The sequence below is a fragment of the Anoplopoma fimbria genome, chromosome 17 (genome assembly GCF_027596085.1).
Source record: "Anoplopoma fimbria isolate UVic2021 breed Golden Eagle Sablefish chromosome 17, Afim_UVic_2022, whole genome shotgun sequence".
In the NCBI taxonomy this organism is placed as follows: Eukaryota; Metazoa; Chordata; class Actinopteri; order Perciformes; family Anoplopomatidae; genus Anoplopoma; species Anoplopoma fimbria.
The window spans coordinates 21433492-21577670 of record NC_072465.1 but is presented as its reverse complement, the minus strand read 5'-3'; the positions used below and the strand labels follow the sequence as shown (position 1 = coordinate 21577670).

The 144179-nt window shown below is 39.3% G+C and overlaps 10 protein-coding genes across 11 annotated transcripts in view; 5 read left to right on the top strand and 5 right to left on the bottom strand.

The window, feature by feature from the left end:
• Nucleotides 1-23777, bottom strand: part of asic1b (acid-sensing (proton-gated) ion channel 1b) — a 151834-nt gene extending 128057 nt beyond the window's left edge. Inside the window, exons 1-2 of the mRNA XM_054616569.1 lie at nucleotides 23416-23777; nucleotides 15001-15196 (exon numbers count right to left, since the gene is read on the bottom strand). Of these exons, the coding sequence (XP_054472544.1) occupies nucleotides 15001-15196; nucleotides 23416-23777 (558 nt within the window). The remainder of the gene's footprint in view (nucleotides 1-15000; nucleotides 15197-23415) is intronic.
• Nucleotides 23778-36488: 12711 nt separating this feature from the next.
• Nucleotides 36489-39038, top strand: LOC129106217 (elastase-1-like). Its single transcript, XM_054617574.1, has 8 exons — nucleotides 36489-36596; nucleotides 36904-37001; nucleotides 37171-37271; nucleotides 37736-37861; nucleotides 38060-38196; nucleotides 38282-38424; nucleotides 38618-38767; nucleotides 38905-39038. The coding sequence occupies exons 1-8, from the start codon at nucleotides 36557-36559 to the stop codon at nucleotides 38914-38916; spliced, it is 807 nt and encodes a 268-aa protein (XP_054473549.1). The 5' UTR covers nucleotides 36489-36556; the 3' UTR covers nucleotides 38917-39038.
• A 5366-nt stretch (nucleotides 39039-44404) lies between these two features.
• Nucleotides 44405-48793, top strand: LOC129106215 (elastase-1-like). Of its 2 annotated transcripts, XM_054617572.1 has the most exons (8): nucleotides 44405-44499; nucleotides 44592-44695; nucleotides 45491-45591; nucleotides 45764-45889; nucleotides 47033-47169; nucleotides 47313-47455; nucleotides 48275-48424; nucleotides 48685-48793. In XM_054617572.1, exons 1-8 carry the CDS (start codon nucleotides 44460-44462, stop codon nucleotides 48694-48696), a joined length of 813 nt encoding a protein of 270 aa, XP_054473547.1. In that variant the 5' UTR covers nucleotides 44405-44459; the 3' UTR covers nucleotides 48697-48793. The 2 variants fall into 2 exon arrangements, with proteins under 2 accessions (XP_054473547.1, XP_054473546.1); XM_054617571.1 differs by lacking the exon at nucleotides 48685-48793 and having other exon boundaries at nucleotides 48275-48442.
• Nucleotides 48794-53323: 4530 nt separating this feature from the next.
• On the bottom strand, nucleotides 53324-66375 carry gls2b (glutaminase 2b (liver, mitochondrial)). Its single transcript, XM_054616279.1, has 18 exons — nucleotides 66067-66375; nucleotides 65078-65177; nucleotides 64871-64992; nucleotides 62965-63094; nucleotides 62608-62687; nucleotides 61613-61776; nucleotides 60841-60899; nucleotides 59917-59949; nucleotides 59754-59812; nucleotides 59528-59594; nucleotides 58673-58723; nucleotides 58356-58532; nucleotides 58088-58219; nucleotides 57445-57537; nucleotides 57296-57357; nucleotides 56801-56877; nucleotides 55167-55230; nucleotides 53324-54083 (listed from the first exon to the last, which is right to left on the bottom strand). The coding sequence occupies exons 1-18, from the start codon at nucleotides 66237-66239 to the stop codon at nucleotides 53927-53929; spliced, it is 1800 nt and encodes a 599-aa protein (XP_054472254.1). The 5' UTR covers nucleotides 66240-66375; the 3' UTR covers nucleotides 53324-53926.
• A 2329-nt stretch (nucleotides 66376-68704) lies between these two features.
• On the bottom strand, nucleotides 68705-70974 carry rdh5 (retinol dehydrogenase 5 (11-cis/9-cis)). The gene is made up of 5 exons (XM_054617508.1): nucleotides 70943-70974; nucleotides 70477-70799; nucleotides 70104-70362; nucleotides 69301-69464; nucleotides 68705-68925 (listed from the first exon to the last, which is right to left on the bottom strand). The coding sequence occupies exons 1-5, from the start codon at nucleotides 70972-70974 to the stop codon at nucleotides 68705-68707; spliced, it is 999 nt and encodes a 332-aa protein (XP_054473483.1).
• A 2260-nt stretch (nucleotides 70975-73234) lies between these two features.
• On the bottom strand, nucleotides 73235-76982 carry bloc1s1 (biogenesis of lysosomal organelles complex-1, subunit 1). Its single transcript, XM_054617332.1, has 4 exons — nucleotides 76820-76982; nucleotides 76638-76710; nucleotides 74727-74859; nucleotides 73235-74040 (listed from the first exon to the last, which is right to left on the bottom strand). The coding sequence occupies exons 1-4, from the start codon at nucleotides 76878-76880 to the stop codon at nucleotides 73933-73935; spliced, it is 375 nt and encodes a 124-aa protein (XP_054473307.1). The 5' UTR covers nucleotides 76881-76982; the 3' UTR covers nucleotides 73235-73932.
• Nucleotides 76983-78532: 1550 nt separating this feature from the next.
• Nucleotides 78533-93559, top strand: itcha (itchy E3 ubiquitin protein ligase a). The gene is made up of 24 exons (XM_054616891.1): nucleotides 78533-78651; nucleotides 80166-80236; nucleotides 80589-80730; nucleotides 80870-80994; nucleotides 81910-82041; nucleotides 82389-82437; nucleotides 82610-82788; nucleotides 82969-83269; nucleotides 83453-83548; nucleotides 83870-84044; nucleotides 84902-84971; nucleotides 85116-85200; nucleotides 86333-86461; nucleotides 86915-86987; nucleotides 87178-87249; nucleotides 87359-87447; nucleotides 87670-87829; nucleotides 88143-88276; nucleotides 88864-89004; nucleotides 89457-89577; nucleotides 89722-89826; nucleotides 90170-90266; nucleotides 90366-90438; nucleotides 90877-93559. The coding sequence occupies exons 2-24, from the start codon at nucleotides 80212-80214 to the stop codon at nucleotides 90974-90976; spliced, it is 2673 nt and encodes an 890-aa protein (XP_054472866.1). The 5' UTR covers nucleotides 78533-78651; nucleotides 80166-80211; the 3' UTR covers nucleotides 90977-93559.
• A 973-nt stretch (nucleotides 93560-94532) lies between these two features.
• pxmp4 (peroxisomal membrane protein 4) lies at nucleotides 94533-96808 on the top strand. Its single transcript, XM_054617431.1, has 4 exons — nucleotides 94533-94678; nucleotides 94985-95047; nucleotides 95150-95348; nucleotides 95488-96808. Exons 1-4 carry the CDS (start codon nucleotides 94566-94568, stop codon nucleotides 95749-95751), a joined length of 639 nt encoding a protein of 212 aa, XP_054473406.1. The 5' UTR covers nucleotides 94533-94565; the 3' UTR covers nucleotides 95752-96808.
• Nucleotides 96809-98232: 1424 nt separating this feature from the next.
• Nucleotides 98233-104754, top strand: tgm5l (transglutaminase 5, like). The gene is made up of 14 exons (XM_054617747.1): nucleotides 98233-98239; nucleotides 98423-98605; nucleotides 98711-98944; nucleotides 99270-99388; nucleotides 100873-101001; nucleotides 101367-101544; nucleotides 101765-101900; nucleotides 102078-102181; nucleotides 102281-102520; nucleotides 102616-102768; nucleotides 102861-103070; nucleotides 103165-103322; nucleotides 103879-104015; nucleotides 104452-104754. Exons 1-14 carry the CDS (start codon nucleotides 98233-98235, stop codon nucleotides 104603-104605), a joined length of 2142 nt encoding a protein of 713 aa, XP_054473722.1. The 3' UTR covers nucleotides 104606-104754.
• Nucleotides 104755-105154: 400 nt separating this feature from the next.
• eya2 (EYA transcriptional coactivator and phosphatase 2) lies at nucleotides 105155-120049 on the bottom strand. Its single transcript, XM_054616723.1, has 13 exons — nucleotides 119947-120049; nucleotides 119296-119412; nucleotides 115893-115969; nucleotides 115462-115645; nucleotides 114855-114988; nucleotides 114643-114726; nucleotides 111103-111192; nucleotides 108978-109036; nucleotides 108069-108229; nucleotides 107181-107295; nucleotides 106884-107005; nucleotides 106667-106767; nucleotides 105155-106291 (listed from the first exon to the last, which is right to left on the bottom strand). The coding sequence occupies exons 1-13, from the start codon at nucleotides 120047-120049 to the stop codon at nucleotides 106211-106213; spliced, it is 1428 nt and encodes a 475-aa protein (XP_054472698.1). The 3' UTR covers nucleotides 105155-106210.
• Nucleotides 120050-144179: the final 24130 nt, after the last annotated feature.

Genomic DNA, 144179 nt, shown 5'->3' with positions numbered 1-144179 from the left:
TGCATCTCTTCTATTGTTTAGCTTTTTTTCATTATACTCTCTCTTCAAAGATGACCTGAAGTACACAGATGTTATTTATCAAATAAAGTGGGAATGCCTGTATTGTTTTAATGGGTTTACGACAGCGGATGCTCTAGCAGTAGCCAACTTGTAAAAATCATCCATCACACAGTATATGTGACCACAGGGCAGGATAACTCTACCGTGTTGCCTTGTGCTTTTTGTTATATATTTTCCAAATGGCTTTCTGTTTTATGTATCGCTCTTTGAATTGCTTTGTTGTTTAAAGGTGCTCTAGACGTAAACTTGCAAATCCGTGTTTAAAGACTTTATAAAGACTTTTTGGTAGATGTAAAGTCAATGGAATTAATTTTTGAGGCCAATCTTTCATGCAAACAGAAGCTCAAGTGAGGCAAATTAAGATTTGACTCCCGCGCATGTCTTATGCCTAACTAATCCACAAAGGACTGCGTGTGAATTGCTCTCTCATTGTTAAAACTCGTCAGGTATCTCACATTCATAATTAAGATTTGATTGCTAATAATGTGCAGGATAATAGCTAGATTAAGTCTGGAGTTGTCTAGTATACTAAATAGTGAATAAGGTGCTCGGAGCTTCTGGAAATACTGAACACCGAGGAGAAGACATTGATTTAGGTAACACTTGAATTTTCTTTACTACATTGCTCAGAGGCACAGAGGTGATTATATACTGACAGAACCCTCCCTATGTGAAGTTCCACAAGTGTATTTATTTTACAAATGCATTACCACAAGCCTCTAACCAAATGTTGATAATAATTTTGTTTCCGTCTATTCCTACAATACTACATTTGTCAAGCCTGATCGTACGCTGGAAGCGTTGTTAAATGGGCTTGATCATTCTCAGCGTCTCAGTCATCGTGAACCAGAAAACAATCCTGCACTGAACAAAACAGTTTCCTGTGAGCAGGTCATGTAAATCTCCTTTACAACAAATTATTCCTGCAGTGAGAAAAAATTACATTTCCATTTGAACTCTTCCTTGAGGCAAATATAAGCGCTATTAAATGGTCCGAGGGTGATGACATCCTGTCATCACTGATGATAAAACCCTTTCATCATCTTCTATCCATCAACTTTTCTCTTCCTCTCATTTACCATCTTAGTATTTTACTGCTAGCCACTGAGCACGTTTTGGATTCACTCTCTTGCTCAAGGGCACTTTGGTGATAGATATGAAGGCAGCAGTGCTTGTTTAATTTTTTTTCTTCTCTCTCTCTCTCTCTCTCTCTCTTCCTTCTCTAACCTTCAATCCACCGCCTCCCTTTATTAACGCCTTGCAAAGACAGAACAAGTGTGACCTTTTGTAGGTTTGTGCAGTAATGGATTTGAACACCCAGATGTACGAAGAGAATAGTGAGTAATGTACCGGGAGCTCCTTAACACTGGATTATGTCGTTGTTTACTTTTAGCAAGAGAAACATAATATGCACATATCATGTTTCGTGGTCACCCTATGCAATATTGATGTGAGTTAACAGCGGGAGGGAATGATATCAGGGATAATACCGAGAAATGGAGTCTATTCCTAGTGACAGGCAAGGGCAGGTTGATGACGAAGTGGACTCACCGGGCGCTGCCAGTGGCCATTGGTCCTCACTGACTCATGGCCGGCCGCCTCACTACCCAAACGGTTAATTAAGACATGTTTAACTGCAAATAAATGATGCCTTTTTGGTGTCGCACATTTTAAAGATATGACACTAATGGGCAAGTAGATCCACTCGGACCAAATAGACATGCAGTAATTGTAATGCGGGTCCGGACTGTGAGGGTGCATAGTAATAGCTGTTTACTGCTACTCTCTTCGCTCCTGCTGAACGAGTGAGGTCTCGTCTCTTCAAGGAAATCTGAGGCGTACTTCAGGTTAGAGTGCACTGACCTGTAGCGCTTCTTCTGAAAGCTTTTGGGATATGCATACATGTAATTATGCATATGAAGGCACACATATTGCTCTTCCACACTCTCACACTAAGATCAAGCATGCACACTGGGGCGATACGGCATGAATCCATGTCATAAATCCATGTCCTCCATGCAGAAGGACAACTCTTGACATGGGCCACGACTAGAATGCTTTTCATTTGGTGTTTGTAAGATGTATTTGCATGTCATTAAACAGAACAAATAAAGTTTGGACTCAAGCAAGCTCTACAGGTCAAAATGAAAAAGCATAATACGAGTAAAAAAAAAAGAACAGAGACCAAAAAGGCCAAACTACTTTATAAAACAGAATTTCATATCAGAAGCAGTGGATTTATATGGTTACGACCTCATCTCAACTTTTCAACACAGCCTTCAATCTATTCAGTAAAAATAGGGCTGAATTATGTTTGAATAGTTGTTGATGCCAGTGTCATTTTGATAACAGAGTTTCAGTACAGCTATACATTTGTTGATACATTAATTAGCTAAATAAACACATTTCTGTGAGAACACCATCCCTCTTTCTCTCGTATGCAAATGGTTTTTTTCTTCATTTCAGAAGCTTTTTGAATCAAAGTAAATTGTTGCATGCCTTTGTATACCCTGTCAGACTCATTATGACTTAAAGTCTATACATAAAATTTGAAAAAACATCCACTGAGGTTGTATCCATCATGAGGGATCTACTTGCTGTGTCCGACACAGAAAATCCATATCGCCTCCACACTGTATTACTTGAGTTTAATACGTTATAGGGACCAACGCGTGACCACCCTGCTAATGTTGTCTATTAACAGGGGTTAGGAAAAGAACACCAAAGACATCTGTGTGCTTCAACCAAACTGCTTGTAGAACCGTGTCTGATCATTTATTTAACTTTCCTTAATTGACAATCTGACCTTCCTGCCCACTTTAAGCAGTGATTGGCCAAGCTTGTTGAGGTCAGCAACAGGATTTTAACTTTTCTCTTAAGTATCTCATTCTTTACTCCGCTATTTCACACATCTTACAATAAGAAAACAACTGGGAGCATGGTTTGCATTTCCAGGGTGATTGTACAGAATGTGCAAAAGAAGAATGGTACTCCCTAACAGTCTATAAAAGAAGATCAATTAAATTGTCCTTGATTTAAAACCATCCCGTCACACACCTCTGATGTTCACACAGAGAAGAAAAGACACTCACACACTAAGAGAAGGGTGACCACACACACACACAGACGCAGACACACACTCCCACGCAGGTGGGAAGACCAGCACCCGCTCTTCTCTTCGACACACCAACCCTCACAGTCGGTTGAGCATAATCTGCAGGATGAAGTCATGCACAACAGTGTTAAGTGGAAGCTTTTTATTTCTTTGACACATGAAGTGAAGCTCTGCTTCCTGACTAAACTAGGCTTTGAACCAGAAAACTAAGGGCCAACTGCATTTTTTGTCTCAAGGAAAAGACACTGCGACACCCAGACATGACATCAACAGGAATGTCAAAACATGAATAAAAAGTGGGTCCTCGCAATATCAGCACCAGCCATCGTCTTCTTATAGCCTGCTGGACAAATCTGATTATTATAGTTCTGACTCGCAGTGCCTTGAAGTAGAAAATGGAGGCATTTGTGTCAGTGTAGTAAAGGCTAAGTGTTGAGACTAATGGCAATAGACAGGCTGGATCTGAGAACCTCAGGCTGACAACTATCTAGGAAATGTTGCATAAACAAAATGACCAGTAAATTTAAATGGCTTTACACCACTTACACTGATCTGGTAGAAATGTAACGCCTATAAGGTGATTAACCTCTTAGTAAACCCAAAAAGCTTGTTTCCTTAAAACAATCATTTAACTAAAAGGAGTTCTACTCTATTTTCTAACTGACACACGCGGTTTGAATCTACTCCATTCTACTACTATTAAAAGCAAAGGAATTTTACATTTAAATAACTGCGCTGTGAAACTTAAAAGTGGATTAATGGAGCCAATATCTCATGTTTGCAGTGATGCTGAAATCAAACTGAGCTCAGGCTGTATCAGGGAATCACGTAAATTTGAAAAGATATTTGTGTTATCCAAGCAGCACTCCATTTCTAAATGTTGATTTTTAAATGTTTTTAAATGTCAACACAACATTTATATGTTGAATTATTATGACTATCAATATTATGGTTTTTATGAGAGCTGCTTTGGCGCTCAGCAGTAAGCTGTCTAACAGACCAGTCTTCTCTTTGGGGGATGCATATGTTCTAAAAATCAGGCTGTCATGAGTTCAGTTCTTGATGTCACTATTCTGAGAGATGCTGGAAACCTCCACACGCCACTGGATGCATCTGTAACAACATGCATCATTTGTTTTCTACCTTGATCAACATCACATGGCAGAGAAGCAATGTGGCCTTTCCCAGTTCAGAGGTTTTGACTTTTCATTATGGTGGCTATATCTGGCCATCCTGTAAACTACTTTAAATCTAATTACCAAGTACTTTTACAGTGTGTGTGTGTGTGTGTGTGTGTGTGTGTGTGTGTGTGTGTGTGTGCGTGCATTGTTGGACTTTTTTTTGTCAATGCAACATATTAGTCTCTTCCTGCTCTTTCAACCAATCACCAGGTGAAATGAAATGATCCTGGGAAAATGCTGTAAATGCTAAAAAGTCAGAGAATGTCTAGTTGATGTGTTCCAGGCGTTTTAAATGAAGTACATTGGCATCAAACAAATATCTATGAATTTAAGTTGACAAAAAGAAGGGCACTAGTAAAGGAGGCCTCTTGGTTACCGTTGGTTACTGTTGGTTATTTGGCTTTGTATGTTTACTAAGGGGCTGCACGGTGGTGTAGTGGTTAGCACTGTCGCCTCACAGCAAGAGGGGCCCGGGTTCAATTCCCGGGCCAGACAACCTTCTGTGTGGAGTTTGCATGTTCTCCCCGTGTCAGCGTGGGTTCTCTCCGGGTTCTCCGGCTTCCTCCCACAGTCCAAAGACATGCAGCTTAGGTTCATTGAAGACTCTGAAATTGCCCGTAGGTGTGAATGTGAGCGTGAGTGGTTGTCTGTCTCTATATGTCAGCCCTGTGATAGGCTGGCGACCTGTCCAGGGTGAACCCTGCCTTCGCCCATTGACAGCTGGGATCGGCTCCAGCACCCCCGCGACCCTTAACTGGATAAGCGGTTACGGAAGATGGATGGATGGATGGATGTTTACTAAGACACAGAGTCTGATAAACTGACAAAAGACTATCTGACTGATCTAACAGAAACAGACTCCCAGGTTGCATGAGTGGATTGAGATACTTCACATCTCGTCTCTGCTGTTTAGGTAATGTCTCAGGCGACTATAACGCCTCCCTCCTCCTTTCATAAACAATAATCTCGGTACTTATCAGCCCAGCTGTTGGCTCCTCTGGTAAACAGGGACATAAACTCAGTGACAGAATAAGGGTGCTGAGGCTGTATTTTCTGCTGGGTCCGCTCTGCTGCCACCTCCCATCTACTGATTTGTAACCACGGCCTGGCACATCCATTGTAACTGTCAGTCTGGCATTAGGACAAAATTACTTTCCCATATTAAAAGAGAAATGCTGCAGTGGCCAAAGTTGCAGCGTTACATAAACGATTTCCTTTGCCTGTTTGACAAATACAACCTTATCAGAGTATTAGTGTATAAGGACATGATGTGTGTACAAATATATGTTGGATACCAAACAGAAATTCAGAAACACAGATGCATGTACTACATACACAAACACCATCACTAGGGAAACAGCAGGAGTTTTTAGTTGACCATATTACAAGCTAAGAAACTGGAAACTTTTTCCATAACTGCAGGCTAAAGAGATAAAAAGACCATGAACTTTGCTTTTGGGAGGTTTAACCAACAGAGTTGCAGGTCAGCATGTTACTGAAAAGCAGAAGCTCTTGAATCTGGATATTTAAGCTTTTACTGAGTGTGACATGTTCGCACACACACACACACACACACAAACACCCTAACACACCCACGTAACCACATATTTGATACTGAATAGAGCCATAAATTAGATCGACTGCATGAATTTGCTGCCCGCACCGTTCTGAGGTCTGCGTACAGTGAACTGGGCTGGTGTGAACTGTACACTCAGCAATCTGTAAATTATTTCTCATGCTTTTAAAATACCTCACCAAACCCCGCTGATGGCGTAAAAAATAAAAGTTGAGGAGGGTTAGGAAAGAAAAATGTACGATGCAACACCAGTGGTGTATCCAAATTTCACCAATTACACTGTATGGTTAATCAAATATTAAAAAGTCAGTGAGACTCGGATGGGGATGAGGAAAAGAGCACCTTTTGAGATCCTGCAGGCAGAGGCTGAATATTGAAACACCGCTGGAAGGCATGTAGGTTTATAACTGGCTGATCTCTGATCTGTCAGCTGCACACCACTACTGCTACCGCTCACTGAAGCACTGAGCCAGTCTCTTTATCCAGGACACTCTGGACTTGAGAAACTGTTCCAATTATGGAAGTCTTCTTTCTATTTGAACACTGGGCCCTGCAGCCACTTTCTGGTCCTAAACACACTCCAAGTCTGTGTCCAAGGCCAACACACAAAAAAGTATTTTTAGACAAGCCTATTTTTTTAATCAATAACATTCAAGATCATTTAGATTTTAATTATTCAAATGTCCCTGTGTGGGAGAAGATACATCACATTAATACACTCTCTAGTACAAAAGAAAAGTATTCACAAAAATAGCCAACAATGAAGATTTTGTAGATATGCTGCTCAGAATTTTTTTTATCTACAAACAAAAATGTTAATGTTGTTAAAACGGGTTGCTTTGTAAATTTCATCCACTTTTGTCTATTTCTAGAGAATTTCTGAATATTTTCTTGATGCCTGTCTTTGCCTCTAGGCAGAGGCAGATGAATGCAATGCTGATATTTTCAATGCTCCATTTTCACAAGGTTGCAACTCTTAAAGCTTGAAACTTTATATTCAAATGCCGAAAACAAGCGCAATAAACAATGGATAAGCTGTTGCCTTCAGGCCATGGTGGGTGAACAGATGATAACAAGGACACACAGAGGTTGTTTGAGCCTTTGACAAGTCTCTGCAGTATTTTCATCTGGAAGGAATCCAAAGCATTATAAATTTAAAATTTCTGACTGGCTAACATGTGAGTGCAGGTGCTGCAAACACATGAAAACAAGATCATCATATCACATCGGAGTGAGGAAATCACAGATGTATTCCACATAAAGTGTAAAACCAACGCAAGATATGGACTCAGTATGTGGAGTACTTGTTCCCAGCCTGATGAAAGGCTGCTCCATCGTCTTCGCTCTTACTTCTTCAGTGTCAGTTTCTTGTACAGACATTCTATGCTTTACTCTGAAATATGAACTTAAGATATTTTGACCCAAGACACTTCCACATTTCATGAGTTAAAGAGACAATCAATAGATAAGCCTATCTCCTGTTAATTGCCTATAAGAGTCAAGAGGCTGAACAAACATATTTCAGTTGTCCTAAATCATATAAGAGAGAGAGAGAGAGAGAGAGAGAGAGAGAGAGAGAGAGAGAGAGAGTGAAATTCAGAATTAAAATCAGATTAAAAAAATGAAATAAATGATTTGTTTTTCTAATCTGTTACAAGAAAACAACCACCTATTCATTTATTACTTTGAAGCCCTGTTGGATAAAAAAAAAACAAAAAAAACAACAAAGTCAAAAGGAAGTTGCCAGGGTACCATTAAGGTAGAGGATCTACCCAAGAGACCAAAAAAAACAAACAATCAACACCATGGCTGGCGAGAAGAAAACCCACCATCCCTTAGGGGCCTAGTGGTGTTCCAACTGCTTTCTTAGCTCGATCTGTAATCAGAAGCTGGAGCACAAGATGACAGCATGTACCCCGTCCACTTACCTTCCCATGTATCGTGTTTAATAATACAGTTAAGGCAAAAAGCGACATCATGCAATGTCTGGAAACAACCCTGAACTCTTACTCGCAGTCATCAGTCAGCTGCTGTAATTATCAGAATCAACTTTAAATGCTAAACCCATTCATCACGTTTCCCTGGTGATTTATATTTTAATGAATACAAAGGTGTTAATGAACTAAAGGGAAGAATACAATTCACTAAATGTAATGCACCAAGGCAAATGTACCAGGTGTGCTCCATAAATGACTATATTACAAAAATGATAGAAAGGGGAAGGAAGAGGGAAAAAAAGAAAATCAGCTCTGCTAATGTGACTCTGGACGGTAATTAGCGGACTAATGCGGCAGTGTGCCTCCTGCTAGTGCCATGTGAATAATCACAAAGACCCTCTGCAGAATCTGAACCATACATCCGTTGTCTGTGCGGTGGAGTGAAGCGAGCTGAGAGCTTTACACACTATGTGCATGCAGGGAGGACTGTCGCACGGGGAGCTCATAGCCTGCTTCTCATTCAGATGCAGTGCGCCGCTGGTCTCCCTCGGTGTCTATCAATCCCCACCTCTTTGCTCCTTCCTCCTGTTCCCACTGGCTGCCTGGCACCACCAACCCAGAGCCAAACAGAGACTCCCCTGCTGGCACACACACACCGCCATTCTTATTCCAGACTGCCCCCTCCACTTTCTCCTCCTCTCTCTCTCACTCCAAAGCCCCACACAGCCATCCGTTGCCTCTGATCTGTTTGAGTGTTTATAATTGATTATTTAAGGGATAAGTTCCCCCCCCCCACCCGATTCATTGCTAAAAATCATTTTTGTAACGGTATAGGAGCAGTGACAGTCTCCCATGGAAGAATCTGATCTAAATGTGCCTTCATCTCTTTCCTTCACCTCACTTCCACCATGTTCATCACACATCAGGAAACTATCTCTGTCAAATCATTCTGCAATTAAAAATTCAACTAAGAGGTCAGGTAAAAGGTGCCCTTTAGTGTATGTGTGCAGGGGGGAAGAGGACATGCATAATATCATTCCCCCCTTTCCTGTTAAAAAATTCAAGAGAAACAACGCAATGAGGGGCAGACTGCTGTCAAACCGCCCAGGGTGGGTAATAATTACTGACTTCATAGTTCCCACACATCATCACAATATCCAACTCAAAAAATATTCAATACTATAAGAAAATCAATGCGTGTCACAGACATCTTTCCACTTCATTAAACCATATGCTGTTTATGCGTGTTTTGTATGTTTGTATCATTAAATAACGAATTCAAGGAAAGAAAATTTCTATAAAATTTGGCCAATTTAATAAATATACAAAAACACACACACATATACACTCACATGCATATGTGTCAAACAGAAGAACAAATTGGTGTGAGGCTGATCTTGAGTGTGCCTTTCACAATAACCAATAAACTACCAGTAACAATTGGCTGATGTCACCAACCTGAGTCATGTGTTGGGATTAAGAGTGTGTGAAAACTACTTAGCAAAAAGAAAAAGAAGTTCAAGCTTAAAGTACAGAATGATTAGTTGAAACATCCGAGTTCTAGTAGCATGAATGAAAGCTAAATTAAACCTACTGGAAAAGAAAAAGCATTAAGTGCTCTGCTGACACTCTGCCTTGGCAGAAAAAAATATACTTTAACAATATCTACTTTTAGATATGTAATAGAATTCTAGTTCAACATTCAAAACAAGACATGAAGAACGTGGTGGCGATAACAAGGTTCTTGAGGTCACCTGATACGGCTGTGGAGGTACATCAGAGGACAGAGTATTACACAGTATATGTGTGTTCAGTGTCCGATGTTTGATTCAGCAACTGGGTTGGTTGAAAATACATTTAGGATGCATTAAAACACTGTATTACCCTTACAATTGAATTTATATTTTGACAGAAGAGAATAAAAGATAGGACCGTGTCAGGGTGAGCCACTGGCCTCGTTACACTCAAAGGGAAGGTGTTTTTTTCATTAAAGATGCATCCATTACTCAGCAACAACCTAATTGATCCATGTCTTTTGGGTTCTACAGTAATAGCAAATTGATTGATTTATCCTCCAGAGGGAGAGTAGTGGGAATTGTTCAGCCAAAAAGAACGGCAGAATCATTGGCTTTGAGCTGACGACTGTCGGGAAATAGCAATGAATAATAAAGGGTGGAAATAAGGTGAGCTGCGTCAAAAACAGCTGATGAGGAAACCGAGATTAAAGAGCTTTTGAATGTCTGATATTTCACGTCGGGTACCTCAAAAGACTCTCGGTCTCTACAGTCATCACATTTATCATCTTATATAATTAAATTACATTACATCAGGAATTAAGATGAGGAATCGCATGCCTCGAGCTGGCCCCAGAGCGAAGCCTACACAAGACTATACCAGTATCCTTCCACCATGGTTCAGCAGTGAAACACAGTCCCTGTAAACATGAAGGGGACAATGTCAGACTAGAAAAGAAAGAAATCATCCTCCAAACATGTGTACGGGCTATATTAATATTAACTTAGAGACCTACTTAGTCATTTTTTACTTACAAAGATAGAATTATATTTTAGAAAGGCTCCATAAATCCAAACCTTTCCTTTGGATTGATCCAAAAGTTGTTTGTGAAATGTGATGCATGGGCAGGTGTCTCAGAAAGGATTTCTTTATTGATCACATCTCATTAGCGACACTCCTCTGTAGAACGAAGGGTTTACTCTAAGGGTCAATGCACCGCTGAAATGGAGCCAATAGCTCTATTCAATGATCATGGTAATTATGTAAGAGTCTAGGTTACACAAAGGTGCGGGTTGGAGGGGGGGCTTGTTGTCACAGACTTGACAGGGAGACTAAATGGGCTAATTGGGATCTATGAAATTAATATATATATTCATATATATGACAATTTTTTTAATCAAGCTATTTGCTATACTTCATTGAAGCTAACGTCGACACTATTCAGGCTTTGCAATCATTTTATTATGTATTCAAAGTCAGTTACGGTTTCTGAATTTAATGAAGTTTAAAGATATTAAAATGTCAACTTAAATCAAATTTCTGAAATGGCGCTTTGACACTCAGAACATTTATCACAAGAGGACGTCCGCTAATCTCCCAAGGTTGCTACTTTACTTAAAAGGGCTGGCAACTCATCATCCTTGTGAATACAATAGGACAAATCGTTAAAATGTTAAAAAAAAGAAATATCGTAGTAACTATTGGAGCAGGGTTGGAGTGCTCGGCCTTTACAGAACGACAGACAACATGTGAACTCACCATTGGCAGGGACATGAAGAAAACTAAACTGCAGTTGTGATAATCCAGGCTGAGATTTTGTCTAAATACCACTATGACTTATAATATTCTTATTTCCTTCTAAGCATTTGGATAGAAGCTGACATTTTGTTTTCAACTAAAAAAATACAAGATCGGAAGGAGAGACCTGTTGAGCTGCCATTCTTCATTGTGTTAGGGCAAACAATTGGGCAGCTGGAGAAGGGAGATACAGTGGCGCTCTGCATTCTCTGAGAGGTTAAATGAGAACAAACATGTGTGTCCACTGATAGTAGCGCTCCCACTGCTGCTGCTACGACAGCTGCTGTTATGTGTCTTTGTGCCTCTCTGCTGCACTTGACCATTATGTTCAGTTTCTTTGCAAAGACTTTGATGTTACCTGGTCCTCTTTCTGTCTTTCTTGTTCTTATTTCCTCCTGCGTGTGCCGTCTCTCTCTCTCTCAGCCAACCCCCTTAGCTTCAGTTTTGCGAAGCTATAAGTCTATCAGTGGTTTCCCTGGCGACTGAAGTCAGATGTCGGTGTCTTGAAGTGTATGAAATGAAAAACCTCATCGACCTATTGTCTATGTTTTAATCATAAACTGATTCTGTACAGTTGTGATTTCTCCATGTGTCGACGTATGTGTTGCTTTAATTAAATTCAAAAAATGAAATCATGGCCCTCGTATTTCACTCCCTTTTTAGTGTTTTCTTATTATCTCCTCGAGCTATAGTTTAGAAGCTGTAGGTCGCCTATTAATGTTAATTGAGGGTCATTTTTCTTTCCCGCTGTTCTTTAGTATCAGCTGAAGGAAAGTCAAACCTTCTGCATTCTTAATTTGCAAAAGCCCTTTCCAAGAAGAACGAGGAGACGGGGGTCACAATGAGTGGAATAAAGGGGGGTCAGAGATAGACGAGTTACTAATCTGTTACACTTCCAGCAGTAATGACTGAAAATTGCTTATATGGCAGCGCGTCCCACTGGGTATGAGGGCAGTGACCATTAATTGATAATAACACTGGCCTCTGACAGGGACTGTGCCTCTGATTGAATAATGGTGGACTCAACGACTGAACGTGAACCTGAAAACAATGTGAAATCGATTCCATCCAACCAACGCCATTCATCCATCAGAACAGTGGACAGTATTACATTGGGGAATCTCACCATCCCATCTGAGACCATGTGCATTAGGTGTTACCATCGCTGCGGTCTGACTGTTTTATTTTCCATCTTTATCAGAACACTGATAAAACGATGCAATGCAACTGGACTCCATGATGCTATATACAGCGGAGACATTTGTTTCTGGCTATCTTCCACAGTCAGGGAGCAGCGAGCGAGGTGCGCTGCCGATGCTGGACAACAAACAAGCAGAAGCTGTCGACAGTGTTAATCGCAGTTTTACTGTTTCCGTGCTCTGGGGTTGAGACTGGTGGGAGCATTTATCGTATTCTTTTTTTTTTTCCTATCGCACTGAGGATTCTTTCCACACCATTAGTGTGTGCTGAGCTGTTCAATCCAGGTCCACTACTGTACTAATACAGTAAACCCTTTCCAAGCACCATCTGCCATAAGTACAACTAACTACAGAAAATGTTGCCACATCAGCACATTAGAGGAGCCACAGCATGTGGGGCTGGGTTGCAGACCGCTGCTGTACGACATGGTTTTCACGAGCGATCGCTCAGAGCACGAGATATTCTACCTCAAAGGACCACTGAAGGACACAGCGTGTAAGAGTGGGACAGAAACATTTAATAATCCTGTTTTCTTGCCTTCTTTCAGACCCACTCTGTCTACATGCATGTTGTTCATCAAACTGGTGCACTTGTCAAAAAGAGTAGCTCCTTTAGGAAGGGCACATGTAATGTAACTCTCTTTCTTTAAGCATATGCATTTACTATTATAAATATCTATTTGTTATATTTGTGTGTAAATGTCTCAGCCTCTAAAGACCCGTTCCAGTTAATGTTATGGAAGGCTGTGGTAGACAGGGCTGGGGGGTAATATAATATGATAATTTAAACCATATCAGCATATATCAAGATATCGTGATCGTGTTCAGACAAGGGTATACAAACCATGTGGTTATTTCATAAAGACGTTGCTATAACGTTGCATATACCGTTATCAAGATCAAAATTGACCTGGACCTGGGATTTTGGACGTATTGCCCAGCCATAGTGGTAGGCATAACCTTTTTTATAGGGAATAAAAGGGAATACAGGGAGAGCACATCACTAAATGGTGTGAATAAGAGCAGCATGAAGTTAGTACAAAACCAAAAAAGTAGCATTTTCTCAGAAACAAGCGTGATGTAACTACTAAAAAAAATTCAAAGAGAAGCTATCAGTGATCTATGGTGCCTGGACTTTTTATGAGACATTCATAAATGTGTATGAGGCTGCAATTACCACATGATTCTCAGGAGACATCAACCTTATCGATACATCATCACTCGCAACCTGTTCTGGCATGAGCATCTGCTGGATAGTGGCTCTGTCTGGATTAGCTTCCTCTCCCACAGCAGGCTCCCACTTGTTGCAATGTGTGACATTGTATTGTGAGTCCCGTTTTTCTTTTGAACCTTGTTATGTAGAAAAGTAAAAAAGGGGCTCACTCTTTTTTTTTTGTTTGTTAAGTAATTAATTTTTTGACCCCTAATCAAAAAGTCACCTCTAACCATTTTTATTTGTATGTATTTTTTTTCAGCACTGATGAATTTAGCCTTTTAATACTTAAACTGATTAAGGGCTTTACATTGAGGGAATTTCACTGCCACAACAAGGTGTCCCCTCTCGATAATGTCCTTTTTACAGTAATTCCTTCCTTACGTTTATCAGACAATAAAATAGCATGAACCATTAGGGAAATGGAAAATTATGAACTAAAAGCATGAGTCACTAAAGAAATATCCGCCAACCCTGCAGCTTTCATCATATTGTATTACGGCCCAAACATTTACTGTGTGGTTGACAGTCACCACACTTATCAACCCTATTTCCAGCAGCAGTGAGCAGCCATTCTCAGCAAACAAGCTCTGATAAACACACTGCATGCTATGCCCAGCACCAAGCCGCAGACAAACAAATTTAGATGGTGAAGAAAGCCAAAGATCCAGCAAACTAACAAGAAAGAATTGCTAATTTTCTCTTTTAGTCTGCAACAAGTCAATGTTTGTTAATTTTCTGCTGTCAGAAAAATACACATTAAATCGCCAACCAAATGTGTTACCTACAAAACAAGTCAATAATGCAGTCAGTGTCTGTATAAATATAAACAGGTGCTGTGGCTTCAGACAGCAAAGTGTTGTTGTTTTTTTACTGCTGTGTCTGATGAATCCATACAGGTCTCACGGGTTCCAGGTAATAACTGGATGTCGGTACAATCTGATAAATGAGAAAAACAAACACTCCCAGAAAGTCTCCCAAAAGGATAGATTTTTTAACTTCTTACTTATGAAACAAGTGTTGTGGCACTGACCCAGGGTTCAGCAAAAGACCAAGGTTCAAACTTTTATGAGAGCATTGTTCAACCTTTCAGAGACTGTAGAATAGAAAAATCAGACCAGCCTGCAGGTCTTGCAGCCTTGCAGTGTACATGCTGTGTATCAAAGATGTACATCCAGTGGCCCCTGGCCAGTGTACCCAATGGTCCCTCAGTTCATTCCTGAGGGCGTACAAAATAAAGTCTGTCTGTGCAGTTCACTGCCTTGTATATCAGCCACCATTGCTCAATTGAGATCATAGTATATTAATGTTATAATAAACTTAATCAGTGCTGACCTTGTATCACCAACATGGTAGGCCTCTGCTGGCCCTACAGAGGACATTTAACCTTTGACACGCCTGACTTACCACTTTGAAGTCTTCGGCGCTGCACTCCATGCCGCGGTAGAAGCAGGAGAGCAGCATGTCCTTGATGTCGTGGCCCGTTCGGTCGTAGAATTCGCGCATGTTGAAGGGACGAGGCTTATAGCTGACAAAGTCGGCCCTCTCCTTCAGGATCTCCATGACATTTTCCTCCACCATGTGCGGGTCCCGGATCTCGTACCTGGACAAGAAGGTTCTGGACTTACTTCATGTGGACATGAGGCAGCACATTCATGAATACACATAGATGCACCAATAAACTACCATTGTCTAATTTCTTCATTTTGGAATGAAACTAACATTACATCACTATAATTTAATGATCACGCGACAGTGTTTCGCTTTGTACTACTGTTTTCTCAAAGAAGGAAATTTAACCTCAAAATCACAAGAAAAAGTTATTTTTTATACTTTATAACTTTCTGTATGAATCATAAGTAAAGGTATAATTAATTGGCTTTGTTCAAATTAATTAAAACTCAGATATAATCAGCAAACAACTGAGTCAAACAACCACTGATATCAAAAAGGTTAAACAAAATATATGTATGTATGTATGTACTGTATTATTTATTTTCTTTTAACACAAACCTTTAACATACTCATGAAAGTAAAAAAAAAAGTCTAATATTGGACTTGAAGGAATTCCCATAAATTGTAGAGCAATACACAACATTAGCTGTACCTCAAATCCACTTTTTAAAAGTTCAGTTTGGCGGGCAGACCAGCATTTATGTAAGGACAATTGGGTTTAACATGTAAAAAAATCAATAGATAGGCAGCAAAGGAGAGCATATTTACCCTCTAACTGAACAAAAGGTATGTTGGCATGCCAGTTTTCACAATATTATACCCACATTGTTTGAAACTGTCATCCTAGCTGTGGCTTGAGTGGGGGGGAAATAGCTCATTATATAAAAGATGGGAATATTTCCTTTAACACAATAATGTTAATTATTCTGCCAAATAATTACGATTAACTGTGGTAGCAAAGTCTTTTCACATAGTTAGCATAACAGTGTTCACAGTGCTGTGATTCAGATCCTGCGCACTCTGGAAGAGAGTTCAGAGACTATTTAGCAAAACACTTCACATGGCATCTGCTACAAACAACACATAATCAGGTGCATCATGTAGGGAGGAAGACACAATGACTCTTGTGCCATCTCTCTTTCCTTTACACCGACACACGTAAAACACATGACAAAGAATGATTAATTTGCGTTCATTAACACACATCAAACTGAATCTCAGGACACAATAGGGATTGGCCCACTCCGAGAAAGGAAAAACACTAGGAGACTAATTTATGACATGCCTCAGCTTGACAACCGCCATCAACCTCTAGCACCTGCTCACAGTCATTCAGAGATATAAATTAACCTCAATTAACTGGTGTGGCCCTGCTTGGAGAAAGACGACCCGTTGATGACCCCTGCTGAGCAAAGGGCCAGTAGTGGTACAAGCCTTCCAAATTATGAAATGTCAAGATTAAGCGCTACTGACAGACACTTATGAGAATAATTAGATACAAACCACAGTCTATCAGAGCGAATGGCGATGTAAAAGGCCGCATGGTTGGTTTTTCTCCTCTTAAATGAGCAACAAGAGAGTAATTCCTTCCATTTCCTCCAAACTAGAGTACTGCAAAGTAGTAAGGTAAGGGGTTTTGATATAAACTCCTGCATGTGTGTGTAATGTCAGAGCAGCAGTCAGCTTAATAACAGGGTTCATATTGTGTTATTCTAAAAAAAATGTTGGATAACTCGATTAACATTTGCAAACATGAATGAGCCAAAGCTAGAGAAAGCAGAGCTAGAGTTGGAAAACCCTGAGAGACAGAGAGAGAAAAAGGCAAACCCTTTTCTCATGGCAATAAAGCTGTGAATGACTTTGTGGACGCTGACAGCGGAGTTATTTCTCATGGATATGGGCACTATTTCTAACTTTAATTGGTGGTAAATCTTAATGGATTTTTTTTTAATTCCACAAGGTCAAGCTTTGTCAGTGCTAATGAACATGATTGTGTCCCTTGATGACGGGAATAGTTTAAGTTGAACCATGAATAAAAAATGAAATATAACATTCCTTCTTTAGTGGGCACTGCCTTAGTATTCAACTGGCCGTATATATTTTTAAACTCATGTCCCAACCAAATCACTAGAAATGTGATCTGTTCCACTGCAGCTACAGGGTTGTTTATCTGCTACAAACAGAATTAGAGAGAGTATTCACCATTTGAGACAGTATGTGCTGTAATATGATGGAGGTATGTTTCTCTCTATTGCATCCATAACACTGAAGAGAGAAGGGGGTCAGTCATGCTTCATGATGAATGTTAACAGTTTCATGATGGAGAAGATTGGGACTATTGTTCTGACCAAGAGTTGAATTAAATGCCACACAATATTGTTGTCAAATTCACCACAGCAACGTCAAAGATCCGGTGTAACATGGGACCTAAGACTAATCAAGTGCTTGTAGAAAATGAGAGATGTCTCACCAATTAATTACTATGATAATTAATCTTATAATTCATCCAATAAAAATATTCAACAGTAACTTTCACACCTGGTAAACAGTTACATCAGTGAGTAAAATTGCCATGCAGTGTTTAACATGTCTGCATCTAAATTTTCAATCTAGCAAACGCCCTCAATTCCACTCTGGCTGATTGGGATGTTTTTCAGAGTGGTTTATTTTACACTTCAATTAGAAAGTGAACAGACGTCTTCTTTGTATTTCTTCTTTTAATAAAAAACATTATCAGAAGATTATTTAAAGAGAAGGACGCTTTGCTCAAAGGTTAAATAGATGATAATCCCAAGGAAGGTTATTCTTTAGTCGCTGTCCTTAATACATCAATGTAGCTGTAAATGTGTAATCTTGATTGCTTTGGTCTTTTAATTAAATGTTTTTTAAAGAACTTCATTACCAAGAGAGATGCATAGGTTACGGTGGAGTGAAAACAGCTCTGAATAGAGCTCAACATGATCTTACATTAACACATGGAAACAGAATCAACTTCGTCACAAATTCTATATTCTCTATATTTCAATTAAGGGAAAATTATTTCATGGATTACAATTTCAACGACTGAACTTGTTTTTTAGCTCACATGATTGCTCCAGTGGACTGAAAGTAGAAACTAGTCACAAAATGCTTTAAAATGATAAACATATAACCTGTTAGATAGAAACATGTTCATGTTGTTTAACCTTGTTATAATTTAAGATTAAAGTAACTTTACAGATTGTGATGTATTCTGTTTCCAGTTTCCACAATTTTATATTTTTTAGTTAATGTCATATTCAATGCAATTAATTTTGACCAACTTTTATTTGAATCAGCTAGATACATCAAAAGATGCAACGGTAATTGCAGTGTGTTAAGCCCAATTGACCTTTCGCTAAGCCCCGCCCCCCTCTGCTACTTCAGCAAGCTGTAAGAGTTACCATGGAGACTACACCGTCACAAACTGTACTACCTGCATTAATTATCTAATTTCTGACAAAAATGACGATGCTATTTCAGAGAGAAGCCGGCTGGAGGAACTACAATATGTGTTTGAATGATTTTTCCAGTATGTCAATCTGATTCAGCAGCGAAAAACAGGTTAAAAGATAAAAAATGAAGCTTAAGCTTACAGATTAAAGTGTAAAAGTAAACCACCACATCACCTGGCGAGCAAAAACAGCATTTGTATACATTCAGTATACCTTCAGTAGCTAGCGTAGCAAAGGAGGGCTAACACTAGTAAATTATGTGCTACAGTACTCTGCTAAAGTTAGCTCTACAGGTTTTTTACGTTGAAACTTAATGTTTTAGGAATATATATCTCCTTTTAACTTCCAAGGCTAACAAGTGTAACTATGACATGTGACCCAATAATACTGTTTAAGCATGACTAGCCTGGAAATCCCCAAAAACAGCCTGAAAATATGGAAAATCTGAAACGATTGCATGAGAGTCTTTGTTCAGAGCGGTCCGATGCTACGCTATGATGTCCAGTTTGCGTTCGAGGGGCAGTACTTAACAAAAGGGTCGATTGATTTACTAGATCATACCAGTGACAGGAATGTTAATAAAATGGCACTGGAAAATGGAAGGTCAAATCACACAGGCCACACAAGTTGATGAATGAAATCGTTGTCTCTTTGATAAAAAAGCACATCGTAGAACGAGTTCAGCGCTCAGTCCCACACTTTGACTGAATCACTACATTGTCGTGCTTTGTTCTAATAAGAAGATACAGCCTGTTGTGGTGTATTCTGAACTTAATTGAATTGTATAGTGAGCCTCTGTCTTATAAGCAACACAAAGCTGCCAGGAGAGCACTTAAGACGTTGTGCTCAGATTCCCGAGTCAGGAGGCTTTACTTGAAGTGCGTACAATCACAATAATATGGGTAGATTTTTTAATATTGCCCTGCCACTGCTCCCTAAAGCAATCACAGCAAACTCACTGCGTAAGGGTGGGGGATGACTCAATTGGATTATGGGCCACAAGCACTTTAATTTTCTTGCGGGAAGTAAAACGAATGAAAGAGCATCTGCATCAATTTGCAGCCTCACTCAGAGGAGTGAGTAAATACTGGCAACCACTGACTTTCAGAGGGAACTTGTGGTCACAAAAGTACTTAAAACCCTCAGATGGAAAAGAAAAAGAAAATCTTTTCAACCATCGCAATTCAGTCTACCATGGTATTACGTTGGTGTTGATACCACAGAATGCGTAACACAACAATGAACACTTCTTGATATAATCTCAGGTAATTATCCAATTGGTGCTAATTGAACTCATACACTACAGAGGATCTGATTGTTTGTACAGTGTCCTTGAAAATGAATAACTACCATGAAACCAGGTAGCAGAGTTTTGATAATCACATCTTAATGACGGTGCAGCTGTGACCGAGCTGTTATGCCACTTTAGACGAGATCATGAAAATGCAAACTAGGGGGCACGGAGAGGTGAAGGGAACCCAAACAAATCTCTGCTTTATTGATAAGCTAAGTACAGCACATGCAATTTGCAATGATGGATCAAATTATCTTTTTTAAAAACCTTGAACCAACACTAAATCGCCTACTTATGTCTCCCCAAAGATAATCTTCTCTCTGATAAACAATCACAATATAAATGCAAATGAACCAACATTTGAATAATCAGCTTTAGAAGAAACTCTTAGTATTTTCAGTATGGTGGTCCGGCCTTCCACTGTCCTCTCCCAAGCAATTTTTACACCAGTAACATCCTGATTAAGCCAAGTGATCTTGCTGAGACAGAAAACCCAGCCAAAGTTATAGAATGTCACATTTTGTGGCACTTTTCACACCACTTATGTGAATTTAGAGCATGTTTGCAAGCTCAGTAAACATGTTAAAGCTTTCGAACTGTGTAAGCAAAAGACTCGCTTCTCTGACTTTCATTAGCTGATCCAACACTTTTATTCAGCATACACCACATAACCAGCACCTTTTCTAAAATGCCCTTTATTTTGTTAATTATCATATAATTGCCCTTGCAATGTAATAAAACAAAATATTGAGCAATTTACTCGTAATGTTCTGCACCGCCGAGTGTGACTTCAACCTGCAAGAACACATTGAGAAAGCGATTTTATTTTTTTTCTTGCTGTACTGAACCTGCTGGAGTGGAGTAAGTTAAGGTACTTAATAGTAGCTCAAATAAACTTCAGCATGTAAGACAGTCTGGCAACACAGCAAGGGGGCCTATTGCCTGCTGCTTCCTCCAGAGACAGAGATGGACACAGATTCACAGCCGAATGACACTTTCTTTTTTTCCTGCCATTTTAAAAAAAAACACAGCTTGTCGCCTAATATCAAGAAGCTTACCACTGACATGTTTTCCAGCCAATCAATGTTTAATTTAAAAGCAGTGTCTACAGGATACCCTAAGAACTTTTTGTCAATAAAAAGTTCTTAGTTAGATTCAAGTTGTTACCAATTCCTTTGTATGTTTTCTTCAAAAGCCTTTATGCACTACCTCTGTGAGACCATCACAGTCAGAATAGCTAACAAAGCTTGCATTATCCTAATTTAAGAAAACATCACATAAAGAACCAATCCTGAGTGGACTACAATTAAGGAGATGTCTGCCCCGAGGCCGAATGGAACAGTCCGGGCAAGAAACAGTGAGAGATGTGAGGGTGTTAATCAGCGGGACAACTCTGTAGCTTAACAAACAGCACTAATTACACAAGGATAAAAACTTGTTCATCACATAGCTTACCAGACACAAGTTAATTGCCTCTGCCGGCCCTTCCCCCCTCTCCATCTAAAGTCATCTCGTTCCAAAGTCATTTGGAGCAAGTGCCACTGCTTTAATTTGTCTTGTTTCCTCTTTCTTGTTCATTCTGGGGTTTTTGCCCTTTATTTCTTCAAATGCATCTCACCTCTGACAGGAAACCTGCACTGATTAATAAAAGAGGTGTAAGCTTATGTTGATATTTCAATGGTTTGCCATTACAGCTGACAGCACAAACACGGAGAAACAAATCCATGTAAGATGTAGGCATACTGGTTGAAATCTATACCCTACAAAGCACTAGACCCGCAGCCCCGAGCAATGGAATCTATTGCTTCTACCCTGTGGTATGGTTGCATATATAGAGGTCACAGAGAAGCATATTAGGTATGAAAACAGGGAATAGGATTTATGTCATTCTAGCATGTACCACTGAGGTACTCTACAACTGTGCCTTTGGCTGCAGAGCTGTGTGGATCGATATGCTAAAAATACACTGACTAATGTGTTGAAGATGGTATTTAGACATGCTTGTATGTAGTAGATCTATCATTTTTTTTTGCAGTAACCCGTATCTATGCTTGTGTGAATTGAACTGCTACAGCTGTGAATGCAGAGTCAAGGACGGTTATCTGTATGGTACTGGTAGACGTGAGCAGAATAAGCTGGGTGGCCCAGAAAAGAAAAAGTGAAGAACTTTTAAGTCAAAAGTTTCAACTGTCAACGGTGAGCTTGTCATGGCTGCCGAAAAAGACTAAATGATCAAAGCAGAGCAGAAAGCAACAAGTGTAAAGAGAAGGGGAGGCAGTTGTGAATCACACACACACGTCTCTCCACACTTTGTCAGAGAGGGATTTAGAAATCTACTTGTCTAGTTATCCAATATTGAGATATTCGTATAACATGAGCTGCAAGATGATAAGGCAACGAATTGTACCAGCGGCAATTTCTCATTCATCATTTTATATTAACCACTTAGAATTAGAAACAGCTCATCCAATTTCTGTTACCTGGGGGATTCACATGATGTGATAAAAATGTGCTCCTTCTTTTATCTTTTTTTATCAAACACTGTTTCAACTTATCTCAACAGATTGATGTTAGGGGTGAGTTTCATGTTGTCGAATACAGAATCAAACACAACAGCCTATGTGGGGTGTGGATGTCAGCTGACATGATCTATAAAGGTCACTAAATTATTAAATAATCAATTCTAATGCTGAGCCTTTCCCCTGCTTTTTAGAAAACACCCCTCAGCCGCACCCTTTCTTTTCCCGATTTCCTCAGGCTGAGGCCAGTCCAAGTTCAAATTCACTGAGAGCCTTAAAAGGTTTTTGCATGCTTTGTCAATGTTGTTTGTACATCTCCTGGTGGCCTTACAGCGACAACCAGGGAGGCAGCCAGGTGTTAAGACACTGCTTTGCACTTCCATTTGACATGTAAGATTTCACCTGAGACAATTCAGACATCAAAGTAAAACTAAGGTTACATTCCTACGAGGCTCCTGAAAACCAAGATGAGAAGAAGTCCAATTTTCCCTAGTAGATGAAACTGCTGGGCAAAACAAGTAAAGCATCAGCTTTGCACTACAGTACTACTAAAGAGGGAGTTATGCGATATTCAGGGATTTAGTGGTTCTCATTTCATTTTATTAGAATAAAGAATAGTTCAGTTTCATGATAACTGCAGTAGAGCGTATACAATTTAAAAATCTACTGTTTCAACCAAAATATTTCAATCTTTTGACTGTGGTCTCGTGTTGTGCTGCTGACACAATCAAATCCTGAATCGAGAACTACTAAATCCTCACAGGTTTGCCTGGAGGTAAAAAAAAAAAAAAAATCATCCAAGCAGCCTGTCTGTTTTTGATTAGTATTAGTATGTGTGCTGAATACTGGTTAGATTTCAAGTTGTAGAGAAAACTAACTACTACAGGCGAGGTGGGTCACAGAATGGCAGGAAAAATAAACATCAGTAAACATCTGCTGGCCTCAAGCTTGTCTTTGACATCATGTATGCAAACAGGTACAGGCAGATCTTAATTAACACACAGGTAAAAAAGTACACATGGGAACCACACACACACACACACACACACACACACACACACACACACACACACGCACGCACCTGCTGTTGAGCAAGGCAAGGAGCTCCCCTGCGTGGTACAGGTCGTTGCGCGTCACCCGGCTGAAGCGGAAGGAGTTGAGGTTGCAGAAGGTGACGGAGGGGAACACCATCATCGGAGCCGCCACCTCGTCCAGCTTGGTGACATGGGGGTACTGGAAGTAGAACTGCACCCGGTCCACGCACACCAGCACCAGCACAGCCATGGAGCTCATGAAGAACAAAATCCACAGGCTGCGCTTGATACACATCCGCTCATAGGTGAACATGTGCGAGATGCCGTGCAGCGTGGACCTGCTGGCGAAAACTTCGATGGGAGCCGGCTGCTTGTAGTCCATGTCCTCGGTGTCCGCTTTGAGATCCATCCTGTGTGCGTGTGTGTGTGTGTGTGTGTGTGTGTGTGTGTGTGTGTGTGTGTGTCCCCCACACCCCACTCCACTCCTGGATGAGTTCAAACGAACCAAAGGGTGTGGGATTGCAAAAAAATCTGGGGGAAAGTGGCTCTAATAGAAAAGCAGATGCTCTATAAATGGGGAAGGGAGGTTAGTGTCTGCAAGTTCACGCCCTTCTACGCATGTGTTTCTCATGCAGTGCGTGTGTGTGTGTGTGTGTGTGTGTGTGTGAGATGTCGCGTCACTGACAGCCGTGCAAAAACACCCCGATCCTCAATCTTTTTTTTTTTTTTTTTTTTTTTTGCACCCCCACCCTCCCCCCCCACCCCCCCACCCCCACCCACTCACAAATATATCCTTTAAAAAAAAAAAAAACCCACTCCGTCCTTACATTGAAAACACTTGGGAGAAAGTACAGATGTTGGAGGGGGGGGGAGCAGGTGTAGTACCTCGGTTGGTTGGTTGGTTGTGGGTGGGGGGGTGGTGGTGGTGGTGGTGGTGGTCACAGTACCATAAGAAAATAAAAGATGCCCAAAAAAACGCCGTCCTCCTCTCCTCGCGCACACACTTCTGCAAGATCACCGAGTTGATGTTTGGCTTCCACGCGACAGGAAAAATAAAAAGCAACAAAAAAAAAACAACAAAAAAGCAATGGACAGGTTTGAGGGGGAAAATGACAAATCAGATCACGGTGCTGGAGGAGGAGGAGGAGGAAGAGGAAGAGGAAGAGGAAGAAAAACAAAACAGGCAAATCACCTCTGCGTTGCAAATCTGAGAAAAATCAAAGCGGCAGTAACGTTATATCCTCTCTCTCTCTCTCTCTCTCTCTCTCTCTCTGTGTGTGTGTGTGTGTGTGTTGTTGCAGAGTACACACGCTACATCTTCATATGCAATCCCAGTACGCTACAGAATAACAAACAACCTGTGATTTGTCTCCGGTTAGCGTGTTAAAAGCGGTCCTCGGTGTCTCCTGGGTGTGTTTAGTGTGTTTTCCCTTCCTTTCCCAGCCGGGATAAACAGCTGCATCACGGGGGAGCTGGCTCCGTGTCGGTGCGCCTCTCATCCATTGCCTCCTCCACAACAATGCAGGGAGAATTATCCTTGAATACGATACAAAAAAAGAAAGAATAATAATAATAATAATATGTGCACCAGTGCCAAAAGTAGACAACCCCCCGTCAAAAAAAAAAAAGCCCAGCGTTATGAATTCAGGTGGATACCAACCTCAGAGGTGGTCGAGGATTGCCGGGATCAATTAAATTTGACCCAAACAGGAGAGAGCGAGGATAGGACGACACCGGGTGACGGAAGTCCAACGTCGGTGTCACAACGTCTCATCCAAACGCGAGGTCATGCTCCTGTTGTGAGCCGACGACGATGCAGCATGATGAGTGCCATCACCGATACCTTCACTGCCCTGGTTCCCTCTCAGACAGCTATCATGACTACAAAACTAGCCAGCATCAAGTTTGACTTTTTATAGAAAACAGTACAACATTTCATCAGACAATTGAACAGAGAAAACATTACATTACATTACATTACAGTCATTTAGCAGACGCTTTTATCCAAAGAGACTTGACAATAAGTGTATTCAACATAGGTAGAACTACTAGAGGTAGAGCGCTTGTCCCGTAAACCACAAGGTTGGTGGTTCAAACCCCACATGCCGAGGTGTCCTTGAGCAAGACACCTAACCCCAAGTTGCTCCCCGGGCGACGATGCAGCATGATGAGTGCCATTACCGATACCTTCACTGCCCTGGTTCCCTCTCAGACAGCTATCATGACTACAAAACTAGCCAGCATCAAGTTTGACTTTTTATAGAAAACAGTACAACATTTCATCAGACAATTGAACAGAGAAAACATTACATTACATTACATTACAGTCATTGAGCAGACGCTTTTATCCAAAGAGACTTGACAATAAGTGTATTCAACATAGGTAGTCAAGAGAACTACTAGAGGTAGAGCGCTTGTCCCGTAAACCACAAGGTTGGTGGTTCAAACCCCTCTACCGGCAACATGCCGAGGTGTCCTTGAGCAAGACACCTAACCCCAAGTTGCTCCCCGGGCGCTTCATTGCAGCCCACTGCTCCTCCGGGATGGGTTAAATGCAGAGAAATAATTTCCCCATTGTGGGACTAATAAAGGCTTAATTATACTAGTCACCAGAAGTCATAAGTGCATCTCCTTTCTTAAACAAGCATCTAAGAGCATAAACCAGAGCAAAAGCATAAAAACACAACAGCTTTGCTCAAATATAGACTTTAGTTGAACATATGGAGTAGGTTTTGTGTTTTAAAGCTTAACCCCGGAAGCAAGGTATTGAATTTACCCTGCAGTTATTGACTTTATTGACTCTAGAAATGATTTGCTTATCCTTTTTAGTCGTCACCTCTTGTGGTTTTTGTATATTAATTGTATGTATGAATATGAACGGTGACAAGAGTTTACCTTAATATTTACAGGAGTGAGTGAGTCAGTTTATCGGATTTCTAAGGGTAAGTCAGCTTAGCTAGAAAAGAACCGAAGAATGTCACGATGGAAACATAACCTTACAAGGGTAAATAGCTAATGTGTATTGGCTCCTTATGTTGCAAAACATAACATTTAAGGAAATTATTTACAAAACAGAAAACACAACATTTCGCAAAAACGTAAAAAAAAAAAGTAAGCTAAAATAGGATTCACGAAAATGTTTAACAAATTACTAAACATTGTAATAGGATGTCTCTGTATTTACACATGATATCAAAAGACCACAATTTAGCATGCTGCAATGTAATTTCAGTTTTAAGTAGAAGAAACATCCTTCAGTTCAAAGTGAACACAATGTTCAAGGCTAAAAAGTCATTTTAACCCTGGTTAGAACCAGGGTTAAAATGACTTTTTTTGGATGAAGAGGTCTGAAACATGACTTGAGAGCGTGTTCATGTCTCTTGGGGTAAATTCAAAACAGTAAACATTGAGTCACGATTCTTAATGGGCTGGAATGAAATTGAAAACGTTACAGCACACTGATGCAGTACTCGAGCAGACACACAGATAGGAGCACTTGGCCAGCTTGAAGTGGAAGCCTCCCATTAGGCCACAAACATATTCTTACTTAATAAAGGTTTACAAAAAATGGCTTCATTAGCACTTAGAGACCCGCTCCCTGGAAGAACTTACTGCTCACAGGAAGTGTAACTAAAAGAAAAAAAACACATGGAAAAGACGATGTTACATGTTACGTTTGCGTTACTATTTGTATACGATTGCACATACAGTACTGTACACAGGAACTCTGTGTACACCATTATACATTTCCTACAAGTACTCAAACACGCATGTAACTTAGTGTATACACACACATTTGCACATATATACCATAGTGCCCGCATATATTTGTTGTTGCATACACACATGCACTTACCACACATACACAATTAGGCATGCTTGTACATGAGTGCACACATAGACACAGATGTACACAGGCTCACACAGATCTCTGAACAAATCTATTTTCTCTCCAGACCAGTTCTCTGTAGTTGACTGAATGGAACATCCAAATATGTCAGAGTGAGTGAGCGAGCCAAACACAGGCAATAAGGCAGATGTGTCGCAAGACTGCCATTGCCAAATCTGTCATAGAAACCGTAATGCCAAGAGGCGACGGGTGCTCACCCATGAAATTGTTCATAATGCGTCCATAATTGCCATTTGCCATAGTATTGACTGTGACAATGTGGCAGTCATCTTTATAGCCGGCATCTTATATTGATCAAGCAGTGCTGGGAAGATGAGCCATGCTCTGTTCCAGTGAGGTGAGGGGAATTCTGGGTAGCCATCGTGCGGCACACATGGGTCTGAAATTACAGTAGGTATTACGTTACTGATGTACATTTTGATATTTGGTGTCGGGATGTATGCTTACCCAGATTTAGCTTTAATCATGTTGTCCGTTAGTGCTGCAATGATGCTGGCGTAGCTGGCTGAGAGGATACCTCTATCCATTTACATCATTCTTAAGAATAAGAGAATGTAATGCTCCTCAGATGTACCTGGATGAACAGGCTACTCTGTCAAAGTCCTTGTTCAGTGCAGCTTTCTTTGCAGGCGGCTCTTTGGTTCAGCTTTGCCTAGACTTTCCTGCTGTTCAGGCCTCCAAATGAATATATTTCCTCCCATTCGCACCGTGAACGTGATAGTTACCTTTACAAAAGACATTTAAGAGATCTCAAAAGTTGACAAGAAAAAACTAATTCATTGGCTGCTTGTATTCTGTTCCCTGAATTAAGTTTTACTCAATTATACGAAGAGATTCTCAAATATAAGGAAGTGTAAAAAATAAAACGCTGTATAGCAGTTATCTTGGTGCTTCAGTAAGTGCATCTTTGCAGTGTATATTTAATCAGTGATCAGGTATTTTATTGCAAAGGTGTATTCTTTTCTTGTTGAAAGGTGCAATGCATGATTGAAATGTTTAGAGAAAAAGATATTTCAAATGCAGAATGGAACATGCCACTACCAAAATGATAACATGGCCTTTTAGTACAATTATATAGACTTATAGATGGACTAAATCTGAGTTATTAGTGTTGCAATTACGCTACAGTATAAGGAGTGCTTTAAATCAGTAGGTATTGGAAAAGAAGGGGTAATGCAGGCCTGTTCTACAATTATTGTGACAACAAAGTCTTCACTTCACCCAAAAAATTGAGTTTTCTTGCTGAAAACCTTTTTAAATTGACTACAAGTATAGAGTTGTAAATGTGTCAACGGGCAGTGCTAACAATGATGACAATACATTTTAAATAATTTATTTCTTACAAGTAAATATTATCTAAATGTTAAATAATGCAAACTGTGTCAACACAGATTTGTTTATTTATTATTTATTATGGTTATAGTGTATACAGGAGAATAACAAAGCACTCGTATGGAAAAATTGGTCCATGTTAGGGCAACAAGAGGTTCGTTTCCATAACACTTTGTGAGGTCGAGTCTCCTTTAATATTTCATTTGTATTTCTCTAGTGGTGAGAGTAAGTTTACACACATGGGAAGATTATACAATCTATCCTCTCCTCTCTCTTGTGTCCTCCTTTCCTCTCAGCTCACTCCATGCAGATTGGCTTTTTCTTTGGCCAAGGCTACGTAGTGTGCCAACCAACTCAGTGGGAGCTGGCAGGGAATATGAATACACTCATGGGTCCCATTGACAAGTCTCTTTAGCTCTCATTGGGCAAGCAGGACACAGAGGGAGCAAGAGGCTCTTGACCCTGATGATTTGGGTACCCGTCTTCAGCCCACACGGCCTAGAACCAGCTTCCATGCAACTGTTGTTTTGGCGCTGCTCCAGGGGATGACATCATCGGAAGGTGACAGACAAGGTCTTCATGGACAGATGGTCATTAGCTCTAGTAATCACTATCTGCAGTTTCCAGCCCAGACAAATGCACACTACCCTAGTGGGCAATAATCATTATCAGTCAAGGCCGCCTTTATCGACGTCAGGGGAATCCATCAGCAGAACACATTAATAAACCCACAATTGCATCAATTGGGACGCATCTCACCAGGCTGCCGTGATGTTGTTCTTGCATGTGCAACTGTGGAAGGGCAATCTTTCTCATCTTCCCTGGCTCGTTAAACTGTTATTATGCTGCTGAGCAGATCCAAGAGCAAACAATGCCAGGTTAATGCTCAGCAGGAAGTTCACAATCCTTTAATCTATGTTTCATCTCAGCAATTGCCAAGTCAGGCTCCTGAAGGAACTGCCAGCAGAGAAATGTAGAGCAATAGTTACTCTGATAAAAAAAAAAAAGAACACCATTCTTACTTTGATTCTCAAGAAAAGGGGCGGTTCGTTGACTAAATGTAAAGGGGGTATTTGGAGCTGTTGCTAAAAGGTCAGGCCGTTATATCTCAAGCCACTTTGATATCAGCGTCTAGTTGGCACCGATGAAGGACGTGGTGGAATGCAATCTAAGGGTGAGCAGGTAGTGTCATGTCACCCCGGCTATTTGTATTCCCTCTAAGAGTGGTTGATTGTGTCTGAACGTGGGTTATTCATCTGTGTCTCCAATTCGATACAGCATCAGGTCTCTGCGCCGGGAGATTGATTCCCTGCTGCTGGAAGAAAAGTTAAAGAATCATCATCCAAAAACTTTGTGAACTAACAGCCTCGGGCTCGACCCATGATGAGTGCCATGAGATATTTGGAGAGCTGGTAATACAAAACTTTTACACTTATTTTTACACTTACTGTGTTGACATCTTAGCAAATCGGGGCGCCAGGAAAAAACTGTGAAATGTTTCAGTTAATACGTAGTTTTTGGGCTCTCAGGCAGATCCTCTTTCACCACTGATGTCTAGAACAACACACCTACGTTTACGAGATTGATTTTAGAAGGTAAGTCAATGATGGCACAACTTCTTTTGATTTTTTTTAATGAGCAAAACATGCTACTCAGAATCACTAATTGCTTTATTTGGCGATGACATGTGGCGATGACACATTAGCTATTGTCCACAGCTGAAACCCCCTTTTTGGGGGACAGCATGGAAACTCCACCTCAGTCTCCTGCACACAGACTCGGACTCTCATGAGGAGTGCAAAAGAACATTTAAATTAGCCTGAAATAAGGAATTAATCCTAATGACTTCTTTTCATTAACAACTAATTAAATATTCCCCCCCCTTCTTTGTCTCCGTCTCTTATTTCATTGGCGGTCTGGTGCCCAGTATTCTGCTGTACATGAGAGGAAGGCGAAAGTAAATTGTATTGTGCCACTGCATGTATGAGATATGAGCTTAGCAAAATGGGCACCTAGTCCATACTGTGACATGGAAGAAATTAGTTTTCATTGAAGAGATAATTGAAAATTAAATCACCAGCAATTACATTTCATAGCTGACCACCAGGAGAGCTTATAGGGATACTTACTGTGAATGAGTATTTAAATCGCACATGTGAAATGCCAAGGAACTTTTTCAATAAAATGAATAAGGTAGCCAAAGGTACAATTCTTGATAAAGACATTTTGAGATTCCTTTTTTTGGGATTTACAGAGCAGCTGGCTGGCCACATGGGGCCCAATCAATAGCTTTAACTCATATCGTTAGCTTTGTAGGACAGAATGAAATACAGAGGCAAGAGCTGAGTAAAGCCCTCCACTGCTCTTAAGAATGGAAGACGGGAAACATGTGAGTGTGAGTGTGCCAGTTCAGGAGAGCAGAAGAAGAAAAACCTTTTGCATCCTGCAACAAGGTTATGCACAGTTCATTTGCAGCATTGACTTACTTGCAATAAGTTTAACAGCAGCTAGTTTTATATCATAATATAAATCCAAGTCTTTTAAATGCAAAAGGTCTTAAAATGAAACACTATTTTTAATCATGAAGGGGGTGATCATGTCTTTTGAGTTTGTACTTGGCCATCCGTACACACACCATTGTAACTTCCTTTCCTTTCACTATTCAAAGTGATTAGAGGTCCAAGTTAATTGTCTCCTTTCTAACTTCTGCCCGATGTGTAGACAGCCATGCATGACAGTAATATTGCACAGACCAGTGAAGCTCTGAGACTGCACTTTCTGTCTCTCTGTGCTTCAAATTGTTTAGTGGTAAAAAGTGACTAACAGAATACACAATAGATTAATATATCAGAGGTTTGTTTAATGTTAGAAATGTTGTTACACTTCAGACATCAAACAGCCCAATTTCACCCCATTAATCCCTCACTGTAACATATCTGACTCACATGTTGCCTCATTATGTTCTGAAGAAAAGCTCCTTAATGTTAGCAAAGAATTTCACAGTTTGTTCAGAGACACATTACATTACATCACAGTCATTTAGCAGATGCCATATCATTCACCCATTCACACACTGATGACAGGACTACCATGCAAGGTGCCACCATCAGACTCTAACTAACATTCATGCAACATCCAGTCCACACCGATGGCAAGCCTTCGGGAGCAACTTATAATAATAATAATAATTGGGTTAAGTGTCTTGCCCAAGGACACAATCAATCACCCATTCACACCCATTCATACACTGATGCCACCTGCACATCAGAACCCTAACTAACATTCATACACATACATACACATACATACACCACAGGAACAGCCTGGGGAGCAATTTGGGGTTATGTCGAACCACCGACCCTCTGATTGGAGAACTACCTTGCTCTCCACTACGCCACAGCCGCACATTAGGCTTCATATTAAGGAGTAACTGTTATCACAGCACACTTATTCAAACTGACTGACGCTCTCTCAGTTAAATTGTGCTAATTGACATATATTCAATGTGCTGTGCAATAAAAACATACTTTACAAAACAGCTGCACATCACTGCTGTACCGTATGTGGTTGTTTTAATTAGTTTAACACTCATATCACCATACATGCTGCTTTTTATCACACACAGTTCATACTTAAGCTTATTTCATCTGCTTTGTTTCCAGTTAGATGGAGTAATTTATTCCTGTTCTTTTAATGGGGAATATTGAATGATTTTCCATTTGAAGTCTTATCTGATCCTGCAGGCCCTCTAAGGGCCCCACTAACACAGTGAGGCAAGGATGGAGCAACATGGTGTGTCAGTTTTTAATCACCTTCCTCTTCCCTCTATCAGTCAGTGAGGGAAGCTTGGAGCAGCAGCCTCCTTTTCCACTCCAGTAGACCCTATCACGGCTGCAACCGAGGGCCAGGACCCAGCAGCACGGCGGCAGCTGAGACCGAGCGAGGGCAGAGAGGGAACGGGCAAGCGGCTAGAGGTGAAAGAAGCAGCAGCCGCAAGAGGAAGGAGATAGATGAACAGTACTCCACTGGATCAATCAGGCTCTCTTGGCCACAGCAGATCACCCCCCCCCATGAACCACAACAACCCACAGCCTAAATGGCACCTTTTTTTTGCCAGATATATAGAGAAAGAGGCAGACCGGAGAAAGAAAAAGCAGCGAGGAAGGAAACATGAGAGGGAAGCTGAGCTGGTGAGGAAACAATTTAGAGAGAGTAGCATTGGGGGGGTTTGGTAGGAAGATTTATTGATTGTTTTCACTGGGGTATAATTGCAATTAAAGGTTGCAAACAGCCCAGTGGATCAGTTTCACTGCTATCACCCAGCAGGACACATGGCAACATTGATGCATCCTCACACATTTCCTCGGCCAGCAGGGAAAAGTGCTAATGCACTGTCTGTCCCTGTGGACTGAGTGTATATTAGTGCCCTGGTGGACAGTCATTTAGCTATAAAACATCTCACACACTGCATATACACAAAATATTTTACTGACAAAATAAAACCAAAGAGGGAGACTTCTTTGGGGATTTGAGATGAGATGCAGATTAAGAAAAGTGCTTTTCATAAGATTCTTGTCCTCATGTTAACCTCAAAATGTTCTGAATACCCTTTTGTTCTTGTCATCTTTCTCTAATGTTGAAATTGTTGAAGGCTGCATTGCACAACTTCCCCTCATATTTATTCTCAGCAGACATTCTGTCTCTGTGGGTTCATTTGGCGAACAGTACAAATGTTCATCAAGGGCAAGAGAGGGTGGATGACAAAATGCTTTATATTTCAGAATTTGGGTTGTTTTCTTAGAAAACTTAGGACTCTTTGAAAGTGACCTATATAACTATGTAGAGCTCTTATGAGGAACTGCTGGCCTCATGGAAGTCCACTTTGTTGAACTAAGGCCACTGTTTTAAAGCATTTAAAATAATCATTCCACAAATGAAAAACCTGTGTAGCTTAAAGATATCTAATAAGCATCTGGGCAGATGTGTTTACAGCTTGTTCTGCTGTCCCCAAATGGGCAAAAAAATCAATGAATACTGCTTCTTAGGCGCACGCACTTGCCTCACAGCATCACTTATAACAGAAAATGCTGGAATAAGTGACTAAACTAACAGCATTGGTAGTTTCCAACCTAATGGGGTTTAAATCTTTCAGCTTCACTATGGTGACAGTTGGAGCTTTTTCAAATAGCGTCACATTGGCATAATCAAAAGTTACTCTCTGATAACCCTGCCTGACTCTCTATCACAGAACCAATCAGTGCATCCCATTAATTTTTTTTTTGGAACCTCAATTTCCTGCCTGTGTGTATGAGACATCTTTATGGGAACCAAATCGACTATTCATTAACGAGGGGAAGCTGTATCAAGAGCAAACATCTTTAATTAACACATCCCCAGCACTTCCTGTCTTTGATCTCCCTCCTATTTGATTTATGCCTCTGCAGGAGAAGGTTGGGGTGGTGGAGGGGTGCTCGAGGAGTTCGGAGGGGACCGAGACGATCTATGAGAAAATAGCTAAAAATGTGCGGAGCCCCTGTTGATCAGGAAGTGGTGCTGCATTTGGAGCTTTTCCCTGTGTGTCATGGGGCCAGCTCAATTACCAGTCAGCGTGGCTATCTCTTTAATAGCCTGATAAGGCAATAATCCAAAACCCATACAGTTTTAATGACTTTCTGTCACATTAAGGACTGTTTTATAAAAGAGGGACTTATCGGAGGCCTTCTCATTGTCCGGAAACCTATTGTTGGAAACACCAGCATGACTAGTAAATGAGTTTAAAAAAGTATTAGTATTTATATTTTACCTCGAGACTTACTGTGCATTAATCACAAAGTAATCCATCTACGATATAATGTTCAATGTCAAAAAAGGTCAGAGCAAAGAAGAGGAGAGAAATCTTCTTTAACTCAGTTCTCACACTGGATTCACATGTTTCCAGTTGGGAATGTAGATTTTGACTTTGTGTTCAAATGGATTTTTATCCCAGTATAGTATTACACCAAAATCTGTATTCACAATAGACTATGAAGATTTGGATGATGAATCCCAGGACTACGTTTCATCTGTCTGTCTCCAGTGAAATAGAGGAGACAGACAGATGACCCTATATGAATAAATAGAGATTATGTGTGTTTTTTAGTCTTTAGCCCCATCTAGTGTCGGGCTGTGACACTGTCCTATTTGTCAGAGTCTGTTTGTACATTCAAAATTATCCAAGTGTTACGTCTGTAATCAGACACTGCTCTACATTTTATAAATAATTGAAAAATGACTGAAATCATCAAAAAATGTTAGCAGTTCTTGCCAACTGATTTTGTGTCTTTTATATTTTTACATTTATTAGTAGGAAATCAGTGGCAGTTTTATGAGAAATATTTTATCATCTAAAATCCCATATGTCCCGTAATGTTAATTAAATGGTTTGCATTCAGACATTGTACATTCAACACCTAAAACAAACTTTTTTTTATAAGGAGTTAATAAATACCAGATGGCAAACAACCCCAGCCCCTCTTAAAATACGACACGTTTAGCTACATAATAATATTCTGACTATACGATTATTGATCAGGAACTTTCTTGGTTTATTTATATTTGCATTTATTCTTGTTCAATCTTTTAACTTGTCATTTGTTATTTTTGTCATTAGTAATATTATTGTTGAAGTTTTGTTCTTTTGGTGTTTTGGTTGTACTTTGGTTGTTTTTCTTCCCAATTTGGCTTTGGATTTTTATTACATATTTGTTTTTTCATATTGTGATGCAGTGTTTTTGTACAGAGTCAAGGAAAAGAGTAGTCCTTACTTTGATAGTAATAATGGATACATAAATAAATAAATAAATAAAGTAATCAGTAACTAACTAAAGCAAATTTCTTAGACTGAAACTGAATCCCACCACTCCCTCTTTTATATACACAATACTTTAGTATGAATAACCTGAGTAAGAACTTTCTTAACATTTAAAAAAACAAACATTTATAATAGTCAGTTTTCGAAATATTGTAGGATAAATTCATATTGTTGTTTCCATGATGTGGTCAGTCATCAATGTCAGATTTAGATCTTGTATTATTATTATTATTATTAGGACAAACTAGAGTAACAGACCAAAACATCTACCAGGTGAAGTCACTGAATGACGCAAGAGAAATGTGTAATCTATCAACATTTCTTTCCCATTTTACTTTTGTTGTATCCGTATTACAAAATGCTTGTAATGTAACTTGAAATGTACTGTTGTTTTATTTGTCTTCTTTCTTAAACAGCTGCTTTGGACAGAAAGAGAAAGCACAGAAACATATTTCCTCATGCTTGCTTCATAATTCATGCTGGTTCAAATAGGGTGTGTGTGTGATGTAAATAGTCTCAAGAACTTGCCCTACATTACATCAGACAATTCATTTTAACGTTTCATATTGGAGATGAAAAACTAAAATTGACTTTTTGTATTTTGTGTATTGCATTAGAGATACATTGAAAGTCTCCTTTTGTAACGGAGTGGGAATAAAAAGGTAACAGTTGTGATGTTTGTCTTGAAATATCAGATGGTTAATGCAACCAGAATGTCAGCCAGTCATCACCACATGTCTGACAAAAAATATGTTTTCTTTTCCCATAAAAAGTGTCCAAAAATAGATGTGGTGGACTTTATCATACATGATAAATAGGCTACATAAATACCCTTAGGTCTTTGAATCCCTCTGACTCATGTCCTTCAGTGATATACATCAGCCTATGTGTCATTCTTTTCTACTGGTCAAAGCAGGAGGTGTGTGGTTACAGACTTTGATAACAAGTGAAACTGATCACAGCTGCATACCTGTTTTTTGTCACAGGGGGAAAGAACAGCAACACTTTTCCAGACCAACTGAAGGTCGAGCCGGGGTATAAAAGACAGAAGAGGAGCGTTTGGTCCTTGCGTAAAACTTTCTGACGCACTGCAGACATGCTTAGACTTCTGGTGTTGACAACTCTCGCAGCCCTGGGTAAGAACATGACAGCACACACTGACTGCGCTGTACAGAGATACATTAATAATGAATGCTTTTTCATTATTGATCTCTTTCTGTCTCATTCACTCTCTTAATCTATCAGTCAGTCACTCTCTCTCTCTGTCACCCAGTCATTCACTCATTTTAAGTTTAGCACCACCTGGACTTGTACTATTTTCTGCCCTCATTTCTCTTATCCTCTCTCTGTTGGTGGAAAAGAAACTGTATAATGAGGCTTCAAGGAGACCATAAATATTGCACCCGTAAAAATTGTGCCCTCTGTTTTTATGTTTTTAACCAGTGCTGGCTGAACTGGAGCCCCAGCCCAGGTATCTGGAGGAGAGCTTTGAAAGAGTCGTGGGAGGTGAGGTGGCCAGTGCCAACTCCTGGCCCTGGCAGGTAATCTACTCCAACACAAAATCAAAAACTAAATGCACAGTAACATGATCTGGTAAATTAAATGATGTTTTGGGGACTTATCATTACAGAGCCAACATACCAGATTCATAAATTACACGTATTGATGATTTCAAACGTACATAACACTGGTCTGTTTTCTCCCCTTTAGATCTCTCTTCAGTACAAATCTGGAAGCAGCTACTACCACACATGCGGAGGAACCCTGATCAGGAGAGGCTGGGTTATGACCGCTGCTCACTGTGTGGACAGGTAACATAATGATTAACTCGTGCATACACTTTGTATTCTTTGGCTGCGTGAGTTTTAGTTGCATTTGTGCACATTTTGTGATTACTTTGATTACTTGAACATCCATAGCCCTACTCTTATCACAGTGCCGACGGTTGATTTATTTTGGTGTTTCTAAATGTCACCAGCATGAGGAAATTTCTTACAGCCTCATTTATAACTGTCACACACCAACGGGATTCATTTATTTTATTAGAAAGAAAATTCTCCCAAGGAATAAAAATAATAAAAAATAAAACAAATTAAAAAAGGAGTGATTAAATGGTATGTTGTGACCTTTACTTTTTACATCAGTTTACGGTAATATGAACTCATTATGAATGCTGATTCACAATTAGTCATTTGAGTTACAACTTTATCTAATAATTGATTGTTAACGATATTGTGTTTCTCTTTGCTTCTATTCTTTTTGTTAAATATTGCAGCGCTAGGACGTGGCGTGTCATTCTCGGTGAACATGACCTCTACAGCAACAACGGCAGAGAGCAGGTCATGACTGTCAGCCAAGTTTACATCCACCCCGGATGGAACTCCGGCAGAGTTTCTGCTGGGTGAGGATTTTATTCTTTGTTACATTCATACATTTTCAAGGCACTAAAAACTGAAGCCATTTGTGCAACCGAGGAATTATGCTTTGCAAAAATAAAAACCTCCAGCAAAAGTAAGCAGGAAGTTTGCCTGAGATGATGTAGTGTCTCCACACAAGTGTTTTTGGTTCCTCCCGTCTGATTCATGGTTCTCCACCTCAGGTTCGACATCGCCCTGCTGCGTTTGACTTCTGAGGCCACCCTGAACTCCTACGTCCAGCTGGGCTCTCTGCCTCCCAACGGCCAGATTCTGCCCAACAACAACCTCTGCTACGTCACCGGATGGGGTCGCACTTCCAGTGAGTTGATTGCATTATTCCGTCAGTGTCAATTATTTTCTATAAAGCTTCGTGTATCTTACCTTTCCAATTTGACCTTGTGCAGCCGGCGGCAGCCTGTCCGCTCAGCTGAAGCAGGCCTACCTTCCTCTGGTCGACTACAAGACCTGCACCAGCGCTGACTGGTGGGGCAGCACCGTCAAGCCCACCATGGTGTGTGGTGGTGGTGGTGCCGAGGCCGGATGCAATGTAAGTCTCCTCCTGAGTGAACAAGAAAGTGATTAAGTTGGTGGGGAAAAAATTACAAAAGAAAGAAGAAAGAAATCCTGCACAATTTAAACCTCCAATGAAATCACTCTCATATATGATCTATATTTTATATCAACCACTGAATCCTTATGCCCACAGATTAAGATGCTCTATTTATTCTCCTTCCTATCAGGGTGACTCTGGTGGCCCTCTGAACTGCCTTGTTAATGGAAAATACTCCGTCACTGGTATTGCCAGCTTTGTGTCTGGTTATGGATGCAACACGCCCAAGAAGCCCACCGTCTTCACCCGTGTCTCCGCCTACATCGACTGGATGGACTCTGTCAGTATTAGGGATATGTATATCCATCATATCTTATAGAATAAGCTATGGAAATAACACAGAAATGCTTCAATGGGTTTTATGGAATTTAAGCTGCATATGATGTGTAATAATTATTCGCTTCTTCTCTTTTCCAGATCATGAAGTAAACAGACGAGTTGCCCCATGTTGCAGCACACAAAGACAGAGCATGCATCCGAGCCTGTGTTCATCTACTGTGCTTCATTTGTCTGCTCTTGTTCCACAAAAAATAAAGTTAATTAAGCTTTGAGTGATGACTCATTTCTCATCAGACAGATAATGATTTATGCAACCACAGTTATGTGTGCATGAACACTATAATCCAACCCTGAAACAAAACAAGTATAAAAGGAACATCTAATTATACAAATTCGTGAATTCACTTTATGTAGCATACAAATTCTCAATTTAAGTGTTGCCACAGACTGAAAATAAATGTTCAGCACAGGAGGTCCTTGGAAACACCTTTCTTTGTTTCAGTAAATCATGTGTAAAGTTGCAACACGCCGTCACACACTATCACTGACTGTGATAAAGTCTGAGACGGACCACAGGTGTTTCTGACCACTGCCAGGCACAGCAGAGGGTGCACATCAACTGAAGGTCGGCTCAGGGTTTAAAAGAAAGAGAAGTGGATTTATAAATGTGGAGATGCTGAAGACATGCTCACGTTTCTGTTGTTCACAGTTCTCACAGCCACAGGTATGGGATATCAAGGCTGTCCTGTAAATAATCTACTGTTGAAAAACTGAAGTGGTTCTCTCTTAGAAAACAGATAAAATTAATACAAAGGCAAACCAAACCAGGTTTTAATGGTGTTTTGATAAGTTTCCTCTGTGCCTCAGTGGTGGCTGAGTTGGAGCTTCAGTCCAGCTACAAGGAGACCAGCACCGCAGGAAGAGTTGTGGGAGGTTAAGAGGTGGCTTCTCACACCTCATGGCCTTGGCAGGTAGAGTATCACATTCCCTGACAGGGGATGTAAAAAAACAAAAAACAATCAACAGAACAATTTCAATTTTTAAGGTTAGAAGAAGTAACATTATGTGCGTCCTGCTCCAGGTTTCTCTCCAGTAATATTCTGATGGTTCCTATCATCATTCCTGTGGGGGAACACTGATCAGGAGAGGATGTGTACAGATAAACCTTCTATTATTCTTATCTTATATAAGTATTATAGGCCTACACATCTATCATTTTTTTGAGATTCTGGTGTTGCCTCGATGCACACCACCTGCAAAAATATGTATTTTTTGTTTCCTTTAATGTCTGTTTCTCACCTCTGTTATATTGTTTTTACTGTGGAAACAAATAATCTTACTCAAGCTAAAAACAGTTCCAGCTCTATCCGTGTGGTCCTCGTGATCTCGTTCTGCACAGCAACCATTACGCGGAGCAATACAGGAATGTCATCGATGTTTATGTTCATCCTGAATGGAACATTGAAAGCATCTCCTCTGTGTGAGTCCTCCTGTAATTGCACTCTAGTATCTGTCAAAAGCTAACAGGCGACTTCCAGTACACATTTTGGGTAAACATCTTAGTTCCTCACAAGTTTAGCCTTGCAGTGTTTTACTTTAGAGTTAATGGCAGATTTTGATAGTTTCCTTTGAATTACATGACTGTATGAGACTTCGGTTTGCACCACTATTTAAAATACTATTTAAAATATATTTCTGGTGATGCTCATTCCCAACAGTCCCATTGTTTGACCTTTAGTAATGACATCGCCCTGTTGCGGCTGTCGTCTGAGGCCACAGTGACTTCCACCTTTTGGCGAGATCACATAACCACCATCACATAACCACCCCTGCTATATCACTGGATATGGACGCACCTCCAGTGAGTCAGATGCAACTCCTCACACTGATAATTCTGACTTTTAAATATGCTGTCATCAATGTGACAGCATACTCTCTCGACTTACAATCAGTAGTATATTACATATCATTCACCCATTCACACACTGATGACAGGCTACCATGCAAGGTGCCACCATCAGACTCTAACTAACATTCATGCAACATCCAGTCCACACCGATGGCAAGCCTTCGGGAGCAACTTGGGGTTAAGTGTCTTGCCCAAGGACACATCGACTGCCGAAGCCGGGCATCGAACCACCGACCCTCTGATTGGAGAACTACCTTGCTCTCCACTACGCCACAGCCGTCCTACCGTCTTCACCCTCGTCTCCGCCTTCATCACATGGATGAACTCAGTCAGTTTAAAAAAAATAAAACCTATATCAAGACTACACTAGGAATTTAAATTACTTTAATCAGAAAGTTTTATTCAACAAATTCTGTAATTCACCATGTGGAAACATTTGAAATTAATGTACAGCTAATAAAGTAACTGAATATGTCTTTTTTTCTTGCAGGTTATGAACAATCCTTGAAATGGATCTTATTTCCCCTCAACAGAAACAACTCTTAATTGAGCTTGTTCACTTGTAACCACATTTATAGGTCAAAATAAACTTGCTTAATATAAAAAATGTGCGTCTTCGCCTAAAACTTCCCATTCAATACAGCATGTGAGTAGTCAGCAACTTAACGGTGCACGAAAGCCCAGAATTCCACTGAGGCAAACCAGGGACACGAGGATACATTTTGGATGGTGTTTTTGACAATGCAACTTCGATCTGATTCAAGAAACAAGAAGTCCTGAGTAAATGCTGACATTTTGCATTGTTTTGGTTGACCTGCTCTTTTGTATTATTCCTGCTATTTTTCAAATTAAGTTTAGATTTCTCTTCGCTTTGTCCAGAAATTGGTCAGATACTTGAATTTCCCCCATGGGGATCAATAAAGGAATATAATAATAATAAAGATAAAATCAGTCTTATTTTTAACAGACAGAAGGTTTGCGTCAAACTGAGTTGTCTCTTGGGTGATTTATTTTACATTTTTGAAGAAAATGACTGCAGTGAGCACCAATTGAGGGTATTCAGTACATTATGTGCTGCCTATGGTGGGAACTGCACGCATGCAGCAGCTGTGCTATAAGCATAATGGAAATCGTTCAGACATTTACGCCCAATCTCCAAAATCACGTCCTTGAGGGTTAAGGGCTGTGCCACTCGAAAACGATGAGTGTTGGAGGACTCTCACAGACATTTTAAAGCCCTTTTCTGTAAATCTACATTTCTGCAGACTTTATCCAAGGTAATAACCCACTATTCATAGCAAAGTGATTTTAAACACTGGGTTACCAGTGGAAGCATGGAGACGTAAAAAAAAAAAAACGTAAACAAACAGGATGGCACATTGGTGTTCAGCCTGGTAAATTACATTAACTCAAACATTAAGGATTAAAGATGGAGCATAAAAACACATCACATTAAAGAAATGGAAGCAGAGAATATAACACAGATTAATTCAAACATTCAATTTTGTCATTTAAGCTGTTTTGACAAAAACAAGTAAATAGATTTGAAATTAACCCTTATGTGAGAAAAGAGCTTGGAAGACATTCAAATCAGGGAGTAAAGTTAAAATAAATACCCCCAGTCGCAGTTACATAATGTCAAGCCCTGCCAGTCTCTCACACCCAACCATTTACCAGATGATGTCAGTATGTCAGTAAGTCCCTTAGGGTTCATGGTTTAAGGCATTTTGGGGGGACATTGAGCTATAGACTGAGTGAACTATTGCCACTGTGTAAGTCTTATATCAGGTTCTCCATTAGGTCATTGAAGGTTTCATTGTGACCTTAAAACAACATCTTCCATAAATCAGTTTAAAGCAGGACCTATGGGGAGGTTATAGTAACCATCATGAACACAGATGTTTTAGTCACAACCTCCTGGCTATAATTTTATTACTATAAGATTGATGTTGTGGCTTGATGTTACAATGATGTTTGCAAGACTGATAAAGTTAAAAGAAATCTTGCACTTCTGGTGGAAAGATGCTTTGTAAAAAGTCTGGTGAGTTTCCAAGAGAAAAAGAATTCCGCGAGAACACATGTAGATTCAAATGAGCTCCATTGATAGGGTACCATAGAGTAAAGGATAAAATAATGGGTGTTCGCTTCTTAATCAGTCATCACACACACAATAAGTATCTACAGCAATAGATAAAAATGCTTATATATGCCTGTCCTATGTTATTATTATCAATTTAATCTCACCACAGCAGAAAGGACAGATCGAGGAGAGGATGAGTGTCCTGTTGCTACACCTCAAAAAAGACTCCACACCATCCAAACGACATCATGCATGCTCTATAGTAAGGGATCAGTGAAGATACACGGTCATCATGAGCCCGCTACCATCTTAAGAACAAAAGCACCTGTCCATCAAGAGAGAAGAGCAAACCGTTATCAAAAGGACAGTAGTGTGGGTGGTTGCCTCAGTGGAGTGGGCAGATTCAAAGGGTGTGCAGTAAGAAACAATCAACAAACTCGTTTATTTCCTTTTTATTACCAACAGTCCCTTGAAAAGCAAGTATTGTAAACATGTCTCCATAACTCATACATCTCCAAGCTACATTAAAGCTTAAAGTTACTGTGAGAAACTTGTATGGTTATGAAACAATCTCAATTTAATACGGATGCGTGTATATGATCTACACAAGTAAAGGAGACCATCAGCGAGAAGATTTGCTATTTCAATATAGTTATTTTAATGCGCGTTATAGTGCGTAATCAGACGAAATTGTTCAGGTTCAACAGAAACTAATTCAGCTCAGACTCCAGCGGAGCCTCTGACAGCGTCCAGGCCGCCACAGACAGACCCAGATCCAGCTTCAACAACAATTTAATTAAAATTAGGTTACAAACTATGTCTTGTGCGCACAAATTGGTAAATTGTGGCCGCAATATATATATTTTTTCTCTTTATGGCCATTCCTGGGCTCTGTAGTTCCTGAATAAATAGCACAATCATACTGTATTACACTTTCATGCTGTTTGAATCTATTAGCCTGCTAAGGTAGTTTATGTTTCCAGCCTATAGTGTAAAAAATGCACATTCCTCTCATACATGAATAATCAGACTTTCAGGCACTTAAAGTGGCCTTTGCAACTAAATATCTTGATCACACTCAGAGACTGTGGAGATAATCTATCTTGGGTTACCAGAGAACCACATCATTGTGTATAAAGATCATTTTTCTTTGACCAATTCAAGTGGAAAGCCTCCAGGTGGCTTTTCAGACAACCAGAGAGAGAGAGAGAGAGAGAGAGAGAGAGTCACAATGATGGTGTAAGATAAAATGCATCTGAAGTTATATTTGCAGTTATATGTGCTCCTGCATAAAAATGTCTGAATGTGTGCTGTGTCAGGCCTCTCTCTACGTTGGGCAAGAGTTGAGTTGTCCTCAAAGCTGGTAGATAGCAGTTAATGATATACACAGTACACAGAGCATCTACAGTCAAAATAACTTTACTAGAACATAAAGTACAGTAAGTGAAAACCTGAACTCAAAATACAGTATGCCACACTCTCATATCTGACAGCTGTGGCCCATACGTGGAAAAATGTAAGTCGTCCCCCCCCACCCCCCCCCCCCACCGTCCCTACTGAAGTGATAACTGTGAGACTGACACAGGTGGGCATGTGCATATATTGCACACACACACATGTTCTATCAGCTGAAGGAGCCCATGGGGGTATAAAAGAGTAGTGGGCAGAATTCTCTAGTGCGGAAAGTTTCTGAAGACTGCAGACATGCTCAGGTTTCTTGTACTCACCTCTCTCGCAGCCCTCGGTAAGAACTGTCTGATTCTTCTCTGACATTCTGCACACTCTTTAACACTTGCAACTGAACTGAAGGCCTCCTGTTGTTAATGCTTTGCTTAGTGCTGGCTGAGCTGACTCCCCAGCCCAGGTACCTGGAGGAAGACAGTGTTGAGGAGAGAGTTGTGGGAGGAGAGGTGGCAAATCCCAACTCCTGGCCCTGGCAGGTATCGTATGCTTTGTTTGACTGTACAACTGTGGTGGAACAAAAGTGCTCAGACCCTTTATTTATGCGCAGGGAGCACTAACACAATGTGAAAATACTCTGTTAGAAGTCCTGTGTCGAGTACAAGTGCTTATTATGCTAAATGGCCAGTTTCAGGTCCTGATAAAATATGTATTTTTAAAATAGTATGCACACAAGTGATGTGCAACATGTTAAAGTAATAAATAATATGTTTCCCTTTTTGGTTTATGGGAAATTCCATTCTTATTGGCACATAATAGCTATGCATAACTCTGACATGAATATGTCTAATCAGCCATATAACTGAAATAATCTGTATTGGAACGCAATGCCTTTAATCTATAATAATGCTTCATATTTATTAAGTTGGTTATATGTTTTATGTGTAAAATCAAAGAAAATATTAACTGTAGCTGTTAAACAAATGTGCTAAAAATGATTAAAAAAAGTGCAATGTTTCCCTAGAAAGTGTGGTGGTGTAGAAGTTTAAAGTGGCATAAATTGGAAATACTTCAGTAAAGTACAAGTGGTTCATTATTGTACATACGTATAGTCCTTGAGCAAGTGTATTACCTTAACTAGCAAGCAACCTTTCAGTTGTAAAATAGGTCAGCACAACATATGTTCTCTATAAAACATCTAGTTACATTAGGTGCATTGCATTTAAGACTTTTGCTTTTAATGTCTTTTTTCAGTGCTGCCTACAAGCGTTTTGCATTAATGTGAACAATTCGGGTTCTTGTAGTTAAAATGCTCCCTGTTTTTGTTTTGTTAGATCTCTCTTCAGTACAAATCTGGCAGCAACTTCTACCACACTTGTGGAGGAACCCTGATCAGGAGAGGATGGGTCATGACCGCTGCTCACTGCGTGGACAGGTGGGAGCTTCATGCATCATAGAGTAACTGCTGAGGTTAAAACTAATATGATTGAAGTAGCATACATTTATTTCATTTCATTTGCATAAGTGTGTGGCCTGAATATTTACGTTTTAAATTACACTGGAAACGCTTCAGTCGTGAAAATACAACATTTTTTGTACGTCCACAGATCCAGGACTTGGCGTGTCGTTCTTGGAGATCACGACATCAACAGTAACGAGGGCAGAGAGCAGTACATGAGCGTGAGCCGCGTCTACCTCCACCCCAATTGGAACTCCAACAACATTGCTGGAGGGTAAGTGGCTACTGCTTGTGATTTGACCCACTTCTGCATATATAAATAGCACATTCTGATGTATGTATATCACATATTATAGAAAAGGAGTTTCTATAGAACTCAATAATACTCAATTATTTTTAAACATATGAAAGCTACCAATAAAGTCAAATGGCTTTTTTGATTTAATTATGTGGATATTACATTATTTTATTTTAAATATTCACAAGAACATTTATTTTTAAGATTATTTTATTTATCTAGATTGCGATAACACACCCAATCATACAGTACAACATAACTGGAGCTCAGGGAGGAAATTAATCTGCTGCTCTTTTGAAAATCCATCCAATCTGATAACATTTGCGGCTTTTCTTTTTTTTTAAACATTGTGAATTGAATGTTGTTGTTTTTTTGTATGGCTGGAGGTCAGAAAAAGTGAATCAAATATATCACACATTAAATGTTACAATCAGGTTTCATTCACCCATTCACAGTCTGATGACAGGCTACCATGCAAGGTGACAACTCTAACTAACATTCATGCAACATCCAGTCCACACCGATGGCAAGCCTTCAGGAGCAACTTGGGGTTAAGTGTCTTGCCCAAGGACACATCGAGTGAGCCGGGTATTGAACCACCGACCCTCTGATTGGAGAACTACCTTGCTCTCCACTGCCAGTTAAATGTAGGTTTCCTACAGTTCCTGACAACTGGTATTTATTAAGCAGGTGAGTGAGTGAGTGAGTGAGTGAGTGAGTGAGTGAGTGAGTGAGTGAGCAGAACAGGACCTTTAAAAGGTTAAATATATTAACATATTAAAATATTTTACACAGATTCTTCTAGCTCGTCGGATCAATACATTGGTTTTTTTGTGTTTTAACAGGCTTTATTGATAGTAAAAAAAACTCTCCTGTGTTTCTGACCAAGCCATCATTTTTTAACCAAACCATTAATAGAAGAATCAAATAGAAGAATCAATTGACTAATCTTTATCTTAATTGATGATGAAAATATCTTTTAATTGCAGCCCTACACATAAGAAACTCACACTTAAAGAAAAACAAAAGCCTTTTTTTAAACAAACATTACAGTGAGTCTTTATACAGGCAAAATGTTTATTACTCACTGACGTGAGGACATGTGGGCCTCATCCTCAGGTGGGACATCGCTCTGCTGCGTCTGTCCTCTGATGCTTCTCTCAACAACTACGTCCAGCTCGGCGCTCTGCCCCCCTCCGGTCAGGTCCTACTCCAAAACAACCCCTGCTACATCTCTGGCTGGGGTCGCACCCAGAGTGAGTCTGAAATAATGACATGAATAGCATGTTCTATTCAGGATTTCCATACAGTGAGAAAGTAATAAGGAAATAACATTACATAGCAGTGTATGATATATGCTATTATAGGTTTTATCACAGTTGTGTGTGTTTCTCCTCAGCTGGAGGTCAGCTGTCTGCCCAGCTGAAGCATGCCTACCTGCCCGTTGTTGACTACAAGACCTGCAGCAACTATGTATGGTGGGGCAGCACTGTGAAGGACTCCATGGTCTGTGCTGGTGGTGGAATGGCGTCTGGTTGCCAGGTAAGCCTATGAGGTCTTAGACACGACCGTGTATGCCCCCACCTTTAGTATTTATTTTGTAGACCACCGATTTAGCATTGCACTCCAATAATATTGTTTACTAAAGCTTTATAAATCAGTTGTTAGCAATTAATAATAACTTCTTGGGGGTTGCCCAGGTTGGCTGACTGGACTGTATGACCACATACCTTGTCGTTAGATAGAGCTGCAAAGGAACCGTAAGATCCTCAAAGGGATAACTAATGTTTTTAACAGCATTTTTACATTAAACAATCATAAGGCCAAGAGTTAAAACTTCTAAACCCTTTATAAGAGGTGCCTATTTGTGGACTGCAGATTCTTTCCAGCTCAGATTTGAACCCAATGTCTCAAGTTGTCTTTAAACCACCTTGTCACTTTGTAATTAGAACAGCAGGAAATATGTTTGGGTACAAGTATACTGGGAGAAACACTGAGTCAGAACTCAGTCTCACTCCTCCATGACAAAGCGAAAATCAACGTCCCCCAATGAGCTGAGGCCTGAGACCTTCCTGTCAAGGAAGATATTTGCAGGACATGTGGGATTACTTGCTGCATCAGCAGGGGCATAAGTCAGTTACATGGATCCAGGCTAGTGCTTAAGCTGCACAAAGTGTCAAACTATTGCAAGTTCATGTTCTGCACAAACTTGCTTGAAGCTGTCTGAAATCAGACAGGGATATGAGAAGCAATGAGTTACTATAAATGTATTATAAAAATGACATTTGCTCCTAAGTCTGCTAAAAGGTTGTTCATTTTTGACTCTGAGGTTTTCCTGAGATGTGTTTTCTCTGAATCCAGGGCGACTCTGGTGGCCCCCTGAACTGCAGAGTCTACGGAAATTGGGTTGTCCACGGTGTGACCAGCTTTGTGTCTTCCTCTGGCTGCAACGCCACCAAGAAGCCCACCGTCTTCACCCGTGTGTCTGCCTACATCAGCTGGATGAACAACGTCAGTATTACACACTAACCTGTGGGAATCAGAGAGCATTCAATGTTTTAAAAAACACATAAAACTGCTCAATGTATCATGATTCATGCATGATTTCAGTTACAGTAGTGTATTCTTAAATCCCACTACATGCAGTAACAGGAGGATTTCATAATCTTTTCATACATTCATTCTTCCTTCCAAATACATGCTTATGTGTGCACTATTATTAGATTATTTAGGATAATCACATAATGATTAATTTGTCCTTGCTTTGCCAGATCATGGGTTGAGAAGAAAAAAGGATCTCCATGGAGACGAGAGCACACTCTGGATTCATCTCAGTTTCTGCATCGACTCCATCAGAATAAAATGTCCCTGTGCATTATACTTCATCTTTTTGTGTTGTATTTTGTGTGTGGGGCCCAACAGGCAGTGGTCATCTTCAAATTTATAAAACCATAAGTGGAGGCGAAGTGTGATTTAGGTTCAATAGATCTGTTCAGACAGCAGTGCTGTAATGTGTGAGATGACCTTTGGATACCAAATTGATTTTAAAACGTAACTATCACAAACACGGATAATTAAATACTGCTCTCAATGAGGAGATGGACACTCTATGAAACCGTTTTATTGCAAAGATAAGAAGATGTTATTAGACTGTGATAAATTCCCACTCTGAATTAAGTGATGATACGAGGCTCTAAAACAGTTAATAAAACACAATCAAATTAAAAGCCAAAATTTAACATGAACTTGAACACGGAAGAAATCTTAGATAGAAAACTCTATAATATGCTTGTATCACACTATGTCAATTGCACATAAATAATGAATAGTTGCACAAATATGTTTATTAATAGAATATAAAATGAACAATAACAAACTAATAAGCTGCGTTTCAATATCTGCATACCCAGGTGTTACAAACAATATTCAATTATACTAGTGATTACATTATTGATACAGTGTGCACATCTCTAAATAACATTAATAATTCAAACATGCTTACTGCATGCACATATACACATAATTATTCCCTCAGAGGATTGTGGGAAGAAAAATTCACATTCACATTTTTAACTGCAGTCAGTTCTTACGAGTGTGCGGTATTGTGTGTTTGTTCCTGTAAAGGATCATGGGGGGGCTGGAGTCCATCCCTCTACAGAGTCCCTGCAGGAAACTCACAGAAAAACAAAATCAAATGCAGACTTTAATGCGTCCTCTCAGAATGATGCCTTATCCATAACAAAAAATATACTTTCAATGTATGAAAGTTTGTCAAATCGTATTTGAATCAAAACCTAGAAATAACCCTTGGCCGCCAAATAAATCAAACTGCACCAGTCCCGGAGTGGAAATAGCTATCAGAAAAGATGAACTGGATACCAGATGAAAAACAAACATTAAAGCAGGAAGAGAAGCACAATATTTCTAAGTATGAAATGAAATATATTATACAGTATATATATATACATATATAACATTTTCATTCAAGTTATGAGACTATTTGCCCTTTCTGAGATAAACTGTCAAAAACCTAACAACCACAATGTGTTCACTCCGTGCCAGGGTTTCCAATGCTACTTTTATGATTTGAAATCAGTCACAAAAGCAACAATACTTATAGTCCATTGTCTCTGTTGTTATAAAAGTCAAAAATAAAAAACAAAGCGGGGCTAAGTTGCCACTGGATGGATCCCCCACAACCACACATAAATATGTTTATTTTTGTGTGACACCTTTAAGACTCCTTGAGTGTCTTGATATATTCATAGAAGGTTGTATAAACAGAAGTAGCAACAGATCGCTCTGCAGGTATATGAGTCTAGAAAACCCGGATTAGGTCTGTGCCGACTCTCTGGTCAGGTAGTACACAGCGCCATATTGTCTGTGATAAAATGTTATAGTGTCTCTGCAGCAGCGTGGCCATATGGTGGTGATGATGGCTTTACATCCGGCAGCAAATGCCTGTCATATTGTCCTGCTGTAACTCAGACATCTGGTGGAAATTTAAGCGGAACACCAACTGCATGTCTAACGAGTGAGAGGAACAATCAAACCTGTTTTATGCTTGGAAGGAAACTCAAGTGTCCTAAGGGAAAAAAAGTTTATTTTAAATTACTTGATTATTATTATTATTTACATATTAACATGTAGCTGGTTTGGGTTGGAGGTATTTTTAAGTACTTTTTAAACAGTATTGTTCTGTAGTGGAGTTAAAGTAAAGAGTAGCAGCAAATACGCAAAACGTCGAAGTATTGTACCTCAAAGTTGTACTTTATATACTTAAACAAATGTTCTCATTTAGTTCTCACACCTGACTACAATAAGAAAGCAGAGAAAAGTGAGATATTTATCGTTGGACTGTGTTAAATAACGACACGTTATATTTTGGGTACAATATTTTTTCAATTGTTTCTTATGTGCTAAAATAATTTCATGTTGACATGATGGAAGCTCTAACAAAACAATACAACAGCTCTTTTTTTTATCAGCACATCACCTTGGGACTGCAAAACTAATTACTGTTTATTACATGAGTTAATCAGCACAAAATTGAATGGCTAACAACATTTTTTACCACTTTCTCAGCTGATGGAGCTTAATCAAAAGGTCAATGTATCTGTAATATCTCTGAGAGGAAGTTATGTTCCAGACTTTAATGAGAAACACCTAATTACATCCCATCCATTATTTTATTTCTGCTTGATTAATCATAATCTTGTGATGAAAATTGTTCCCCTCTCAATTTAACACGCTGTTAGCGGTAGGCTGTTGTGAATACAAATTCTGCCTTATATTCTGTTACACAAGTTTTGGACTCATGGGTCAACAGATTTCTACAATGAAGCCACCTTTAACACTGACCACATGTTGTCCCACAACAACCTCCACTAAATCACTGTACACACCTCCAGTTCTAAAGCATCACTACTGTCAAGGCGGGGAATTAATAGGAACCAGGAAAACAAAACAATAATAAGATTTGGGCTGTGTGGCGAGAAATTTGCTGGATGATTACCTGTCGCTTTGGAATATAATTTTGCAAGTAATTGGATGTTTTCACTTCTGTGGGAAAAAACATTGTCATTGATAAAATTATTCACGTCAAAATTGTGAAACAATTTCATTACCAGCACATTATCCACTCCAGGAAGACATTACTAAACTATATCTTTACATAGCATATTGTTGTTTGCTGTTTTAATAATGTTCTGCATTTATTTGGAGAACCTTCAAATGGAAAGTTTACCCCAAAATAAAAAGAATACATATTTTTCCTCTTACCCTTTTGCTATTCATCAATCTAGTTTTGGAGATGTCGGCCATGAAAATGTATGCACTCGACTTGTTTTTTCTCAAAATACATTTGAAAAACTCAACAGCTCTGTCTATTTCCAGAAATCTATGGTTGAAAGAAAATAGTAGGTTGAAAGAAAAATAATCTTACATGAAACTTCTCCCAACAAGGTCTGTGGATTATTTTAGGAGACAATACTGTTGATTTTTATTGGCACTTTGTACACCACAAGCCGAGAGCTGTCAATTCCCCTCATATTGGAGAGACGGCAGACTTCTCTTCGGCCAATATCTCCAAAACTAGGCAACCCACACCAAAACAATCTAGACTGATAAATAGCACTATAGGTAAGAGGAAAAATAGGTATTCTTAATATTGGGGTGAACTGTCCCTATAATTCATTCTTACTCTCACTTTCATTCTAAATCCAGCTTGTTTGGGTCATCTTTTATTGTTCTGGTTTCATTAAACTTCCAACAAGATCAAATCATCTACAAGCTTACACCAGTCTGCCATGGTGATAAAGCGGCCCAATTTATTTTGTCCTGGAAGAGTACTGGACCCCAATCTGCCACAAGATAGTGATTAAATCATTTTATTAAAAACAGAGAGCACCTATATACTATTCCTCTATTATCAGTGGGACGGTGAACACATTCAAAATGCTACAATTTGTGCCACACTGCTCCTGACCCAATGTAATACAGGCCTTTCACATGCAGAATCAGAAAAGCCTTAACAATGACATTTGAAATCAACACAATGTGAGAGCAGTTTCTTCTTCTTAGCTGGCGGCATCTCGTCTTCCAAGCTGAAGCAAGACTTCCTGCTTGTTTCTGCATCTGTCAAGACCAACGCGGTCCGTACAGGTGGCAGCAGTCTCTCTCTGGATGTCAGGCCAGTCTTACATAAGCTCTTTTTGTTCCCTCCTGCAGGGCTCTAAGACACTCTGTGCAGTCGTATGCCACTGATTGCTGTGGGTTTTACAGAAGGCCCTTCTGATGGGGACACAGTGCTATCTGGTGGAGGCTTGGACAACTGCAGCATCATGTGCACTGTGGCTGCAGCCGTGGCGTTCTCCTGCATCTCAGTTTATATCATCTACAGGTCAGAGAGGGGACAGTCTGTCAGCACTGATTAACTCTACTGCCTATAAATAAAGAAGAGGGAAAGTGTGTTAAAATGAGCTGGCCATGACTCAGCATACATTTGTTTTTTAGGCACTAGCTGAATGTCTAGCTGTTTCTGAGGAAATATAATTATTCAGAACACACTCTCGTACTAATGGCATTTAAAACAATCGAGGACCGACCACCTCCTGACAAACGCCAAACCTCTCCTGCTGCTTCTGCATCTCCTTCCAACATTCAGCTGATTTAGTAGTTGCTGCCTCATATTCAACACAAAATTGCTGAGTGCATTAAGCTTTGACAACCTTAATAAAATAAAATCAAAACCAAATGAAACTATGGGTGGCAGATAAATAAAAAGTTTAATGGATGTTTTCAATGTCAAACGATTTCACATAAATTACTCTTTGGAATTTTTTGTTTATGAAGAGATACAATGTGCATAAATGTTATGACACTGTGTATAATATTTGAATTATAAGGAATCCAGTGCACTTATTTACAGCTGACGAGAAATAATATAAACAATTTATCATACATTATTTATTTGGATCATGTACAATTCCTTCCCTTGTCTCCTTTTTACAAAACGTACAAGTTGAATTTTTACATCTTCAAATATTTCAACAAGGCACAATAGAATAGTACAAATGAAAAAACTGTAAAAATGTACCGTTGTAAGTAATGTGAAGCATTGCAAGTATAAATATCCACAAAATCCCTGTTCAACAATGCTGAGACCCTCTGCTACGTATGAACCAACAAACATTGTGTTCAGGTTGATGGTGTATTCCAGCATTAATGATTTTAAATAAGGCTCAGTCTGTTTGTAGCATAGTTATGTTTACACAAACCCACAAAAGGTTGTATTGTATTGGCTTGTTGTGCTCTTTCTTCTCTGCTTATTGTTTTCTTTTTCAGTCACTCGTCTTTTTCCTTCACAGCAGTTTGCATAGTCTTCATTTCTGTTATAGTCATATTCTGGTCTTTTTTTAAGAACTCATTTTGTGTGCTACAAGTGGACCGACACATTTCAAAATTTGACATATTGCACAAACGCCCTGACATGTTACAGTTTTTGGGAACACATCACACCATGCCGTCGATGGTGTCCAGCTTCGGGGAATGCTTAGCCTCAGTGTGCTGCACTTCCTGTTGCATGCAGACCTGCTGGTAGTCTCTCAGCACCTTCACCACCTCTTCATGTCCGAACTGCATGGCGTCATCGCTTGGTAGGTTCCCCCACCTGCACAGCGATGAGTAAAAAAGATGAAGACAGGAATCAGCAGAATAAGTCATGGAGCATTTTTCAGCAGTGCACAAGTATTCAAGTATCAATATGTGGTAAAGACAAGTTCAAATGTCCACTCTTAGGATGTATTAATGTACTTGCAGATTTGGTTTAATCTGTTACTGAAGCAAAATTCTGCAATTATGGCATATGGATCTAGATCCAGGTTACCCTGTACATTGTTTCTATTATGTGTTTGTGCTAGAGAAGTAGTTCCAAATGAGATTCAATAGTTTGTGCCATAAAGTTCCTGAAATGTAAGAATAGAATGAGAAGATGCTCACAGTTCAGTTTTCATCAACTACTTCTGGACTATTGTCACTTTAGCCACATTTATAGGAAATTGACCAGGTTGAAATATACTGGGGTTACTTTAAGTACCCATGCAGTTGTGGTTGTTGCTCTGAGAGAAATTTGTAGATGGTAAAAAATCAATTACTTTCATTATCTCTGCCAGGAGTAATCCAGGGGAGAGGTTATGTGTTTGACCGTAAGAGTCTGACCATCCGTGACTAAGTGAGTGTGCACCTCTGTGTCTGCCAAGCTTAATCTTGCATTCTGCTGCAGCAAACTGCATTATATTTTGGGTGGACAGTTATGGCTGCATGCTCAAGGACTTACTTATCACCCTTAACCAATCTCCATTTATTTTTTTTTACTTGTTGTTGAGTTTGAATTAAGTCTATTAGACGAAGCTTTACAGAACTGGTCGCATTCATTCAATCACACAATACAGCAGTGGTCATTGCAGACAAACCCGGCGGAAATCAGCACCCTATTGAGTGTACCTAATTCCCACTAAGTTTAGAAACCATATTTTCGGGATTCACATGGGAACAAGCCTCTAATTATGGGTTATTCTCAGCAAAATTTTCTCACAAAAAAGGACAGGAAAATATCTAATTCATTCTATCTGAAAAGAACATAAAACAGAGTAGAAGTTTAAATATTTGATCATGATAAATGGCCAAATATATGTAGCAGTGAAGAATTCAAACGTAAGGATAAAAACACAGAAGTTATAGACGCTGCTCTCACCTGTCTTCTACAAATGGATCGACTTTGCAGATTTCCGTAAGGAACTTCACCACATCTATATGACCTGAGGGTAAACACAGAAGACGACAGTTTATAGTTTCCCATCTGAGAGAATCACAGTAAACAGAGACAGTCTTTTTTGATTTGACAGCAAACACTGTTTTCACATTGGTGTCAAAAACTAAGGCCAGAGCAACACACTCATTAAAATCATATTGCTGCAAACTAGAAAGATATTCACAATTTACACGTTTGTCTTATAGAGTGTCAAATTATGGGTGGAAAAAACAAAGCTGCTAAAAATACAAACTACATGGGGGGGAAAAAAAGATGAATGACTTTTCCCTCCAGCCACAATCCAACTCTGAATCAGATTTAGGAGCGCAAAGCTCTGCCTTTTTCATTTGCAAGAAAACTGTTATTACTCCCATTTTTATCTTGTAAATAAATGTCTTGCTTACCAGGCCCTTTTTGAAAAATGTCACTGTTGAACACGCTGCAGCGGAGTATTAAATCTGTGCTGTAAATAAACCTAGAGCACAACAGATGATAAATAATGGACCATATGGTGCCCTGAGAGGGTTTGTGAGCGGATTCGTTATTTGGTATAATGTGAGCCAAAGGTTCTGTGCCTCCTGTTAATCAAATAAAGTGAGAACTAATTTAGCACTAATTACAGCTGTGAGCAGACAATGCAAGTAAAATACAATGATCCTCCAAGCTTAACTGTTTGTATGATAAAGGTGCTCTTGGGTTGTTGTTTCAACCAATCCTCATTAAGAAATTGAAGTATTTTAAAGCGGAAATCTTTAAACTTTCTAAAGAGCTGCCGGCTTAGAACAACAGCAAGCAAATAGTTGTTTTATTGTCTCACTTCATCTTTGTTATAATCCACCTGTCCCACCCTCCGTCCACCAGGACAGGAGGGGACAGGTGTGACCTGAAAAGCCGACCAACATTTACCAGCAAAGTTTACGGAGTCTCAAACCAGAGAAAATGTGTCAGATTTAGTGTTTTTGCCTTGCTTTAAAAACCTAATACATACTAAGCTAAAGGCCTTGAACTACACACACACACACACAGGTGTTTTCACTCTGGCTGATTAGATCTCTGCCCGGGTTGATGTTGGGCGGAGCTGCGCTGAAACCGATCGCTGGTAACGATAACCTCACAAGATCGACACACATATATTTATATGTACAAATACATACAAATATAAATTAGTCCAAATGTGGTCAGTAAACTACAGGTAGCCATACAGATGAATCTAACTGGTGTTACTTCTCCCACCTCAACAGGTGCAACAAAACGAAAAGGTGCGTCATAGAGATGTACACGCCCATATAAGGCTCCAATCAGGAACATTAATTGTAAACCCCTATGTTGGTTTATTATGGACACCTACAGTAGGGCTGAGCCAGATATTTAAGTGATTTATTTATGTTCCATTCATGATTTATTGGATAATTTTCTGCTTTTCAATGCAGAGCTTTGAGAGCTGAGGAAGTCTTTTTTTTGCCAAGTGGTCAGACAGATTTGCTGCCCGACTGCTTTATAGTTCGCCTGTGAAAGTGATTTAGTGCCGCTCATTCACTAAATAACAGGACCCGATGAACAGAACATGTTGAGCTCACCCTCTGCTGCAGAGATATGTAGCGCTGTTCGAGAATCATAGTCTTTCAGGTCCATGTCCATGGATGAGAGAGCAAACCTGAAGGAATAAATAAAAGTACAGTTCACCAATGCTTTGTTTGATACATAAAATGAAAAAAGTGGGATGAAAATGTTATTTTTCCACATAGTAATATAAATATAGGACTACAAATACATATTTTAGATTTAAAGGTCAACACGCAAGTAAGAACATGATTATTTTCACTTATGTAGACAAACTTTATGGTTATTAGATGTTTTATATCAAAGAAATACAGAAATTACCCTTTACATCTGGAAAATCTATACCAAGCAGAATTGAAGCCGTTAACTCCACTTTACCAAGACATTTTATATTTGCTATTCATTCAATTTGTCACCCATCTAAGTGTTTTTCAGCACCCACGCCTGGTGTTAACATTATTAAGGCCATCTGTTATATGGGACAAACATAATCAGGTTGGCTGGTGATGTACCTTCTCAGGGCAGACACGTCCCCACTGTAGGCGGCGAACATCAAATTAAAAACAGACTTGTTCTGCAAATACAGGGAAATAACATAAAACACATAGATAGAAAACACATTAAACACACCAGCAAGAACAAACTGACAAAAGCAACAAACCCTGTCATCTCCTTCCGGTCTGCGAGGATCCTGCTTCTTTACAAAGTGCCTCAGGTTGTCATAATTGTGGAAATTGAAGAGCGAAACGAGCTCCTGAGGGTGATAAGATACAGTAAAATGGTTAGTGGAGGAAACCGCTGGAGGACTTCTGTATTATTTTGTGCTTTAAGACAAGGGAAACTATAATGCAAACAGAACAAGCTCTTTATCAGAACAAGGCGAACAAAGGTTTAACAGAAAAAGCAACCTGGACGTCACTGGAATGATTTTATGTCATCATGCTCTAGTAATCAGTATCAGCGCCTTTAACAATATGTTTTCTGTGAGGCAGATCTAGTTACATCTTGATGATATTGATTTTTTTGAGCCTAAACGTTTTTGGTTTTGGTAGAACAAACTTGAATTGGTTTGTGTAACGAAGCAAGTTAAAGCCACTTTGTGTAAGATTTAAAAACTTTGCTTCCATCGAGTGGAAATCTAAAAAAAAAAAAACACAACCACACTGCAGCAGACTAATAACAAAGAAATAAGTCACCAAAATGATTTGATGGCTTTAAACCCATAAACATTCTGCACATAGTGGCCTTATTTAAGCAGGCTCTTCTTTGCCAGGAACAGTCCAGATGCAAAACCTTTGTCCAACCTGACAGAAGTGAATTCCCCGGACGCTGTTTCCAACTCTGTCCAGCGGAGGAGACCAACACATCACTCCCATGACGTTGGGGATCACCAGCAGTATGGCACCGGACACCCCGGATTTGGCCGGTAAACCCACCTGAGGGATTACGGATGAGGGATTTGTTTTAGATCAACAAATGAACAAGCATTTCATTCACAGTGAGGACACTGATTCATCTTTTTATTCCTGTTGTGCCAGAGAGACGGTACAGTCACTTCCTACTGTTACTCACATGAAAAGCCATCTGGCCAGAGAAGTCATACATGCCACATGAGTGCATGAGACTCAGAGTGTTTCGCACCGCCTCGGCACTCAGCACACGCTCGCCTGTGATTGGACAGATCCCTCCGTTGGCCAGAGTGGCAGCCATGACGCTTCCTGATTCACAGGTCACCTCGATGGAGCAAAGCTGTGACAAAAATAGAGGATCCGTTCATGGTCAGAACCATCTTTTTTTTCATGACAGCTGAATCAATATATAAAGCTACACAAGATTATAGCTGTAATGATTCTTCATGAAGAGCTCCACACAAGGCAGAGGATGTTTACCTGGAAGTAGAAGTCCAGGGAATCGATCATATCTGCTCCCGGAGGAAAACACTGGTGAATGAAATATGATCATTGTGACAACATGAAGTAAGCCGGCCTAGCACTGATCAGATGTAATATGATTTCTCAACCAGAAGATCAAGAATGTCTGGTCATAAAGTTATCTTTTAGTCTGGCTGCTCAACTAGGGTCAAAAGGTCATGGATAACACTGCTAACATGATAAAGCGGCGATGCACAGAGGGGAGAGGGAGAGGTGAAAGGCCATCGAGAAAAAATCTCAGTTGGCCTCAAAGATCGTTCGGCTAGGAAATTGATGACAGAAGCAAACATGGATAGATGGATGGAAGGAAGGTACATCCAATGAAAAATAAATATATTGCATTCTGTGGCTACAGATAACAGGAATATGGGCTAATGAAAGCCTTTCAACCAAAAACTAAACAAAAACCACACAATTTCTTGGTCAAGCCTGCTTTTCTTACATCCTGAAAAAAACCCCAAAAGAAAAAGTGTTTTTACCAGACAACAATGATATTTGGGTATTCAAAAATATTAGCTAATTCTTTACATGTAAAGCTGAAACAAACAGATAATCTTTTTGAGAGAGACAAACATTTTTGGCATTCAGATTTTCCAATTAATGGATTTTCTAGTTTTCTTCTGCTAGTAATTGGTAAATAAATCTGCAATGAATTAGGTGGTGTCTCTTTAAAGAAACATGCCATACACATGAATTCAAAACACTCAGTTGGACACGGGCTTGGTATGCAAACACTAAGCTTCATCTCAAGCAGATGCAACGGCAAATAGGAATCATTTCCAACCCCACATATTTAAGTATTCTGTAACTGACCCTCTTCTCTTTCATGTAGTATCCGATGGCAAAATTTCTGTCGCCCGTTTCTTTTTCTGACTGGAACCTGGAGACAGAAAAGGCAGAAAGGTCAATACAGAAACATCAATAATGCAATAGAGCAGTGGACAGGCAATTTGCCCAACACTGTCTTTCAACTTAGGTGTGCTGAATGAAGATATATTAACTTCAAACGCCTGACATTTATTCGACAGGCTGCACTCACATTGCATTGCTGAATCCCACATACTCTTGGCCTGCCATCTTTTTCACAAAGTCCATCACCTGGACGAGAACAAAGACAACATTTTACTTGTACTGCAGCATCTTTAACCACCGACACAATCATCATATTCATCGTGTTAACAGAGAAGAGGCACATTACTTACATAGTCAAACTTCTCTGCCTTATTTGAACGAGGCTGAAAAACAAAAGCGAGAGTAATTTGCATGTGTTGATTGTAATTGCCACATTCATGAACACTGAACTTGACTGATGACTTCGGTACTACAGTACTCATAACACCGTGGTGTGAAACAATAAATGAACGTATCACTGATTGCATAATTTAGTACCTTATTATCAGCAGCTACAGTACAAGAGGAAAGATAGGCAGTGGTTGTAAACCACAGAGCTCATGTAGAGTTCAGGGAATATTTCACAAATCAAGACTACAGACTACTGTTGAAAACATAAAACTTTTCTGATTTCAATCTGCAAGGAAAGCTCTGAATATATTTATGAAAAGCAGTCATATTCTGTCTAATAAGATAAGAAAAAAGCTCTCAAAATATGCTTACAAATAAAGATATATTAATAGCCTATTACAGTACGGCTGTTTTATGACATTCCCCCCAGGCTTTGACATGAAGATCTTAACATCAACAGACTCACTCAACAGCCTGCAGGCTCTAAGCTAGAACACTTATTTAAAATAAGTTCACTGATTTTCTATAAAACAAAATCAAGATAAATATTTTCTAGTTCTAGTTAAAAAAATACTTCAATGTAATGATAGATGTGTCAATTAAAGTTAAAGATAATGACAATAACTGACTGTAATTTCTGTGTGTACAACAATCAGCAAAACATTTTAGTATGTCCAAATAATGTGTCATTTTTTTTTCAACATCTAAAAAATACCACTTAATAATATTCCTTCATGTCCAGTGGAACTCCTGTGGGACTCCAAAGTATGAGTAACAGTTTGTAAGATTTTCTGTGTCGCTGACTTTTCACTAAACGGAGAGTGATTGACTGTTTGTGCTGACTCAGCGTTCACGCAGCAGGCCGTACATGTCCATCAGTTTACCTCGATAAGAGAGCTGATCACTATGGCTCCAGCGTTCACCATGGGGTTGTGGGGCTTATCTGGGAGAGAGGACAACGAGATAAGACACACTGGTAATGAGGGTCATTATGAAGTTTAATATTTACTCAGAGCATAGACTGAATATAAGAAATGGAAGGAGTCATGTCACGTCACTCATTTGTGGTTATAGTTTTGAAGGCATCTTGTTTTTAGCAACCAGAAGTGACACAAGAGGGTGGAGTTAAATACAACCAAATGCTGATTAAGACATTTTTTAGGCAACCAAAATCTTAAAATGTCATTTCATTAGCACACTGTGAAAAGGTTAAGGCTGTAAGATGAACACACGGACAACTCCCAGACCGGACAACGCCGTGGTAGCGACCTGTCAATCACAAGTTAGCCACGCCCTAAAGCATACCCTGCTTTATTGTCTAATTTACTGTAAATGAGACCAAAATGTACTGCATGAACATTATGCTGTATTGAAAAAAAACTTGAAACTACTGATTGAAACCATATACACATGTTTGAAGTGAATCAAGTGAGATGTCGGGTCATTTTCTCTCAGACTTCTATACAATCTGACTTCCTTTTTGCAATCAGAGGAGTTGCCCTCTGATGGCCAGTAGAGAGGATGTAAGTTTAGGTTTAAGGCACTTCCTCATTGGCTACACATTTCAGACCTGGACGTTGCCACCTGGCTGAGAGTCAAAGAGGTAATGAGTCAAGCTTTCACAATCCAACAGGACAGCGATGAGGCCTTACACACCTTCATCATCAAGGGAGAGCATGTTGAACTTGAATCCGCTGGGCTCCATGCCGACGTAGCGGTGGACCCTCTCTGTCCCCGCCTCATGGACGGCGATGGCGTACTGCAGGGGCTTCACACAGGACTGCAGGCAGAACGGCAGCTTGGTGTCGCCTACTGAGTGCCTGGAGGAAGCAGACAAAATGTTGTCATATGAGTGGGCTACTCAGCAGCAACACTGGAACATTAGAGTTGTTCAGTTTCATGTTTGAGATCATTTCAATGGCATAAATAAGGATGGGTGCGAGCACTGCTTTGAGCTCTCTCGTCCAGATTTATCCCGTCTCTGACTCTGTTGCAAACTTAGAGCTTACACATTGGGGCCTGAAAACTGTAAGGATTGACGATAACATTATTTTTAAAAAAATTCCATCAATATCACAAAACAAGAACAAGTTCATTAACTCATTAACTGACAAAACAAATCTGCATAGATTGAAAGGCCTTTTTTAACTCTTCACTTTTAAACCAAACGTATTTTGACATAGTCTTATATTGTTTTGTTTATTCTATTGTAAAGTTTCATATTTTTATTTTTAATTATATATTATACTATTGCACTGTTTGTATTGTTATGCACCAATCATCGAGTTAAATTCCTTGTATGTGCAAACATACTTGCCAATAAAACGTATCTACTTCTGATTCTTAATCTTTGAAACAATAGTCGACAACACAATTTCACCACAACGTCCACTGAGTAGCTGTTCTGGAGCTTTCGATCATATCACATGGTCGTCCTCAGCATCGGTCAAATCAATCTCAACTTTTAAGCCAATCAGGATGAGAAGTCTTAAAAGTGATCAGGAAGTAATTTCTAGAATTTAATGACGCTGGGAAAACTCTGTCTATCAATGAAGCTCATGTGATACAAACGAGCTACAGGCGCCACAAAAGCTACTCAATGGACCTTGCGGTGACAATGTTTTTGTCAACAACAAATCTGTCATTCGTACCTCTGGCCGTCCACTGTACACAAAGACACACCCCACAGATCTGGACTAAACTTAGCGAGTTGGGGGATGTAGTCTGCCACCTAAAGCCAGAAAACACAAGAGAAGCACAGTAACAGTTAAATCACACAGCTAAAGATTCGGAATAAAGTGTCACATGCAGTAATTCCATTCATCTTCAGTTTTGATTTTCATGCAAGCAAATATTGAGAAGGCAGTATGAATTTAAAGAGAGCTATGATAATATTCAACTGAAGATTGTTCTTGACTAAACCACAAACAGCACTACTTCACAATAGGTAAAAAAAATGGCCTAACACATCAGTGTTAGCCACTAAAAAACAAACAACGAATGCATACCTTCCCATCAATCTGGTTTTGAACTGTGCTGTAGATTTCATTTATTTTTTGTGCAAACACGTCAAACTCGGGGATGATAAATTTCTTTCTGAAGGCCTGGATCAGCAGGACGATGTTTCCACCGACACATCTGAAAGAAAAAAAACTAAATATTGCAGAGGCACTCAGGAGCACTCAGTGAAAATGAAATAGATACTTAGGATATTACTGTAACATAGTACGTTGTGTGTGTGTGTGTGTGTGTGTGTGTGTGTGTGTGTGTGTGTGTGTGTGTGTGTGTGTGTGTGTGTGTGTGTGTGTGTGCATTCGCTGGTGTGAGAGCAGCAGCTGCCGGCTATCAGTCTAAGCAACGGGCCTTTGCTTTGATGAACATGTCAGTAAGTAAAGCTGACACACACTGACTACATTACACCGGCTGTCACACCTCCAGGTTTTAGTTTATTAAGCTAAAGGAACATTTCACCACATGTAGGACCATATTTGACTGTCAATATGCAAACACATGTTAGCTTCAAGTTTACACAGACGTTTACTGACTTGCTTTGACAAGCTATATAATAATCCACAGAGACAACAGGGATTATAAAAAATAGGTTGCTGTTAGCTATTATCATCTCCTTGGCAAATACCGGAGATTGATTGCAGGTAGAAGAAATCGCTCCAAACAAATTATCTGTAATATTACATTTAAATTATGTTATTTTAATTGGTATAAAACCTATACATCTGCATTATATTATACAACCTATGTTTGCCCCTTCATATACATATAGGAGGGGCGACCACTCGCAAATGCACTGATTCAATTTCATTACGTTGTGAATGTGTCCATGATGCTGTGTGAACCTGACATTCTTCACATTGTTGTTAAACTTGTCATACATTACTAATAAACAGCAATGTGATGTATGTGTTTGGAGACAAGGGAAGAAAGACAAAGACATGGATAATCATGCAGCAGGTCGCATTCAACAAATGCTTCATTCGAATGGATTGTGTCTGAAGGTCAGACTAAAAATAGTTTGGGCTCATGCCTGCACCGGGTAGTGAATGGAAAACATAAAACCCCATGAGGCAGTCAGCAATGAGACAAGTCCAATCTGAGGGGAATTGTGCTGTAGAGGAGCAACACTCCTGAAAAACAGGCAGTTAAGTAAGAAACCCTGGAGAAAAATCTATTGCAATATATCCTGCCGATTATGTGATTAATCCCATGACACTTGTTGCTCATTAAAGTTGCCGAAAAGTTACCATGTGTGTATGGGTTTGAGGTACTGATCTGCTGTATGATAAGCTATTAGTTAGAATATAGAAATAGGACATTTTTTCATAATTTGGAGGCCTTTTACAAAGTGCACACAGATAATAAAACCTCAGCACATCAGTATATAAGCTACAGCATTGTGTTTAGGATTTTACTGCTGGCTCAAAAACTGTTTACCAACTCTTATTCTGACAATATAATATATAATCTGGAGATGAAAGAAACCCAGTGGCATTTGGTTTTAATAAAGCAGCAAATAATGAAACAATCCTCTGTTGAGATGCATCCTATAAAGTATATTACCAAATAAAATGGGACAGTTTTTTTTAAAGATGATGTGTAGGTGAGTGCACTTCAGTTGCTCTCAATGAAACAACAAGGTCTGTGGTGGATTCTAACTTTTAACTGTGTCTCTCTAATTAGAAATATATTTTTGATGCTTTGAACACAATAACTTGAAAACATATCTCTACTTTATTGGAGCGGGTAGAGCCGATAGGACTTCAGCTAACCACAACATGCTATGTGCCTCTGGGTTGAACTATTCCTTTAAATCTGCATCTACATACTTTAAGTTTACTGCTGTTGAAGTGAGTTTTCTTATACTTTTTCATCATTTGATCAGTGACCCTCATGTCTTACCTGTGGAAAAGGTCTCTGTCCATCATCACCTCACCTACAGATTCCTTCAAAGCCTGTCGAATCTCCTCCATGCAGTCCTTCAGACGAGGGTCTGACGGGTGAAGGCCGGTTTTCTTCAGGGCCTGCAGACGACAGTGGACCAGATAAATATGCAGATAGGCAGATGAATGCTTGGTTTGGCAGATTGGTGGGTCTTAAGCTACTTACTGAGGTGAAGTATGAAATAGGGACTTGTTCTTTTCCCTCTGTGATGGTGTAGAAAAGCAGGTCCTCCACTCCCGAGCTGGGGGACTTTGAATGAACATTCCTGATGAAGTAAAGATTAAACTCTCAAAAAAAGAAAGCAATCATTCTTACATGCTATACGCCATTTTTACAGCAGCAATTTGTTTACATGTCATAGCAGGGTGAACACAGGTGTAATTGATAAAATGATTAAGGCTCCAATTTTACTTATGTGTTACGGTCATTTCAGTGAGCCACCATGCACGATACATCAACCTGACCCACCTAAATGAAACATGGTCATAATTAATGTTATCAATTACAGCTGTGTTTACCCTGCAATGACATGTCATCTGGGCTGCTGTGACATTTTCAATCACACAGGGCTACAGATGACAGAACTGAGATAATGATTTCTTCTAAAATTGCTGATTAACTTCTTTAAACCAGCTGTTCAATCATGCAAACAAACAGCTAATCACACTATTAAGTGACAGATACAAGATACTTTAGATACATTCACATATACGTCAGTATGACAGAAAAACATTGCATTCAGTTTGTATATTTGTATTGATTTTAAAAACATACATGTTTTTTTTTTATATTTTTGGCACATGCACCTGCAGTTTGCATACAGGATATTTGTTAGTTTTAGTTTAGTTTATTTGCACAATTGAAAAATATAAACAACACAACATTGATAAATGACATTACAGTGCAGGAAGAGGCCCACTGGGCTTATTTGAAGCCTCCACCTATATAATATTTTTTTTTAAAATCACAATACTATAACTTTTTTGCTCTCTATCAAACTATTTTCTATGCCTCACTCTGCTTTAAACAAATATTAAACAGCTGATTCCCCAATTTATAGATACATGCTTCTCAACACTACTATATTACCAGGCCTAGGAGAAGCTGACCACTCAATGGTGACAGTAAACTGCTCTTCACCCAGAGACACTTACGTGCTGAGATGGAAACGATCCAAGTGTGTAGGCGATGGTCTCTGGGACGTGGTGGTTGATTTCGTGGTCAGACAACATGCTGGCTGGATGATTGAAACCTTCTTCTCCGCCTCTGAGTGTCTGACGATCAGTCGTATGGAGGTGGAGAGACGCAGCGCTCTCAGACGGTGCATGGCTGCAGACAAACCCGCTCCGGCAGCGTGGTTTGACGGCTACGCATGCAGGAGATTACCCTGACTGCTGGTTCTTTAGAGTTGCTTTCAAAAGGCTCCTGTGAGGTCACTGACTTTCATATGACAAGCCCAAGTTTTGCTGGCTTCAGGTGTCGTCGGGAATTTTGTTCTGTCGACTCATGAACTTTTTATTTTTTTGACAAGTAGTTAGTATTGTTGAATCAGCCGTGAAAAGTAACATTTGCCCAATTAGGTAACTGTGCTTAAGAGCTTTTTTGAGTGAATTGTACTTAACTTGAGTATTTAAATTCAGCTAAGGCTACTTTATACTTATATCATACACTTATTTCATTTCAGAGGAAGTATTGTAGGATATACTACTTTTTACTCCTGTACTTTTAGGCTAGACTAGTTTGCAGATTCTGAGTAATAATACTCAATAGTATTAAAAAAAAATACAGTATTTTGTACTTTTATGGATAATATAAGATTTTATTTATCCCCTTTGTAAAATTCACAAGCTACCTGGCAGAAGTTACCAGCTGCAACTTTAAAGTAATGTACATAATAATACATCAATAATTAGATTCAAAAATATAATATACATTCTTATAAACTGGGCCATTCTGCATGATAAAAAAGGCCTTCTTTCACTTTTTGTACTTCAAGTATATTTTTAGTTTGGCTACTTTTATTTAGGTACAATGTTAAATGCAGGATTCATAACAGAGTATTTATATTCCTTGGTATTGTTACTGTTACTTAAGTAGAAGATCTGAGTACTTTTTCCACAACTTGTTAAAATAATAATTTATTTGCCTGATATTTAGCATATTCATCCACTTCAATACACAAAAAGTAGCTCGGGAACACTTGACTTTAGAACAAATACAACTTTCACAAAGCCACACATGTTAATAATGACCAGATATGCGCAACGCAGTTTTTTACGAGGGGCACTTGAAAGCAGCAGGGGATTTGTATGCAACATTACAGACACACCACCTCATGTAGCAGCTGTTACTTGACTGACAGATCAAGTAGCCAATCGGGGGCCAGAAATGTATTTTGGTGGTCAGAGGTCTGCCATGAGGACTTCTTGGTTGTCAATCAGGATTCATTTAACGTTTTGTTACCATAGAATTCAGTATTATGATTGAAATAAACCAACAATATCATTGTGCAAAGCAGTGCATAGCTATAGTGGAATCATAACATAACTTCACATGTGTCACTAAGGACTATTTAATACCAAGAAAGCCTTTGACCTGTTGAGTAACAACACATGGTCAGCTAACAAGTTTATTATTATGATTACCACCAGCTGAACCTGTTCAGTACATTCTGTCGATGTGGCTTAACTGATAACTAACTGAGCTGACAGCTTAGAAGTTCTGTCTGAGCAACAACACATGTTATCAAAGTAATTACAAGTTATTTAAATGTGAGTGAACTTAAAAGTATTTAAATAATGCTAACAAAACTACACAAAATGTATCATGTATTATATGTAAGTACTATTTCGGGAAAATGTTGATGATTTAAATGCTTGTATAACATCAGTGTGCAGAATGTGTGTTATTCCGTTTTGGATAAGACAAACAATAAAATATTATACTGTTTAGAGAGTAATGCATACTAGTGACAACAGAATGCCTTCTTGTGTGTAGCGGAGCTTTATGTATATTTTGTATGACAATAACAACAAAATGTCTCATATCTTTACCTATTCCATGGTAGGCTTTTTGCTATTTATTTTATTTGTGTATACAATACGCTGCTCATTGCATTCAGAACAATGGCTATTCTATATTCTAACTAATAGCTTATCATACAGCAGATCAGAACCTCAAACCCATACACACATGGTAACTTTTCGGCAACTTTAATGAGCAACAAGTGTCATGGGATTAATCACATAATCGGCAGGATATATTACAATAGATTTTTCTCCAGGGTTTCTTACTTAACTGCCTGTTTTTCAGGAGTGTTGCTCCTCTACAGCACAATTCCCCTCAGATTGGACTTGTGTCTCATTGCTGACTGTCTCATGGGGTTTTATGTTTTCCATTCACTACCCGGTGCAGGCATGAGCCCAAACTAGAAAAATCCATCGATATCAAGGGACATAAATAACAGTGTCAAAAGGCACAGCATAGTGTTAACAAACAAAAGCCATATGAAACAGTAAATGACACAATACAGTTTCATTACTTGCTCTCATATTGTCTAAAGGTCTCAAAATAAAGAAAACCAAATGCTTTTACGTGCCAGATTCAGCACACATAAAGAAAATAGGAGCAACATCAAGTCACTGCATGGCCAATGTAGATAAGGAACACTGGTATTTTGAAAGGCAAAAGATTAATTTCTGTATAAGTCAACATCTGCACTGCATCAAAATGACACAAAATGACATAAAACGGCTGATAAGCTTTTCATCATTTCATCAAAGTCATCATGAGTTACACGCTCTTTGAGGGGCGAGGCAGCACCAGTTTCAGCCCAATGTCAACTACACAGGAAGGCATGTAAGAGAGGGGGATCCAGATAAGCTTAGCATCCCAGCCTGGGCTGTATCTGGTGCGTGGGTAGGCGGCGATCAGAGCGTGCTCCATGCAGCTGGTCACCTTGGAGAGATCAGTGTCGCAGATGGCGTTCATGATCAAACGCTGGACCTTGATGTCTGAAAATGAAAATCAGTGAAAAGATATTATGTGAATACAACATGGTGGCAATCAAAATGTAAATGTATTGTATGTTGAGTGAGATTCATGATATTTTAAAGTCCTAAATTTGCTAATTTTTATACTTTTTAAAGGTGTAGTATGTAGGATTTGGTGGCATCTATCGTTGAGGTTGCATATTGCAACCAAATGAACCTTCTCCTGTGTGCCAATCATGTAAGAGAACTATATTCCATTCCTGCCAATTGATCCCCCCTAAATGCCACACAATTATTCTTTATCCGTTTTATATTTGTGATTTTGATCCCAAAAGACAGGGATGCTGACTCATAGTTCACACAATGAGTCCAAATAACGATTAGCAGTCTACTTACATTTATCCAGGTACTTGTCTCCATAGCTGGCCTGGACTTCGGGGCTGAGCTGGTTCCACAGGCGATGCAGCTCCCTCTCGAGGGGCTCCAGGCTCGTCACTGCGGTCTTGAAAAACCCCGGCTCAATGATGCACACATTGATTCCAAAGTAGTTAATATCCCTCCTGACAACAGAAATGTCGCATAGAATATCATAATACATGACATGTTCATAGATTTATATAGACAACAGAGTTTAAAACATGTTGACAACGGCTGCAACCTTTTGCTTGAACATTTTATATTATAAATAGGCTTTGAGGTTTGAGCGTAATAAATAAAAACCCAATAGTATATCTATTAAATAAACACAGTAAGACTGCCTGGTCACATTAACCAATAACTCTCTGCCTGGAATATGCAAAGGCTTTTTATTTTGTGTATTCCTGCAATCTGTTTGATGGGATGTATTTTATTGCTCTAGATGTGTGTTATTTTCATCTTTTATAACAAAAAAAGAGATTTGGTTTGCAGACAGGTTTTTTATATTAAAAAAACCTGTCTTTTTATATTAAAAAAACCTGTCTGCAAACCAAATCTCTATCATGGGACAATGATGATGTAAAAATAACGACTTGAATGACTTATTTGTTCTTACAATCGGAACATAGGTCTTTCTAAAAGTGAGAGAAAAGAGGATTATTGAGGATTTGGGGGAGTTTTTGCCTCTCTCAGTCAATAAAATTAAAAGCTCTTTTTGTTTATATATAAGCACACCGGTTGTTACAGCAGGCTCTTATCTTATGTTAATGATGAGTTTTTACCTGAGGCAGTCAGAGAAAGACTCCACTGCAAACTTAGAGATGCAGTATCCACCACCGTTTGCCGCCACCCTGCCCAGCACAGACGCTACGTTTACAATACGGCCGCGGGCCTTTTTGATGAGGGGCAAGAAGGTCATCGTCATGGAAATCACTCCATTCATGTTGACTTTCAGAATGCTGTGGAAATCCTCCACTTTCATCCACTCTGAAGGTCCCATGGGCAACGAGCGTCCAGCGTTGTTCACAATACCCCAGAGTCCTGCGAAGGAAATGAAAGGCAAAAAGAGGAAGAACATATATTGTGTATTAGATCTTCCTCGTGAAATTTGATCTTGTTATCCCTGTGATGAAAAAATGCAGCATCATCTCTCACCCTTATCGCCGACCTCCTTCTTGGTCCACTCCATGGCTTTCTGGACGCTGTCCTGATTGGACACATCCAGCAGGACAGTCTTCAAATAAGGCCCCGCCACCCTCTTCAGGTCATCAGCTCCCTTTTCTGTGAGACAGCCGGCAAGCACGTGGAAACCTTTGCGATCGAGCTTCTTACACAGCAGGTTTCCGAACCCAGAGTCGCAGCCCGTCACGAAGACATACTTGTCAGCGATGTCCTCAATCTCCAGGCTGTCTCTGTAGAGCCACACGAGAATCCACAACACCACGAAGGTAGCACCGATGTATGACCAAGCATTTTCCCTGAAAGAGAACGGAGAGGAGATAAAGGCAGGGATTTGACTTTGAGAAAACATTCTAGAGGTTGTAAGCTTGGAGGTTAAAAGGTTTGGTGACAGCTGCCTAACTACTCCTCAAAAGCTCAGTGTAGCATCGTGGATTCTTACCCTAAAACGTCGTAGACAAACTGCATATCCATGCTGCTTCCAGGATAAGAAGCGAGTCCTTGGCCACCAGGAGGGCTTAGTGCTCGCTAAAAAACAAATGTTGAGCAAATGTTAACCGGTATTGACATGGCAAACTGCCACATCAGATTTATCAGGAATGGAAAGTAGAAATACACCGACTTATTTCAGGAAGCCCCATAACCAAATCCCTACTCTATTTCATCATATTTTAGGGTTTATGGAACTTTTCTGATAGCTATGGGAAACAATGAGTTTGTTCACAGAGGGCCTTGTCATATTGAACTGCTCTGGGCACATGAGAAATCTTTGGATAATACTCTTATGGAAGAAAGAGAGGTATTTGTGAGGGAGGGGGACCGAAGGATGGAGGGGTGCTTTGTTTTGAAGCATAAATGTAATGCCCGTGAACAGAGCTGCTTAAGCTGCTCATTGCTGAAAACCAATTAGTTTCCTTGCTTATTAGTGGGAAAAAGATACGTCTAAGGGTTATTTTATCCATGAAATCAAAATTGCCTGCAGACTTAAATTAGTTACAGCACTTGGCTGGAGAACATTAGTAAAAAACAATTATAAAATTGAACCTAAGGTTAAGCAAAATTAAATTTTGTTAATATTTTACGAAAAATATAACAGAATACCTAAAAAATGTAAATGTCAATATATAATTTGATCAGGTAACTCAAATTTCAATTTCTTCTTGCTGTATGCTTTCTTTATTAACTTTTAAACTAATTGTTTAATGGATTAAATTACACTGTGATACATTCGCAACAGGAAATTGGGATAATTGCTGAGTTTAATCAGTTAAAAAAAAAAACAGAGCACACAAAAATAAGAAAGTACTTTCTTTTTAAGTCAATGGTGAGAGAGTAAATTGAAATAAAAAACTATATTGTCCTACCTTTTCCTCTCTTTGAGAAGTGATGGATCTCCACAAGTTATCCGTCCTCTTCCCTTTCCCTTTCAGGTTATTCTTCTGTCTTAACTCAGTGAGGCTGGTCAGAGAGAGGCTTTATCCCTTTGGTTTATCCTTTAAGACAAGTCCGCAATCGGTAATCCCCAATCCGTAACCATTGGGGTTTGTGCATGTGTGTGAGTTTAAAAAAGAAAGTGTTGGGAACTACAGAAAACATTAGAACTTTATATATATATGAACTTGGATATTAAATAACTTAAATTACTTTTCACAGTTCATATTCTACTTTAAATCATCAGGCTCTTTTAAGTATTCGACACAAAATCTTGCTTGTTCCTTTTTTATAACCGGCTGGTTCTCAAGGCATACAGCATACGTTTAAGAGTGTTAAAAACAACTTACAATAATCCTGCATGTTAAAGCCTCGTGCACCCTCAAAAAACATGTGTTAAATCTCATTGGCTTCCCGTTCACTGACCTATTATATCAGTTTTAAAGCTGAAACAATACGTGCAGTATACTCTGTAACTGTACTCTGTGATGCAGGTTTTTGAGACTGGTCAGCTTGTACTGCAGAGATGTTGACGGTTAACAAGAAGTAGCCATTGTACTGTATATTATAATGTGGCTTATCAATGTATTTAGTCAACAAAGCCCTGTTGCAACAATAAAGAAAAGCGTTTTGTGCAAACGTGAATGTTTCACAAATGCATCCTCCATAAGAAACTAACTTTAGACCGAAGGACGTTTGTCAAAATGTTGTCTTAGATAAAGATATATATTTACACTGTGACTATGAGCGTGAAGCAAGACTCAAACTGAAGGATCATGGGTGTTTCAAACTGGATCTTGACACCTGTTTTCTATCGTTTTATTATGCAGTGAATTAAGTGCAACTGATTACCAAACACGCCTACAATTACATGAGTGAACTCAACAGTCGGCCTTTCCTTCACGTCACACATTCCAAGAATTATCCAGTCCAACCCAATATTTATCCAGTTATGTTATGAAGTAGTTTACCAGTAGTTTTTGTTACACAACTTTGTCTCGAAACTTTACAAACTTAAATGTCTAATGTTACTACTTTGTCATTTGGCCTTCTGCCTTTGTTTTCATAAAAGCTATAATTAAACCATTAGCCAAAGTCCAATCCTTGACACAGAAATCCTTTACAACTATAAAGTATTAAACATTTTAAAGTGTACATCCCTATCAGGACTCTCACAGCTCTGGTACACTTGTTTAGTTTAGTTAATCTTTTCCTGATCACTACTGACACAGATTGTGGGTTTTTACCTTCCACACAAGAGGATGTATTTAAACACACATAATTAATTCCATTAAAACACCAGTGCATTTTTTTTACTTTATTAATAAAAAAATTCCATCGTTAAATGGGAACACAATCTAAAGTGAAGTTGTCTGACAAGAACAGTGGATAACTTTACATAGACATATAATGCATAAACATAGATACACAATTTAAGCATCAGGTGCTGAAAAGAAGCTTTCCTATAAACACTTACAGGAGATACAACAGACAAGAAGGCAGGTTGCAATTTGTCTGTGGCCCCTTAAGCCTCATAATGTTTTATACCGCAGTTGGCATGTGGAAAGTCATGTTTATATAGTTTTGAGTGAAGTGTTTGCAATTGTAGGTTATACAATTTTGTATTTTGTGTATATCTTGTTTGGTTAGTTTTGACAAAAGAGGGAATTAGTTTCAGAAATTGTGTTTTAGCAACTGATAAAACTGGTGACAAGCAGGTCAACAACCTAGGTTTTATATGTGACGCCTTAAAAAAAAATCCATACTGACATAGCACATTGTTCAATAACAGACTGCCAGAATCTTATTGATTAATTGAAGCCACCACTAAATAGATGTTAGACCTATTTCAAACTTTCAGCATTTCTCTGAACAAAGTAACAATCAGCATTACTACACTCTGCGGACGAGCTAAGTCATTGCTGCTTTCATCTTTGCTGATACGAGTGTTTTATAGCAGTGTCTTTAGGTTCAACCGTAAACTTCCCACCATGAAGTCTTTTAGGAAGCAGGCTGCGGTTGGCCCTTGTGTACGTACTCCAGAGCTGTGGCGATGGTCCTCATGTCCATCTCAATACTGCGGGCCCAGTTCTCCACATCCCCAATTTCCTGTTCAAAAGAGAGTATAGAAACAGAGATAGTCTCATTAGTGTATGTCAAACAATCCAACCAATTATCAGAACCAGCAACATGCAACATTTCTAGAGACCCTTTCGCCCCAGTCTTCCCTGTGAGGATGACATAAGCTGGATAATGCAGAGGGAGTGGAAACTCATTCATGAATTGCTTTGACCAGCTGTCAAATCTGCACAGATCTAGGACCCGTGTCAATCTGCTATTAGTAAACCTGAAGAAGAAATTGTATGTTTGATGTGTCACTGTTTGCAACAAAACCATGTTTGTGGTATTATTATCTATATTTGAACAAAGTGCACAGCGGGATAAGACAGCAGATATGGTTACTTCTACATTAAGCAATACTTGTGATATAATCACGGAGTCATATACTCAGCATAATGTAAGATGGTCACTCACACAGAGTGCTGAACCAACTCATAATACATCAAACATTTAACTTAATTAAATGTGATACTGCCTGCAGGCGCTGCTATTAGGTATATGAAATTTGGGATCTCATATTCTTAACCGAATCCAACTTTGCATATTGCCATGAAAAAGGTAAGAACACTTATTGATTTGACAGTTGTGGACTTGAAAACATAAAAAGTTTAAACAAAGTTGATAGTGTATATAAGCAGACATGACAGAAAAGCCTCATGGACAGAGTATCCTACCTTTAGGGCCTGATTGAAACCCTCCACCATACTGATCCACTGAGCAGTTTGTTTGGAGAACTGGCTCGCCTGCACTTGGAGAGTCTTCACCTCATGGTCGAGCTTACGCTGGTTTACGTATGCCTGGGCAACTCTAAAGTTAAACAGGAAAAAAAAAACAAGCACTTCAGTATCACTAAATCATTAAGTATAGAATGATGTATAAATATAGTGTGGCATGTGGGGGTGAATTTGTATTTGACAGTCCAAAGAATAAATCATAAATGTCTCCATCTAAACAGAAAACATACTGTGTTATTACAACTAAATCTTACAAAGTCAAAAAAGGATTTTGGTCATAATCTTTTTCATAAAATACCACAACAACAATGGTCCTTGCATTGCATTCTTGTTCCTTAAGCTGACAGTCTTGGTTTCATAACAACTTTCACAATGTTAACAATCTCAAGGCTATTTTTGGTTGTGTCACGCAGTAGGCCCGTTTGGCCCTGCTATTTTATTGGCTCAGACAGACGTGTTGGTGGGTCAGCTTGGCTGAAATCTGTTAGGGAAACATGGGACCCAGAAAATCTATACCTGTGACTTCAGGGAACGTGTTTATGATGCATAAGTAGTACATATACCTTGTTTTAGGAGCAGAAGTTCAGTACTCATCCATTGTTGCTAGACTAACACAAAGATAATATTCTTTAAAATCTGTATTATTTACTATTCAGTAGCAACCTTAATTGTCCTATCACCATGAAAATCCATCTTCTCAAAAGTGAGGATCTACAGTCCTTTCTGTTAATCATTATTTTGACTTGAATACCTTTAGGTTTTCAAGCTAAAGAGACATTGGGAAAAAAATCACGTTGGACTTGGTATTTTTCAGTATTGTCTGACATTTTATTGACAACGAATAGGATCTTAGTAATCTACAGATGAATAAATGAAAATGTTTCATAGTACAGCCTTAATACCATTAGAGCTGACATGATATGTCAACCAATATGCCCACTATTTTAATAATCGATTTTTCTGTTCAAAAGTATTTTTTTCAAGCAAAAGTACCAAAAATGTACAGTTTTATATAATTGTAAACTGAATATCTTTGGGTTTTGAAATGTTTTTTTGGACAAAGCAAGACATTTGAAGACATCACCTTGGGCTACAGGTCAAACTAAATATAGGATGCTTCCATATGTTGGGTGTGTTTATGAATCAGCTGGCAAAAATCTGTAAAAATCAAGAAATGTACTGAATTACAGTACCAGTCAAAAGTTTGGACACACCTTCTCATTCAACTACTTTGAAGAATGTAAAATATAAAACATATTCTGGTTTGTTGAGCATTTGTTTGTTTACCACATAATTCCATATGTGTTCCTTCATAGTTTGGATGTCTTCAATATTAATCTACAATGTAGAAAAAAATAAAAATAAAAATAAAGAAAAACCATTGAATGAGAAGGTGTGTCCAAACTTTTGACTGGTACTGTATACACCCTAAATTAAGAGTGACCTGTAAACCCCTAATGTTGAATTGGTTATGATATTGATTATCATGGTTTATTTCATATATGAACCGCTGGACATCACAAATGTTCCTTTGAGTCATTAAATGTATTATATAGAATTATTAAAACTGACCAAAATGTCTTTTGAATAATTGAATTTTCTGCCAGGAAAGCTCAATCAGGATCACAGGAGATCCTTGTTATGTCACTAAAAGACTGTAAAATAAAACTGACTGGTACTGTATGTGCAGAATACCTTTAACTGGGACGTACAAGACCACTTAGTGGAGGGTGCCAGGATGTGAACCCATCTCATAGCCTACCACTAACCTCTCTACAACCATGACACGTGTCAGCAGGATGTCAGGGAACAACAACATTCACATCAGGGGTGTAAGCAGACTGTTCCTACCCCACATTGAGGTGATCCACCAGGGCTTCAGTCAGACACGTGGCTGAAGAAATAGCTTCACGTCTGCGTCTCTCTGTGCAAGTGGAAAACATGAACACAGACACTTAAACCTGCAGCACTGAGGCCTTCTGACATTGTTTTTAGCATCTGTTAGCACGAAAGCTACCTAACCAGCCTCTCACCTTGCTGTTCTTTCCTCTCATTCTGCTTCGCCTGGTGCTCCTTCAGTAGACGAGACAACATGTTTGTAGGTTGTTTTTTTTTATATATATTTCAACCAACCAAGCTGGATAACATGGCTTTTACAAACAGAGAGAGATTGGAGATGCTGTCAGCTGACCGCTATCACGTGACCAAGCTCGAAGAAGACAGGAGTGGGCGTGTCCCCAAAAGAAAAATGGCGTCTATTTTTATCAAAACACAATTTAATGTTATTACACTTGTGTTGTACATTAACGCAAGACACAGTGTAGGGATTCACACCAGCGAACACTAGTTGATTTATTGGCTTCTCCAGCATTTAAATGCATGTAATAGCGCTTTATTTCATAATTTAATTATTAAAATGAGTTTCGTGGTGACGTCAATATCAGGTGCAACGTCACGCCGTTTTAGCCTTCAAAATAAAAGTGTCAATCTTGCTATTAGATAAAGATAAGATAAAGATAGAGAGGTTTTTTTATTGTCATTGTAGTGACACAACGACATTCCGTTTGGTAGCCCTCAGCCAGCCAGCAGCAGTGAACAACAAACACAATAACAACAATATATAAGATAAAAATACACAAAAGGAATGAAAACTTTACTATGTACTGCTACAACTACAATCACCACTCCTACTACTATTGCTACTGCTACTATGATTACTGCTGCTATTACTTCTAATAATAAATACTAATAATAACAATGGTTATAACTTTTGTTATGAATGTTCAATAAACTAACACACAAATATACAGTACCAGTCAAAAGTTTGGACACACCTTCTCATTCAATGGTTTTTCTTTATTTTTATTTTTTTCTACATTGTAGATTAATATTGAAGACATCCAAACTATGAAGGAACACATATGGAATTATGTGGTTAACAAACAAATGCTCAACAAACCAGAATATGTTTTATATTTTAGATTCTTCAAAGTAGTTGAATGAGAAGGTGTGTCCAAACTTTTGACTGGTACTGTATACACCCTGAATTAAGAGTTTCCTGTAAACCCCTAATGTTGAATTGGTTATGATATATTTATTTGATATATGAACATCACAAATGTTCCTTTGAGTTTTAGTCTTCAATATTAATCTACAATGTAGAAAAAAAGAAAGAAAGAAAGAAAGAAAAAAGAAAGAAAGAAAGAAAAAAGAAAAACCATTGAATGAGAAGGTGTGTCCAAAATTTTGACTGGTACTGTATACACCCTGAATTAAGAGTTACCTGTAAACCCCTAATGTTGAATTGGTTATGATATTGATTATCATGGTTTATTTGACATATAAACCGCTGGACATCACAAATGTTCCTTTGAGTTTTAGTCTTCAATATTAATCTACAATGTAGAAAAATATTGAAGACTAAAACTCAAAGGAACATTTGTGATGTTCATATATCAAATAAATATATCATAACCAATTCAACATTAGGGGTTTACAGGTAACTCTTAATTTAGGGTGTATACAGTACCAGTCAAAAGTTTGGACACACCTTCTCATTCAATGGTTTTTCTTTATTTTTCTTTATTTTTATTTTTGTCTACATTGTAGATTAATACTGAAGACTAAAACTCAAAGGAACATAAAGAAAAATAAAGAAAAACCATTGAATGAGAAGGTTTTTCAAAATGTGAGTAACTAAGGTAACGGTGACATTATTGTGAAAAGCTCTAAACCGGAAGCGCTGATCTTGTTCTGGGCTAGCGGAACGCGAGGCTGCTCTGATGGCAGGCTGCTCCCTGTCAACAACATAGACACAGCTGCACCTGGACCCGGGTTCACCCGCTTTACCGTCTGCTTCTGCCAGGTACGGCCCCGTTGCGTTAGTCCCCCCCCAACCCCCCACCCCGGGAGAGAGTGAGGTCTCCTCGTGTGGTGTTAGCATTGCTAACCACCAGTCAATGCACTGTTAGCTTAGCTTAAGCATCGCTGAACAAAGTTGCCTCCCGGGGGTTGGTGCAACTTCTCTGTTTCTCTTAGTCAGTCACACACCAACACACGCTTGTATCACAGGTGTTAATGCATCCTAGCAGTGACGTGGTTTGGACTGTTATCCCTCAAAAGGGTAACTAGTGTTTGAAGTTGTCTTGACAACAAATCTGCTAACCTGACAGATAAGGCTGTTCAGCTACAGGAGTCACGTGACTGCCTTCATGTTACAGCTGGTCTGCTTTTTAGCAACTACATGGTACTGTGTGTGGTGTGTCTGTGACATGGTAACCTGTATTCATTGTTAAGTGTGTGTGTGTGTGTGTATATATATATGTAATGAGTTGACTTCCTGTCCTGTCATAGGATGTTGTTTTAAAGATTAGCAAAGGGAGGTTTAGTGAGGCTTATATAAGCCAAGTTAAAGATGGGGTTTTCCATTATGGCAACGTTACATGGTTGTTTCTTTAAATAGCTAAGCCAACTGTGTCACTGGGGAAACATGACTTTTTAGTGCAAGTTGTGTGATTTTTGGATATTAAAATGATCTTAAATCCACATAGAGTTGTAAAATAATACAGTACAAGATGAGTTAGATGGTGTCAATGTTATTGCCTTTCAGTGTGATTTATTATACAGTCAGAATGATGTTAAAATGTGCCCACTGTTTAGTCTAAATACGTACTTTAAAGCAAATTCACCTGACATGTTTTGCTTGGATTTTATTGTGAGGCTTAGGTTATATATTTGATTTGGCATCACTACAATCAAACTCTTTTTTAATTACATTACATTACAGTCATTTAGCAGATGCTTTTATCCAAAGCGACTTACAATAAGTGTATTCAACATAGGTATTCAAGAGAACTACTAGTCACCAGAAGTCATAAGTGCATCTCCTTTCTTAAACAAGCATCTAAAAGCATAAACCAGAGCAAAAGTACAGAAACAAACTAATACGAATACAATAAGTGCAACAGACTAATATGAATACAATAAGTGCAACAGACTAATATGAATACAATAAGTGCAACAGACTAATATGAATACAATAAGTGCTAAGTGGAAGGCTCAGGGTAGTACTTCATGAAGAGGTGAGTTTTCAGCCTGCGCCGAAAGATGGGCAGCGACTCTGCTGTCCTGACGTCAGTGGGGAGTTCATTCCACCACTGAGGGGCCAGGACAGAAATGTATCCAGATACCTAAACCAGTCAAAATGACCCCTTTGTTTAGTTAGATAGTCTCATCAATCCATACCTGCAATTGCATGTAAAGCCAGACTGTGTTTTCCAGTGACAGTAGCAACGTGAAGGCCTAATCACTCCGTAAGTAGGTTACCTGCATTGAGTGTCCCGTGTTTACATCTGATGTCACTGGTTTTATTTGACGCAGATCCTGTTGGTGTAGCCAAACAAGGCTGCAGTGTTATGGATAAACCATGAAGGCCCAATTACAAGTCACAGGTAAGTTATCAGTTGTCATTGCAATACTTGTAAGCTTGTTTATCATTTAAAAAAATAGACACAGATTTGACAAATTGATACAGTTTTGGGAATGTATTGTCTATCTTTGGCTATAGGAAGCTAAAGGCTATCGGATGTTAAGTTACTGTAATTAAAAAAATGTTTGAAGAGCCGTCGCTGACTGTTATTGTGTTCAGTACAGGGAAGCTACAGGAAGTGGGGGTTTATATTCATGTTCGTGGTATTAGCAAGATGTTGCATCTTTACCAAATACAACTTCTGATCAATTCTGATCAGATCTACTGAAAGTTATATTACCTACAATTTCACTGAGGTGTTTTATCCTCTCCAGTGCTTTCAGCCAAGCTGAAGGAAACCAAAAAGAACTGGTTTGGTCCCAGCCCTTATGTTGAGGTGTCTGTGGATGGCCAATCTAAGAGGACTGAGAAGTGCAACAACACACACAGTCCCAAATGGAAGCAGGCTGTCACAGTGTGAGTACGGCTGTTGTTTTGTGTTGTGTTCTCACACAGCTATTCATAGTTGACTATGAATCCTTCAAGTATTCGTGCAGACCATTCTTGATATTTTCTCTGGTGTTGACTATCTTGTCAATTTCTTGCTCATATACAGAATTGTTACTCCGGTCAGCAAGCTGATATTTCGTGTTTGGAGCCACCAGACACTGAAAGCAGACATCCTGTTGGGAATGGCCATGCTGGAGATCAGTGAGACCCTTAAGGCTAACGACCTGAAAAGTGAGTTCATACTTCTTTCTATGGTAATATTGTGTTTCTTTAAGTCAAACCAACACCGATGTGTTACAATCTTGTTGTAGCACAACGCTATTTGGTAGTTGGAGCTAATGTTGTCCAGCCTCTTATGATTGAGTCCCAAAGCTCCCTCCTTATGGCTTATTTATTTCAGGCTAATGAAGAGTTGGATCCCTCGTAATCAAACTTTCAATATCAGCCGCATAATCTTTATTATTATATTCCTTTATTGATCCCCATGGGGGAAATTCGAGTGTTGTCTTTATGGCAGATGTTGCACACACTGTAAAATATGCATACTTGTGTAAGAGTCCATATTTTCCTGGGTTGATTAGGAGAATGCTTTATTGGGTTTTGATAAGCGTAACAACCCACATGCACAGTATTCACTAGGTTCTCCTTTCCACGGGATTCAGACCTCACCTAAACTTATGACCTTCCACTCGCCCGGACTGTGTTTACAGCATAATTCAATGGCTCACCTCGGCCTCCGCAAACAATGTGACATAAAAGACTGGTCCATGTTCTATGTAGCTGCTTCCCCTTCATTTGCGGAGAGTAAAAAAAGATTCAAAGAAACCTCTCCATTAGCCCCTGAAGGCCTTGTTGCTTGTTACACCCCATGTGACTAAAGCGGTTTGAGCCGTCAGAGTGACTGTCACTGCCACAGAGCCCCCACGCTCTCACCAGCAGGGCTGAAAACAGTAACCAAATACCTTGAGAAAGAGACTATTACAAAGGCCCAGTGAGAAGGGCCCTCCTTAGGCAAATTATGTCAAAAGTGTGTAAATTTAGTGAAACATTTTTTTTACGACATCAGTGCAGCCTCAGTATCATCTGTGATGTCAGTCTTGCACATTCTAAGCACCGGTTTAACACTGTATTCTGTTCCCTCCGCAGTATGTGAGGTAGTGCAGACGCTGCAGCTGAGCTCAGACAGAGACCCTCAGGATGTTGTAGGTGATCTGTCCGTCTGTCTGGACGGCATGCAGGTCGACCCAGAAACCTTTGCCTCGGCAGAGAGAGAACCTGGTAAAGAATCACAAACACGACATAAACCCACCATATTAGATCAACCACAGGAGCAATTTGAGCGCATGAACTATGCATAGATTTGCAATATTTGAATAATTTAGCTGCTAAAGGGACTTTCCCTTCCTCGCCCTTCAAAGTTTGTCCCCTCTTTGTAGAACTGATGCATCTGGCCAATTTAGCTTATGACAGATATATGGAGATTGGCGTAGTTGTACTCTTTTATTTTTCACTATAAAATGTTCCTCTTCGTACACATCTCTCTCAGTATTCTTAAATAACCAGCAGTAACATCCCAAATTATTTTATTTACATGATGTCACTTCTCTTTTTTCCCCTCATTCTAGTTACTGTTCCAAATGGAATTGTAAAACAAAATGGAGACAACGGCAACAGGTTCAGTAAACTTTTATTTGTAGGCCTACGTATTCATGCTTCTTTGTACAACATCCTGGGTCAGTCAGTGGTTTTGTAAATGAAAAGCAAATCTCTTTGTTTGTGTGTTTACTTAAAGAAAATACTCACTGTATACCTGAAGAATAACTTAGGAAAATATCTTGATCCCCAGGTCTAGCAGAGACACATCCCCGTCCAGTGACTCAGAGGAGTGGGTTATGGTACCTAATGGTCATGCCGTCAATGGTACGGGTTCTCCTTCCCGATCCCCAGGGGGCTCCAACGCCTCGCGACCTCCCAGACCAGCCCGACCTCCTCCTCCTACCCCTCATAGACCAGAAGCCTCACCAAGTACGAAAAGACATCGCAGTTATTTAAACACAATCTCACATGCCATCTATTTTCTTTCAAATACAGAAATAGTGTGTGAACTGTGTTTAAAGACTGCAATCATACCAAATACACCTCTGCAAATGGGTTCATAGATTTCAAGGTTTTTTTCTTCTGCCATCCTCCCACTCCTCTCTCCAGCCTCTTCAAGCAGTTCCTCCCCTAGTGAGCTGAGTGAAGCTCCAGCATCTGATGGCTCCTCTCAGGCGTCAGCTAGTGGATGTTCAAATCAGCAGGATGACTCAGGCGTAGCAACAGCAGCAGCAGCAGCAGCAGCAGCAGCAACAACAGCAGCAGCAGCAGCAGCAGCAACAGCAACTCCAACAGCAACAGCAGGTTCTTCACAGACAGCAAGTGGCCCCAAACCAGGGACTTCTGCCTCAGCAGCTCCGGCCACAACTCCCAGAATCACCCCCATGAGCACCGGCCCCTTACCACCAGGGTAAAAGAGCAAGGCACTACTCTTGGTTCTGAAAGTCCTCACTGTGGCCACTGTTAACACATATTACACGTATCGCATTATGTAGCAGAGATTTAGTTTAGTTTTCAGTGACTGAATCAGTCTGCTTGCTTTGCTGTTTCCTGTGCTTTTGTCTTTGATCACTCATTTACGTTGTCACTACAGGTGGGAGCAAAGAGCAGACCAGAACGGACGGGTGTACTTTGTGGATCACATCGAGAAAAGGACAACCTGGGAAAGGCCCGACCCTCTGCCATCAGGGTACCAACACACATCTCTTGTACTGGGAATACTAACATGGTTCTTGCTTTGCTCTGTAGGACTGTGTGAAGTGATCAACCATAAAAATGATCCCAGATTAGTACAGAAATGTTTTATTCTCTATTTGCACAGTTAAAGGCTGCTCCAGGCCCATTTTGCAACTCTTTTTTTTCCCTCATTCTTTTTTTAGATTTAAGATGTAGTCAAAAAACAGGTGTGTCTTGTGTTGATATGAATGGCAGGCAGAGCCCTCGGGCATATCTACGTTTTGTCCTACATTGTCAGCACCGCCTTCTTTTTTTAACTTTCCTTTTCCGGTAGGTGGGAGCGCAGGGTGGACCCGATGGGTAGGGTGTACTACGTCGACCACATAACCAGAACTACTACGTGGCAACGGCCCACGCAGGAGTCGGTGCGTAACTATGAAGAGTGGCAGCACCAGCGCAGCCAGCTGCAGGGAGCCATGCAGCAGTTTAACCAGAGGTTCATCTATGGGGTGAGAGCAGTCACTGTATTAGTTACTGGATATGTTACATTCACTCAGTTCACACGAAGCACAGTTCAAACATTTATCTGTTTTGGTTAATGATCTATTAAAAATATTCTTCTTTGAATAATCATTTGTTTCTTAAAATGTTGTATCAATGCAGCTACTGGAGAGGAGATGAATATGCAAATACTGTTGATGTCATGTTCACAAAACCAGAGATTAAATAATGAACATGTTAAACAGAGATTCATGGTGAGCGCAGAGGAACTTTCCACTTCACCAGATGAATGTGAAAGCTCCATTTGATTGTCAAACTCTGCTGAACATTCAGAACTCTGCACAGTGAAGCTCAAACATCAAAGTGAAGTAAAAATAAGCAAAAAAAATTGGGTGTAAAACACTAAATAATACACAGTGCCTTGCAGACCCTGCAGAGACAGAACATAAACCCTAGATGATGTTTCTATTATTTATTTTACAGGCTGTGGATACCCCTATCGTAATTATTTATTTTGGTTGTTTGAAATAAATCATCTCATAACAAAATTAAACAATGCCATCAACACTTTTTTCCCCAGCATAGAGTTTACATGCGTGGCATCTTTACTGATTGTTTTTGAAGTCTAATTTGGTTCTCAGGTCTAACGTAGATGCACAATAGGATGACTGTATGATCCTAACAATGGATAACTATGGTTAGCATTTTATAAGTCACATTGTTGAGGAACTTAGAAATGTTAACACCCAGTGGGAACAGAAGTAACAATGCTATGAGGTCAATTGCACTTGCTTAATGATACATTCTTGCTTTAACATGCTGTGTTTTTTTAGACTTAACGTGTCCCGTTCTCTCTTTGGCTCAGCTCCAAGACCAGTTGGCAGCCACGGCCAACAAAGAGTTTGACCCGCTGGGACCCCTGCCACATGGTTGGGGTAAATGTCACTGAGCTTTAGACATTTATTTTAGCTGTAGTAACTGAAATGTTAGAAAACACCGTAAATATTTTTTCACTGTGATGTTTGCAGTGAATTGATACAGAATTATATCTAAAAAATATGTTTGTTTTTTTATGGCAGAGAAGAGAACAGACACCAACGGCAGAGTGTATTTTGTCCATCACCCGACTCGGGCGACACAGTGGGAGGACCCCAGGACACAAGGGTGAGTCTATGCCTGTGCCTGTGCCTGTGCCTTATGTAATGTGTATCTTGATACTGCCTGACAGACTATAAATGATTCTGCCTGACTAAGCTGTAGTTCTGTTTAATCGCCTCTAAGAGGCGCTAATGTGTCTGCAACCTACTCGGCTCCAGTATTCCTAAAGCACTTGAGAGTACAAAATCAGTCCTGACTGGGATTAGGAGTGAAGTATGGAGAATGGAGAGACACATATGTGCACCCTCTTTTTAGGTTTAGGAATAAATGTAAATAACAACCATCTTTAAGTAGGAAATGCCTCTATCTGCTCCAGGATGTAGCAGAGCTACAGAGCTCTCCTAACCTGTAATGAGTTACCAGTAGGTGAATAATGAATGACAGGACAAACACATGCAAATAATCTTGAAGGTGTGGAAATATAGAATGTAGAATGTAGAAGGTTAAACATGCATCTTTAAAATATATTGCTGTGTTTCCAACATCATGTTTTTTTTTAAGGGAGGTGATTTATTTTAATAGTGATTGCACTGAATCTTTAATAAAACTGCTACATGAGGAAGTTGTGTGTCCACAAACAAACAAGCATCTGACTAAACAATGGGGAAATAGTAGTTTTTACTTTTCCTGGTCTATATGTTCTGTCTTTAGGCTGATGTAACTCTCTTAAGCCTTACAATCAAGATGTTATTTTTGTATGACGAACGTCTGTGTTCTGTTTTCAAAAGGATAGGTAGAACCCTGCATTTAGCAAAAATAATGATGTTTTCAAGCTCTTGAATTCTTTTATTACAATATATTGAATATTGATATCAATATGAATAGATATATCGTAATATCAGTCAAACATCATGTGAGCCTGTTTATATCAAAGCCTCAATGTTTTGCTTCAAGGCAATCATTTAATATTCCGAGATATGCTGAAATGTAGCATATAAGTGAAATGTCTGCTGTTTTAAAGTGGACCTAAACATTTAATGCTCCTGCTTGTATGTTTTTGTTATTTGTGCACATTTTTCTTTTGGAATTTGTTTCCCCAATTTCACTTGCAATGTAAACTGTATGTTTATCTATTAATCTTTTTTTTTAACAATTGATGTGTTTGATCTATATATTCATGTTCTTTTGTATTACTCAGGCTGCTGAATGACAAGCCCCTGCCAGAGGGTTGGGAGATGAGGTTCACAGTAGATGGTATTCCCTACTTTGTAGACCACAACAGACGAACCACAACCTACATTGACCCTCGCACAGGGAAGTCCTCACTGTGAGTACTTTGTTTAAATGTTATACATCTTAACATGCTCAACTTGAGTACATCTCTTACAGGAGGTGCACTCCCTTCAGGTCACCTGCCTCTTTACAAAACTGATACATGTCCAGTAGCTGTTCTCCCTAACCACAACCCCCCTATCATTTACACAGAGTATATAGGTTTAATGTAAATATATAATATTGATCAATGCAGGTTTACATGAATTTCAATCAGTGGTATCACATCGTATGATCGTTATTATGATCCTGATTAAAAGCCTGATTAGAGCATTCCTAAACGGCCCAACGGTGATACAGTGTCAGTAAAATGTCACATTCCTTTTCAAGTTGTGGATGTGAATAAACAGTGACACACACACACACACACACACAACATGTGCATACATTGACTAAATGTGCTTGTTGAATGGACTTTGAAAAATGGTTCTCCTGGTCTTTTCCACAGTGAGAATGGGCCTCAGATAACCTATGTCAGGGACTTCAAAGCCAAAGTGCAATACTTCAGGTTCTGGTGTCAGGTATGTGCTGCACAGCAGGCGTTGAAATGCTTTTGTTATCTCCCATGATTGTCCTATCTTTCCTTATCTTCCATGCTGCTACTTTGTGAGCACACAAACTTGAATAATGTGCAAAGATAAAAGTTATTGTTCACGTATTTTCAAAGCATTCACATTGTCTAAAATTCAAGTATTTCTTTGTTCCTCTCAGCAATTATCGATGCCTCAGCACATTAAGATTAACGTCTCGAGGAAAACCTTGTTTGAGGATTCATTTCAACAGGTAATCATTGTAGAAAACTCTCTTCTCCTTTCCTGTTCTCTGTTTATCAGTATTGTTTCGTTAATGTTTAAGGTGTGTAACTCTTGTAATTCTTTGTCTGCTTTCCAAGATCATGAGCTTCCACCCTCAAGATCTAAGGCGCCGCCTGTGGATCATTTTTCCTGGAGAGGAAGGTTTGGACTACGGAGGTGTAGCCAGGTAATGTCAACTGTCAACTTTGTTTGTACTTATTCTATGACTCCTAAGGTGTGTTTCATTCTCATTTGTAGTTTTGTTGACACCACCCTTGTCTCACGAAACCTGTTAAAATAACAAATCTTTGTAATTTCTCATTTAAATCCTAATTCACAAACCACATCAACCAGTACGACCACTTCCACTAAATTCTTTTGTTTTTGTCCTCCATTGTTTTCTTTTCAGGGAATGGTTCTTCTTGCTCTCTCATGAGGTACTGAACCCCATGTACTGTTTGTTTGAGTATGCTGGCAAGGACAACTACTGTCTGCAGATCAACCCTGCGTCCTACATCAACCCTGACCACCTCAAGTACTTCAAGTTCATAGGACGCTTCATCGCCATGGTACTGATTACTTCGACCCACAGGATGGATCATGTTTTTGTGTCAAAATGCATAATGATGATGTGTAAATCATGCAATATGGTTTACAATTGTCTTTGAAATTGTATTCTTATGATCAAATCCCAAAATGACAAAAAAAAAATACATGTGGGCTCATAGAAATGCCTTATTGCTTAGGAGGGAATTCATTTATTTGATATTTTGAATGATTGAATAGTCACTCTCCTCATATGGTTGGATTCATTTTTTTTTTTTCTTTGTTGTATCTGGCTGTTTTTTTTAAATACATTTGTTCACCGTCTGTCCTTTCTAGGCCTTGTTCCATGGAAAATTCATCGACACAGGTTTCTCGCTGCCCTTCTACAAGCGGATTCTGAACAAACCTCTGGCCCTCAAAGACCTGGAGTCCATCGATCCAGAGTTTTACAACTCACTCATCTGGATCAAGTAGGTCTGGGGATACAAGAGATAACGTGCAGTATGGCTGATGTAGACATGACATGTAGAAAATAATGGAGAAGGTTTGCATGAGTGGATGAACAGACGTTTATGTCACTTAAGATGGCCTGGTGGTCTTTGTACTGTGGCGTACCCTCAACTGTTTCATATTGAATACACTGTTTAGGATATTTCATTGTTGGATTAAAGTATGTAAGCATCATATTCTTAACAAATACGATCAAATAGTTTTTCCAGTTACCAAATTCCAACATATTTGGGTTCATACCAATATAAATGGGCTCCTGTACTACTGCCACATTTATTATTGCGGCAGTAGTGGTGTTTTAAAGAAAAGTTGTGCATTTTTGGAAAGGTTTTTTTTATTTAGCGTTCTTGCCAGGAGTTCGATTAAAGATCGATACCTGGCTTGTGTGCCAGACTATTCCTCAACCCAGATCAGCTGCTAGACGCTATGAAGTTACTGGTTTACCCTTTTTTTTTTTTTTTTTTTGAACAAACAAGATGTAACATAACAACGTATTGTAGGTGGATTTTGTTTTTGTTAACAACGATAATGACTCTCTGCCCTGCAGGGATAATAACATAGAGGAGTGCGGACTGGAGATGTTCTTCTCTGTTGACAAAGAGATCCTGGGGGAGGTCACCACCCACGAGCTGAAACCAGATGGAGGGAACGTCCAAGTAACTGAGGAAAATAAGGAGGAATACATCAGGTACAGACGCAAATTTCCCCACTGCGGGACTAATAAAGGATTATCTTATCTTATCTTATCTTATCTTATCTTATCTTATACAGTCTTATCAAGGCTGACTTAAAACAGCATAACACATTGATATCTCCTACAGTCAAACTTTGAAGATTTTGTAGATTGTATTATATTTGAACCAAGTAGTCACATGATTGAAAAGGTAATGGTCATTAATAAACTAACTGCATTGTATATTTCCAGCAGTAGAGTGACTGCATTTAAAGGAGAGTTAATGTATATCACTTCATTTTTTTAAATTAAGTATTAATATACACTTTTTTTATATGATGATTCAATAATTTATTAATTCTTAATTTAATACTTGAATTAACATTTACATTTTTAAGCAATCACAAATCTTAATTTCTTCCGTATATTTGATTTTCTTATGTGTATCTTCATATCTCTGAATGCAGGTTGGTGGCAGAGTGGAGGCTGTCCAGAGGTGTGGAGGAGCAGACTCAAGCATTCTTTGAGGGCTTCAATGAAGTCTTACCCCAGCAATACCTTCAATACTTTGATGCTAAGGAATTAGAGGTAATGAAATAACTAGACCTATTCTCACCCACCTTTACCAAAGCAGGAAAGGTTTATGTTTTAGGTTCCGTTGGTCCATTAAAGTGTTGATTCTGCTGTAATAAATCATCCATATTTGAGATCTTGCTTCCTTCTTGCCCGCAGGTGATGCTTTGCGGGATGCAGGAGATAGACCTGGTGGACTGGCAGAGGAGCACAATCTACAGACATTATGCACGCAGCAGCAAACAGATCCTCTGGTTCTGGCAGGTTGGTACAGTAGCACAGTTAGACTGGACTGTTCGGTCAAACTTAAAGATTAAAAACACCATTTCTCATTCCTCTCTCTCACTTTACTCTACATTTACTACAGTACATTAATATTGCACAATAGTAGTGCAGTTTGATGTCTCTCAAGTTTATTTTCCTTGAGCCCACATCTGAAACTTTTTGGATTGGAAGACTTGACTTTTCAGTGGGTACCAAGATTTTAAAAACTCTTAATAAAGCAAAGATAAACTTCAGATTTCAGGTGAATTATGTATGATTTAAATATTTAGTTTGTCATACAGGATTTGCTAAGTGGTATTAACACAGAATGATCTGTGGACAGTTTGTGAAGGAGATGGACAACGAGAAGAGGATGAGACTGCTGCAGTTTGTCACAGGAACCTGTCGCCTCCCTGTTGGTGGCTTCGCTGACCTGATGGGTACGCAAAACAGACGCATGCACACTCGAATCATATAACGCATCAGAATTGACTTCTTGATTTAATTGTCTTTCTGCTTGTTATTGATTTAATATATAGGAAGCAACGGCCCTCAAAAGTTCTGCATTGAGAAAGTGGGCAAAGAGAACTGGCTTCCACGAAGCCACACATGGTAAGGCCACTCGTTCTTCTCTAGAAGTTCTCAGACTTCAGGTATGTGGTCAGATGGCAAATCTGATGCAGGATTAAACCCTACTTACCAAACCCTCTTAGTCATTTCTGATTAAGCAATCTGTTATTGTTAGACTTTAATTTGGTATTTGAAGTTATGTAATACTGAGTGAGAAATGTTGTACCTTGAGTAATACAGTTTGTGTTTATTTAGCAGATGATCTTGTGCTACATCATTTGACATTATTGCTGCAGTGAAATTCGTATTTATTTATTTTTATCAGCATTTGTGAAAGTCTTTCCATACTCCTAATGCTTTGAGTTACTTTGTTCCACTTGTGTTTTTTAAAAAAATGCAACTTAAAAATGCAGGATACACATAAAGACCAATATATTTGTGTGAAGAGTCATCTAGTTTCTTTGTCTTTTCTCTGCATAGCTTTAATCGACTGGACCTCCCTCCTTACAAGAGCTATGAGCAGCTGAAGGAGAAGCTCATGTTCGCCATAGAGGAGACGGAAGGCTTTGGGCAGGAGTGAAGCACCAAGAGACGGGATGGAGCAGTGTGTGCTTGGAGGAGCCGTATCCATTTCAGACAAGAGAAATGGATTCTCAGATTCTCCTTGCAGGCAGGAGCTGCTTTTGAAACTGGTAGATGGAAAAACGTGCAAATCTTTATTTTCTATAACATTGTCATAGGCAGTGAGAACTGTTTCCAAGCTGTTTCGTCGCAAATTCCTTTTTTCCAACAAGACACTTATGAATCCTGCTCGTTCTGTTTTGCTTCTCACCTACATGATGCATTCAACCCTAATCCGGCGGATCGCTCACCTAGTCAGCCCACTATCAGGCAATGAAGGCACGAGAGACGCTTTTCTCACCCTGTCATGTCTGCACTCGCTCAATGTTGCGCAAGTGCAGTTTCTACACGTAAATCTGTGAATTGTGCAGTAGTAACTTCTTAAGAACCGCCTTGTCAGGTTTATGCACTGGAATTAACAATTCTAGAGGAAAGAACCATATATGTGCGTTTTGACTTTTAAAAAAAAAAAAAAAAGGTTCATATCTTAAAGTACCATCAGAGGCACATAAATGGTTTAGGGTCTTTTAGACTGAACTTTTATTTTTCTTTAGTTGAAAGGATGGATGAATGGACAGATGTTTTTTTTGTTTTTTTTTAACTGACTGACTCCCGTAGCACATACGCAGTTTCTTTATTAACTTTGATGAATATGATCATGCTTATTGTAATTATAATTTCCCTTATTTCGATAGGTTGATTTCTGAACTTTATAATGAGTTGAAACTCCTGAACTAGTTTGCACATAGTTATGTAAGCAGGAAGTCGGTCGTGATTGTTCTTAAGAGAGGTTGTATTTTTATGTGCAATAGTTTTGTAGAAAACAATTATGCCAATAATGGAGCCAAACAGTGATTTGTTTGATCATTTTATAACACTTTGGTAAGTTTCAGCATTTGCTATTGATTTAAAATCTCAATATGAAATAGAGAACATTTGCATGTTTGCAAGTGTATTTGGTGAAACTTGTTTGGTTGTGATTTGATTTGAGAACTTTGCCTTCCCAAAGTGATCTGTGCTGTATATAAAATCAGCCTGTTTGACCACGAATGGTCACTTATTTTAGCAGTCAGGCAGACTGAAAAGAGTGAACTGTTTTTATCGGTAAATATTAGCTGTTACTAATGAAGTGGGAGCTTTAGGGTGCATTGTGTAAAAGAGAACAATGATTTGTTGAACAATGCCCTAGTCCCACTGAAAGGTAGCCAATTCTCTGGTAGACGTCCAGAATTAAGTATTATTCTAGATCAACGATGAAGATACTGTTTAACGTGTTGAGTGACTAATGCAGTTTATGTAAATATGATTACAGAGTAGAAAATGTTCACCCAAGCAGTGGACCCCTTTGAGTTGCAGGCCTAAGTTGATAATTAAGATTTGAATTAATGTAATATAAGTGGCCCTAGTTTTATAGGGTGTTAGGTATTCAGATTTGTACAGTATAATATTGTTAGTATTTCACGTCTTTTTTTCCAAAAATAGCTTCACTAACGTCAGAATTATAGTTTCTTTTTAGTATCAGGTAGACTATAACTTTAAGAAAATGACTATGGAACCAATCTACCAAAGGATTTTATTTAATTATTTTTTGTAAAGCATTTGACTTAAAGTGTGATCAGTCCTTAACAAAATTCTTACACATTTCACATCAGTGGTCACTATTAAGTTGTTGATTGTCCTTTATCATATTAGTGGGTAACACTGTGACATACAGAAAGGTAGCTCAGCTACTTCAATCATAAATGCAAAATTTGAACAAAATTGAAATCTGTAAAGTGATATTTTTTAACAACTTGTATCTGTCAAAGCATCAAGCTGTGTAGAATGTCTGTGTGTGTGTGTGTTTTTATTGGCAGTGTGGTGTAAATTAAATGGTATACTTTCAATGTGTATCCAGATCATTGAATAATCTTCATTACACATTGAGTTTCAGCAAATTTAGTTTAAGATCCCAGTAAAAGCTAAACAGATGTTGTGCTCATGAATTTGCCCATGTATGAACCTGGTGTCAATGCTGGTACTACAGAAGACTATCTTACATTTAAGCCCTTACTGGCAGTAATGCAATAACATGCATACACAACTCACTGTCTACCTACTGGTGTGCAGACTTGTGAAGAGATTATTGTAAAAAATACAAAAGGACACCTTGATTTTAAAGAAATAGATTTGAAATTAAATGTTCACCGTTTAATATTTTAACAGATTACTACTAATTAACTTTGCACCTTGACACTCCAAACCGGTTGAATTAAACACTTCACTGTTTAGTCACTGCTGTGTTCCAGATCACGGAGCAGTTAAATGTATAGAAATATGCAAAATAGTGTTTTAGTCGTACTGATTGCATTGTAAATCATGTTGATAGTGTAATCACTGTTTTTTTGAAGCTCTAACTTTTTTGATAAGTGGAAGTCAATGGTTGAATATACTATTTATTTGGAGGATGGGATTCATGTAACAATGGACTGGATTGATTGAGAAGAGTGAAACAGTAATAAAATGATTTAAACACTGGGCTCCTGCAGGACACTTGTGAAGTGTTAATTATTATCAAAGCAGCATTTGTCAACATTTGTTCACAATATCCTACATACAATTTATAACTTTGGTTTGTATATTTCTTTTAAATAAATGCAACACAACAATTATTTTACATATTGTCCCTTAAAATATGAACAATGTGTGCACTTCCCCAAGATTGTGATAAGGGAAAGGAAAGTATGCTCGCAAAGCCTCAACATCATAATGTTGCTTATACATTAATGCAACAGTAACACACACAAAAGCTATTTTACTTTTGATATTTTAAGTATATTTTGCTAATATCTTTTGCAAATAGTGTACTGGTTTACTACACTGCATTTGTCTGACATCTTTAGATACTTTTCAGATTACATTATTTTGTTCATACCCTCCCTGTCCAGTGGGAACCATATCTCAAAAATGTGTTTTTGAATGTGAATGTTTCTGATAAACCGACTAATAAAAATAACTTATTTCTTCTTCTTCTTTCTCCTTCTGTTTATTATTTCTTCTTATTTTGTTCATACCCTTTCTTATCTTGTGTGTTTTTGAATGTGAATGTTTCTTAAACTAATGCTGTGTTGAGAAAATTATTTCTCCTTCTTATTATTATTTCTTCTTTCTTCTTCTTATTATTATTTCTTCTTATTATTATTTCTTCTTCTTCTTATTATTATTTATTATTATTATTATTATTATTTGTTATTATTATTATTTCTTCTTCTTCTTCTTCTTCTTCTTCTTTCCTAATAGTAAAACACTGACAGGTAACAATAGTACTGCACAAATACTTTTCCTTTTTATACTTAAAGTACTTTTTGCTGATAAATATAAGCGCAGTATTGAATGCAGGATTTGTACTTGTAGTGGAGTACCTACAGTTTAGCTTTTGACAGGATCTGTTCATTCACAAAACGCACACAATGTTGCACTACGGCACCTTTTCGCTGTGACACACCGTACTGCTATGTACTTACATGTGTGCAACATGAAATAGCGTCCTCTCGGTTGCAGCTAAAGTCATGGCAGCTCCTGGTCTGATTAAAACTCTGCTGTACACTGTCAACAACCTACTGCAGCAGGAGAAGTACAAAGCTGCGTTGGCAGTGTTGAAAGGATTCAGAAATGGCGCCGTGTAAGTGAAAATATTAATGAATATATTAATATATTTACCTCTTTACCACATAGCTAGGCTAGTAGCTATCATTACATTACATTACAGTCATTTAGCAGACGCTTTTATCCAAAGCGACTTACAGGAAGTGTATTCAACATAGGTATTCAGCTGTAGACCTGTAGTGGAGGCTGTCCTTAGCAGACTAGAGCCACCGTGATTGCACAATTGGCAACAAATAGCATGAGTATAAGCAGCAGGTTTTAATGACGTGTGACAGTGTTTCCAGACAGCCCTGACATTATAATTAAATATTTTTCCACTCAGATATGGGGCCAAAATCAGAGCACCACATGCTCTGGTGATGACGTTTCTGTTCAGAAGTGGCAGGTAAGGATTTTTAGCAGTCATTTATTAAGTAACAGTCCGTTGCTATCACAATGCAAGTCTTGTTTTTAAGTCTAAACAATTGTTTCCCTCTGTCTTTAACAGTTTGAAGGACAAGCTCAAAGCCATTTTCAAGGCCACGTACACCCACTCCCGAAACCTGGCATACTTTGTGTTCACATACAAAGGACTTCAAACCTTGCAGGAGAGATGCCAGGGGAAGAGTTTGCAGTCTCACTCCTTTCTGGCCGCCTGCGTTGGAGGATGGCTGGTGTTTGGAGATAACAACAACATCAATAGCCAGGTTTGATATGCCCCGTAGACCAAAAAAAAAAATCACACTTGCTCTTAACTTGATCCTATTCGTGCATTAAAAAACACATCATCATAAACTCAAGACTGCTCACGTGTACGATCAGTTGAAACTCTTTGCTCTTCTCTAGATCAACATGTACTTGCTGTCTAGGATCCTGTTCGCTCTCTCTCGACTGGCTGTAGAGAAAGGACTCATCCCACAGCCTAAACATGACCCTTTCCCACTCTTTGCCACGCTGGTGTGGGGAATAGTCCTTTGGCTGTTTGAATATTACCCTCACACCCTCCAGCCCTCACTGCAGTCCTCCATGAACTACCTCTACCATGACAGCAATGTGTGGCACGACATAACAGACTTCCTTGTTTATAATAAGCCAAGGACTGCTGCTTAGAAATGACGTTGTAGTTTTTATGATAACGGACCAGCCCTCTACAATACATGAGTTGCATTATAATGTTTTATAATTATTAATATTCCAATTTTTGGGGTAATGTTGCCTTTTTCAAATGAATGTTAGATTATAGTGTAGTTATTTTTTGTTAATGTTTGATTCATTGACATTTGTATATCTGTTTGTGTGTAGACTCACACCTAGACCAGTCTATTTGAATAGAATTATTACTATTAGACAAAATCTGCTTTAAAGGAAACATTTGTCGCCTTTTTATCTGGAGCTCCAATCAGTGTTTATGGTAAATGTAGTCCATTGAAGCAGGAAATTCCTCAGTGTGTGCCATATTGACTGACAAAGCTAAGTTCTCTTGCTCGTGGAGCTGTGCAGGTAGTTCCTACATGTACCAGAATGCATAGTGAAGCTAAGTTGCGTCTATACCTAATGCAGGTTATGAAAAAAGACACAGTTGCTCCATAGTCCAAACTAGTGTGAACCAAGACAGCAATGAACCCTATTCTTTTCCAGCAGCGCATTACAGCTGCACTCCTTTGCTCTCATCAGCTCAGGTTCTGGCTCCCCCGCCGGCAAAATGCTCACGCTGCATTTCTTCGGCCGTAGACTCTGGCTCGAACAAAATTGACCAGTCAGTCAGCTTAAACACTGTGAAATGTGCACTTTACAAATCCTCATCCATAACATCCTCTGCACTTATATGTGGTGCTGCCATTTTTGCTGTTGGTAATGTTAGTTTACAATACAAGCAAGTAGTTCTTCCTCCTGCCACCAACTATGTCATGTGATGTCAAATTACTCCGCTGGATGAAGGAGGAACATAAAAGGAAAGTAGCTACGCCCCAGACACTTCGAAAACATCGGCAATAACTGCAGCGTTTCCACATTATGTCCCTCACCTGGATAAATGAAAAAATATAAATAGTATTTTTGTTTCTACTGATATTTTGGGTGCTTGTAGAATGTCTGATTTTTTTTTTTATTATTAACCACGGTGTGTCACTAATTATAACTGCCACAGAATAAAACACAAAAAGTTGAACTGCTGTCTCAAACATGTCCATATCAGCAATGTCATTATCAAGTGATTTGGTATAAAAAATAAACATTTATAAATGGAGAATAAATGTTTTAAATAAATAAATAAACTAAAAATAATTAGTATTTAAAAATGGCAACTGTTAAATAGTGGATGTGCATGTTGAGGTAAATGTCAATGCAAATTGTGCATGCCTGTATATGCCGGCCTTTTACCAATTAAATGACATGTAAGGACTTTTGCCTTGTAGACTTGAGGGGGTTCAGAATTGGATCAAAACATTACCTGTTAAATAGAATCTAGTTTTAGTTGTGAGCTTCTGACAGTGGGAATTGACACAGCCAGGCTCTAAAACTGTGAAAAAATGGGAGACACACAGGCTTACTTAACAAATTAAGTGATATATTAACCAAAACAATATGTCATATAAGTCAAACAAATGAGTGGAAGGAATATTTAAAGACAGTAGTGTTGGGAGAAGGTGATTGACAATGTGCTGTAAAAATAAAGAAAAGAAACCACAACAAAGGTATAGAGTGAGAGTAGATCTGCTATACAAACGTCTTCTGTTGCTCAGGTTTTTATGAATGGGACACAAAGGGCCCAGAAGTGTTCCATTCAATTCAGTTCAATTCAGTTTATTTGTGTATAGCCCAAAATCACAAATTACAAATTTGCCTCGGAGGGCTTTACAATCTGTATTCCATGCGGCTGATTACTCCTCAATCAGGTCTGCAGAAAGCAAAGAAACAGCAGAGGAACTAAACAGAGGTGCCGTCACAGATTAAAATGTAAAAATTAAGAAATTCAAAATGATTGAAGCCATGTAAACAAAGCAAAACACACAGGGAAAAGTAAGAATATAACATTAAAAGCAGACGACAAAACCCAGGAATTAATTAAGGCACTCTTTTCTGATTTATCCAGTCTGGGATTCCTGGGAAGTCTCACATGCTTTGACAAGAATTTGTCAACTGTATGAATAGATATTAGCCACAGAAGGCAATTAGTTTGCTTTCTACTTGTGCTCACTTAAATAGTATTACTGATCCTGCTACAGGTCTCATACCTGTATTACAAAACCTTTGCATAATCTTGCAGGTGTTCACTCCCACCAAACTATCATAGTCATCACTGTAATTCCATTGAACTGGGTGAGTCTGATTGCCCACGTAATACTTACTTTACGCAAGAAACTATTCACCTGTAACTCAAGAAGGAGGGGGTGTATAATTTTATTGGGTGTGTTTTAGTACACATGACTTGAGGGCCTTGGTACGATTGAGTAAAAACTTGTTTTCTTTCACACTCGCACGTGAAATGCTTTGCCCTACCCTGTCAGAAGGCGGGGCGAAGGTTTATATATCGTAGCAGAGGGTGAAAGCAAGACATATAGCATTGCAATCGAGAATAGGAGGCACTAACAAATGGAAGGTGAGATTTGTCTTCACAAATGCAAGCAATTTATCTCTCTACTCGTTTCTCATTTTATCAGTTCACTGAAATCTGAAAACCTCACTTTTTGTTCTTCCTATCTTTTATGTTTCTAGTAACTTCTACCAGGTAAATTCATTTTTTTAAATCAGTATCTTCATGTTTTTTTCTCTTTCTTTGCAGACTTGAAAATACACAATGTCAACTTGGAAAAGTCTGAAAACCTGGAGAGACACAGGACAGAGGGCTTCAGCAGCTCCAAAACCCTGGTGGTGCGAAGGGGGGCCCCGTTCAGAGTCAGTCTGGAGCTGGAGGGCCGAGCATTCAACCCCAAGGCCGACACTCTGAAGATCAAAGTTATGCTAGGTAGTCTAGATTTTAATATTTTGGGGATGAACGGCTATTGTATGCAACCAGTCTAAACCACAATTTATAATCCCATGTGCTTAATTGTCTCTCTTCTCTCCTCAGGCCGCCTGTATGTGGCAATGCCAGTCACTTTCTCCAAGAGGGTTTCTTCCTCCCAATGGATAGCCTACATTGACCCACATGGCCTGAACCTCCAGAACCCTTCCATATTCATCTCCTGTCCTGCCTCCGCCCCGGTGGGCTGCTACATATTTCAGCTGTATGTGTTCACACAGAACAAAAAGACGACCTGCGCCTCCAACAAATTCAACCTGCTCTGCAATCCCTGGTGTCGTGGTGAGTGAACCCAGTGAGGTGATCGGGAGCTTTTGTGAAGTGCATTCAAAGCAATAATGCAGCAAACCAAAGTGTACATGTAACACCATATATGGTTTGTGTGGCTGAATGAGTTCATGAGGATGCATTGCATACAGTCATCACCTTTACTCATGCATTGTTTCCTTTTATTGGCGTCTGATTGCTACAGTGCAGTGTGAATCATACCTGACAGAGTAAATGTCTGGCACCAGCTTTACAAACCAGAAAGAAATAATGGCAATATATTTTAAAATGTCATTGCACAAGGAGGTGCTAATTGTCTTTTTGTGTTTGTTTCTTGCAGAGGATGCTGTGTATATTCCCTTTGAGGACCAGAGAGAAGAGTACATCCAGAACGACTCTGGCCTGCTGTTTATAGGGACAGCTATGAATATTGTGTCCAGACCATGGGCCTTTGATCAGGTATGAAAACCATATTATATTCCTTTATTGATCCCCATGGGGGAAATTCAAGTGTTGCAGCAGCTCAACTACACAGACACAGACAATAAATACACATACTATACAACTACACAGACAATAAATACACATACTATACAACTACACAGACAATAAATACTACTATACAACTACACAGACAATAAATACACATACTATACAACTACACAGACAATAAATACATACAACTACTAAATACAACTATACAACACAGACAATAAATACACATACTATACAACTACACAGACACAGACAATAAATACACATACTATACAACTACACAGACAATAAATACACATATACAACTATAAAACTACACAGACAATAAATACACATACTATACAACTACACAGACAATAAATACACATACTATACAACTACACAGACACAGACAATAAATACACATACTATACAACAAAATAAAGATAGAACAGGAATAAAATAAAATATCTGTTGATCAGAACTTTTGCAAAGGTTCAATAAGGAAAAAGACTGGCTTATTTACAGCGGAGGTGCTGACTCAACTCTGCGGTGATGTCTTACTGTACCGTATGTAGAGCATACTGAGTACTGCATTTAGGTCAAAGTGTGCCGTTACCGGCAGACTGTTCACGCTGAATTCAACTAAAGCAATACGTTTTCTCTGCATCACATGACGGTATCAATCACAACGTTACCGGCTCGAGCTACTGATTGATGAAAATTGATTTACACCAATGTAAATAGAATATAATTGTATTCCTTAATGGTCATTGCACAAAGTACAAACAAAATAAGTAGCAATCCTCACGGTGCATACACATGTATCACACAGTATATAACTTGTCCATTCAATTTGATATTTTCCAGTATTATTTTAAGGCAAATTACGTTTTTTTATTCTTAAATATTTTTTCTACAGTACATTATATATGTGAGCTTGTGAGGTTTTCTTCGTAACTGTACCTCTACGTCACTTGCCATCATTTATGGTTATTTTAACCAAATGGTTAATTATTTTAACCGTCTGCGTGACAGTCCGGCAATCCAGTCTGAAGAGGCACAATGCATTTAGGGGCGGTTTAATATGTCCAGTAAATTAATTTGTCAGAAATCCTTGCTAATATAGGAAACATGCAGGCATTTTTCACGTACAGAACATTCACATTCTATATAGTTGAAATGCACCTCATACTTTATTAATACTAATAATTTTGTCATACTGTGAAAAGTATGTGGGGATTCGATTTTCGAACAGAGCCTTAGACTGTTGATTTCCATTAAGTTACAAATGTAGTATTTATTGTGGTGCTGCTTTATTGCTTGTGTCTGCTTGCAGGATATACTTTTAATCCTTGAGTTGGATTAAACATTAAGCATACTTTTGTTTATTTGTTTATTAGAATATGCTCCAAATTGTCAATAAATGTTGATTTAATTATCTTATTGCTTTCCCTCTACCTGTGTAGTTTGAGCCCGATATCCTGGAGATTTGCCTGAATCTGCTCCAAGTCAGCCCTCAGCACAAAAGGAGCAGAAGAATGGACTACCTGAACAGAAACAACCCCATCTACATCAGCCGGGTCGTGTCTGCCATGGTGAGTGCCAACAGATTCAGAGTATAACCATGAATATATAAACTTCACAATATGAATAAATCAATAACAAGCCGTGTTCTGTTTCACCAATGTTCTTATTTACTTTCTATGACAACATGAGCGTCCTTCCACTTATTAAAAGCATGTTGAGGCTTGAACTTAAACACAGATAAACGCACACCTGCTGCAAAGTTTTCAAAACTAAATGACGCACTGTTATTATAGCAGTAAAAGAGGTAATGAAAGTAGTTATTAAACTGCCACTGAGGATCTGAATCATCTGGCAAGATGTGAGATTTCCCAGTTTGTTTTATTATTGAAGTGCAAAAATGGAAAATTGCATTCAACTTCTCTTTTATGTTCAGATCAACAGTGAAGACGACCGCGGTGTGCTGAAAGGGAAATGGGAAGGTGACTTCAAAGAAGGAGTTAATCCCTCCTTGTGGACTGGGAGTGGGGACATCTTGACCCAGTGGGCGGACTCTGGTTACAAACCAGTCAAGTATGGACAGTGCTGGGTGTTTGCAGCCGTCATGTGCACAGGTGATTATTCTACATTTTTCAAATAGAATCATATACTCAAACATCAGTCAAACAGTCTTTAGTCTTGACTAGTCAGTACTTTTTGTACCAATCTTTAATAGCGAGTACTATATGACAACATGATTGATGTGTTACATTTTTCCATTATGCAATGTCCAGATATGTTGATCAGTGTGCGTCTGTTTCGTGTGCGTCTGTTTCTTTTAATTATGTGTGTTAGTCATGAGAGTTCTTGGCATCCCTTGCCGTGTCGTCACAAACTTCAACTCTGCCCACGACACCAACGAAAACCTGGTGATTGAGGAGTTTTACAGCGTAACGGGGCAGAAGATGAACATCAGCAAAGACAGCATATGGTCAGTGGTGATTTTTAATTTTGAATCTGTTAACATGGCAAATATGATCAACAGTTTTTGTGAAAATGACCCTGGTTTATTAAAGCACTTTTTTTTCAATAATCATGACGCTTATTTAGTTTTGAGAAGCAAGCCTATTCATACTTTGTGATATGTCATGTTGTCTCTTCTTAACAGGAACTTTCATGTGTGGGTGGAATGCTGGATGACTCGCCCCGATCTGGGATCAGAAATGGCTGGCTGGCAGGTTCTTGACCCGACCCCCCAGGAGAGGAGTGGAGGTATGAGAGAATGTTTTTTTTACTTCTTTGGTCACGTTGGAACTTGTTCTCTTGATCAAACATTGCCATAACCTTCATTTCCTCATTCTTTTACTCTAGGAGTGTACTGCTGTGGCCCGGCGGCAGTCAAAGCCATCAAGGATCGGCGTATCGACCTGGTTTTTGACATCCCCTTTGTCTACGCCGAGGTGAACGCCGACGTCCGCTCAATCGTGGTGAACGAGGGTCGGGTGGTCAGCTACAGCACAGACACGGAGAAAGTGGGAGCCTTCATCTGCACCAAAGCTGTTGGCTTCCCCATACACCAGAACATCACAAGAGACTACAAATACATCAAAAGTATGAGCCCAAAACAGAAATTCCTTCATCAAGTGGCTTAAGGTTTGTTCCAAGGCATGAATACTTACAGTTCTCTTTAAATCTTCAAAATGTAGGCCCGACTCCGACACTTTCATCGAGAAGTTCCACAATATCAGAGGACTCAACACCAAACAGAGACTCAACACTAAACAGAGACTGGACACTAAACAGAGACTCAACACTGAACAAAGACTCAACGCTGAACAAAGACTCAACACTAAACAGAGGTAATTTAGAATTTTGAATACAACATCAGGCTCGTCATCTGCTCAAACACATGTCATCTCATGCATTTGCTTTCCTCATGTTCATTTCACAGGCTCGTCCAAGGGCGTGGTGGTGGTCCTGAGCCTGGATAAAGTTCCTGTTGAAGGGGAGCCCGTCCGCTTCACGGTGAAAGTCATCAACAGGCAGAGGGTGGCCAAGAGGATGAAAGTGCATCTGAACGCCCAGGCTAAAAAATACAACCACAGCCCCTCAGACACCTTCTGGGAAAGCCACGGTGCCATACAACTGGCACCCATGGACGGTAAATACACTTTTCACTCACATACAGATTCAAACTTTCACTTCTGAGAGAAGGTGGTTTAAATTTCTTTCCTCTTCTCCCTCTGTCTTTCCAGTCAAGGTTATTCGCCAGCAGATCCTCCCAGCCGAGTATGAGAATGTGGATGGTGATGACCTGATCAACCTTGCAGTAGTCCTGGAGGACTTGGCCAGCAAAGAGCTATTCCTGGCCTCAGACGAGTTCAATATCGCCAGCCCAGAGCTCACCATACAGGTATTGTATTTCAAATTGTTCAAACATGCATAACTTTTTTTTTTTATATAGAACAAAAATCTTAACTTTTTGATACCAAATATGTATTCCCAAACAAAGGGATAATGTATGAAATGTTTTACAAGCCACCTAGAATATTTGATGTGACAGTGCAGTAGCTTAAGAGTTGTAGGAAACATACAGAATGTATTGTCATTGCACAAATTGTACAACAAAATTTGATGTGCAGCTCTTGAACTGCTTGAAACAGTAAATATAACAATCCACACCCACCAGACACACACACACACACACACACACACACACATACACACACCGGCTCTACAGATAAGTAGTAATAATAAGAAAGATAAAATAAAGTAATAAAAGGAAGTGGCATATCAAAAAAAACATCAAGCATCTATTGCACTTTATAAAGATATTACTGCAGGTACACAGTTATTGCACAATACGTAGCAAGATGTCTTCAGGTCCAATCATTTTGACTCACTTTAGAGTTATTTGAAGGGTCATTAAAAGGAATCATCAGGATTGACTAACTTCATTTGTCCTTCAGGTTGCGGATGAAGACTCCATTGTTCTAAACAAAGAGCAGACTGCCATAGTGACCTTCACCAACCGATTTTCTTACCCTGTGAGTGGAGTACTGGCTGTAGTTGGGGCCGGGCTGATTCAGGGCAAACTCCTCTTCAGGTAAGAATTGATGACTTCTTGCTTTATTTTTAATGTAGATGTTGAATGTTTAATGACCTCAGTGATTGGTGCACTTCATGAATGGCTGCGAGGAATGCTCAAATAAAGGAGTGCCACTGTGACATGGCAGTACAGTACATCTTTGTTGAAGGAATGTAGGCTTGTTACAGTTCTGATTACAGTGCAGTTTGTGTTCGAGCAGGCGTGGCTAGGACAAACAAAATGTTCCTCTGCTGGGTGCAAATCAGGGTTGACAATTACTTACAGGCACTGAAGGTTTATTTTAAGGCTTCTCGAGTACAAGAAGTGTGTGATAAGCTAAAGGAACAAATATAGTCTTATGTGTGCCAAGTTTAAAAATTTGAGCCAGTCTCAGACATCCGCAAACTTCAACACCTTGTGAACTCATTTATATCCTCTCCGTCTCTTCCTGCAGGGTGCTTTCTCTGCATCCAGGCAGCGGCTTGACGCAGCACATCACCTTCATCCCCAACAAGGTGGGAACAAAGATGCTGCAGGCCAGCCTTTTACTCAAAAACATCAACTCCACTATCAGAGGCTTCGAGATGGTCTCTGTCAGCAGAGCTTAAATCCTGTTTTTGTATGGTTTTTTTTGCTCAGGTGTCAAATTTGGGTGTTTTTATGTTGTAAAAAGTCATAACTAAAGATAGAACATGGCAACCAGATGGCAGCATCAGTCTCAAATTGATGAACATTCAAATTATTGTCAACCTTCATGTTTTTCTATTGCTTTGTATGATTTAAATGTGAATGTAAATAAGATTTATTTATATTTTTAACAAACATTTTACTCAGATAATTGAGCTTTTTGCTGTTTGAAAAATAAAACAATAAAACAAATGTTAATATCTACTGGTGTCTATGTTACTTTACTTCCGACTCTGAAATATACAGAATTTATGTAGATTCATGTTGTTGCAGTTCTGTTCTCTGACCTGAAGGCGGAGACTTTTCCTCAAAAAAGGGTAACTGTATTTCAGTCTGAATGTTGTGCTTCTCAAACCTCATGATAATTATATGTTATTCAAACAAGAATCATTCAACAGTTATTTATTATTCATTCAGTTCCTCTGAAATAACTCTGTGAAATAATTCAACTCACCTTTCCCAACATGGCAATTAATTTATTTTTTATTAATCTATTTTAACTGTCTGTCAAAACAAATCGACAATAAAGCATTATATACAAATCGTAGCTAAGCTGACAGGCAGTGTAATCGGCACATGCACAACCAGTTCATCTATATTACAAACAGATTATTAGGAAATTAAACAGGGAGAGAAAATAAGAAGAGTTAAAACATAACAACATGTACAACCCAGAATCAAAAGTAAGGATTCAAGCACCGGCCTATAATACAACATCTTCAAGACAACTTCTTATCAAAACATTTTTACAAGAGCATAGTTTTGGTCTTTGAAGGGGATATTTTTATTCTGCGCTCCCAAACTGTCCATACCTCATTGTGTTGTGAATTTAACCAATAATAAATAGCTCACATTATAATGGTAAAATACAATCAGACTATTTTAAATAGCCTCTACATATGAGGAGAATATTATCCAACATTTATCTAGCCAACATGATTAAAACAATTCTAAAATAACAATGAAGGCAAAAATCTATCCCACATGACATCATAGTTTTAAGTCTTGTTTCTAATTTTGTCTTTAAAATGGTATTGGAAAACAGGTTTAGTCCCACAACAAATAAAAAAAACAATCTGAACTTTTTAATAAACAGGATGTACAATTTTGCATTCAGTGCATCACCTTTTTTTGTGTACAAAAGTGGGACACCTTTCATGAAGTTGAGATGAACTGAATTAAAAAAAAAAAAAGGAAAAGGTCTTTTTAAAAAGTATTTGCAGTATTAACCATGGTTCCCTGGGGTTAGGTATGAAGCTTTGGTCCCTTATTTGTCTTTGGTCTTTTGTTTTGGTCCAGCACTTTTGGGTTATACTGCAGCCTCGCTTCGAAATCCTCACAGTTCCTTTGGCTTTAAGGTGAAATTGTCTGCCTGGGTGCTCATTAGGGATCAAATGCATTGTGCCAAACCTGAATGTAAGACTTGTATCACTTTCTAGGAGCAGCTTCACCGACGAGCTGCACTCAGGAGTTCAGGAGCTTCTCGTGATTTATGTGGAAGAGCAGAGCGTGACAGATGGCTCCCTCTAGAGGTAGTCCAGCTCCAGTGCATGGCTCAGAGCCTCGAGATCGGCTCGACAGGACACCCTCCAGAACGGCATGTTCTTCTGTGAAAACAAAAATCAAATCAAAATTACATCCAGGTTTAATTTAAAACATGCAGACTTAAGGCAAGCATACTTTAAGCTGCAGATTCAGTGCAGATGTGAATTATGGACTGTGGGTTTTGAAGGGAATTATAGTTTGTTACAAAGCTCACGTGGATAACATGTTGGCCTACGATGCATAAAGCTTAATGCAAAAAAGATTTGCCAAACGGCCAAACCCATGGAAATGTTTGACATTTCAATGCAAAGATTTAATGTAAAAAAAACAAGCTCAGAGACAGAAGCCGCAGATATCGAGTGTGTCTAAAAGTTAACTGATTAGTTGAGGCCCATTTTTCAGCAGTCACAGTCATAAAAGAACAGATTGAGTTGTACCTTCTTGGCCACGGACTCTTCTTCGGCTCCATCTCCTATCACCACGTACACTGCTCTCCGACCAAACCTCTGAGAGACACGCTCGAAACAGCTCTCTTTGCCTTTGAAAAGAGGAAAAATCAGAGTTGAAAATGTTAAAAGAGTAGCTTTCAGAAATATTTTTTATTATTTATGATTGTCGTTATCTTTGAACCCTTCTTCAGTGAATTTTCCTCACCTGTCTTGGTGGCACTGTATATGTTCTCTATTGGGAAAGCTGAGCCCAGACCGTACAGTAACACCTTGGAGAGGGCTGGGATGAGCTGGGTGGTGGTTACCAACACATTTACACAGTTAGGCCTAGAGTTAGACAAGACAGGAAACACACATTAACACAACGGTTAACTTATGATTCATTAAATGAGACATCAAGGACGGACATTCATTCAGAAAAATCCTAATTAAACTAAACACTGAAGAGGTACCAGCTAATTGACCCACTGGTGTAAATCAAGCCGTGGCAGCGTGAACTGACCTCGAGTTGATGACAGCCAGGGCTTTGAGTGCCTGAGTCAGCCACAGGTCAGTCAGGACCTCCATCTCTCTCCTCAGCTGTAACCACTCCTCTCGCTTGGGGCTGCCCAGCAAACCTGCCCATCAGGGGGAAGAACAAGCTTGATGGTCAGTCTTTGAAACACAACAGGGAGGATATGAACTTGTGAAAGCTCCGACGCATAAGGAAATTCAATTTACTGAGACGCTTCAAGGATTTATTTTGATTCTCACACAACATCCTCTAGCCAAAACCTCAGACATATGGTTTCCAGCATAGAGTAAAACAGCCAGCTGTAATCAGCAGCCCACAAGGTTCCATTTTGAACAAAAACTTCTGACTCATTATCCTAGTTGACAAACAAGCCTGGCTGCTTTTTCACCACATCACGATCCAATTAATTTAACCGGTAATGCGCCACTAATTAGACCTATTAGGTTTACACAGGCTCCTCTTGGAAGTAGCAGGTGTTTATGGTCGCATGCTCGCTGCATTTTGATCTCTAATAGAGTTTTATTTGGTGCACAAACTGGTGCTTCAAAAATACAAAATGTACTTTTCTCAAGCAGGAAGCTTGTATAACTCGATACAGTACGAGGAAAAGCAAAGAGAAATCCCAGACAAATCACTGTGGTCTGAAGCTGAGCTGTGTTCAAATTGAACTCTAGCTTGTGGCCTAGCAGCAGGTAAATATATATAGTGTGTCTATAGTGACTTTTTTTTATTTTACAATACTTTGACTGTTCATTTCTTTCATTATTTTTTTCTAATCATGCCACATATAACCCTTATTGAACAGAAGAGAAAATAATCTTAATCTCTATGTTGCCTGTACACAGCCGTGTTAAATAAAATGGGAGCTGGGCTCACCTCCAACATTATTCTTGTATGTGTTGTAGATCTCCTTGACTCTGCGGTACCGGAAAGCCAGTTTCCTCATCCAGTCCACCCCTCCGTGGACTCCCGACCCCAGGCACAGCGAGCCGGCCCCCGCTGGGCTCTGGAAGCCGTCCGACCCAAAGTTATAAGTGCTGCAGGATCACAATACAGGAAACAGTCAGGATATAGATCATAAAGACACATCTTATAGTAGCACTATCATTTGTCTTTCAAGGAAGGATGCTTTAATAGCTGGTACAACTATATTAATGGATACAGTTTCTTGCTTTAGGGATTGATTCAAGCGATTTGGTTTATGAACCAGAAGGCAGTGCTTAAACCATTCATCAAATTTAGGGAGCCTGCCAGTGTAACCACAAAAATCTCAGGGACGAGAAACGCTAAAATCGTAGACGCGAATGAAAAAGCTTTGTCAGTAAGAAATCATGAAGTATATACATTCAGCACAGCTAGGATAAATACAAAAACATCTTTGAGAATGAAAAAGGGCCAAGTACAATAAAATAAATACTTCAAAATAGTACTGTGGTACAGTCTGGCTCTTTCTCCTAAAAGTATCCTAAAGTGCTTCAACAAGTTTAGCAATAAAACGTCTGGACTGAGAGAGACGGAGGGAATGATAAAGAGATATTTTGATGAGAAATGAAAGCGTTGGATAATCCTGCGACATATTATACGGCTGTGGAAGTCAGGAAAATAAAAGACATGCACATGCTTGCATGCATGGATACACACAGACACGCACAAACTCTTTGTCTCATCTCTCTGCTGTTTTTTCCGCATGTGCACTAAAACCCAGAGGGCAAGTCTGGTTCACAAGACACAGCAGAAGAGTGTCTCAGCAGAGCTTTAAGTACAGTAACACAGTAGAGCCTTTACCTCAGGTCCTGTCCGTTGTCGTCTGATGCCACGTCATCAATATGGACCTGGTCACATTCCTAGGAAATGAAAAAGAGAGCGGATATATCAAGAGATCCATTTCAGAGTGGAGCCCTGTACAGGCAGGTCTTTTCTCTTTAGGGGAGCCTGCGGGAGTGATAGCAGCTACAGAAAAAAGAAAAGAGCTAACATAAAAGACAAGGAAGGAGGAAATAAGATGTCAGGACGTGGGACAGCGAGGCGCCGGAGATACAGGTCAGTCAACATGGCTGTGCGATTCTGGTGTAACCACGTAGTAAATTAAAGTAAAGTAAAGTAACTCTGTATTTTTTTAATAGGCTGTCCAACATTTTGGTAAAAAAACAACAACAACAATAACAACAACAACAACAACAACAACAACAACAACAACGAATAAAGGCCTATTGTCTTTGACAAGCACATTGGTGCGCATGTTGTTCCTCTCGACTGGATTGTTAAAGCAACCAGCCAGACTACAGCAACATGCAGTTAAATCAAAAACTTGAAATAGTTATTAAAATCGGATATTTAGGAGGAAAACAAAAGCAAGGAGCATAAATGCATCATAGTTTGCCAGGAGCAAATATACAAGTATGTCCAACAATGACTCCTAAAGAATACTATAATCTTTTTTAATTATTTGTTTTAAGTCTAGCCTCACGCTTCCAAGTCCCACAATCTTTCAGATACACATAATACACAGCTGTGCACACATTAGTGCAAAAACTGAGTCAGAGTATAACTTCCAATTGTCACCCAGCGACCCAAGGCAGACAGGGTCTCCTATCACCTTTCAGCCATCTTGCGCCAGACAGACTACCTCATCTACCTTCCATCTACACATAAATCAAGTCCCAAAGGCTGCAACCCACCTCCCACTCAGATGCAGTCCTGCAAAGACCCTATAGTGACCATACATTACAAATGACCTAAAGTCAGAGCAGCTCCTCTTAGTCCCTACATAGCATGTTCATTTTAATCCAGTTTTAAAAGATGGAAATGAAGTGGAAGACAGCCATAGTGATCTTCTCATATCCCTTTTTTCTTTAGGAAAAGTTTAACTGGAAATTATGACTTTGATTAATCAGGCATTCATGCATGCCAATAACAATTATGTGATCTTCTGGTGGTATTACAGTTATGACAGCAGTGATAACACTCATAGCCGCTAACGTTGCTACTGACATTGGAAGGACGAGATAATTGTGCCTCAAGACTTAACAGTAGTTGTCAGCCCGCTGTGGCCCACTGCTTAAGAGATTTACTGAGCCCTGACAACAAAAGAGGGGATAAGAACCGGGTTTGCAAATGGCTTTGTTGGCTCCTTTCCCTCCTTCTCAACTGTTCCTCCTCCTGTTTGACTAATTTTCCTCTTGGATGCTCAGACAAACACCTATAATTATAACACAAAGTGTACTGGTTCTCTTTCTCTCTGTGTACCTCTCTAATCTTTTTTTTCTTTGTCGGAACAAGGCGTTGGCATTTAGGATGAAAAAACGTTTTCAGTCACTAGTAGATTGTAAAACTGCATTTTAATGACCACTTCAGGAGTCACCGTTTTTACAGGTTATCCAGGTTGTCCATGTTAACTTTGGTGGATTTTTAGGCATCAGGTTAGGTCTTACTGCGAGAGCTCTAAAGCCAGCAGTTAACAACCCCTCCTTTTAATATTTACCCTCCTCAACTGAGGAGGGTAAATTGTTTGGAAAATGCTGTAGTAAGAATTAATGCGGGATAGAAGTTGTGTGAGGGGATTTCTACAATGACTGCTACTGTGCTTTTTGCCAAGTAAGAAAATAGCACCCAAATGTCAAACCTCTTGCTAGGCGGTTGCAGGGAAGATTTTCTGGTATGCCAGCTTGTACTGTTGGAAATGTTTTCACTGCTGCTATTTTCCATCTTACTGGAAATAAATCTTAGTTTTAAAAAAATCCCCAAAACTGTCAAGTTGCAAGAAAACTGAGACGCAGAGTGCTGCAATGTGAATATGTAATACATAAATAAAAAATTGACCAAAACAAATTTCCATCCTGCAATGTTCTAAACAGCTTCCCCTTACACTTTTTTTGATGAGTCAATTCACACTCAAATTAAATAAACTCACCTCTAAGTCATTGAAGAAGAGTCTCGAGTCGGCCAGGTTGAAGATCATCTCTTCCATCCACAAACCAAGAGACACAGCCTTTGAGGAGTCCTGATGCACAGACACACAGAGAGATACACACCAATCCTACATTAATAACCTGCTTTTAAAGCCACACTACACAGTTTTACTACATTTGGTGGGTACATTAATGCATCTGGTATTTGGACCCAAACACAAATCAGGTTTTCATTTCTCTTTGGCTAAACACAATTTATTTCCTAACAATCACAAGTCTTAACATTGATTTTCAGTATTTATTTCTCAATGTGTATATACTGTGCGAACAAATTCCCCCTCAGGGGATTAAAGACTGTGATCTCTCTAACAGTCACATCCATTTCAACACATTTAAATTAGAGAAAACTGCTCTGTAAACTGCAGTTTGTGGTTTGACATACTTAATAAAAAATGATGTCAGAACATCTCATTCCAGGGGCTGCACCCTCAATAACTAGTTAATAAACAATACGATAACGAGCTCAGGCGGAGATTGATGGTGTAAGAGGTTTGACATTAAGAGAATAAATAGTTCAAATTGGCCGATTGAACATGACAACACCTCTTGTCATGATTCTGGACCTGTCAGTGCAGCTGCCTGCTTGTCTCTCTGAACAGCTTTCACTTCCTCTCCAAACTAATCAACTGGATTGACATAAACAGGTTTCAGGGAGAGGCAAGGGCGAATATCTATCCGTCAAAACTGTCTGCCGATTATTATCTTCACAAAATCTTTTCTAACTAGCATTGGCTTCATCCAGCCTATCAATTACCCCCCCCCCCCCCTTTTTTTTGCAAGTTTCAAAATTACAAATAGTTTAGGCAAACCAATGCTTTTAAATTGGTTTGCCATGCAAACACAATGTAAATTTACCAACAAGACTAAGAACATGCCAGCGGACCAGACTTTGTGAGGCTGTAAATAGGCACAGCAGTGAGCCTTGAGCTAAATGCTGACATCAGCCTGCTATCATGCTCACAATGACAATGCTAAAATGTTTAGCAGGTACAATGTTTACCAAGTTAACCATCTTAGTTTGGCTTGTCAGTGTGCTTACAACCGTGAACTAGCAAGTCACCCATCGTAGTTTAGCTTGTTAGCATGCTGACATTTGTGAATTAGCACTAAACACAAAGGTATTTGCAGGTATTTGGACATTAACCAGAGTATTGGACAAGTAAACATTTTAACCCGAAGTGATTATAATTCCTCCTGTTGAGAACATGAATGTGTGTGAAAAATGCAATCCATCAATCAATCCATCCCATAGTTGATGAGTTATCGGCCAAAACTTAATGCAGACTTGATGTTGCTGTGATCGATGGCCACAATTCTAACAAGTTGGAGAATCACCTCTTTGATTTTTACATAGATTGTCAAATAAATTATTTGACTGTATGGATGGCAATGACCGCCTGAAATGATGGGGAAAATACATTAGAACATCTAGAACACAACAGTAAGTCTGTCAGCGTTGAAACTTCCCCTCACACCACCCATCTTCTCTTCTCCTGTTCTTTTTCTCTCGCATTGGAAAAAAACCAGAACAAACACGCAGGTGTTGCATTACATCAGCTGCAGTAGTTTCTTAATAAGCGAATTATAAATCATCCCCCAGAGAAACACATAAATCATGAGTCTGGCTGACAAACAGCGTGGGTGTGTTGTTGTTCGAGACTACAAAAGCAGGTGTGTGTATGTAATGCGCGCTGTATTGTTTTGATGGCAGCGTTGGCTCGTCTTTGGCAGCGAGACAGGAGAGGCAGAGTGGTGTCAGCCAAAGGTGAATGTTAGATTAGTGCATCTGAAATGACAGGGAGAGAGCTGCCTTCTGGCTCAATTTGCTAGAAATGGGCTTCGATGACACAAGCGGGGTAAATTATGACAATTAAATAGCCCCCTCCAAAAGAAAGGTGTAAAGGGAAAAAGATAATTGAGGACGAAAGGTGGAAAAAGTTCAGTAGGAGGAGGAGGAGGATGGCAAGGAGAAAATAACTAGGTGGAGGATTGAGAAACACTGGACTAAAGAGGAAGAGATGAATGAAAAGGATGAAGAAGGAGGGGTTAAAGGCTTAAGAAAGGATTGTTGTGCTTGTCTAATAATTGGAATAATTATCTATAATCACGTTCCTCGAAAACACGAGGGCTGTTCTATACAGATGAACAACTACAGGCCTCTTCATGATAATCCCAGAGAAGAATTTCAGAAGACAAAAAGAGGGGGAAGAAAAACACATAAAAAAAAGCACCTAAAACATTCACCTTTACTCTTATGCAGGATGTTGGATATGGAAAACACACTAGAGGACAAAGAAGGGTGCTGTATGATAGATGAGATAGCGGGAAAGCTGTTAAAGGGGAATCAGCTCCTCATGTGGATCTCCATTCACCTCTGGCTAAACCAAGCTGGTGAAAACAACTGTCTTTCAACACACCCATTAGTCTTTCCTGCACCCTGGATTCAGACTTGCCTTTCTGTAAAAGGTCAAAAACATTTGTTTATGATAAAAGTTTATTGGGCTGACCCTAATGGGAAGAGCCTGGGCTGTTGAAAGTAGACAGAAAGAGGGACACAACACAGTGAAGTGGAGATAATTCATGCCAGAAAAAAAGGACATTATTGTTGTCAGAGTAAGATGAGTTGGCTGCAAATTTGGGAGGGAGAAAAAAATTCAGAGAAAATAGTTGCTAGCTTGTAAGACGTCTTGATGCTTTGGATTGTTAATCTGTTTTTCCGCTGTCACTCATATAATTCCTCAGATGCATTTCTGAGTTTTGATGTCAGAGTCCGTCCAACTGAGCTCCAGCAGCGGGGCGTTCGAGTGGCGGGAGGAATACAGGAATTTTTGGCACATGAGTCACATTTTAACACATCCACTCTCTCTCTCTCTCTATCCTTCTTTATCCCTTTTTTCTCTTCACTACCCCCGCTGTCTCTCTCTCCGTGGCAGAAAAGAAAGAAAAAGAAACAACGGCATGCATGGCCTGCCGGGAGGCTGAACCGAACAGAAATGCTGCTCTTAAACTCCCATCAGCCTTGTGTCAACCCGCAGGGGGACCGTGAGAATTCAAAACACACATACCCGGCCAAAACCAAGAAACGCACCACTGGCCGCCCCTTGTCAGCTGCCTGTCTGTTATGTAAAGGTCCCACCGGCTGTCAATCACGCCGCGGGATTCGGGGGTAGCTAAACAGCCCCGGTGCATTATGAAAAGAAACAAGAGGGCAGAAAGGCAAAACAGCCAGCGTGTGAAAATGCTCAGGGATGAGACCCAAAGGTCGTGGACTCGGCTCAGGCAGCCAAACCTTTGAATGTTAGTCAAATAAGCACTTGATCAGTTAGACAAAGGGTGATCTGACCAAAGCAAGATTAGATTGTTGTTCCGAGGTTTTTGTGACATTTAGCCAACCTACCCTGGTGCAATGTTGTTAAAGTCTGATGAGCTAAAGAACGGACTTCTTACAGTAAATGACAAAGGGAGGGGTTGTATCAGCGTACCTTGCCAAATCGCGAGGAGAAGGTTCCCGTGAGGAGCGAATGGAAAATGATGATGGTTTCATCCAGGTCCCAGATAAACACACGCTGCAGAGAAATAACAGATATGTAATGTTAACCTCATGAACGTTTATGTGTACGTGTGTGAGAGAAAGAGAGAAAAATATTGAAGAGAAATACTGATAATGTTCAACACTGTGTGAGTGTGTGTTTACCTCTATATCAGAGTCCAGAGGTGGAGCGGGGTCACTGACTCTTTTCCTCCCTCTGAGCTTCCCATCTGACCCCCTTCGTGCTGGGACCTCCTCTTTACCTGGTGTGGGGGGGCTGGGCGGCGGGTGGTATTCTCCTAGAAAACAAACACACACACATCAGTCTCTACTAAACAAACCTTTTTCAAAGACCCATACTTACATTTTTTTACTCAAATGCATGTGATTTTTCTGACATGATTTATTAGTCACGGACAATACAAAATATTCTATTGAGTTGCATTATGGGAAGTGTAGGATCAAGCGTTTTGGAAGGCATACAAAGAACTAAAAGTTATGATATCTCAGTCAGAGTTTTTTTTACTGTTTTTTATATCTGTCTCTTGAAAGTCACCTGATTTTGTGCAGTAATAAATCACCTGATGTCCCTTTAATATCCAATACACCACTATGATAAAACAATGGCACATAGTATTGTTCAAAAAGGCACCTATATATATATATATATATATATATATATATATAATAACCCATAAGACAGGTTGGCATGATATTGCTTGTGTATGTGGCCTAATTTAAAAACAACAACAGGTGGTTTGTCACTCCTTACCTGTGTGTGACTCCGGGCTGTGATTGGGCAGCATGACGGGGTGTTCTGGATGCTGATAGGCTAACGGAGCTGTGATGGCAGCAGGGCTGATGTTGCTGCTGGTTAGGTAGGGACTGTTGTAGTGATGAGAGTTATAATACGGAGAGTACTGACTCTGGCTGTAGCTTGAGTACGCTGAAAACTCCTGTCAAAAGGTAAACAATGACTTCAGTGTCATTTAACATTCCAAAATGAAGGGTCCAACAATATGATTTATTTAAGACAGTTACCTTTAATTAACCAGAGTGACAGCTTGTATTGTTTGAGTGTGTGTGAGTCATCATGACAAAATGTGGTCCTTGTTTTTAGCTGATACATTTTTCTGTTTCCTGTTGTGGAAACTTTTCAGATGTCTTTGCAGCAAATCACCTTGTAGAAGTCACATTACTCACTTGCTGGGTAGAGTTGAATGGGGTTGAACTTGAGATTGCATGGGTGCCTTGAAAAATTCCAGATGAAATACCACCACCTGAAAAATGATGTGAGGTCAAAGGTCAAACCTTTTAGGATGTACTTCATCATGCAGAGTAGAGAACAGTTACAATCTGGTGAGAGATTTGACTGCGTTACATCCATGAATCAACCTCGGATATAATTTCACAACGAAACGATCTGATCTGTGAAACGTTGAGGAGAAAGTAATGAGCAGTAAATGTTGACTCCGTCCTCAGTGACGGCTCAGTGCTGCAGGAGATTTATGTTTGACATAGCAATACAGGTGGGAAAGTCTGCTGCTGCTGCTGCTGCTGCTGCTCTGGGAATCTTCTCAGTCTAATCAAGCCAGGGCAGGAATGTCTTCCTTCAAGCAATCCCCCCCATAGTGACACTGCCTCAGCCTGAACCTTTACTGTCAAGTCCGTCCATGCTGTTTGTTTTTCTGATTCATTGTTTCACCTCCACCTACAGCACTGGACAGCATTTCTATTTAGGTAGTAAGCTGGATATCTCAAAAGGTTTGAATGGTACAGTAGTAGAAGAACATCAGTGGACAGATGCAGCGCTTACTGACCAAGTTTAAACAAGACTACTAGCAACTCTAAGAGGGTTTCGTTAAGCACAGCGGGTCAACATGCTGATGGTTAGCAGGTATAATGTTGATTATTTAGTTTGCTGCTAACATTTGCTAATTAAAGTGTAGCTGGGGTAGATTGGTATTCAGCCACTAACTTAAAATTCATCCTGAGTGGAAAATGAATGTCTGAACTAAATTACGTTTCTCAAAAACATTTCACTAAGATAAGTGAAAACTTTGAGCAACCCTTTGTGGGTTTCCTCCAGCTGCACCCTTCCACAGCACAAAGACGTGCAGGTTACGTCAACAGGCGGCTTTAGATTGCCAGCATTGTCATTGAGTGGCGACATGTGGTGGCCCATAATTGATGGGACATGACAGTTCATTGTGCAGATTATTGTCTGCATTGCAATTAGCGTGTCTGGAACAAAATAAACAGGTAAATTAAGCTTTAAAAAAAAACTGTACTGCATATGACCTGTAGGAAGGTTATACCATTTATATAAAGGACTTGGAGAAAATTGTTTGAAAGCTGATTTAGCATTCTTTTCTGTAAAGGACCTGCCTTGTGTTGGTTTGACTGCTAGCTGTACAACAAGTCGCCCTTTGGGGACATAAAGATTGATGACCTGAACTGTCCTGATTTTTAAAGATATACTTCCTTGAGGCTAAACTTCCATGAAAACTTCAGTCCACTACTGCTCCCTCTTGCTCCACTTTGCTTCTTCTCCCCTCCACAGTGCATAACAAACTAGAGAGAAATGACTCAATGGAAGAACCACACTGAAACCTCCCCGGACAATACAACAATCTTCAAAGCGACTGAAGGAAAAATACAGGAGGTCTCTAGAGTAAACACAAAAAGGCTCTCATAGTCCCCATTTGGTTTCAGTTGTACGCACAGTGTACAGTACGAGTTTCTATGACTTTTGTGGTGTGTGTCTGTGTGTGTCTGTGTGTGTCTCTGTGTGCGTGCTAGTGTATTGCGTACATTATAATGGATGACATGGAAACATTCTGAAATCCTACAAACATTTGGTTGTTGTGGCAGTTTATTACTGTTTGAAGTTTGCAGTTAATGATTTATGCATAAAAATATTCAAACAAACTTATTTTGTTTGGGAACAGTGTCTTTCAAACTCAAACTACACTCTGTTCCAACAGTCGTGCTGTAACAGAGCACAGTCATTAAGCACTTAGCGGTTTGTAAGTCATGTCTGACATCTGAATATTCTCTTAAAACAAAAGTGATATGGGGGAACTTTTGTTATTTGGGAAGGGCTGAAAAGAGAACAGAAAAGTAGGTCACTATCTCCAACTCATGTACTGCTTGTTATCAATGTAATTATCACCATGACAACTGAGCAAACCTCAGGTTCCATTCAGGCAAAACTGTTGAACAAAAGTACAACTGGAGTACAACTAGAGTCTTTGGCCATTATTTCTATCGAGACACCTAGAAACGTTGAGACCTGAAATTATTCGAATTAAGTTCGCCAGGGCAAAACCCACGAGCTGTCTTACAATTAAACAGTTTTGGTTATCGAAAACCACTTTTTGGATGTGAAACCGCAAATGAGCGTACTCTAAATGTCCTTCTGTGAACGGTGAGGAATCTTCACAATGGACAGGTTTTTTTTTTGTCATTATTTTGTTTTGTTTTTTTACTTTTTCTTGTTAAACCTTGACCCACAATCCTCGGCTCTATTTGCTCGCACAGTTTTTACTGGGAAATTAGAAACTTTTTGAATATCCTGACTTTCTGGTTTCACCTTCAAATAAAGTGGTTTGGATAGACTTTGGATAAACAATTGCCTTGCTGAAAACCTGATTGTCTGATTATTTATTTCTCTGTCTGACTTTGTTTCAGTGTTGTCATGAGTGCAATGCTATTACTATTACGACCCATCAAAACTTATGTCAAACCTACAAAAATAAGTAAAAGCAGGAAAATACTATCGCAATAAAGATGGTATGTGAATGCACTGTACCATTATAATATAGAGATTAGCTCATGTTCCAATTATTACAGTACTTGTAAAATAACAATATGTAACACCAAACCTCATCTGTTTACAGTTTTCTCTCCTTTGTCTCATCCAAACAGTGGAAACAGGGTCATCCCCCAGTCTGCAACCCTAAACCTACTCACCCCTCCGTATAATGCACCTTAACCTCTCCCCTCTCACACACAAGGTCAATTTCATGCTGCTTTCAAAGCCATAAAGTCGCACTGAGCGAGTCATGCTTTGGGCGCCGGACGACTGAGGAATGTGTACAGCGAAGAAACACACACACACCGTCAGAAAAACACACACACCAGCATGCGTGGGCAGAAAGCTGCACACACACTCGATTTGAGTTTTTGTTTTTCAGCAAAGACCTTCTGCCCATCTCTTGTTCTCTGTTATTCTTGTTTTTGTTCCTTTCTTCCATCCTCCTCCGTCTATGTGTTTTCTCACTGTCTCTTTCTCCATAACAGGCACCAGCGCTCGCATGCTGTGTTGTTGGTCTGAGTGGAGAAAGGAGGGCCTGACCCCGAGAAAAGAGGAGGGGTGGGGAGACTTTTGACGCCAGGAGTCCAGACCGCAGCTAATGGAGAACAGGTGTGGCAGAGGAAAGGAGAGAAAGAGGAGAGGAGAGGGGAGGAGAAAAGGAGTCGAGGAAGGCAGCAGCAAGGATGGATGCTCCTTCTCGTAAGGTTGAAATCAAAGATGGTGTGTGTAACGTTTGTGTGTGTTAGTGAGTCCATACATTCAGTGCATACAGTGTTTCAGACTAACCGTGTGTGTGCGGGTAGCTGTAGAGACTCTGACTGGGAGGAGTGCTGCTGAAGTTTGAGTAGCCCAGTATTCCCGTCTGCCCTGGAGAATGACTGAGGCCGTCTTCTGTTTTAATGTCTAAGTATGGAAAGATGCCATGAAGGGAGCACAAGTGGAATTAGTTTGGTTTCAACATGCAGTTTTATAGCCACTTATACAAAGGAAAAATGCAAATAATTTAGATTTGTATTACCTAATTAACTAAGTCTGTATTTCCTGAGAGAATCAATGATAACGACCAATGCAAATGTAGGAGCACACATACGAATGTATAACAATCAATCTCTGAAACACAATGTGCTAATTTCTTGTATTGATTAAAGAATTGTCTTGTCCCCCCTAGTGTGTCTCTTTATTGATCCACTGTGTCTAAAATCGGCAAAAAAAGTTTCCCATTTAATGTTAATTGTGTTGTGTTGCTTCTATAACTTAGAAAAAGAAAGCAAGCACTTCATATACAAAAAACAGAGAGAGCTAACCTAACTTGCAGAATCTGATGTTAATAGTTCACTTGTACTTGAACACTTCCATCACATTACACAAAAATATTGCTTTTGAGATGGTAATTAAAACAATGCATTAAGATAATAATGCATGTTTGTTGGTACTCACTGTAAGATGGCACGCTGTAGCCCTGTGTGTGGTGAGTGTAAGGTGCGTACGGCCCTGCAGCCTGGAGGGCCGGGCTGTACTGAGTCTGTCCATACGCAGCCATGACTCTTCTCCCTGTCCTAAAGAAGGAAGAAATAATGAGGAAACTTTTATTGACAAGTTCTCTTTTTCTTCCGTCTGTTACAATCGAACATGTATTTTGGTCAGGGTTAGAACTGAGTGTGAGGAAGAACAACCTAAACATTCAAAATATGCAAAAACGTTATTTTAATGCCACGTACAGAACAAAAGGAACTCTGCTGGGAAGCTAATGCTGGCTAAATCTGAAGAGATATTTTTAAACAATTACAAAAAAAAAGATTGGACTTAATTAAAATGAAAATTCAAAAATAATTGGTAAAATATACTTTACTGAGTTACTAATTTACATCACACAGTTTAAGGCTGAATCACGATGATGTGGCAGTTTCCTTGGGATTAATAGCGCCACATTTTAAATAAACATAAAGACATACATTGCAATGCGTGACAAAGTAGTGATGCAATTTCAATTTCAATTTCAGTGACAAATGTTATGAAAAACTCACCTGCAGTAGGAACGATGAGTTTGTAATCGATGATAAGAAGCCCTGTGAATGAACAAAGAACGGGCACCGTCAGAAAATTCACAATGGAAGCAGTTAGGAAATAAACAATGAGATTTGAATGAGATAAAACTTGAATCTACTAGAGCTGTAATTGAGTGCTTCTCACATATTAGCATGACTTTAAATTACATTTAATTGGCATCAGCATTATTTATTCATTTGTACGATTCTTTTTGAAATCGTGTTCTGCAGGAGACCCTTTTACTCCAACAAAAATGTGATAAGATTCAAGTTTTCAGTAAGATAAACTTATGCAGTTTTTCTATAATTCAATTCCATTTAAGTACTTGATAAGTGCTACAAAGATTTGGCTGCAAACATGACGATGTGCAGTGCTGAAGACCATTTTTATCATGACACAGGGGTTTATTTTCAGACTATATAATCTCTTTGACTGGATGATTGCAGTAGATCCAACGAACAGCCACTATTCCTCCAAAGCACTTTACTCCGTTTTTTTTTTCCCTTTGTAGTTTTGCCCTCTCACCTGGCTCTGTAGAGAGAGCTTTATCCTCTATATCCCGTCACACTGCTGTTAGTCAGGTTCCTCTCGAGCCGTCAACTGTCCTGTGGAAACAATAGCAAACACACACCATCAGGACACTGGTATGCAGGTGACTGACACATGGCGACTTGCCTCGGGGCCTTGCTGCAACACGATGACGAGGGAGGGGAGCAGGTATTTTCTCCAAGCACAGAGTTCAGGAGGTGAATCATTTCAAGGGTAGGCAGAAAGAGAGAGAACGCAATGAATGAAGCATTGATGTGAAGAGTTTGGTCATTAGAGACTCTGACAGTTCAATGATGAGTTACAGGAACCCGACAGGTAACATTGTTTCTACGGAAAATGATAGAAAGATTCTCCACCAATGCTGACTCACCCTACTGTTTGGCAATGTTGCCATGCACACACCGTCGGAGTGAAGACACTTTGAGGAAATAAACCAGAGCGAGACTGTCGTCCAAATTCAAAAATAATAGCAGTGTGTGTTGTTTTTTTTCACAATTCTGAGTTCAGGATAATTTCTCATGTACGGTTGGTGACAGGATAAGGTTGCTATCTCTAACTGTTTTATCTCTCTATCAGGCCCCACTAACAGACATATCGAAGGATAAAAGACTGAGAGTGGAAAAAAGCGTGAAAAGAAGAGAGGGAAGGGGAGGTCTCGGCTCAGTAAGCTGGAGGTCAAAAGGTCAATGCCACATGAATTAGTCGGAGCAGGAAGCTGAAAGAGGTCAGTCTGTTTGACAGCAGATGCTAAAGCTGAGTCACACAGCGTAGCACTCAATCTGAAGCAAGATGTATTGTGGGTGACTGAAGTTGTATTGGGAAACTTTGAGGTAAAAGTCAAGTCATCTATTAATATTAGTATGCGGAGAATATCTACACTGTACTTTTGGACTTATTCTCTAGGATTTATATGAGGGGAAATCTTAATTTTACAGTTTGCCTGTTGACTTTGTTCAACCGTTTTGGGGAAAGCATTCTCCTGTTTTAACTTGCACAAAAAGATTAATGATGGCTTTCTGAGTTTGGTATGATAGATTGTCAACCATCACTGATGCTCCCGTGGTTGAATGGCAGCAAATTTCTTCAGCTTCCAAATCATGTGGAACGCTTCTCTTGTTTATTTGTGCTATATGGCAATGCACAACAGCGTGAACTACTTTACTTATTTCATCTCTCTATGTCGCTCTCTCTCTCTCTCTTGTCTCTTTCTGTTTCTTTCACTCTCTTTGCCTCTGGGCCATTCCAATCTGGCAGAGCTGCAGCTAACTGCCTGACCTCTGACCTCGCTGACAAGACATCGACAGAGACAGATGACAGTCATGAATTATGGGGGCAGCCGGGTTTTACAGCAGCAGAGAAGATGAAGGTGAGGGGGGAGCACAAGCTGTCTGAGAAAAAGTGACAGAAGTTGTGACAGTCAGCAGAAGCTTCACTGGCATCACAAATCCCGACACGACTAACAGTATCTTTTGTGTTGTTCTCATGTCATTAACAGGAGCTTTTTTTGACAGAAAAGCAGGGAAAAACACATCTTATGTTGTGTCAGCTCCAGCTGATGGAGCCGCCCTCCTGGCTTTAAAAACACCCAAGACAGCTCAAAGTGTTTTCTGAGTAAATAAATGCACTTCAACCATGAAGCAGCCACAAAAACTCGACAGCCAAATATCCACCTGCTCATCTGTTATTGACTGCAAAACAAACATGAATAAAACGGACCGTAAATGTGACACTAAGTAGGTGATTTACTGTTTGTCAGGCAAGATACAAATTTGATAAAAAATATTAATCTAATCTGCTCCAAATAAGTGAATATTATTAATCTTAATATAACTAAAGCCTCAAATTAATCAACAAATCTTTTATTTTTAGCTTCAGTTAAATGTTCTGTACTTTCAATCTAAATCTTTTGTCCATGTTCACGAAAGGTTTTCCCATTATTTTCCACTTTAAATGACCCTTAAGACCTTGCAGCCATCAGAGATCCTGATCTGACCTTTGTCACACGCAGACTGTGAAGCCTGTGAGAGTAACACTGATCCCGCAGCACAGAGGGAAAATAAGGAAAGTGCTGTTGTGCTTAGCATTTCCTAGTGCTTCCCAGGGATCAAAAGTGAAAGCGACGCCTGCGACGAGTCCTTTTGTCTTCAGCTGCATCCCTGAAACAGTCCTGTACGCACACACATGCACGTACACACAAACACAAGAACTGTGTGAGATAGGGGAAGGCACTTCCTGGTTCAGGGTGAGGCCTGGGAGGAGGGCGCACAAGGCCATGGGAACTGCAGGACACCGGAGGGAAGATGAGCGGAGCTCAGCAGAGATGTGGAGAGCTGAGGGCTGAAACTGAAGCTAAAACAAACCCAGCAGGGCCACGGGGGGCCGCGGGGCCACAAGGCCAGTCCCACCAGCTTCACCTGGGTCCCAGGGTTCTGCTAGACCACTGCTTCTTTCACGGATATCAAGTTCTAGTCTTTGAGCTGATGGATTACATCACAGGATGGCGTATTGTGCTTTAAGTTGAAATGTCATTTGATACAGTTAAAAGGACTGCACTGAGTGTGTGCAGATTTACCTGAAGTTCAACTAAACTGTTGAGTGAGGAAACGATGACGGACACGAAACTGATCCATAAGGGTAAACCTTTCCATTTATCAGTCCATCCAAATCTGAAGGAAAAAAGGTTCCAGCTGTTCAAAACTGCCACACGCAACGGCAGGGTGGCAAGCCGACCGCCATAAAGATTATTGAAGAAGTAGAAAGAAAAAAATAACTGCAGGGTGGCAAGCCTCTGGCCAAACACTGCACACAATGGCTGATTGTCGGTTTTGGTCGGACACAGCGCCCCAAAATAGTTTACAAAAAAATAAACATGACACAAAAACACAATAATATCAACCTAACAATGATGACCAAATTATTGAATATTTTTCCTAGCTTAAAGTCACAGCACTTGGTGAATTTATGAAGTAGAATCCTGCATTATACTGTATTACATATTTTAAATGAATCTCCATAATTTGGTATCAATGTTTTTATCTGAATATCATATGAGACTGTGTGCAGTTTCTCTTATCTACATTAGTCAACATATTTGAATATTATTTCAGCTGTCTGATGTGTGTGTGTGTGTGTCTGGTTAGACTGTGTCAATATGTGTGCTGTGTCAGTGTCTGTCTGCGTATAGGTTTGGACATGTGAGAGTCTGGTCCCCCACTGCGGTGACCCTCCGATGGTTTGACCTTTTATCAAAGCGTTGTGGATCTCAAGACAAGGTGACTTGCTGGTCTATAATCGAGCCATATGGGACCCCACCTGGAGCCCTCAATTTGGACAGTCTGCTGAAGCGCCTGAGGCAAAGTTGGGGATTGATTCACTGCTGCACACAAACCCTCTCTCTCTCTCTCAGTCGCTGATAAAAGACACAAAACAAGGGCCCAGTATTTGAGTATCAGAGGCTTCGTGGTGGAAAACTGTGCCATCTGCCAGCTACTGCTCTCTTTAACCACCTTTGGCACACAGCAGTACAGTTAGTTTTAGCTTTATACTTTAAATCCTGTAAACTTCATCCATATTCATAAAAGCCAACACCTCTAAAGATAAAAGAAGATGATTTATCAAGCAGGTGAGAATTTAGACTGTTGTTTTCCCTTTAAAATATCTAATAGATAGTGATAAAAACAGAAAACCAGCCCTTTAAGACGCTGAAAACTCCTCATGTACTCGTAAACCTGATAATCCTTCAAAAAAACGTATTCAGACATATAATATACCTGCTAATCTGCCAAGTAGAAAACATATTTTTATAAACAAACACATGCTGACACAACAAAGCCACTCGCTGTTTGATCATATTTTTTCCTCAATGCACAGTGCTATGGGGTGATTGTTTTCATTTTGTATCTATTACTTTACAGATTTCTTGATAAATCAGTTGATCAATGGGTCTATCAAATGTTAGAAAAGACTGAAAAATGTCCATCAAAATTTCACAAAGCCAAACGTGATGTCTTCAAATTGTTTGTTTTGTCTGATCAACACTCCAAAAACAAGATATTAATTTTTCTTTTGAATCACATAAGACAAAGGAAAAATGTAAACCCTCACAACTAAGAAACTGGAACAATTCACAAAGAGGCTGTAAGGCGGACTAGTCGGCGAGATGATGTTCTGTCTCATTTAGCCCCTTGTTAGCAACCGTCTTTTTTAAGACACGTAACAGATTCAAAATTAACGAGAGGAGAATTTACTGACAGATTTGGGATTGTAGAACAAAAAGTTGAATCTTTTAAGCTTATGTTAACCACAGACTTAAATTCAGGCATCTAACCAAAAACTCACTGACTTTGAGACGAGGGAACCGGAAGTGCAAAAAAAAGCTGACTCATTTGCATTTTTTAGGACTCATTCCTGCAGCATTATCTATTTAGAATAATGTTAATCCTCCAACTTGCAGTTAATTGAACCTGTTTAAAATAAAATAAGGAAACCACTGAGAAAGTTGTACGGTGTGTAAAGTAGTCTTAAAGAGAATATTTTCTTTGCCAATCAAAATTGGTACAGTAGCTGTGCTGTGACAGAGGCTCAAAAGTGTTGGTGGTCCACTAACAGATGTTCAGGGTGATAATCTCAACCCACCACGATCTCAGCAACCAGAGAATTCATTAACAGGCAAAAAAATTCCAAGTGTGTGTTTGTGTGCCCTCCACATATCTCAGCATCCAATAGGACATAAATTATTAGGAAAAGTGTGTTATCTGCCAGTTACTTCACTGCTGCACAAACAAACTTAACACAAGCTTTTTTCTGACTGGGGTCCTTTTTGTGATAAACTGTTAAAAATGAATTCACTACGATTTAGTGTTGTTGCTATGCCTAAATCAATTACCAGAACACTTCCTTTTACCCACAGACAAAGTTGTCTGACAGCAAAAAAACAGAACAAAAAAACCTGAACAGTACTTCTTTTTTTGAAGTTAGGAAAAATGCTAATGACAACAGTAACCTGACACTTTTTTGTTGACTCCATGTACCAAGTCTGACATTTGCTGAGACAGTAAAAAACAAAAACACAAGAGTAAGATGTTTCCATGTTTCCGTCACCTGTTTACTATCAGAGTGACCCATCTGAATATGGTTTCACACAGACAGCATGCAGACATCCCAAGCTAATACAGCTATTATCATGTTTACATCAATAACCGAAAAATTTAGAAACCTGAGAAACCAGTTTAAAAGAGCACAGCAAGCGATTAATCCCCTTATTGACATGTTAAACTCTCACAGGGGACTCTGCAACGTTTTCCTTAAATAACCAGAAACACACGCACACCTGGCTAATACTGAAGATCTTTAAATTAAAAGTGAACGAACAGTTAAGTCACATAATGACAGATACAGAACAGAAGTCACTCTTTGAGGGGGCTCTGATTAATCCCTGGCAGCAGTGAACCTGTTGCCCACTCTGTCTGCACTGTGTAACTTTACCTCTCAGACTCGGTGGCCTCTCTTTTCCACTTGACTAACTCCCTGCAACAAGACTGCTTTAATGCCAGAAGCTACCCCCTTCTGTCCCTCTGTAATCAAAGCCTCTTTATTCCACAATCCAAGTGTCTTAACTCTGTTTTTCTCCAGCACACATTCTCTTCTTAACTCGCCTTCACTGCCCCATAACCCGGCACTCACACTCTAATTATATCACAAACTATTTTCCCCCAGTCATATTGCCAAATCTGGGAAAGGACCACCTACCCCAAAAGGCCCAGACTCTGACTCTCCCAGAACCAGTGCCCCGGGACAGGGGTCAAAGTGAGGGACAGCTGGCAGACCTCCCAGCATCCCGCAGGAGCGGGAGTGGGGTTGGAGGACCAGGCTGACCCCAGTCAGATGGTGGTCTGGCTCCCAGGTAAAAAAAACAAAACATCTGGTCCAGTGATGGGAGGGTGGTCACACACGCGCTCGCACACTCAAAACTGACACACGCCTGACTGCATGACTGCTCCTGTTTTTCTCTAATGAACTCTCACACACACAAACGTACACACACACCCACAGACTGGCTGCTTTATTAGTCATTAGGATGAAAAGGTTTGCCCTCGATCAGTCTCCTCAGCGGGAGACGGCTAGTGGCCGCCGTAGTTGCTAACAGCTGGCCAGACAGAGCTCGTTGGTAGCTGAAGCTCACAGGCGTTACAGAGGGACTGAGGTCCAATTACTTCTTTACTATTAGATTTACTGTGTAAGTGTGTGTGTGAGACAGAGAAAGCGAGAGAAAAGAGAAAGGAAGCCAGTGATTTATGCTCTTTGAAAAGATAAGAATGCAGGATAGATTAGGTATTATAAAATATGACTAAAAGAGGGAAAACGAAAACTATATTCAGGAAGAAAAATTCTGACACCAAAAATTAAATACTCCCAGACGAGGAGAATTATTAAATTCTCCTTTAGGGTGGAAAGTACCCAAACCGTTATTAAGCACCAAAAAATGAAATATGGTCACTGCAGGCTAAACGCAGCGATGTGTGTGGCTTCTCCATTCTCAGAGAGTGGAGATAGTCAGAGAGACAGCTGTTGTCTGCTGACAGCCCAGGGTTCAATCACACACACACACACACACACACACACACACACACACACACACACACACACACACACACACACACACACACACACACACACACACACACACACACACACACACACACACACACACACACACACACACCACAAGGCCTCCCCGGGTGCTCTCTTGGGGCTTAAAGGGAATTAAAAAGGGGAGGGAAAGTTATGAGAGGAGAAGACATTTAGAAGGAAGTGTGATAACTCATACAACATTAGTACCACCAGCATCTCTTTTTCAATCCTGAGCTTTTGTTTCACTAAACATACTGAGAGGTTTATACAGATTCACTCACACAAACAAGGTCTCACAACACAGCAGACTAGTTCTCGATGGATTATGACTGATCGAGCCTTTTACACACACAAACAAAAATATCCACTGAAAAAAAGTTAGCTATTCATAGAAACAAGGATTAGAGGAGAGGAAATGAATTTTTTTTAAATGCTAATAATTCAGAATTATTTTCTCATCTTTATATGTGTCTCCGTTTCACCATCTGCTTTTGCTTTAATGCTTTTCTTTACAGTAATAAAGACGTTTTACAAAGAATAGTTGGGGGAGTTTTGATTTAGTCAGGCTTTCTGTTTACGCAGACAGCTGCACATATCAGGCTACATTCATGATTGCTTCTTCTGAAGTTGTATAAGGTTCAGAAGCATTCGTTCCGTGAAAACCTAGAAGACTTCGACTCTACTTTATTCCATGGTGACGCCTCAATGAGGTATACAGACTGAGTTACACACAAATAACTAAATAAAAGAAAAGAAAAGAAAAGAAAAGAAAAGAAAAGAAAAGAAGGGACACTAATCGCTAAGTAATGGGGAAATGCTAAAGAATAAAGGAGCGAATGACAAGTAAATTAAGAAATGAACAAATATAGAAATCCACAAAAGTGCACTCTGATAATATACGGTGATTACTTAAAAGTAGACATTATTCTAACAAACTTTGCAAGATTGGTTAACTTTTTTTGTGGTCCTTTCAAAAGCTTAAATAGTATGTTTTTCTTTATTATCAAACTATAATAAAATGAAACTCATCACCTTGTTCGCATGTCAAACATAAAGCTTTTTGTTTGCATGCACATTTCGACATATTTCCTTGTTCACAGAGCTGAGCGAAAAACACAAAGCCGGTGTGTGAATGAATACAATAGTGTCATAGAAATGCATAAAACTGAAAAAGGTTCAAACTTTTTTACACCAAATATTGAACAGACTCACAAATTGAAACTCATCGGTCTAGCTTTTAGTACTAGGATAATACCTTTACGTACAAAGAGGATGAATTGAATATATTTTCAGAGTTTAAGGGCCGACATGAAAACCCTGCTGTAACCTTGAGTTCAAGTCAGCCAGGCTGTTTGACTCCCAAAGAGAGAGAGAGAGAGGAAGAAGAGGAGGAGGAGGAGGAGGAGAGAGATGCACAGAAGCTAAAAGACATCAAGAACTGTGCGGCTGTGAAGATATATAATGAAATTGGTGCAGATAAAGTCAGGAAGAGCGGAACTTCCTATGAAAATATTTATCATTCCACAAACGTTTGGCTGCAGAGGGGTTTGGAATTAATTTGTGTTTTCTTAAGAGGGGGTGCCTTGCGCTACAGGATGGGGAATTCTCCACAGCCCGGGACTTTTTGGGCTGCTGCTTATTCACAATTTATTAGAGCCAGTAATAGGAACCATGAAGACCGAGGAGAGAGAGAGGCAGAGAGGCTGAGAGGGACCCGACCCAGCAGTCCAGAAATGGGGCCTAATGTTATTAAGAGACGAACCGCAGTGTTAAATCAAACACGCCCGAGCACACACCTTTGGTATGTGGTCTGAGCACACACACACACACACACACACACACACACACACACACACACACACACACACACACACACACACACACACACACACACACACACACTCCACCACCCCTCCATCAAGACCCTTGGATGGTATTTGTGGGGGGTTTAAATACAGGTATACAAAAGGAGATTTACTGAGATTTACAATCTGTCACACTGACCTGAATCTGATAGCGCAACTACCTAAAATAAATAAAAACTACTTTGGCTGGCCATTTCCCCTGCAGGTTTATTTCAGATAACTGATTCTGATATGGAGAAAAATGTATTTTATAAAAAGCAGAAATAAGTGTGAGCTGGTGGGAAACACATTTCCCTATTAAACACTCTCAACAAACTGCCACAATGGTGATAGTAATAAAATCAAAAAGCCCTGAAGTCCATCTATGAAGATGCAAAACCAAAAAGGTTATAGTTCAAATAATGCTAACTAAAATGTAATTTAAAAATGAAATGGTGTTATGATCTCACATATTTCATAACTAATAAATGTCATGAAAATCTAACCGCTCTAAATGACTGTAATGTAATGTAATGTAACCAGATCCATACAAGAAAATGTAATGTCATATTTTCTTTGCTTTTAATCTATTTATATTTTCAAAAACCAAAAGGCCCCATTAAATCCTTGCTCCTCCAACTGTGCAGCTAATAGACATGTTTAAAGGCGATTTAAACGGTTGGAAAAACAGTGAGCGAGTTTCTAGTCTGGAGCCATGAAGGGGTCCTTGAAAAATATGAATACCAACCTTTGAAAAATGCTTAGTGAGGCTCCCCTAATTTAGTAAATGAGGGTCCCTGCATGGCTGCTGTGGGGGTGTCAGTGGTTTCAGTGTAATCTTCTGTACTTCAGCCGAGCAAAAAGTGTTGCAGCGATTTAACCAGCACCAAGAAAAACAAAAGGAGCTCAATCTAAGAGAAGGTGCCTCGCACACTTTCCCCGTCCACATAGTTTAAGGGTCTTTAAAGGGGGCCACACAAATAACTAATTTGTTGATGGGGGATTTTTTTTTTTCTTCTGCTCCTTATGATGAATATTACAATGTATTATAATAAATAAAAGAAAGTTATGCTGAATAGTGAAGAAGGAAAATGATATGATAGTATCCGCAGCTGACAAGCAGATTTCCAACTACACTGAAAAGGAAATTATTGGCTTTCCTTTTTCTGCATTTTCCTTTTTCTGCATTTCAATATCATTTGCGTAAACTGTACATTGATTCCAAATAAGTTCAACAAGCATCTAGTGTTTGCATGAGGCCTTTATGCTTCATTTGCCCCTCACGGATTAAGGTAATACTGTTGTACTAACACATTATATGAAAACATGCCTTTTCAATTATTGCCATTAGCGTATTAGCCCAATATTTATATTAATTAGATTAATTTATTAAATTCAATTGGAAATATTTGCACATACAATAAAATAGAATAATTAGTCTCGTGTTTATTTGTTTATTGTAAACGTACCATGATTTAATATTTGATTTCAAGACACATATAATTAAAACACACACAGGAGTGGCCATTGCTCTGATATAATATTTGATTAGATGTGATGCTTATTTATTTATAACATTATCTAAATTGAACACCAAACAGAGCTGAACAGGAATATTTCCGGATGAACTCGTATTAAATATGATGCTCTGATCAGAACAGCTTATGTAACAAACCCTTTAGATACTGGAGTATTTCCCACTTACCATTATTCAGAAAGAAGAATGTGGAGGAAACAAAAAAAAAAGAAAAATCCGATTATCAGTCAGAGCAGTTGTCTCTCCATGCCCGGAGGACTCCGCAGACTCCTCTCTCTCTCTCACAAGTGTCCCCGGCGAAATCAGTGACAAAGTGAGCGCTCCTGAGAATAAAGAAGAGGAGGAAGAAGAAGAAGAAGAAGAAGAAGAAGACGAAAAAGACGCTCGGATGAGGCTCCCGGTGCAGACACTTCTCTCTTCCTCTGCAGCTTCAGGAGCGTGTTTGCTTTCCCGGCGGTGGGGAAGTGATGTTAAGTAAATGAGGGAAGATTTTCTGGTTCCTCCTCCTCCTCCTCCTCCTCCTCCTCCTCCTCCTCATCCTCCTCCTCTGCGCGCGTCCACAGGAGCGCGCTCTCTTATCTCAACCACTCCTCTGGTTTATTCCTCCAGCAGGACTGCTGCTCTTCTTCCTCCCTATCTCCTCTTTACATCTTTGTTTAGTCAAGGGCTCTTCTTTTGCCTTTGTTTATACAACGAGCCGCAGACTATTCAGGCCGCCTCTCTGAAGCTGTGGGTTCTCTGTATGCAGTCTAGATAGGGGGATGTGTTAGTTTGTGGTAAATAACTGCAGGCTATTGACAGTTTTTTGGGTTTTTTGGGGGGGGTTTTTCATCAAGAGTGTCTGTTGTTAGTGTGGATGTGTTGATCATTACTATCTGATTAAATGATAAGCCCAACAAACGTGGCAGGTGCAATTTATCTGTTAAAACCAATGTAGAGATACACGTTTTGCAGAAATGTTAACAATAACAGTATCTAAAGTGGTGGGACAAGTAATAAAAAAAAACTCAAAATTGAAAAACTCTTGCATTCAGTAATTGCAATTTAGTAAACATGCACAAAAATATTTTTAAATGATTCGTAATGCAAAATGTTTCCTTTCATAGTGTTAAATGATACATATTAACCTATATTATTGGTAATTCATTGCTGGATGTAGATACAGTAATTGAATTACTCTTGGATAGTTTAATCGATAACGCATCATGTTTTAAAAGCTGGTCATATGTGCTGTATGTATAATCCAACGCAGTTTTTCAAGTAAATGTAGTGGATTTAAAGGCATAATATTTCCCCGATCTACAAATATAAAGTAACAAAATATGGAAAATACCAACTTCCTCATACTTTAGTAATGCATTAATTTGCAGTAATTTACTTTCCACTGCTTATTTATTGTCAAAATAGAGCGGCAGAAGACAACTCTTGCATATGGACTAAACAGCTGTATACGGTTTCAAATATCACAATACTGTCCATTTGATCCGAACTGCTCGGGAAATTCCCTTTTCCATTAAATAATACATATTCATATGATACTATTTGTAAACCAATTTCAGTCTATTCTTTGAAAAACTGCTTGCTGGTAAGGTTCTTTTTCAAAGCCCTAAGCTTATTTGAAAGCTGTAGCTTTAACATAATATTTTGTCTCACTCAGTTTGAAGACTGATAATCGTGATACTGACACCTAGACATTAGTGTTGTCCTTTCTCCACATTACTTAGGCCTTCATAAATGTTCCGCCTCCTTTCTGACATTTCCAGAATAAATTATCAGACATCACAATCCATTTTTAGTTCTTATCTTAGATTCTTATTTTTAACCGAATGCCTAGAGCACATCACCTGCTCCTGGTTGTGTATATGGGAAATGTCAAAGATCTTTCGAGGTTACCAAAACAGGTCATGTGGATGTGTAGTCCTAACAACACCTGCTGAAGAAAGGCAGTATTTGACAGTTTTTGTCTCCCTGAGCGCAGACAACATAATTTACCCTGAAACAGAGGAGGCACAGTGCAGGTGTCTCATCCTTTGTATTCCTGTTTGTTTAACATTATGAGAACATACATGTGTGTTTGTGCCCATGCTTTATGCGTGCCCAACTTGTGTGCCATTGTCTCTCTGTGTATTCTGTAATATGAGGAAGAGTGTGTCGGAGCTGGGAGCTGTGACTCAGGAGGAAACAGGTTCTCCTGAGCAGGGGGACAACAGGATGCCCTCGCTGACACCAGCTCCACACTCGCAGACATGGATACGTGAGGGCACCTGGGGGAGATTCATGCCACTTTGCATATGGGTTAGTGTCGGCATAACTGACCTTTCCAAATAAAAGAAAGAACATCCTCCACGGTGATGTGGCTTTTAAAAAAAAAAGCTGGATAACAACACGTGTCCGGGATGAAGAGGTGTTTTTTTTTCAACACTGTGGAACTAAACTGCTGGTTGCTTCAACATCTAGTTATTAATCTATATATCACAACAAGCTACAGGCATATGAGGAAACTTTAACATCTTGAATATCTGTCTAACATTCATAAGCATCAGCCAGATAGCAAAGGTGCCATTCATTAAGGAGGTAAAGGGACCAAAAATATGACTATTGTAATATAAAGATTGAGGCCTCTTAGGAATTTAAAGGAAAAGCCCACTCTCTTATTCTAAAAACGATGTCCTTGGGTCAATTCCTGTTGTTTTTTTGTGCAGAAAATTATGTAATTCACTTCTTTATTTCCTTGACCCACCTTATTAAGAATAACTTCAGCAAGTAAATTCCTCCTTTACCTGTAATTACTTCCAAACTACCCCAAAGAATGTGCCTCAACCTGTTGTATTTGGCACATGTCAGCTGTTAGAGGGAAAGTGACAGTAATGATGCAGAGAGAACATCTAGTCGAGAAAATGAATTATGGCAATCACTCAACACACAGCGTGGCTTGTGGCAGCACAAATGCATTGTGGTCTACTGAGGCTACTGTGATTGGAGAAACTGGTATCTCTAACTTGAGTAATGAGTGATGACAAATATCATTATTTTCACAATTATTATTATTACTTTTTATTTTTATTACTACTACTTTTATAATAAACATGGTGATATGCACTGACTTAATTAAGCAAAGCTATTAAAGCTTTGTTTGATTATGAGTATGTTACAATATTTACAAAAATTACCAGAACATCATGGTTTATTTTTTTATACATTGTCATTTAATTTCATGTCCTGATATTCTATTTTTAATGTCCACTTTTACTGCACTGAACAATCACATCATTTTCAGACATGATTTCATGTGATCATACGCTGTGACATATTTTTAGCAAAATTACATCATCATTCAACAAATAAACTGTTGATTATTATATTCAATTCTTGTCCTACAGTTATTTTTCAATACCAAACCAAACCAAACCAAACCACAAAGGTTTAATCTGAATATGAAAAATACAGAGTACCAAATATGTGCTATCCAGCAATGTGCACCAAAAAATGGTACATTGGCAGTAGAAGTTTTGGTTTAACATTTATTTGTACAAAGAAATATACAATCGTTAACAATAGAGGCCTTTTTATAGGTGTATTTAAAAACAACAGGCGTGACCTTATGACCTCTGTGTAGAATCAATACCAAACAATTTCTTTACTTTGCCAGTGACACCGGACTCAAAGTTATTGTTAATGATGCGTTAATTGAGGAGAAATGTGGTCTTGTGGTGTTTATTAAAGGAAATATTTTTATGAAATATATATAGACATGCCTGAAAAATCCTTCATTGTGACAAAACACCACTGAGGTGCGAAATGACAATGGCTCTGGGAAGTACCGTGACCCAGACACGATGAACTAGTCTGCCTCAGGTTCAAACAGCAGGCGGGCAGCCCCACTCCTCTCTTCCACTGGAATGTGTGGTGGAGAAATAAAAGCTGCCATTGTCTCTCTCTTCCGCTGATGGGCTCGGTTGGCTGCCTGTCTATCCCCGTGCCAGCTGCTGGTATCCGCTGACACAGAGTTACTGTCACGATGTGTCATCGGCGTTCCTTCCGTCAGGATACAGGAAAATGTTGCCTCTGAGTTTGCTGAGGTACATTTTTAACTCTCCCTCAACTCTGCTTTTGGAGACTCTTATGTGAAGCAGTTCCAGGTTTGAAGTTTACCATTTTGTTGTGTGGAACATGGATGTTAAGGTTCCGTAAGCATTATTATTCCCATGCTGAGGGATACCAGGAGAACTCTGGAAAAAGAGAGGGAGAGAGAATATAAACACGCGGAGTATATTAATGTAACGTTATACTTTGCAGAGCTTATGTGAAAGGAAACGAGAGCCGCATAACCACCACATCTGCTTTTAGATGCCCCTTTATACACCCCCAAAAGCATAAACCCTAGCTTGCCTGGGGATTCACACCCCATCGGCTTCATGGCATCACCTCCACCTTCAAAATCATACACCTATCTTCTAGAAAACCTTCCTAAAGCAATACAGACCTGCAGCTTTCACGTGTACTTGACTCCTCAACATACTGAATGTCCATTTCTTCCCCTGAATTCACATCTCCCTCTTTGTCCCACACTTTACTTTATATTCCATCACTTCGCTTGACACTAATGTTTTTGTTCACAAAAATATGAGGAACACTCACTAAATAATTGGTCAGCTCTTTTTGTGACTATGTAAAAAGCAAGCGTTTGCGTTTTGTTTACATTGGTTATATAGGAAATAGACACAACTTTATGTTGAAAGCCACAAGTTTGAACCCTCATTTTTGAAAGGTGTTGAAAGTCGTATGTGGTTTAAGACAGACTGGCAGGCACTTAGGGCCTCGATGTTTTGTTCGATCACATCTGAAGGCAAAAGTGTTTATAGCTGTTCTGACTCAAAGGTAGGGTGAAAAAGCGGCCCTCTGGAAAGGGTAAGAGGCAACATACAACATTAGTAGTGATGCACTCATGAGACATTAAAAAAAACTGTTGGTTAACGAAAAGGAAAATAATAAAAGGACTAAGGGGAACAGTTTAAACCCTGGTTACTCTCTCATCTCGGCCCGCCTGGCTTATCACTGTGTTAAGTGGGTGTGAATGTCAGATGTTGGCTTCAGAAAGTTACAGATATTGTCAGACACAGCTTCCCCCGGCCCCAAGTTCTGATGTCGGAAAGGTACTGGGGGGAGGGGATATATCCAGAGCTGTTCCATTCGACAAACAGTTCTGATGGTGAGTACTGGTGCCAGGATGGTTTAAGATAATTAATCACATTACTTTGATAGCAATTTCTTTGACATGACTTCTTTTTAACTTTAACACAATTCTCAAAGGGATTAGAATCCAGCATGTATTGTTTATCATGACATACGATTGTCTTACTAATGTTTATCTTTTTTTAAATCTTAAAGAAACTGTCAAAATAAAACTTAAATATCTAAAAAGCTGTTTCAGTTACTCCAGTACATCTACAGACTTTTAGGGAGCAGGAGTCAAATTCCCCGTCCACTCGTCTAAAAAAGCATTTCCCCTCCCTCTGTCTCTAATAAACACACCCAGCATCCCTCCATACTTCCCCACTGGGACCAGTGATGGAGCAGCCGTCCCTCCCAGTGAGACAGCTCTCACCCAGGCTGGTTATATGCTGTGCGTGTTGTTTAACTGACCCTGGCCTCTAACCGTACAGCGAGGAGGCCCATCAGGAACACACGCATGTGCAGGGCCGGGAAGGGGTTGTTTTTCAAATGTAATATGTTGCAGATTTCTATTTGATAAAACAAGAATAGGTAGTATAATCCAACTTTTGAGATCCATAGCAGTGATTTAACAATTAATCCTAACTTGCAGTAGGGAAACATCAATCCCATTGTATAAATACTAATTTTACCCAGTATATTTTCTGATAATCCCTTCATTTACTCAAAAACGTCATGTAAGAAATAGTTATTGATGCATCTGTATTCTCATAACTGTATTTTATAGATAATTATAGATTTTGTTTTATAGTACCACAACATTGTAATTAATTTTATGTAATCCACTGCCATGAGTCCGCACAGGAGTATACCCATGAAGAACTGTATGCTGTTTCAGTATGATACTGTATGCACACACACACATTCATACTCCCGCTTTCATAACTGCTCTACACCTCTCTCTGCCCTCCTCAGTGCCCCATGTCTCAGGAATGTGGGAATGATTGCCTTAATTTTATAAAGCGCACGGCTTCCTTTGGTTCAATTTTCACCAACACCATAAAAAAGAAGCAGTTGTAAGGTCAGCAAGAACCCATCTGGTTTTGCCATTGCCGCGGCTTTAATGACCAGGTAATAAAAGTTCAATTTGACAGAAATTACAACAGATGTTTCAGGCTGTAAGCCTCAGACAGAGTTGGTTCCACAGCGGGGATGAAACCTCAGCCTGCAGGAGCTGCTCCACTGATGTGATATACTGTATAAAATGACTAATGTTTGTGTGCAGCATGAGGAATAGAAATTAGAAATGCACACGTAACAATACAGTGTGGAAGGTCACCAGCTTTATACACATCATTTATAAGTAGATGCTGGACGCTGAATCTGTTGTTATATTTAGAAAATGAAACAATGTAGAAATGTAACTATATTCATACAGTAACATAAATGCATATCTGCATGATACAACGTAATCCATCAAAACATACTTCTATAAATGCTACCTTTGTCTCAGGGAGGATATGATTCATCTCTGGTAATTTACGAGTCTATGGTTTGTGGTGTTTCTGTCTTGGCCTGCATTATACTGTACTGAAAGGCCTGCATGGTATTTCGTCTCCGCCTGTACAAACAACAAAAAATGTGACCTCAAAAACAGCCATCAATCAGCGATTCAGCTCGTCTGTCGGTTTCAACAATAGCCGAACACTTTCGCAACAACAACAAAGATAAACAATGCAGAACTATTTCATTGTACTTTAGAGGAGTTCATAGTCCATCCTCTGTATGTCTCAGTCAATGGAACAAATACGAAAAATTATTAAAACTATGTTCATGCAACTTTTAATAAGAGCAGTAAATCATTAGTCAATTAATCAACAGAAAATGAATCTGCACCTGCTCTGGCAATTGATTAATCATTTGGGATTAAAGTCATTTTTATCTACTTCCAGCTTCTCAGCTGTTTCATTACAGTAAATTGAATAGCTTTGAGGTTTGGGCTGTTGGTCGGACAAAATATATTTGAAAATGTTAAATGATAACTTGTTTGGGCATTTTCTCCCATTCTCTGACATTTTATAAATCAAAGGTATAATCTTCATTATCTGATGAATTGATAATGCTAATGATTGTTAAAATAATGCTATTTTTAAATAGATAATCTAGATTTTTTTCTTTTTAGTCTGTTTCCATCCAACAGTAGTTGAACGATTGTTCCTTAGCTACAGAATAGCAAGCTTCCATGTAAATCATCATGTCATTCAATCCCATTCATACTTTCTGTTTATTCACCCAGTAGGTAGAACAAGACTGACAGCCCCTGGGTTTCCCTTTTGAACCGTGAGAAGAGAAAGTGTTTCTCACCTGAAGTGCAACACACAAGATTCAACTTTTAAAGGAATGTCTCAGCGGATATATGAAATTGAACATCCTCAGGGCAGGTATTCATCTAACTCTTCTCAATGTTTTCCCATGCGTACAAACAAAACAGTGTCTGTGTCAACCTGTGTGAAAATAGCTTACATTTCTGCTCCGTGTATTACACGGTATGTGAGAAAACACTGGATCAACAAGATGTCATTTTTAGTCAATTCTATCGAAAACAGAAAGGCAATTAGTACAAAAAGTGCAACCACCCTAAAAAAAGAAGAAGTTATCCTGTCCGTCTAAACGAAAAACGAAACGAAATACACAGCTGCTGTTCAAGCAACAGCTCAGACGATTGACACTTGTTCTCACTTCTGGTGATTTATAACTCCCTCCTGAACGCAAATAAAGCAAAACCTCAGCCAGTCTCCTACTCTCATATGATGGATGATCTCCTGAGAGAATTCCACAACTTTTTTGCTCTTTGAAACCCCTCACCCGCACCCAGAACATACACTCAAAAACACACTTCAGACTCTTCCATTTCCTGCGCACAGGCCCAGAGGTGAGACAGATACGTTCACACGTAGCTTTACAAGTTCCCACGACGGAGCAGAAAACGTCAGACTTTAGGATCCATGCTTGAAAGCCTAGGGATTTTTAAAACTCTCTCTGACAAAGACGAGGCGTGGTGAGAGTATTGTATTTCTGCCCTGTCCATGTGACTCGAGGAATGGTGTGTAATAGTTTCTCAACAACACGACCTTTTGTTTTGCTGACAATGCACAAGTTTTTGTTATATTTCTGAGATGTTGGCGTCGACAGAGGAGCGACATCGCTGGAGGATGATGATACTCCACTGAATGGTTTTCCTTCGGGGTAATGTTTTTTAAGAGGAACATAGGAAAAAAGTAGAGCCTCGAGTCAAGTACACCCTTAACTGCAAAGGTACAAGCATTCAATGAGGTCAAGAGGCTGTTAGTTTACAGCTCAAACCAAAATATGAGCTCAACAGAATGGGATTGACCCTAATAATTTTAAACAAATGTCACTTTTCAATTCAGGGATGATTTCACCATGTGTTAATCATTTGCCCCGCTGAAATTTCTTTGAGCAAAATGCTAACTCACCTGTACTGTTTGACCTGTTGGTGGGGATCACCAAAAGTCATTAGGATTAATCTGCTGTGCACTCTGGATCTATGTTACAAATGTCGTGACAATCCTTGCAACAGCTGTCAAGACATTTTACTTAAAGCCCAAAATTGTCCTCTGTTTTCTTTTCATGGCAATCATCCAATGGATTTTGAGATATTCAGTCTGGACCAAAGTGGCAGCTAAAAGAATAAAATAAGAAATTATAAGATTTTTACAGCAGGATAAATTTGAGCACATGTTGGCCATGTTGAACTGAAACAAAACATGCAGTTATTTGGCACTAATAACACTGAATTTACTGTCCATTGATGCTCTTGCATCAGTAAAAAGGACATGAAGGTGAGGATGGTTCTCATCCTTGTGATATCTTAAAACATGTATCTCACAAATATTGAATTTCATTAAGTACTGTTTTATAATTGCACTTAAATCAACTGCCCTGTGGCAGTTGCATTGAGCATGACAACTGTTTCTGTATTGGATCTTCTCCATCTTACTCATCGCATCATAATGCAAGTATTGCCAAGTGCAATCAAATAGCATCTGCTTTATTACCAGTATAGAGAAATATGACAATTGTTAAAGACAGTACCAACCGGCTGTCTTGTTGTGGCAGAACAAAGCAATCAGCAATGTGATTAATGTGCAGAAAACAATAAACCTTAAATGACATCAGCTGTTCTTTTTCAGTAAAATACACAATTGACATGGAAAGCAGAAATGATTTCATCCCTTTATTATTTTTCCTTTATTGTTGTTGTATAATACTATATGTTGCATAAGTTCATGATCGATTACCAACAGAAAAACAAATCCTTCTTTGTTAGTTTAAGTGTCTGTTATTTTAATATCAAGGGTTTATACTTGACCTGTGAGTGAACAGGATGATGTCATCTCTGCCTATGTTGTACTTGATTCCCATGGCTGGAAGGCTGAAGGAAGCAAGGGTTCATTACATGACCTGTACGTGCATGTCTGCCTGATTTCTGCCGTTCTATTAAAAGGTAGGATGAAGTTCAGCGGAAGGAAGTGAGTGTTAGGAGATAAAGAGTAATAAGATTTGTGGGGAAGAAAGAAAAGAAGAAAATAGAGACAAGGAAAAACGTTTTCTGCTATGAAAAATTATTAGGTGCTAGAAAATGAAGACAGAGGAGATAAAAAAACGGGTTGTTTCTTCTTCATTACACCTGCTCTTTGCAAGACAGTCAGCATTCTGGTTAATAGAGGAAATATTAAGCATCTCCTGCATATTCCCTAATAAATCCTACTTTTAAGACACCTCACATCTTCACTGAACAAAGAACTAAGAATACAAACAAATACGGTGGAGGGGAAAAACATTGAGTGATTCATAATAATAGAGGGAGTATAAGTGAAAGATTACAAGCAAAAGGAGGTAGGGTGTGTTTTTTGAATGAAAGGGGATGATATGAAATACTTTCTCATGGCTTCCTGAGTTGCAGAAGCCCCGCTGCCTCAGAATCTGAAACAGGTTTGAGTCTCAGAAGAGAGAGAAAACCGTCGATGCGACTTCTCCTTCTTTCCACTGGATCATACCGTACCACTGTCAAAGGAAAATCATTAAAAACCGTAGTTAAAAAATAATGTCTAATACACTAAGACTCATTTACAGTAAGACGCACCCTCATTAACTTTACAGACTTTTAAGATGCTGTATACACCAAACAGTATTTTGCAGAGGTTTAGCGTAAAAATATATATTTTTCTTTGAAGCTTATGCTTATTAACATGCTGTGTCTAGCTTGTGGTTGTGAGTTGAAATTAAATTCACCCACAGGCAATTTTGAAACAATCAAAAAGTAAAAAAAAAAAAACTAACAGAGAATTTATTTTCACATCCCTTCGGTTCGTAGGGGTATAATGAACTGTACTGTATGTCTGAAAAATATGGAAAGAGACTATTTTAATGAGGGTAATATAAGACACTGCGATGTCTGAGTCAGAGAGGCTGCAGCCTACATCTCAGATATACAGTGGAAAAGTAGACAAACACTCAAAGGCAATTTTTTTTTTTTTACATAAAATGGTGGTTTACACATAGCTTTGCTGCTTCTTGTTTAAAGTCTGATGCTGTTGAAGCACTGGAGAAACTCAAATCATATTTATTAAACAAGGAATGATGTCTTTAAATAGCTTATTGATAGAAAGACCAAAAAGGACAAATTGCTGTCATTGGTAAACCCGTCTGCTTCGACTGTATTAATATTGACTGAGTCTAAATTAAATATGAGAGAGTGACCTTCCCTTGACCTTTGACCTTTCGTCCCTCCCACCTAAAGCTTACACAACGCCACAGAAAGCATCCCTGCAAATCAATGATTTGAAAAGTGATAGCTGAGCAGGAGGCTAATGGATGAAGGAGAGAGACACTCTTTATCTCTATGTCCCTTTTGCATGAAATAAATATTGACTTACAAGAAGGAAAGTGTAAAATCTTAAAAGTTAAACAACAGTGAAAAAGTGTCTTTTACCTGAATACCATTATTTACTCGTCTTTTTTTCTCAGCATACATTGATATGAAGACTCAGAGACTGGATTAGTTTGCAGTTTAATGACATCACTTTTCATTAAAGGCCCAAGGAAGTTGCTAGGTCGACACAATAAACTAAGTAGAAAAGTGAACTCAGAAGAGTGTGTTTGGGGAACAGGGAGTGCAGGGCAGCTGATGTACTTTGGTATGTTTATTTATTGCAAACTTGTTGTGTTGTCACATTAAACTGCAGCTCACTGTGTAACACTTCATGTTGTCTCTTTAACGCCTCCTCTGAACAGAAACTGTCAGTCCTGTGTGTTCAGTTTCGCTGGTTGTTAGCTCTGTTAGCTCTATTAGCCGTTAAAGATAACTAGCTCCCCTCATGCAAACATAAGAAGAGTCAGCGTTCGGTTCAGTTTGTCATTTGCTATGCAGTAGTTATACAAACATACGCAACTTTATCACTGCACTTTGGCGTGCAAGTCAAGAGAGGAACTTGAAATTGTAATCCGTTGCAGAAACAAGAGTCCAAACTGAAACCGTTGTTTATCATTTCTCGCTGAGATTAGTGAGAAATCAACAGTCAATGACTATCGGTTTAGAAAACTTGTGAAACTTGTTTTTGTTATATATGCAGCATGTTTTTTTGTGCGTAGACATTGTTCTTATCTCAGTACATTTTAAGAGACCAGGCTCTCATAGAGCTCAGCGAACTGTATATAACATTATATACTTCAGCCGCTTAATAATCCTTGTCACCTTTTCAACTTCATGAATGAAGTAAAGAATCTTGAACAAGGAAATGATGTGGGAGAAAATTGCGATGGGAAGAGGAGACACTTGCTTGACTCCCAGAGTTACCTGCCCTTGGTGATCAGGACTGAAACTCCCTCAGGCTTGTTTTGTCTTTTTTTCTCTCATTGTAGAGGAGAAAGAAAAAGGGAGGGCGAGAGAAGGAGGCCACAGGTGACCTTTTGGATTATCAGTGCGATGCCTGGGGTGGATGAGGAGAGAGAAAGAGGGAGGGAGGGAGAGTTAAAGGTAAAGGTGTGAAAAAAGAAGCGATGTGTTCATTTCCTCTCCGGCCGGCTTGGTTGCTCCAGGCAGTGGATTTTCAGTGAGGCCTCACCTTGCTGCACATTGCCTTGTCACTGCAAAGTGTGTGAAAACTCCGCCCACAAAGCGCCGAGAGAAAAGAAGAGGAAGGCGCAGCATTAACACTTATTATGCACACAAAATCCTGAGTAGCTCTCAGTGAATGAGGAAATCATGAACAAGCTGATAATTAATGATTAGCATCAGCTTACTTCATAACTATGTACTCACACTAACATAATATGATAGGCGTGACTGATAATGCCCTGATTTAACCGATTAGGAACAATTAATTAAGAAATAGATCAGTATGCAGATTTCCAGATAACTAGGAACTTATCATTACACATCTTTGATCCACTAATCCAAGACTAATATTATATTCTTGCATTATATTCCCAACATGGACAAAAAGTATTTAAACTGCTCAGAGAAAATGGAAATTTAACACATCTACATTTCCATGACAACTTGTTAAAATTTGTCTGCTGAAGAAGAACATGTGATGTGATCAAAATAATTAGATAGAATTTGAGGTGAGATTATTTGATCAATATTATGTTTAATCAAATACATTTTCATTCCCATTGTTGTTATTTAGGTATATATGTTTGTTTATATATTTATCTGTGTGTAAATGTTTGTATTAGCCTGTCCTCTGTCAAAATGTTTAATTATCTTGTCTAGTAAATAGCAATCTGTTCTTAAGTAGACAATACTACCCAAAGTCCTTGATTCAGAGCTATTGAAGTTAACATTTATAAAGTAGCAGAATTCT

Coding starts and splice junctions, on each gene's coding strand:
- LOC129106217 (XM_054617574.1), top strand. CDS start 36,557: ATGCTTAGACTTCTGGTGTTGACAACTCTCGCAGCCCTGG. Junction 37,002..37,170: donor CCAACTCCTGGCCCTGGCAG/GTAATCTACTCC, acceptor TCTCCCCTTTAG/ATCTCTCTTCAGTACAAATC. Junction 38,197..38,281: donor CGGATGGGGTCGCACTTCCA/GTGAGTTGATTG, acceptor GACCTTGTGCAG/CCGGCGGCAGCCTGTCCGCT.
- LOC129106215 (XM_054617571.1), top strand. CDS start 44,460: ATGCTCAGGTTTCTTGTACTCACCTCTCTCGCAGCCCTCG. Junction 44,500..44,591: donor CACCTCTCTCGCAGCCCTCG/GTAAGAACTGTC, acceptor TGCTTTGCTTAG/TGCTGGCTGAGCTGACTCCC. Junction 45,890..47,032: donor TCCAACAACATTGCTGGAGG/GTAAGTGGCTAC, acceptor CCTCATCCTCAG/GTGGGACATCGCTCTGCTGC.
- gls2b (XM_054616279.1), bottom strand. CDS start 66,239: ATGCACCGTCTGAGAGCGCTGCGTCTCTCCACCTCCATACGACTGATC. Junction 61,777..62,607: donor TGTACAGTGGACGGCCAGAG/GTACGAATGACA, acceptor TGCTTCCTCCAG/GCACTCAGTAGGCGACACCA. Junction 58,220..58,355: donor CTGGCCAGATGGCTTTTCAT/GTGAGTAACAGT, acceptor GTAATCCCTCAG/GTGGGTTTACCGGCCAAATC.
- rdh5 (XM_054617508.1), bottom strand. CDS start 70,974: ATGGATATGCAGTTTGTCTACGACGTTTTAGG. Junction 70,800..70,942: donor TTTGTCTACGACGTTTTAGG/GTAAGAATCCAC, acceptor GTTCTCTTTCAG/GGAAAATGCTTGGTCATACA. Junction 70,363..70,476: donor GAAGGAGGTCGGCGATAAGG/GTGAGAGATGAT, acceptor TTTCCTTCGCAG/GACTCTGGGGTATTGTGAAC.
- bloc1s1 (XM_054617332.1), bottom strand. CDS start 76,880: ATGTTGTCTCGTCTACTGAAGGAGCACCAGGCGAAGCAGAATGAGAGG. Junction 76,711..76,819: donor TGAGAGGAAAGAACAGCAAG/GTGAGAGGCTGG, acceptor CCACTTGCACAG/AGAGACGCAGACGTGAAGCT. Junction 74,860..76,637: donor GTGGATCACCTCAATGTGGG/GTAGGAACAGTC, acceptor GTTTAACTTTAG/AGTTGCCCAGGCATACGTAA.
- itcha (XM_054616891.1), top strand. CDS start 80,212: ATGAAGGCCCAATTACAAGTCACAG. Junction 87,250..87,358: donor TTGAGGATTCATTTCAACAG/GTAATCATTGTA, acceptor CTGCTTTCCAAG/ATCATGAGCTTCCACCCTCA. Junction 90,267..90,365: donor TGGCTTCGCTGACCTGATGG/GTACGCAAAACA, acceptor TTTAATATATAG/GAAGCAACGGCCCTCAAAAG.
- pxmp4 (XM_054617431.1), top strand. CDS start 94,566: ATGGCAGCTCCTGGTCTGATTAAAACTCTGCTGTACACTGTCAACAAC. Junction 94,679..94,984: donor GGATTCAGAAATGGCGCCGT/GTAAGTGAAAAT, acceptor TTTTCCACTCAG/ATATGGGGCCAAAATCAGAG. Junction 95,349..95,487: donor ACAACAACATCAATAGCCAG/GTTTGATATGCC, acceptor GCTCTTCTCTAG/ATCAACATGTACTTGCTGTC.
- tgm5l (XM_054617747.1), top strand. Junction 98,606..98,710: donor GAAGATCAAAGTTATGCTAG/GTAGTCTAGATT, acceptor TTCTCTCCTCAG/GCCGCCTGTATGTGGCAATG. Junction 99,389..100,872: donor GACCATGGGCCTTTGATCAG/GTATGAAAACCA, acceptor CTACCTGTGTAG/TTTGAGCCCGATATCCTGGA.
- eya2 (XM_054616723.1), bottom strand. CDS start 120,049: ATGGCTGCGTATGGACAGACTCAGTACAGCCCGGCCCTCCAGGCTGCA. Junction 115,646..115,892: donor CATTCAACTCTACCCAGCAA/GTGAGTAATGTG, acceptor ACCTTTTGACAG/GAGTTTTCAGCGTACTCAAG. Junction 106,768..106,883: donor ATACAGTGCCACCAAGACAG/GTGAGGAAAATT, acceptor CTCTTTTCAAAG/GCAAAGAGAGCTGTTTCGAG.